The sequence below is a fragment of the Abramis brama genome (assembly GCF_963993115.1).
Source record: "Abramis brama genome assembly, chromosome: 5".
Lineage (NCBI taxonomy): Eukaryota > Metazoa > Chordata > Actinopteri > Cypriniformes > Leuciscidae > Abramis > Abramis brama.
This window is the reverse complement of record NC_139967.1, coordinates 11,663,260-11,807,438: the sequence shown is the minus strand read 5'-3', so window position 1 is coordinate 11,807,438 and position 144,179 is coordinate 11,663,260. Positions and strand designations below refer to the sequence as shown.

The following is a 144,179-nucleotide window of genomic DNA, read 5'->3' as shown; positions in this document are numbered from 1 at the left end:
AACATTGTCAGGGTTCTGTCCACTAGGCTATTGAGGATAGTAATTTGGTGCAATTTGATAAATCTTAGAACCTCATTGTGTCAGAAATATGGGGGGAACAGAATCCGACGGCAAAAAACCCCCAGCTGTCGGAATCCGTTCCCCCACTCAACTTATGAGAGTTGTTGATGTAATGGCTTAAAAAATGCTGATTTTATTTTTGTGTGTGGATGGAGCTTAACTTGCATCAGTTTAAAGAATATATTTTTTGCCTTTTATTATGATAGAACAGTATAGTATCAAGAAAGTTTGATGAACCGGGACTTGAACTCGGGTTGCCCAAAGCTAAAAAAAAAAAATATTGTCAGGGCTCTGACCACTAGGCTATTGAGGCAAGTAATTTACTGCAATGTGATAAATCTTAGAACCTTATTGTGTAATAAACATAGGGGGAACAGAATCCGACGGCAAATAGTTCAGCTGTCGGAATCTGTTCCCCCTCTCAAATTATGAGAGGGGTTGATGTAATGACTTAAAAAATGCTGATTTTATTTTTGTGTGTGGATGGAGCTTAACTTGCATCAGTTTAAAGAATATATTTTTTGCCTTTTATTATGATAGAACAGTATAGTATCAAGAAAGTTTGATGAACCGGGACTTGAACTCGGGTCGCCCAAAGCTAAAAAAAAATACATTGTCAGGGTTCTGACCACTAGGCTATTGAGGCAAATAATTTACTGCAATGTGATAAATCTTAGAACCTTATTGTGTAATAAACATAGGGGGAACAGAATCCGATGGCAAATAGTTCAGCTGTCGAAATCCGTTCCCCCACCCCAATGATGAGAGATGTTGATGTATTGGCTTAAAATATGCTTATTCTATTCTGTGTGTGGATGGAGCTTAAACAGCATCAATTTGATAAATATCAGCCTAGAACCTCAGTGTGTCAGAAATATGGGGGGAACAGAATCCGACGGCAAAAAAAACAGCTGTCGGAATCCGTTCCCCCACTCCCATTATGAGAGTTGTTGATGTAATGGCTTAAAAAATGCTGATTATATTTTTGTGTGTGGATGGAGCTTAACTTGCATCAGTTTAAAGAATATATTTTTTGCCTTTTATTATGATAGAACAGTATAGTATCAAGAAAGTTTGATAAACCGGGACTTGAACTCGGGTCGCCCAAAGCTAAAAAAAAAACCATTGTCAGGGTTCTGACCACTAGGCTATTGAGGCAAGTAATTTACTGCAATGTGATAAATCTTAGAACCTTATTGTGTAATAAACATAGGGGGAACAGAATCCGACGGCAAATAGTTCAGCTGTCGGAATCTGTTCCCCCTCTCAAATTATGAGAGGGGTTGATGTAATGACTTAAAAAATGCTGATTTTATTTTTGTGTGTGGATGGAGCTTAACTTGCATCAGTTTAAAGAATATATTTTTTTGCCTTTTATTATGATAGAACATAGTATCAAGAAAGTTTGACGAACTGGGACTTGAACTCGGGTCGCCCAAAGCTAAAAAAAAAAAAAATTGTCAGGGTTCTGACCACTAGGCTATTGAGGCAAATGATTTACTGCAATGTGATAAATCTTAGAACCTTATTGTGTAATGAACATAGGGGGAACAGAATCCGACGGCAAATAGTTCAGCTGTCGAAATCCGTTCCCCCACCCCAATGATGAGAGGGGTTGATGTAGTGGCTTAAAAAATGCTGATTCTGTTTTGTGTGTGGATGGAGCTTAACTTGCATCAGTTTAAAGAATTTATTTTTTTGTCTTTTATTATGATAGAACATAGTATCAAGAAAGTTTGACGAACCGGGACTTGAACTTGGGTCGCCCAAAGCTATAAACATTTTTTTTTTCAGGGTTCTGACCACTAGGCTATTGAGGCAAGCAATTTACTGCAATGTGATAAATCTTAGAACCTTATTGTGTAATAAACATAGGGGGAACAGAATCCGATGGCAAATAGTTCAGCTGTCGAAATCCGTTCCCCCACCCCAATGATGAGAGATGTTGATGTATTGGCTTAAAATATGCTTATTCTATTCTGTGTGTGGATGGAGCTTAAACAGCATCAATTTGATAAATATCAGCCTAGAACCTCAGTGTGTCAGAAATATGGGGGGAACAGAATCCGACGGCAAAAAAAAAACAGCTGTCGGAATCCGTTCCCCCACTCCCATTATGAGAGATGTTGATGTAATGACTTAAAAAAAATGCTGATTCTATTTTGTGTGTAGATGGAGCTTAACTTGCATCAGTTTAAAGAATATATTTGTTTGCCTTTTATTATGATAGAACAGTATAGTATCAAGAAAGTTTGATAAACCGGGACTTGAACTCGGGTCGCCCAAAGCTAAAAAAAAAAACATTGTCAGGGTTCTGACCACTAGGCTATTGAGGCAAGTAATTTACTGCAATGTGATAAATCTTAGAACCTTATTGTGTAATAAACATAGGGGGAACAGAATCCGACGGCAAATAGTTCAGCTGTCGGAATCTGTTCCCCCTCTCAAATTATGAGAGGGGTTGATGTAATGACTTAAAAAATGCTGATTTTATTTTTGTGTGTGGATGGAGCTTAACTTGCATCAGTTTAAAGAATATATTTTTTTGCCTTTTATTATGATAGAACATAGTATCAAGAAAGTTTGACGAACTGGGACTTGAACTCGGGTCGCCCAAAGCTAAAAAAAAAAAATTGTCAGGGTTCTGACCACTAGGCTATTGAGGCAAATGATTTACTGCAATGTGATAAATCTTAGAACCTTATTGTGTAATGAACATAGGGGGAACAGAATCCGACGGCAAATAGTTCAGCTGTCGAAATCCGTTCCCCCACCCCAATGATGAGAGGGGTTGATGTAGTGGCTTAAAAAATGCTGATTCTGTTTTGTGTGTGGATGGAGCTTAACTTGCATCAGTTTAAAGAATTTATTTTTTTGTCTTTTATTATGATAGAACATAGTATCAAGAAAGTTTGACGAACCGGGACTTGAACTTGGGTCGCCCAAAGCTATAAACATTTTTTTTTTCAGGGTTCTGACCACTAGGCTATTGAGGCAAGCAATTTACTGCAATGTGATAAATCTTAGAACCTTATTGTGTAATAAACATAGGGGGAACAGAATCCGATGGCAAATAGTTCAGCTGTCGAAATCCGTTCCCCCACCCCAATGATGAGAGATGTTGATGTATTGGCTTAAAATATGCTTATTCTATTCTGTGTGTGGATGGAGCTTAAACAGCATCAATTTGATAAATATCAGCCTAGAACCTCAGTGTGTCAGAAATATGGGGGGAACAGAATCCGACGGCAAAAAAAAAACAGCTGTCGGAATCCGTTCCCCCACTCCCATTATGAGAGATGTTGATGTAATGACTTAAAAAAAATGCTGATTCTATTTTGTGTGTAGATGGAGCTTAACTTGCATCAGTTTAAAGAATATATTTGTTTGCCTTTTATTATGATAGAACAGTATAGTATCAAGAAAGTTTGATAAACCGGGACTTGAACTCGGGTCGCCCAAAGCTAAAAAAAAAAACATTGTCAGGGTTCTGACCACTAGGCTATTGAGGCAAGTAATTTACTGCAATGTGATAAATCTTAGAACCTTATTGTGTAATAAACATAGGGGGAACAGAATCCGACGGCAAATAGTTCAGCTGTCGGAATCTGTTCCCCCTCTCAAATTATGAGAGGGGTTGATGTAATGACTTAAAAAATGCTGATTTTATTTTTGTGTGTGGATGGAGCTTAACTTGCATCAGTTTAAAGAATATATTTTTTTGCCTTTTATTATGATAGAACATAGTATCAAGAAAGTTTGACGAACTGGGACTTGAACTCGGGTCGCCCAAAGCTAAAAAAAAAAAATTGTCAGGGTTCTGACCACTAGGCTATTGAGGCAAATGATTTACTGCAATGTGATAAATCTTAGAACCTTATTGTGTAATGAACATAGGGGGAACAGAATCCGACGGCAAATAGTTCAGCTGTCGAAATCCGTTCCCCCACCCCAATGATGAGAGGGGTTGATGTAGTGGCTTAAAAAATGCTGATTCTGTTTTGTGTGTGGATGGAGCTTAACTTGCATCAGTTTAAAGAATTTATTTTTTTGTCTTTTATTATGATAGAACATAGTATCAAGAAAGTTTGACGAACCGGGACTTGAACTTGGGTCGCCCAAAGCTATAAACATTTTTTTTTTCAGGGTTCTGACCACTAGGCTATTGAGGCAAGCAATTTACTGCAATGTGATAAATCTTAGAACCTTATTGTGTAATAAACATAGGGGGAACAGAATCCGATGGCAAATAGTTCAGCTGTCGAAATCCGTTCCCCCACCCCAATGATGAGAGATGTTGATGTATTGGCTTAAAATATGCTTATTCTATTCTGTGTGTGGATGGAGCTTAAACAGCATCAATTTGATAAATATCAGCCTAGAACCTCAGTGTGTCAGAAATATGGGGGGAACAGAATCCGACGGCAAAAAAAAAACAGCTGTCGGAATCCGTTCCCCCACTCCCATTATGAGAGATGTTGATGTAATGACTTAAAAAAAATGCTGATTCTATTTTGTGTGTAGATGGAGCTTAACTTGCATCAGTTTAAAGAATATATTTGTTTGCCTTCTATTATGATAGAACATAGTATCAAGAAAGTTTGACGAACCGGGACTTGAACTCGGGTCGCCCAAAGCTAAAAAAAAAATAATGTCAAGGCCCTGACCACTAGGCTATTGAGGCAAATAATTTATTGCAATGTGATAAATCTTAGAACCGTATTGTGTAATAAACATAGGGGGAACAGAATCCGACGGCAAATAGTTCAGCTGTCGGAATCCGTTCCCCCACTCAGATTATGAGAGGGGTTGATGTAATGACTTAAAAAATGCTGATTTTATTTTTGTGTGTGGATGGAGCTTAACTTGCATCAGTTTAAAGAATATATTTTTTTGCCTTTTATTATGATAGAACATAGTATCAAGAAAGTTTGACGAACTGGGACTTGAACTCGGGTCGCCCAAAGCTAAAAAAAAAAAAATTGTCAGGGTTCTGACCACTAGGCTATTGAGGCAAATGATTTACTGCAATGTGATAAATCTTAGAACCTTATTGTGTAATGAACATAGGGGGAACAGAATCCGACGGCAAATAGTTCAGCTGTCGAAATCCGTTCCCCCACCCCAATGATGAGAGGGGTTGATGTAGTGGCTTAAAAAATGCTGATTCTGTTTTGTGTGTGGATGGAGCTTAACTTGCATCAGTTTAAAGAATTTATTTTTTTGTCTTTTATTATGATAGAACATAGTATCAAGAAAGTTTGACGAACCGGGACTTGAACTTGGGTCGCCCAAAGCTATAAACATTTTTTTTTTCAGGGTTCTGACCACTAGGCTATTGAGGCAAGCAATTTACTGCAATGTGATAAATCTTAGAACCTTATTGTGTAATAAACATAGGGGGAACAGAATCCGATGGCAAATAGTTCAGCTGTCGAAATCCGTTCCCCCACCCCAATGATGAGAGATGTTGATGTATTGGCTTAAAATATGCTTATTCTATTCTGTGTGTGGATGGAGCTTAAACAGCATCAATTTGATAAATATCAGCCTAGAACCTCAGTGTGTCAGAAATATGGGGGGAACAGAATCCGACGGCAAAAAAAAAACAGCTGTCGGAATCCGTTCCCCCACTCCCATTATGAGAGATGTTGATGTAATGACTTAAAAAAAATGCTGATTCTATTTTGTGTGTAGATGGAGCTTAACTTGCATCAGTTTAAAGAATATATTTGTTTGCCTTCTATTATGATAGAACATAGTATCAAGAAAGTTTGACGAACCGGGACTTGAACTCGGGTCGCCCAAAGCTAAAAAAAAAATAATGTCAAGGCCCTGACCACTAGGCTATTGAGGCAAATAATTTATTGCAATGTGATAAATCTTAGAACCGTATTGTGTAATAAACATAGGGGGAACAGAATCCGACGGCAAATAGTTCAGCTGTCGGAATCCGTTCCCCCACTCAGATTATGAGAGGGGTTGATGTAATGACTTAAAAAATGCTGATTTTATTTTTGTGTGTGGATGGAGCTTAACTTGCATCAGTTTAAAGAATATATTTTTTTGCCTTTTATTATGATAGAACATAGTATCAAGAAAGTTTGACGAACTGGGACTTGAACTCGGGTCGCCCAAAGCTAAAAAAAAAAAAATTGTCAGGGTTCTGACCACTAGGCTATTGAGGCAAATGATTTACTGCAATGTGATAAATCTTAGAACCTTATTGTGTAATGAACATAGGGGGAACAGAATCCGACGGCAAATAGTTCAGCTGTCGAAATCCGTTCCCCCACCCCAATGATGAGAGGGGTTGATGTAGTGGCTTAAAAAATGCTGATTCTGTTTTGTGTGTGGATGGAGCTTAACTTGCATCAGTTTAAAGAATTTATTTTTTTGTCTTTTATTATGATAGAACATAGTATCAAGAAAGTTTGACGAACCGGGACTTGAACTTGGGTCGCCCAAAGCTATAAACATTTTTTTTTTCAGGGTTCTGACCACTAGGCTATTGAGGCAAGCAATTTACTGCAATGTGATAAATCTTAGAACCTTATTGTGTAATAAACATAGGGGGAACAGAATCCGATGGCAAATAGTTCAGCTGTCGAAATCCGTTCCCCCACCCCAATGATGAGAGATGTTGATGTATTGGCTTAAAATATGCTTATTCTATTCTGTGTGTGGATGGAGCTTAAACAGCATCAATTTGATAAATATCAGCCTAGAACCTCAGTGTGTCAGAAATATGGGGGGAACAGAATCCGACGGCAAAAAAAAAACAGCTGTCGGAATCCGTTCCCCCACTCCCATTATGAGAGATGTTGATGTAATGACTTAAAAAAAATGCTGATTCTATTTTGTGTGTAGATGGAGCTTAACTTGCATCAGTTTAAAGAATATATTTGTTTGCCTTCTATTATGATAGAACATAGTATCAAGAAAGTTTGACGAACCGGGACTTGAACTCGGGTCGCCCAAAGCTAAAAAAAAAATAATGTCAAGGCCCTGACCACTAGGCTATTGAGGCAAATAATTTATTGCAATGTGATAAATCTTAGAACCGTATTGTGTAATAAACATAGGGGGAACAGAATCCGACGGCAAATAGTTCAGCTGTCGGAATCCGTTCCCCCACTCAGATTATGAGAGGGGTTGATGTAATGATGTGAGGGACCGAGAAGCCAAGAACAAGGAACACAAGCTTTGCACAAAAAATGGGTCTTTATTTGAACCCAAGAAAAAAATTAACTTTACAAACTCATAACTTTCATACAACAAAAATAAACCAACAGAAAATGAGATCAAAACAGCTAGACAAAAAAACAACCAAACAAACTAAAACTGACCTGCTCAAATGAACAAAGCAACAGTTTATAAAGGAAAGGATGGGCCCATTACAAATTAAGAGGGGAAACAATTCAACTTTACACTCAACATATAACCATAAGTAAATCAAAATCAAATCAAACAAATGTATATAGTACATAAAGATAAGAAAAGCAAAATATAATCAAATATCATAAATATACAACTAAATAAATCAATTGATAAAGACATTAACGTTTCTTCCTCCCCCGGGCAATTCCAGCAAATGGTATGTTCGGGCGGAACCAATAACGCTTAAATTCTCTGTTCCTGCCCGGACTCTAATCCTTGTTACGCCAGGATGCGGCTGCAGCGGACCATGTCTGAAGTTCATCACGGTAAACTTAACTCAAAATAGAAACAAATATAAGTAACATATACAATGTAACTAATTTGTGTGCACTTCAAATCAGTAACAATGTATATAAAATGTGCTGTAAACGTAAACATGTGAAAACTTAACAATAAAGAAATCATTAATATTGTTTGTTTTGTGTGATTATTATGATCCATCATTATACTGAAACAAATGAATATGAATGACAAAATAAGTTTAAATAAAGAGTATTCTTAAATGTATAGCCTTTGTGTAAATGTATGCATGTTGGCGTGTGTGCATGTGTGTGCGCGCGTGTATGCATCCACATTACCGCTCTTGTGCGGCCACCACTCGGGCCGTCACAAATGACTTAAAAAATGCTGATTTTATTTTTGTGTGTGGATGGAGCTTAACTTGCATCAGTTTAAAGAATATATTTTTTTGCCTTTTATTATGATAGAACATAGTATCAAGAAAGTTTGACGAACTGGGACTTGAACTCGGGTCGCCCAAAGCTAAAAAAAAAAAATATTGTCAGGGTTCTGACCACTAGGCTATTGAGGCAAATAATTTACTGCAATGTGATAAATCTTAGAACCTTATTGTGTAATGAACATAGGGGGAACAGAATCCGACGGCAAATAGTTCAGCTGTCGAAATCCGTTCCCCCACCCCAATGATGAGAGGGGTTGATGTAGTGGCTTAAAAAATGCTGATTCTGTTTTGTGTGTGGATGGAGCTTAACTTGCATCAGTTTAAAGAATTTATTTTTTTGCCTTTTATTATGATAGAACATAGTATCAAGAAAGTTTGACGAACCGGGACTTGAACTTGGGTCGCCCAAAGCTATAAAAATTTGTTGTCAGGGTTCTGACCACTAGGCTATTGAGGCAAGCAATTTACTGCAATGTGATAAATCTTAGAACCTTATTGTGTAATAAACATAGGGGGAACAGAATCCGATGGCAAAAAGTTCAGCTGTTGAAATCCGTTCCCCCACCCCAATGATGAGAGATGTTGATGTATGGGCTTAAAATATGCTTATTCTATTCTGTTTGTGGATGGAGCTTAAACAGCATCAATTTGATATCAGCCTAGAACCTCAGTGTGTCAGAAATATGGGGGGAACAGAATCCGACGGCAAAAAAAAACAGCTGTCGGAACCCGTTCCCCCACTCCCATTATGAGAGTTGTTGATGTAATGGCTTAAAAAATGCTGATTTTATTTTTGTGTGTGGATGGAGCTTAACTTGCATCAGTTTAAAGAATATATTTTTTGCCTTTTATTATGATAGAACAGTATAGTATCAAGAAAGTTTGATGAACCGGGACTTGAACTCGGGTCGCCCAAAGCTAAAAAAAAAAAAATTGTCAGGGCTCTGACCACTAGGCTATTGAGGCAAGTAATTCACTGCAATGTGATAAATCTTAGAACCTTATTGTGTAATAAACATAGGGGGAACAGAATCCGACGGCAAATAGTTCAGCTGTCGAAATCCGTTCCCCCACTCAGATTATGAGAGGGGTTGATGTAATGACTTAAAAAATGCTGATTCTGTTTTGTGTGTGGATGGAGCTTAACTTGCATCAGTTTAAAGAATTTATTTTTTTGCCTTTTATTATGATAGAACATAGTATCAAGAAAGTTTGACGAACCGGGACTTGAACTTGGGTCGCCCAAAGCTATAAAAAATTTGTTGTCAGGGTTCTGACCACTAGGCTATTGAGGCAAGCAATTTACTGCAATGTGATAAATCTTAGAACCTTATTGTGTAATAAACATAGGGGGAACAGAATCCGATGGCAAATAGTTCAGCTGTCGAAATCCGTTTCCCCACCCCAATGATGAGAGATGTTGATGTATCGGCTTAAAATATGCTTATTCTATTCTGTGTGTGGATGGAGCTTAAACAGCATCAATTTGATAAATATCAGCCTAGAACCTCAGTGTGTCAGAAATATGGGGGGAACAGAATCCGACGGCAAAAAAAAACAGCTGTCAGAATCCGTTCCCCCACTCCCATTATGAGAGTTGTTGATGTAATGGCTTAAAAAATGCTGATTTTATTTTTGTGTGTGGATGGAGCTTAACTTGCATCAGTTTAAAGAATATATTTTTTGCCTTTTATTATGATAGAACAGTATAGTATCAAGAAAGTTTGATGAACCGGGACTTGAACTCAGGTCGCCCAAAGCTAAAAAAAAAAAAATTGTCAGGGCTCTGACCACTAGGCTATTGAGGCAAGTAATTCACTGAAATGTGATAAATCTTAGAACCTTATTGTGTAATAAACATAGGGGGAACAGAATCCGACGGCAAATAGTTCAGCTGTCGGAATCTGTTCCCCCTCTCAAATTATGAGAGGGGTTGATGTAATGACTTAAAAAATGCTGATTTTATTTTTGTGTGTGGATGGAGCTTAACTTGCATCAGTTTAAAGAATATATTTTTTTGCCTTTTATTATGATAGAACATAGTATCAAGAAAGTTTGACGAACTGGGACTTGAACTCGGGTCGCCCAAAGCTAAAAAAAAAAATATTGTCAGGGTTCTGACCACTAGGCTATTGAGGCAAATAATTTACTGCAATGTGATAAATCTTAGAACCTTATTGTGTAATGAACATAGGGGGAACAGAATCCGACGGCAAATAGTTCAGCTGTCGAAATCCGTTCCCCCACCCCAATGATGAGAGGGGTTGATGTAGTGGCTTAAAAAATGCTGATTCTGTTTTGTGTGTGGATGGAGCTTAACTTGTATCAGTTTAAAGAATTTATTTTTTTGCCTTTTATTATGATAGAACATAGTATCAAGAAAGTTTGACGAACCGGGACTTGAACTCGGGTCGCCCAAAGCAAAAAAAAAAACATTATCAGGGTTCTGTCCACTAGGCTATTGAGACTAATAATTTGCTGCAATTTGACAAATCTTACAACCTCATTGTGTAATAAACATAGGAGGAACAGAATCCGATGGCAAATAGTTCAGCTGTCGAAATCCGTTCCCCCACCCCAATGATGAGAGATGTTGATGTATTGGCTTAAAATATGCTTATTCTATTCTGTGTGTGGATGGAGCTTAAACAGCATCAATTTGATAAATATCAGCCTAGAACCTCAGTGTGTCAGAAATATGGGGGGAACAGAATCCGATGAAAAATAAAACAGCTGTCGGAATCTGTTCCCCCACTCCCATTATGAGAGTTGTTGATGTAATGGCTTAAAAAATGCTGATTTTATTTTTGTGTGTGGATGGAGCTTAACTTGCATCAGTTTAAAGAATATATGTTTTGCCTTTTATTATGATAGAACAGTATAGTATCAAGAAAGTTTGATGAACCGGGACTTGAACTCGGGTCGCCCAAAGCTAAAAAAAAATATTATCAGGGCTCTGACCACTAGGTTATTGAGGATAGTAATTTGGTGCAATTTGATAAATCTTAGAACCTCATTGTGTATGAAACATAGGGGGAACAGAATCCGACGGCAAATAGTTCAGCTGTCGAAATCCGTTCCCCCACCCCAATGATGAGAGATGTTGATGTATCGGCTTAAAATATGCTTATTCTATTCTGTGTGTGGATGGAGCTTAAACAGCATCAATTTGATAAATATTAGAACCTCAGTGTGTCAGAAATATGGGGGGAACAGAATCCGATGGCAAAAAACAAAGGTGTTGATGTAATGGCTAAAAAAATGCTGATTTTATTTTTGTGTGTGGATGGAGCTTAACTTGCATCATCAGTTTAAGACAAATTAATCTACTGACCTCAAATATGTAATGGAAAGAACTGAAATTCATTACTTCAGTCCCTTTTATAAGCACACCAGCCTTGTCTTAATCTGAGGAATCTGTAGTATACTTGGCTTGACATTAGAAAAAACAATGTGCTCTAGTTCTGCTTTAGTGATGAGAAGTCTGATTTAATTTGCTGAATCGGTTCTTTCGATACTGCCTATATGTGTAATGAAGTTTGTTTCAGCAGTTCTTTTGCATCATGTCGTAATAACTCTAAAACGTTTTCAATAAAACTCATGAAATATATTGGTCTTTTCTTAATGTGTTTGAAATTTAATGTGTGCCAATTCAGCTTCAGCTCATAAAAAGTGATTTACAATCTAAATATAATAAGCATTTACTGTAGACTACTTACATTTATTTACAAGTCTTAAAGTTTTTCTTGAATAGATAGCAATTTTAACAGTTTTGTATATGTGTTCATAAAACTGCACATATAATCAAGTCATAAACATTTCTGGCTTTCAGCTTTTACACTTTTTTCACCATTAACAAGTCCAAATGAAACGGTTCTCGGTTCAGTGAATCAGAAATGAGTTGTTGATTCCAAGAACCGTTTGAACCGATTTCATTGAAGGAATTCAAAAAAACGATTCGTTCAACAAAAAAACAATTTAAATCCTACTATTGTATTAAAAACAATTTTTTTATTATTATTATTATTTTTTTTTTTGTTCAATGGTCAAAGTATACAAAAGTCTTCAACTCAAGACTAGCTTCTAGATGTTTGGTAGTGTTTTTTTGTCGACCACTAGATGGCCATAGAGTGCCATATGTTTACTGCTGCTGTGCTAACACATCAAATGAACAGCCACGACTGCTGAAGATGGTCCAGTGCACAGTCGTCTGCTGCAAATCAAATCACTGCTGGAGTCACGATATGCAAGAACACCTGCTACACTCCCAATTGTCTTTGCCATCATTTTCCACCACCTTGGTGATAGGCGACATTTTGACCAATATTTGTTTGTTTTTTTGCATGCTCAGTATCAACCTGCGAATTCCCCCCTCTCCCCCTTCATCCTTCTCCTCCTCTGCCTCCACCGCTGAAGGACATGCTGGATCTATTGCCACCTCTCCGAGGAGGCTAATCCTCTTTAGCTCCAACTTTAACTAGGCCATTAATCCCACAGGAGTTTATCTAAGCACTGAGCACCTCGCACTGCTGACACTTTAGCCTACCCACCCTCCTTCTTTCCCTTCTCTCTCTCTCTCTCAGTCTCTGTAAGTAGGGCACGGTCTGGGCCGGCAAGTGTCACCGTCAGCACCTCTGTAACCACAGCAGAACCTAAGCGGCTCAGCACCCGACCGACAGCGAGAATGACAGACCACAGGTGAGAGCTGCAGGAAAGAGAAAATGCGATAGAAAGACGCAGGAAGGAAATGAATAAGAGAGATAAATGAGATGAAGAAGAAAGATGAATGTTTGGCCTCAGAATTATGAGGCAATAGCTGTGCGTTGTTTGCCAGCGCTGGACTAACGTTGATTTAACTCTGCCCCCCAGGCCCGAGCAGATGGCTTATTCGCCAGTGCACTGATACTGTGAATATAAGTGTGAGATTGTGCTCAGAACCTTTTTCAATAAACTGCAAAAAGATAAATCCTCTTTTTAACCAATATCTCTGTCTTGGTTTTCAGCAGGGGTTGACTGGGACTAAAAAGTGGCCCTGGACTTTCTGTCACAGAGCGGTCCACGGTACCCCGTTTTTTTTTTTAACAAAAAATGTAACTATACTTTCAATATGAAACTAAAACTGCCAGTAGATGGCAACAAGTCACTGTCTTAATAAATGAGTCATTGGATGCATCCGAAATCGCATACTTCCCAACTATATAGTAGGCAAAAAACAGTATGTGACAAAAGAAGTATGACATACCTCAGTATTACACTCATAAAAGAGTAAACAAAAAGTACCCGGATGACCTACGTCTTTCGGTGAGATACTGAAGTGTGCATATGATTGACACTTTACTATCCCATGAGGCCACGGAGAGGATTTACGAATGGCAGTGAATCGACGCAACTGACGCTGTTAGGTCACGTGATACGTGACAGCATGGTGAATAGACCATCTAGATTACATTCATACTACACACACTCATACTAGCCTATATACAACATACTTTTTAGCAGTTGTGAAGTAATTACTTCAAAATTAGTACCTACTTAAGAGAGTAGCCTATGTGATTTCGGACGCAGCCATAGATTCATTCATTAATTGATTCAACCGATAGGTTCAAAACGGCTGTTTCATTCAGGAAGAAGCAAGTGACTGGCTGCGTCCGAAAACGTATCAGGCAATGACTTTGCAGGAAGCGTATGCGCACAAAGGTTCTTCACGAAACTGATTCCAGATAGACTTCTGAGGCAGTGTAACGGTTTAATGATCTACAGCAAATAGAGCGAGCTTTGGTGAAAACTAAGTGAATGACAACAGTAATTTCTCGCTAGAAATGACATCATAAGTGGAAAACGTTGATCAGAAATATACATTTACATACAAACTGACGCAGCCACTATCTTTATGAATCGGACATTGAATCATTGACTCGGTGACTCAAACATTCTGCTGTGACTCTGTTTGGAACTATTTTAGAGCAAAACAATAAAAAATAATTATGTCACATAATATTAGCTTAAACTTAGCCAATGTTTTAATTTATTAACTATTTTTTAATTATAGCCTATATCATCTTAAACGTGGACAAATGAGTGTCCGGCTCAAGGCTGTGCGGTAGACCACCCTATTTAGTGTTTTTATTTTGAACAGCCTTGTCATGTTCAGGTCTTTACATCTTACCTCGCATTAGCGTTAAAAAGCGCCGCACTGAATTACAGCTCGGACTCGACTTCTGTGAACAGTAAACACTGCCTTCTTTGATCTGATTGAAAAATACATAAATACATACATAAAAAACATTTATATTAAAAACAATTCTCTGAAAATTTCTAAACCATCATGTCCTGCTGAGTTTGAAATTTAAATGGGAAGAAACTTTGTTTGCAAAACTATTGGGATAGAAATAAGTTATATTTAAAACTATATTTCAGTGCTTTTGTGAACAACAACAACAAAAAACTCTGGGGAATGCAATAGTTTTGCGAAAGAATGCAAATTTTCTTGGGGGAACACAATACTTTTGTGAGTGAACGCTAAAGCATTTAAGTATAATTTTTTCTCTCATATTATCATTTTTCCATCACCATGTCCCCTTAGGGGCCCCATGCTCAGAAACCCCAATTATATAAGTGAAAAAAATATATATTAATAGTCATTTCAAATTCTTATTTGTATTCAAGTTCCTTTGACTAATTTAAGTCCCGGTATAGACATATTATTGAAGCTTTTAATAATCTTTTGCAGTGAATGTTTGTAATGCATTATAAAACATTGCACAATGAGATATTTTTCCATCAGAATGAACCATCCAGCGTCAGTCCTATTGAAACGTCAGATCTAACTGGGTGTATTATTGGATCCATGACTTATCTGAGCTCTCATTTGCTCCAACATATGGGCGAATGGCTGGGCTAATGCCTAACATCGGCTGGCGTTCGCCCTGCTGACCTAAAGGCGGCAGATAAAGAAGGCTCTGGTATTGACACAGTTTAACCCCTCTCTGTTCTTTATTGGTTCAGACATTCCCCTTCCTCCAAGTAAATGTGTCCTTTCTTTGAAGAAGGAGGACGGCATAGATTTCAGACACAGCAGTGAGATTTGTCGCCAAAGTGAGACATTTCTGAATGAATGAGATTTGCAATATGAGACAACATAGATGGGGGAGAGGTGGGAGTTTCCTTGTTTGGAAACAGATTTTTGTGTTCTTACATCACCTCACTGAAAACTGTGATGCTTGAAGCCTTAATCTGCTTAATGTGGAAAAAAAAAAACCTTTATATTTATTGATACAAATTTAACACTGAAGTTCACAAATTTATTACTGTTATCATCGATTAGTTTAGTGCTGAGGTCCACCGAAATTTAACTATAATATATATATATTACAATTTTCTACCTTTTTTAACCTTCAGATCCAAGATGACAACTGGGTGCCATGTGGCAATCATAGTGAAGTCAAGTGTCAGTATAGTAAAAATTAGTAAATAAATAGCTGGATGACCTACTGCCATCTGATGGACACTTTACTGTAACATGAGGACATGGAGGAGGCATTGTGATATTTGTAAATGGCAAGCAACAGCAACATGGCTGACGTCATTGGTAACATCAACATGGAGGATTAGTATGTCCAGATTGTATTTATACTACACAGTTTTGATGTTTACAATATGCACTTTATTGATGGTCAAGTTCTTCATCAAATGCAATACATACTCTAAAAGTATGTGATTTCAGTCAGGACTGAATTTGGAAACTATATACAATGAATATGCAGAAATGAATATTTATATACAGAAGTATGCTAGTATGCTATTCAAAATTAGCCATTACCTTTTTTTACTGAGGAGGAAGTTTTAGTAATAAGAGTTACAAGTACGCTTTACCGTTTTTCTCAGTCGCTTTGGTACATTTCTCAGATCACAACTGTTACAGTCTTGTCTTTTTCTTTATATCACTATGACATAGTACTGTAATTTGTTGACAGACCAACAGTAAAAGTGTTACTGCGAATCCTGTCCGGTCTCTAGCAATCAATATCCCACATAATGTGAACGTTTTTACTGTTGAAATGTATATATGCCATACACATAAAGTGCAGTCTTGTGTATTTCCAATCATTGACATCAAAATCATAGCCATACAGAGTACACTGTTATATTGACAACCCGACTAAGCATTTTGTCTATTTTGTTTGTGAACAATGACACAAGGATTTGTCATTATGATGGCACTGATATGTTCATTGACATATAATTTTGAGAGGGCTTTTGAGCAAGTTACAGGCTTTTGACGGTAATCCATTGTGTGGAGCTGTTTGTATGAATTCTTCTGAGAAATGCACTTACTGGTTTGCAAATCTTAAGGATGATTTGAGAAATGTACCAAAGTGACTGAGAAAAACTGTAATAGTACATTGGGGGAAAAAAAATCCTTGTGATGCCTTTAAAACAACTAATATGCTAACTACTAAATAAATCCCTTCAAGTGGTAAATCTAGTCTAAACTAAGCAAATACAGAAAAATGTATTTAGCATACCAGCCTAGACTTCATCTTGTAAATGTAGTTCAATTATTCATTTTTGACAGCCGTCGGTTTGCTAATTTGCTGCTGGCTAAAAGGCAGGAAGATGTGCAGGTGAGTGAGTCTGGCTGATAAAAGGCTTCCTGCTCACTGAATTTGTTCTTCTGACTGATTAAGTCAGAAATCATTGCAGAGTTAATCAAACACACTCATGTGCAGCTGCACCTTCGCTCGCGAGCCTTAATGAAGTCAGACACCGCTCGGCTTATGGGTGGAGTGCTGATGGCACAATTTTGGGTGCTTGAAGTTTGATTTGTGAGAAATTTCTGCACAGTTGAATTTTCACGCTGTTATTTTTCCACGTTCACGGTTATTTGCATTTCTCCCTCCAAACCACAAACACCCTTCTCCATCCCCCCTGAAAGCTTTCTCGCTCTCTCTCTTTTTTTAATAGTCTTCTCGCACATGGAATCATAAACCATTTATTTGTTCACCCACCAGCATTGGGAAAGCCACTTTAAAATTGTAGCTTCTCTTTATTAGAATCGTTTTAAGTACATTGCTATCAGATATTTTTTTCTTTAGCATTTGAACTAGGGTTTACAGAGAATGGTCCAAACAAGAAAATATCCAGTGAGCGGCAGTTCTGTGGGAGAAAGATCATTTGATGATGCCAGAGGTCAGAGGAGAATGGCCAAACTGGTTCGAGCTGATAGAAAGGCAACAGTAACTCAAATAACCACTCGTTACAACTGAAGTATGCAGAAGAAATTGTTCCTCTCTGAACGCAGATGGGTTACAGCAGCAGAAGACACACCGGGTGCCACTCATGTCAGCTAAGAACAGGAAACTGAGGCTGTAATTTGCATGGGCTCAGCAAAATAGAAGATTGGAAAAAGTTGCCTGGTCTGATAAATCTCGATTTCTGCAGCAACATTCAGGTGGTAGGGTCAGAATTTGGCATAAAAAACATGAAAGCATGGATCCATCCTGCCTTAAGGGTTCAGGCTGTTGGAGGTGTATTGGTGTGAAGGATATTTTCTGGCACTTTCAGACCTTAATACCAACTGAGTATCGTTTACACGCCACAGCCTATCTGAGTATTGTTGCTGACCATGTCCATCCCTTTATGACCAGTCTTCTGATGGCTACTTCCAGCAGGATAACACGCTATGTCACTAAGCTCAAATCATCTCAAACTGGTTTCTTGAACATGAAAATGAGTCGAACATGACATACAGAGAGCTTGATAAAGGTAAAAGTGTGAAGAAAGCAAGTAAGAAAGCCTATTTCATCTTTATGAAAGTGATGTTGAATCAGATCTGATGTTGAAGCTCTTCTGTGTGGCTCTTTCCGTCCTCGTTTGACTATTACGCAGAGAAAACCAACTAAAAGCTTACAACGAATCATCCATAAGAACAAAAAAACACCTGAGACATTCAAATGAAAACAATTAGCCTGAAATATAACAGAAAAACACGGACATTTACAATTTATGCATTAATCAGACGCTCTCAGAGAGGAGAGTAAGTTATCAGCATATCGTTCATGTCCTCTTTGTCTACATCTTTCAAAAAGTCAGATTAACAAGGTACACATCTCTTTCGAAGTAAATACGGCATCTTTGTCGAGCATTAAACTGCATGTATGACACGAAAAGCCGATTCTCTGAATGTCTGGATTCATTGTCTAAAGCTTTTGATCGGTTCTCTCTGGTTTTTATCCACCCGTTCTTCATTTGTGCGTGCTGAAAACATCGCGGAGCTGCTTCTGCTCGATCACAGATGTATTCTCAGTGTGAGCCTGACAAAACAATACAGCAATTAATGGGAAATAAAACTGCTGAACTAATCTCCAGACTGTCTAGTGCTCTTCTTATATTAGACACTGAGAGAAACAGCGGCGTTTTGAACATTTTTCAAAGGGTGGGAAATTTGCCAAAAGTGCAGTGAAGTGTAGTTATGGTAACATTAAAAGGAAACTGCTCATCCCATGGAGATTGTGTTCAGCGTGGCTGAATGCACTTTGTTCGGTTTCAGTATTAAAGCTCTTTGAGTGAGAGAGGCTTCTGAGCAGCGTTTAACTCTGCATACATTACTACAAATGATGCCAGCTAAATCTTTAATCCAATTTAGTGACAAATACAAAGCTCTTTCACCCTCCCTCTCGCTCTCTTTTCTGTGTCTCTTTCATCTGTGGCTCAGCTATCTTCAGTTTCACTGCAATTCCTCCGAGGAAAGGCCAGTGAAGTCCACGCTGAAATCTTCTGGCTTGCAACTTAGCAAACAATGCAATTGTTCATTTTGTCTTTTAGTTTTGCTGACTGTCTGATTAAAAAGAGACTGCGACTTTCACTTGCCTTTCGCTAAAGATGCCAGTACAAGAAGTGAAAAAAGAGACTTTCAGAGCATGTACCTAATTCAACGATCTTCCCCAGCAAGCAATAGCCATCATTTTAGCATCTAGGTTAACTATAGACACGATATAGTATGGCTGTGAGTAACCCACTTCTAGCCAAAATAACCTTGAATTTGGTTACATGTCGTTTTTGCCAAAATAACTTGCAAAATGTATGATATTCCATCATGTAAGCAAAGTCAACAGTGACAATGTGTTTGGTTTCATTTCTTTGACATGTCCTATGCATAGCCTATGTGTCTATTCTTGAGCTATGGTTAGACATCTATTAAATTTTCACTGACAGCACAAATTTTGCCTTGTTTTAGCCTAGACGTCTGGGCTGTGTTTAGACAGCTATTAGACGTCTTTTAAATGCAAAATTGCTTGCATTTATGAAGCACGTCTGTAGGTGTAAATACATTCCTGCACCTACTATATCTGCCATGTTTGATCCGTGTGTTCAACAATTTACTTGTTAAATTTACAATTTTACCACGAAGAACATCTTTCTTGTTACTTAAAGAACTTAAAAAGAGTTGCTCGGCTCATAGTACACCTCTTTGCATTGGTTCCTCAATCCCTTATGAGTAAAAAAGTGTTCTCTAGTAGCACACTTCAGAATGTATTTATTCATATGACATTCTACTCATTTCGCATAATCTGTGACAGTGAATGAGGCATATTTGGATGCAGAAAGAGGACACAAATAACTAATATGACTCTCATTAAAATGTGCACATGACACTAGCACTGCATCCTAAATAGTATGCAAGATTAACATTAGTGCATCCCAATTTTAAGTATGTTGAAAATACAAAGCCAAACTATAATAGTTATCTGTACACATTGTTCGGCTAATGTTGCTCACAATTTTAGCTGAAAAACTGCTTGTATTGTCGATCTTTTTCTACCTTATCATTAAGTTATGAAAACATTATTTCTGAATGTTCTCTTAACTTTCAAAAAGGATGCTTGTTCAAAACTTTGAGAGAACCTTGCTAGGACGTTAGCCAAAGTTCTAGTCAGCTGGGCTGTATGAGTTTCGTTAGGCTATTGATTTGTCTCTTTTTATTTTCATACAATGAAATTCAGTGGGGTCCAGTATTGTTTTGTTCTTCAAAATATATCCTTTTGTGTTCCACATAAAAACGAAAGTCATACAGATTTGGAACAACATGAGGGCAGGTAAACAAATACTGGCAAACTCTTTTGCAGTCCATACTTCCCCCCTCACCAGTGAAGTGCATACTTACAGTGCATACTATTAGTAGGCGTATTGGGATGCAGCCCAGTGAACTCCTGACAGAACATTAAAACATCTAAAAATGTTATACCATCAAAGGAGCGTTACGTTCGGATTGGCCGAGTTACCCAGGATGCATTGAGCCCCCGGCATCGATCGGTTGGATGAACGTCGGGCCTGTATCTCTTGTTTATATGCGTAGTATGTGTGCTGGAGTGCAGCCAGATCACAAGCAAAGCTCTCCATCAGAGTACATACATTCTGCACTAGAGGCAATGCTCTTTTAAAAGCAATGTTTTGGTTTACATGCACCTCACTGAGTTTGAGCCACAATGGGGGCAAGACCTACAGTTTGTGTGTTTATGTGTTTGTTTGTGTGCATGCCATGCTGGAAACGCAGTGCCAGAGATCTGCGGTGAGAGCAGCTGCCCTTATTTTTATTTCTGTTTTCTGAGCGAGATGGATAAGGAGGAAGGCAGAGGGATGCTTTTATCAGCACGCCTTGTTTTTTGGCCTTGCATGCACACGCACACAGAAGGTTTAGACCCTGCACACTGGGGAAAGAGCGCACTGTGTTTTGAACCAGTGGGATTATGGGCTTTAGCTCTCTATCAAGCTCACTGTGTTGCTATATCTCTCCCCCTGTTACTGGCTCCTGTCTCTCTCCCACAGGGCCTGTGCCCTTCAAATACTTGGCTGTGTAACAATGGCCTGCTGTGCACAACGCCACCAGTGTTGCCTAGACGTAGACATGAATCTAGATCTAGATAACGCTGATATAGACAGGCGAGGCAGAAATGCCACTCAATTCATTCCACTGGGGGGGGGGGGGGGAGAATTATTTTGACGCATAGTTGTTTGGTGTGCACATATGATTTCAACCGGGTCACATTCACTGATAATATAAAGCAGAGGTATTCAATTAAAGTTCCAAGAGGCTCAATCTCTACATTCTTCTTCCCAGCAGGGACGGTCCAAACATTCATAGCTTACACTGTAGGAGCCAATATGTAGTATGGCTATGAAAAAAAAACAAGCCGTGTAAACCATTATAACTTCCTATTCATCAAAGAATCCTGGAACAAAAAGAAAAATGTAAAAATGTATCACGGTTACCTTCGAAAATATTAAGCAGCACAACTGTTTCAACATTGATAATAATACAAAATATTTCTCAAGCACCAGATCAGCATATTAGAATGATTTCTGAAGGATCATGTGACACTGAAGACTGGAGTAATGATGCTGAAAATTCAGCTTTACCATCACAGAAATAAATGACTTATTTACGAACACAAGATCTTTTTGATGAAATCTGAGAGCCTTCGGTCCCTCCATTGACAACCTACACAACTACCACTTTCAAGATCCAAAAAGGGTTTGAGTGCTTTGTTTGCGTAAAAAAAAACATTATTTATTATAACTTTATGTACAGAATGTTAATCTCCAACATGCGTTCACGAAAGCACCATGGCGCATGCACTGGGTCTCTGAATGTTGTTCGAGGGTTAATAATCTCTAAAATTATGTACAATCATCTTAAATCAACTGTCCTTAGAGGGATGCCATGCATGACAGGCAAGGCTGTGGAAAAAGATGAGGCTGTCCATGACCAGGATGCAAGGGCACGCCAATCATCATGTGCAGGAAATACTAAGGCAACAAACTTTTTTTTTTGTTGCCAGTAATTGATTTTAAATATTTTGCAGAGTGTGGAATTAGACGAATGACAGATTTGCTAATAAGGCAAAAATTATAAAATGCAGTTCTCTTAATGAATGTTTTTGCGCACAGTTGCTTTACTCTATTAAACATCACTAATTAATAATATTTTCCTATGAATTTTGGTACCCTAATTGCTCAAAATAGCCTTGAGGCAACAAAATAATTCATAAAGATATTGATATGAAATTAGATGTAATATAGTTTTTTCCATGGAAAATAAATGTGGGCTTTAAAGGTTAAACCTCAAATTGAGAGCATTAGAAATGCTGCATCAGCCATCCCGTACACTGTGTAGAGATGCAGCTTCACTTCTGCAGTGTAAAACAAAACAAAACAGTGTTAATAGTAGTGGAGTGGCTGTTCACATCAATATGAAAAATGATTCACGGCCTAAGTGGAACCAATACTGGGTTCAGATGTGGAGCATAGTACACTAATTGGTGACTTCTGATAAATAGGATGGATATATACAGGCTGTAAGTCCTCTAAAATCATGTTTATCTTATAATGGGAGAGAAGAAATGTTTCATATAGTAAAGTCAGAGAGCTAAACCTCAAGCTTTTGTGGCTGACAGCTGAACAGAACCAAAGATGAACTAATTAATGACTGTAGCACTGAACCAGCAGAGAAGAACAGGAGCGCTGCTTTAGCCATTTAAATTACAATGAGAGGGTGAGAGAGACAGAAAGAGATTGCGACAGACAGAGAGAGAATAAAGACCCCTCAAGAGAGACCGGGTATTGAATGAAAGCCCACATATGGATCTGTTAATGGGATGCTCTGACCCCCTCAGCTACTTCAATGGTTAAGTGACAACAAAATCCGCTCAAAGTGGCGGAGCATGTCAAGGTATGTGAGCATAAGAAGGAAAGTGAAGCAGTGAGGCTGAAAGACAAAAACTTCTACAGTGAATTCAAATGAAGACAGAATGCAAAATCTGCCTCTCCAGCAAAGCCACCTCAAAGTCAACATGAAACGGCCTTCACAGCCCATTCTACTTTCGTATGCCATGCATTTCATAGTCTATTTCTGAATATTTAGCAAGATAAAAGTAGGCCAGGGCTTGATTTTTTTTTTGTGTGTGGAATTGACTGGATCATGAAAATATGAAGAAGAGACGCGAAGGTTAAAGTTTAAGGTCACCCTCCAGAGCAACTTAATATATCCAAATAGAAGTGCCACATTTGCATGTACAGCACATTCGTGCTTTTTTTATCCAAAGCACCTTACAATGTTTAATCAGTTTACGCATTCTCTGGGAATGGAACTCATGAACTTGGTGTTGCATTATGCATGTTGCCTTTTCAAAGCATCGTTATTATCTTTATCTTTATTACGTTAAATTACTGTCAACTGCAAGATTTGAAAAAGGCTACATAACAACAGAAGCCTAAAATGCTACATTATTTTTTTACAAAACAGTGATGTCCTTTAAAAAGGAAAGTTGTTTCAGAAGTTATTACATTTATGAACAATAACACTTTTTTCTTCTGAATAGTGCCCACTTAAGAATTGTGCACAATAAGACTAGAAATAAGCATTAAGAATGTGAATATGGTCTAATTTTGAATAATGTCACAATGGTGTATTTTTTTAAATCTGTTTTACGAACCTCATTAAATGAATCTGATAAGTATGTCTAAAAAGACAGGCCTGAGGTGGAGCCGTCTCACTCTCTGTCTCTGCAGAAGGGAATTGCAGTGGCCCGGTTCACGGTGCCTGAGGGGCCAATCTGCACACGGGGCCACAGAGGCACACACTCAGAGACTGGAGACTAGAGCACTAGCAACGCTGCAATTATCCTGATTACCAACCAGGACGACTTCACGCTCCAGGGCTGCTCTGATCCCCCCCGCCTGTTCGGTCTCTTTCTTTCTCCAAAGTCTACCTTCCTGTAACACCGCAACAGCACATCTGAGCACTAGTCAGTGCAAAGTATAATCCTTCTGAAAACAAGTGATCACTCAAAGAGATGGTGCTTCAAAGGACAGGTGCAGCTGGTGATGGTCCATATGTCTTCTTAAAGCCAAAGAAGATGAGAGGAGTCGCCTCTCAGAAATCCTATACTGGCTCTAATGCTATTATTCGTATGGACGCTAAGAGGTATATTGTTCCTGACACCAATCTGTCTCTCTGTTTGCATTAGGGCTTGGGCCAGATCAGCAATATGTCTCTCTGTGGTGCTTTCAAAACATTGTTCTGCTTGAGTGGTCCGACAGGTCAACCTATGGCATGAGTTTGAGGCGGGACAAAGTATTTGTCCAAACAATGGAGTGGTTGAAAAAAAAAAAAAAAAAAAAACCTGTTTGGAAAAGATAATCATTTTTGCGATTACGTTGAGTGCTGCTAAATGTTTGACAGTAGGTATATTAATCTGTTTCATGATATTTCAAACTATTTAATGTAGACTACATCAACTTTTTTATTAAAATAAATAATAAAAAATAAAAAAATGTATTTGAAATTATTTGAACACCTTTACCGTAAAAGAATATGGTATGGCACCATATGTTTTATGGATTGAAATTAAATTAACAGTATAAAAAATATATTGAATTAACTGAAATAATGTTAAATACCAAATTAATAAAATCTCTTTGTTACCTTTATAATATACTTCAGCCTTGAAAACACAGGTGGTAAAGAGAAAGCCACATATAAGGGTTCATTACAAAAAGTTTTTCCTATATAAAACAGCATCTTACAACAATTCCTGAAAAATGTGTGCAGTGTGGCAGGGTGCATTATCCTGCTGAAAGAGGCCACTTCCATCAGGGAACACCATTGTCATGAAGGGGTGTATCTGGTCTGCAACAATGTTTAATTAAGTGGCACGTGTCAAATTGACGTTCACATGAATGGCCAGACCCAGGGTTTCCCAGCAGGACATTGCCCAGAGCATTCACCGGCTTTTCGTCATCACAAAGTGCATCCTGATGCCATCGTTTCCCCAGGTAAACGGTGCACAAGTACTTGACAGTCCACACGATGTAAAACAAAACCGGATTCATCGGACCAGGCGACCTTCTTCCACTACTCCAGGTCCAGTTCTGACACTCATGTGCCAATTGCAGGTGCTTTCGACAGTGGACAGGGGTCATCATAGGCACTCTGATTGTTCTGCGGCTATGCAGCCCTCATACACAGCAGAGTGTGATGCACTGTGTGTTCTGACACATTCCTCCCATAACCATCATTAAATGTTTGCATGACTTGTGCCACAGTAGACCTTCTGTTGATTCAAACCAGACGGGATAGCCGTCCTTGCCCTTGGGCTCATAACACCCTGTCGCTGGTTTGTGGTTTATCCTTCCTTGGACCACTGTTGGTAAATTCTCACCACTGCTGACCGGGAGCAACCCACAAACCCTGCTGTTTCAGAGATACTCTGACCCAGTCCCCTTGCCATAACAATTTGTTCCTTGAAGTTGCTCAGATCTTTATTCCTGCCCGTTTCTTCTGCATCCAACGTGTTGAATACAAGAGCTGATTGTTTGCTTAACATCTACCCAGACCTTAATGTGCGGCCTTGTTAGGAGATGATCAGCAGTATTTGCTTCACCTGTGACTGGTCATAATGCCATAGGCTGAATCCGAAATTGCCTCCCTGTACCCTCAAATAGGGCGTTATTTTAATATATAGGGTTGTTGATGCCAGACGGGCTGGTATGAGTATTTCAGAAACTGCTGATCTACTGGGATTTACTGGAAAATACCAAAGTGAAAATATCCAGAGAGCGGCAGTCTTGTGGGAGAAAATGCCTTGTTGATGCCAGAGATCAGAGGAGAATGGCCAGACTGGTTCGAGCTGATAGAAAGGCAACAGTAACTCAAATAACCACAACCGAGGACTGCAGAAGATCATCTCTGAACGCAGATGGACTACAGCAGCAGAAGACACACCGAGTGTCACTCCTGTCAGCTAAGAACAGGAAACTGAGGCTATAATTCGCATAGGCTCACCAAAATCGGACAATAGAAGATTGTAAAAAATGTTGCCTGGTCTGAGTATTGTTGCTCACCATGTCCATCCCTTTATGACCACAGTGTACCAGTCTTCTGATGGCTACTACCAGCAGGATAGCACGCCATGTCACAAAGCTCAAATCATCTCAAACTGGTTTCTTGAACATAACAATGTGTTCACTATACTTAAATGGCCTCCGCAGTCTGGAGATTCGCATCATGGATGTGCAGCCAACAAATCTACAGCAGCTGTGAGATGCTATCATGTCAATAGTATGTATATCCGAATTCACAGTATTCATAAAACAGTATGAGAAAAGTACCGACTATTCCTGGATAGACACTTTACTATCCTATGAGGCCATGGGAGACTGATGCTGGTAGATCACATGACAAATGTAGTATGTCCATTTTACTTTCATACTACTGTATATAAACGATTTTTTTAAGAGGTTGTAAAGTAATTACTTATTTAAAAAAAGTACCTAACTATGAGAGTATGCAGTTTTGGATGCAACCTGAATGCAGCGAATAACCAACCAGAAGCAATAATTCTAGAGAGCTTTGTGATAAAATAGAACATATTTTTAAAACACTGCCTTGAGTTTTAAATTGTTTAAAAAGGTTTGTTGAATGGCTACAAAGCTTCTTATCAATATATTAAATTTGACTTTTTTCAGATCAAGTCTGTACGCTATTAAAAGAGAAAATGACTGTTAGAAGTTGAACAATGTACAGTACAACAGCACCATCAGCATCCACATGAATAAAGCAATTGTACGTCTATAAATATTACCGGTAAAGGCTGCACTCTGAATTGTAGAGGGCAGAACACGAGAAAAGAGATTGAAAGAGAGTCCTTTGCTGCAGCGGACTCCTCAAATCCATTAACACAGCAGAGATAGAACATAAAGGATGACAGCAGCAGGGAGGCAGAGAGGAAAACCCCCAGGGATGTGATCAGATGCGCATCTTTCAAGCTGACAAAAACTACACACGGAAAAAAGACAGCGTGCACTCTGAGATGTTTATAGACTGTTACAACTCTGGTTTCTCTTAACCAACATGAGCTCACATACTTCAGAGCATATTTATCTAGGATATCACCCCTTATCTAGCACAAACCCAGCATTGATTGACAAAAAAAAAAAAAAAAAAAAATCTGCTTGAAGACTTTAGTATTTGGGAAACAGAATGTAGGCATGGGCTGACTTCAGGTGTACTGCCTGTATTCCCTGCAGGTCCCCTTGTTTGTCTTCAAAGCAAGCGGTGCGTTATTATGAGCTAATCTACAGCAGATCAATACGGCACACTCCAAGCATGCTCAGCCTGACTAACACAATCACTTCTTACATGGGTTCTCTGCAGAGACACAATGGATCTCCGAGGACATACACAGTAGCGTATTTGCCGATTTCTGAGAAGAAGGATTTCAGCTGCTCTGCGACATCATGTTTTTGCATTAGTCTTTCAAACTGAGAAACATAGGAAGATACATATTTGACGAAGCAGTAAGATTATTATTGAGGACTATGTTTTGGAATGTAACTGAAGTCAAGATGAGCGACAGATGAGGTGAAAGATTGTATAATGCATTTGACAAACACTTACGTACTCACTCTCCAATTCTTTCTGTCTTCTGTGGAACACAAAAGTAGATATTTTAAAGAACGTTGGGGTCCAAACAACAAAGCAAGTCATACATGTTTGGAACGACATGCTGACAGTAACCAGTTTGGGTTGAACTCTCTCTTTGCAATGTTTCTCACATGTGGTTGGCACCACTCTTAACCATTTTAAAACTTTTCACTATTATTAATATGAAGTTTTGCTCCACTGTTTTTAGTGCCAAAAGATTGTGAAATTCAATGGCACTTTTGTGGTTTACTAAACCCAATTATAAACCATATTGCATACCTCTTAAATATTTGTGCATAAAAGTCTCACATGCTGTGCATCTTTTCAGTGTTTGAGGGAAAATGTTGAACAGTGACTTGGAGTGAAATTGGACTGACAAGCAGTGATTACAACAGGTTGCATGCTGTACTTGTCAAATCAATGTTGTTAACCTCAAATAAGAATCTTAAACCAGGTTTTGCAGTATGAAGTCTCAAAACCTGACTATTCAAGACTAATTACAAACCCAGTGTAAAGTTTTAACTAAGGATTAAGTTAACCTAGGGTTAAAAAATGACTTTGGGTTCAATTGTGAGAAACTCATTAGCAGATGCGTATTTAGTAGATGTACTGTATCCATTCAGTTACAAGCAGCATTGTCCAAGCAGTTACAAGCAAAGTTACTTTTAAAAGTAATGCATTACAATATTGCGTTACTCCCTAAAAAAGTAACTACTGGCATTACTTTTTATGGAAAGTAATGCGTTATGTTACTTTTGTTACTTTTTCTCACCTGGGCTGGGCTTGCTTGTTTTTTGCTAACAAAAAAGTTATATTTTTTGGCAAATGTAAAGGCTGTACTGAAAACAAAAAAAATGATAAATTAAAATGAATAAGCCTCAGGCTGAAGGAAATGCAAATCCACACCTGTACAGTGGAGGGCTCAGTTCAAACAAACCTTTCAGCTGTGCTGGCATTCTGGATTGCAGAAGAATAGGACACAAGAGATTGCAGCAAGAAAAAAATACTTATTAGAATGGTTGAATTGGACCATCGAGGGTCAGCAGAAAATACATAATAAAATGTTAATAAAATTAGATCAAATAAAGTATATTTGTGTAATTTAACATTTCATTACTGCATTACTACATTTTATTACTGAATTTCACTCTTTTTATTCATTTTAGGGAATACTAAATCTGTTTTTGTGCAAGTGAGATGAGTAAATGCCTGCTCACATTTAGTCTAGAACTACAATAACCATCATATTTACACAGCGCACACAACGCCTCTGCACTTACAGTTCTTCTGATTTCTTTAAATGTGGACAGGAGAGGTGTCAGTCGATAAATGGGAAAACAAAGTAACTTGCATTACTTGTTTGAAAAAGTAACCCAAATATTTTGTTGGAATTTTAAAAGTAACACTTTACTTTACTAGTTACCTTTAAAAATGAATCTGATTATGTAACTCCTGTTATAATGCGTTACCCCCAACACTGATTACAAGGAAATTCCTTCTTCAGCTCACAAACTGCTTTAGTTTGTACATGACAATTTCAATTTTGTCATACAGACAAGGTCAAAGCAAAGACATGGGTTTCTCAATAAATTCTTGAAATCATTTTATTTTGCACCTCAAAACAAGAAGGGAATGAGTATGTGGTACATTGGGAATGTAGACACAGCTGTAGTTTTACATTTTCTTTTTTTTTGGTGTAAGCTCAGAGAAAACAAAATTGTTAATACAGTCATAATAATTGCACTTCATAAATCTAGACTGTAGCCAGTTTTTTTGCCTCCGCCAGAAACACCCCTGCCTCTCTCGAGTTTCTAAATTCAATTTACCAATGAAATTTGACTGACAAAAGAAATGCTAATTTAACGCCAGGGACCGCTGTGCCCATCCAATTTTTCTTTATTTTCCCCCTCTCTGTCCCACAAGGCATTAGTCTTCTCAGTAATCTAAGTGCAGTACATTCACAGGAAAGTCACAGTCGGAATAAATATTTCAGTGTTGAGACAAAGCTTACGAGCGGCCTCAACCTGGCTCGAAACCGCTAGCACAGAGCTGAGAAAAACACTCGTCCCCTCTCCTTCTACCTCTGTTCGAGAGAGGCACCACAATGATTGTTTTTATCGTTTCAAAAAGAGGAATGGTCAAGCGACACCTCTGATAGGTCAACTCCCCTCAGGTCTTCGTTTAATGGAGTCACTTGTACTTCTAAACTTCAAAGCCATGAGGGAAAAGTAATTTGATCCCTAACCAATCAAGAACAACATAACCAACAACAGACAGCTCATTTTCACAATTCCAAATCAGATTCATTTTGGCGTGTCAGAATGTGTTTATTTGATGTTTCTTTTCAACAAGACCTGATCGGTCTAAACTTGTTAATGAGGGTGGTCTCATTTCAGAGCTTTCCAACAACCGATTCCTTTTATATATGCTTATTTGGAGATTTGATTCCAGTGTAGGTAAATAAATGAGCGTTCTGTTGTATAGTTCTCGTGGTGAATACACCGTGAGAACAGTAGGAACTTAAACTGCAGCCAAAGGAGAATAAAATCAAAAGAAATGACCCTTAACGAAACATTAAAAAACCTAAGCATTTTACACTCTTACTCCCTTAGCAGCCAATGCATATTATATACTACAAATATATATAAAATAAAACAACAAAAATAGGTTCAAGTCTTCAAGTTCTTTAAATACATTATATTCAAACGTCTAATTTCCAACCTGCCAAGACTTTCACACATTTTTACACCCCAAGCAGTGCAATTTCTATGAAAAATTTCCATTTTCTCGATTAACGTCACCTAAAAGCACTCATCTAGTTGCCTTTTTGGTCTTTGAAATGTTGTAATGTGCGAATACTGTTACCTCTTACAGTGTTTTGTCAGCACAGGTTCAACCGTATATTTTATAGACAACCGTGGTGCTTAAAGACCATCATTCTTCATCAAGTTAATCCAATCGGTTACTTGCAGTGTGGGGAGGAGAAGAGGCCATATTTACTTCATTTAAACCATTGACTCTCACCAAAAAAATTATTAGTCTGATAAAATAATTCAAAAAGAAAAAAGATAAGCAATTGGAAAACAACCAAAAATAAAATAAAAATCCCTCTTAGTAAAAAAGAGAGAAAAGAAAAGAATCACAGAATCCACATTTAGGAACATTCCAATTCCCAGCCAGCAATTCTCTCCCAGCTCTGAGCTGAGGCGCACCGATTAGCTTTCCAGCATTCACCCAACCATGTTTGGATCCAGATCTCCCCCAGTCTGCTTTGAGCAGAATCACAAAACTCCACTGCAAATCTAGGCAATGGCAACAACTGCAGTTTGTGATTAAAGATTTCCCAGTCGCTCTTTATATTGGTCAACCCGGCTCTTCTTATCTGTAAACAGGGAGGCGGATATGTGCATGCTGGTGGTCCAATAGTCTCGGCACAGACACAGTCTCATATCCCTTCCCCAACATCTGCTCCTTGATGCAGGGAGGATGGATGTCATTGATCAGGTATTCCAGTGACTGCAGACTGCTGCTCAACACTGATGTATTACATAGACTCTTACTGGGCAAACTGCAACACAGACCACCCGTGCTGTCTATGGGGTGGTGGTGGTGGTGGGGATGATGATGGTGGTGGTGGTGATGATGATGAGGGTGTTGGTGATGGTGGGGGAAACCCAGTTCCCTGTGCCCTGTCACCGGTCCAGCTGTGGTGGTAGCTCCCGGGAGCTCTTGTGGGTTGTAGCAGTCGCTGTCTGGCGTCACCAGAACGCTGTTCCACGGAGGCGCGAAATACTGGCCGACAGAAAAATTCCCATGCATCCCCACACAGTTCAAAGGGGAAGAGCTGACCTTGTCCAGTCCACCACTCGTACTGGCTGTCATCGGATAACCTCTGGAGGAGGATACCTGTGCCCCTCCGAGCATGATGGACCCTCCCAGGGCACAGGTTTCGGGTGACTTGCTAATGGCACCTCCTCCTCCACTCCCCCCGCTGTACATCCTCAAAACAGCCTGCTGCTGCTGTTGTTTCTGCCACAACAGGTAGTCTATACCTTCGGGATACACCCCAGCCTTCATCGCCTCCCCATTCTGCCCTGGTAGCACCGTCCCTGAATAGGCCATGTTTCCCTGCGGAGCCACACTAGTGACGTAAGTCCCCCCTGAGGAGTTAGCGGTGCCCTGTTTGGATGGGCTGGGGTTCAGAGATCCTGTAGATGCCCCATTCTGACACACCTGCTGCAGAGCCTGGGCTTGGCAGTGCTGGTTAATCTGGTAAATGATGCTCTGGATGGAGGGAAGATTTGACTGAGGAGGGAGGTTCAGTCCTCGGCCCCCTGCCACAGGGATCACAGAACTAGCCACAGTGACATTAGGCGGGACAGACAGAGTGGTGGCCTCTGTCGGTTTGGGAGGCCCTGTGTGGTACACAATCTGTCCATGGCAATGACCTAAAGTGCTGCTGTTGGGAGGCGGATAAGGAGCCACTGCTATCTGCGCCGGAGACAACTTAGTCCTCCTGCCTTCTGAGTTTTTGAGGACGCCCTTTGTGGAGGGTAAGAAAGATGATGAGGATGATGAGGATGATGATGAGACTTTGACGATCGCTAACAGACCATGGTAGCCCCCAGTGTGGAGTTGGGGATAGGGGCTGTAGCGCTGTCCAGTGGTGTCGTATCCATTCACAGTCCGGTTAAGGTGCTTGTGTTGGGGGACCCTGATGTTGGTGGGGAATATCTTGATAGACAGAGGGTTGTTGGCTGTCTTCTGTGCGTAGGCATCCAGCTCTGCTGCGCTGGGGTAGCGCGGGGAAGGCATGGGGACAGTCAGCTCACCTGGAAGACAAAAATAAAAAAATATCTTTAGTCAGACTTTGAAAGACTTGAAATACGAGTGTAGACTATATGGTAACTTTATGTAATGTTTGATGATAATGAAGCTACCAGTCAGAAAGCAGCAGCCTGGACATTCTTTTAAAGAAGTCTTTGGCACTCTATAATACTGTACTTGTGTGCAAATCCCAATCCATTTTAGTAGGGACAAGTATGCCAAGCTTCCAGTAAAGACCTCCATCCCTGGTTGAAGGTCACACAGTCGTTTCCTTCAGGTGTGTAACAACTTGTGGCATCAATCTAAATGGCCTGCTCTTTTTGGTGGATCACATTACAACAGCAGTTCTGCCTTTTCCACAACAAAGAAAATAAGGCCCTTCCTCATGATTTGTATGTTCTCAGCTACCCATCTAGTATTTGCCATTGACATTATATGTGTACTTTCTTAATTGCAATTTTCATTGGTAAGAAAATGTCTGCTAAGAACAAAAAAGATGTAATTGTACAAGCCACAGATACATAATTCACAAATTATGTGAATACGGAATGTTTTAAATTCAGCCTCTCTATAGAAACTATATTTTTTTCCTCACCCAGTTCTCTCTCACTCTATATTCCAGTAGAGGTTTATCCCTGGATAAATAGCTTTTTAACTTGAAATCAGGCACCTAAGGCATTATTAAACCAGTGCTTTGTGAAATTAATTTGGCCTTTCTATTGTTCAAAATTGGGTTACCCTTGGAGACGGAAAGGAGAGCGAGCAGGAAGTAAGGAGGATAAAAGACTTGTTTAATTGCACTGACACATTTGAGATTTATAAGTAGCACCAGTAGGTCTTAGCCTTGGCCAGGCCAATTTCTCAATTATTCAATCAGACCATCTCCAAATGAAGAGACAGACCTACATTACCCCTCCCACGAACCCCAGAAAACTCTACCCACTGGGAACTCGTAACCGGGTTTTTTCCAGCCTGTACAGAAAAACTGTGAGACAAAATGTACTGCCCGAGCTTCGTCATAAAACATGATTGAGATATCCATTAAAAGCTGTGCTGCAAAACTCACTGACTCACTCCTATTAAAACATGAAGACCCACATGTTGGGCAGGGCAGGGCAGGAAATGATAAAAAACCCCAATAAGCCTTAATGTCTAATAGTACTCAGACAGTAAGACAAAGTGTCCTTGTAGTTGGACTCGGTTTTGGCTTGATCAGGGTTTTGAATCAGGCGTTTTCAGAGAAACCTCTGGCTTTTGGGATTCTGAGAAAAACGAGTTGGGGAAACAAGGAAAAAGAGCTGCGAGAGGCAGTGCAGAGGATGAGCGGAGGTGAAGGGCCGTGGTGAGATTGGATTTAAACGACATTATTCAGGCAATTTCATGGCTACTTAGTTCAGTGCTACAAAAAGGCAGAGCAGGAGCAGGCAAAGCACTCAATTTACAAGTGATAAATCAACTGCCACAAATGACTACCAACCCTCTCAAAAATTATATTTTTAAGAAAAGTGTGCACATTTATTGGTTGTTTTTATCATTCTGACTAAAATTAAACTGCCACAAATGACAGCGTCAGCAAATGTCAGAGTGTTTTTTCCAGAACTCTAGGGATTCAGCTGTGAGAAAGTTGTCACATTTCTGATTGTCACACTTTAAACATCCTTTACTCTCTCGCTTCCATTAAGCTGGCACAAGTCAATCACTCAAGAAGCTAAATCTACACCATCCATGTGCTCTAAGCCCTAAAAATCTAATAGCACATGGTAAAAGTAATTCCCAGGAGATAAGTGATGAAGTTGCATATCTAGGCAGAGTCGGTTTATATTTTATAATTACATTATATATTACATAATTTAAAATTAATGTATAAAAACCTATACTGTATAGAATATTTTACACTGTAAGCTTAAAATATTGTCTCATAAACAATTTAATCTTTACATAACTTTTTGTTTACATTTAAAAAAAAACATAAGCTTTTAAAAAATTAGGCTAATATGATACATGGAAAAAGGATTTCAAAAGAAATGTGAACATTTTTCAAATAAACACTTTCTTTAGCTGCTGCTCAATCTTTTCCTGTGGATAGGACAAATCTGGTCCATTCCTCTACCCAAAACAGTTTTATTTCATGTATATTTATAAGATGTCTTGCTTGAGTGGCCTGCCTCAGACCACAGCATTTCAAATGGAATTGGAACCAAGACTCCAGAGAAGGCCAAAAAATGCAAAATTGCATCTGTTTGTGCTGCTACTGTTGTTGTTGATATACATCACCCTACTTCTTTTGGGTTTTAGACAGACAGACAGACAGACAGACAGACAGACACCTCCATAAATATATTCACAATATAGCATGGCCTTTCATACATCATTGATTTTTTTAAAATTACTTTATTGCTGCTTTTATATCAGAGTCACTGTCTGAACTGATCTGTACATTTTGTTTTATTTATGACCACCTTTTTATGGATATGGATTTTTTTTTTAAATTGCACACATTGTTTATTAAAACTATCATTATTTATTTTCAATAAATTGAAAATTTGCTATTGCTATTTACTTCAGAATGAAAGTTAGGTCATATTTTAGGCCACATCCAAACAAACAACCTCAAACATTCACCGTCTCAGCTTAGCTCTTTTAGGTCTAATAAGTCTTTTTAAAGCATTCCTGAGGCTCCAGAGGTCTGCAGAGTGTTTAAAGCGCGTATGTTAGCTGGAATCTTCTTGGGCAGCGGATGAAAGGATGCTCGTCTCTGCGCTGTCACAGTCTAATTGGAGGTGTTCTAAATGGGTCAGATGAAATGGGGGGCTGTCGAGCATCTGTCCAGCCCATGCAGGGCCAGCACATGGGCCGACACTTTCAACCCCCTCGGTGACAGCAGCGCCACGGCGCTTTGATGTTTCCCCGACAGCCAGCACAGAAGGGTGGGTGGGGAGGGTTTGTGCGTGTGTGTATGTGATACAACTAGACTGACAGTTTCCTCACTTCATTGGATCCAAAGAGAGAAAAAAAAAAAAAAACTATGGATTTCAAAGAGGCGTCGCTGGTCCATATGCAAATAGACGAGCCAATTTTCTGATCTCCTTTACGTAAGGGGGGGTTGGATCGGGTGACTATCTTTGATCATCACATGGTTTAATTAAGGAGCCATGCTTTGCCATGTCACTCTCCCTTAGCCTTCTATCTCTCTCCTCCCTTTGCTTCATCTCACTTCGTGATGGGTCCAAAATGTGCTAATTATCATTAAAGCGCAGCTAATGCTGTTGCTGCCATGTGTTTTTGGGTGACAGGTCCATATTTTCCATTCCTAAACTGCTCCGTTGAATCCTCTAGCACAATGGATAAAGCTGCTGTTGCTGTCTTTCTCTCTGTGGCCTGCTCTTGTTTGTCAACAGGCAAAAGCCTCCAGCACCCGACCTGCCATCAAAGGGTTTCACACTTCACAGGCCACGGGGATTAGATGCCTTTCAGACCCATAGAGAGCTGCTCCAACCCACAAAGGCCTCTGGCCATTACTGCAGCTATGAGCACAACGGAGGAGAGAGAAAGAGAGGTTTGAGGTAGCCATCACTGCTTTTCTCTGCTGATTCTTTACTAAACGATTCTAAATTATAATTAAATCCATGTCAAGGTTATAAACAGGCCCATGCGGCGTGGGTGATTCAAATCAAAAGACATACATATTGTCTTCTAAAGAAAACATCTGTTGCAATTAGCACATTCTCTAACAACTTTTTCCTCCGTGGAAATCAAGGATGCTAGAACTGCATGTGGTGACACACCAAAATGAAAAGAAGGATCAAAATCACAATATGTTTTCATATTTTTATACAGATGCAGTTTACAAAGATACTGAGACTGGCTCTAAATTACTTGCGCTGTTTGTCACAACTGTGCTTTAAAAAAAGAGCTGAATAATTTCACTGTCATTGAAAAAAAGCATATCTAAAAGGATATATTTTATATATAAATAATTTTATACATACATATTTTATATATATATATATATATATATATATATATATATATATATATATATATATATATATATATATATTAAGTGTCTAGTACCCTTAGTTCCATTTAACACATATTACAAATTAGAATATATACAGTTGCAATCGAAATTATTCAACCCCCATTGCAAATCAGGTTTATTGCCAAAATGCACAGACTTTCAGCTGTTTGCAATGAACAAATCAAACAAAAGTAATTAAAATAGCTCAACACAACAAATGTTTCAAGTGGTTTCCCCAAATTTAACTGAAAATGCAACTTTTAATGACTTCTGCAGTTTCAAAATGATTCAACCCCCTGAATAGAATCTCTCACAACAGCACAAATCTGCAAAAAAAAAAAAGGTGTTGTCTCAAGCACACCTGATGCAACTAATCAAGGGCTTCATTAGTTGCACTAGGTGTGCTTGAGCTAGAACACACAAAATATCTGAACTGGCTAGGTTTGTTGAGTGTCACATTTGACTGCAAGTTAGAAATATGGCTAAGTCAAAAGAATGGTCCAAAAAGTTAAGAGAAGATTTCATCGCCCTTCACGAACAAGGAACAAGGAACTTCGCTATTCAAAAAGATAGCGAAGGCACTAAATGTTCCTAGAGACACAGTTGGAAGCATAGTTTGCAAGTCGAAAGTTAAAGGAACAGTGGTTACACTGCCTGGATGGGGCAGAAAAAGGAAGCGATCAACGGCTGCAACCAGATTTCTGAGAAGGCAGGTTCAGAAAAAGCCCAGAGTGACTGCAAAAGACCTGCAGCAAGACTTGGTGGCAACAGGCACTGAGGTTTCACTCCACTCCACGACATAAACCACTACTGGCCCACAAGCACAAGAAAAGTCGGCTCCAATTTGCTCAAAATCATACAAATAAGCCACAGAAGTTTTGGGATTCTGTTCTTTGGAGCAATGAAACAAAACCTTTCCGGCCCTCAGAAGCTATGTCTGGAGGAAGAAGAATGAAGCATATGCTACAGTTAAGCATGGTGGGGCTCGGTGATGCTCTGCGGCTGCTTTACATCCTCTGGCATTGGAAACCTGTGGAAGGCAAGATGGTTTTATTGAAGTATCAGGGAATCCTAGGAGAAACGTCATGCCATCAGTGAGGAAGCTGAAGCATGGTCGTCAATGGACCTTTCAACAGGACAATGATCCCAAGTATACCTCAAATTCCACCAAGGCTTGGTTTCAGAAAAAGTCCTGGGAGATTCTACAGTGGCCATCACAGTCACCTGACTTGAACCCCATAGAAAATCTCTGGTGGCATTTGAAGAAGGCGGTTGCAGCACCCAAACCCAAGAATATTACTGAACTGGAGGCCATTGCTCATGAGGACTGGGCTAAGATTCCTCAGAAACCATGCCAGAAGCTGGTGTCTGGTTATACATCTTGTTTGCAGCAGGTCATAATAGCAAAAGGATGTTCTACTTAGTACTAACGATGCTTGCCATGAAGGGGTTGAATAATTTTGAGACTGCAGAAGTCATTAAAAGGTGCATTTTCTGTTGAATTTGGGGAAACCACTTGAAACATTTGTTGTGTTGAGCTATTTCAATTTCTTTTGTTTGATTTGTTCATTGCAAACAGTTGAAATTCTGTAAATTTGGCCAATAGACCTGATTTGCAATGGGGGTTGAATAATTTCGATTGCAACTGTATATACACAGTATATATACAATTTTAAAAAATAATTTCAAATTTACAAATTATAAATATATAAATTATGCAAAATACAGTTTTCATGGCTGGCAGAAATTATATGCGTTTATGTTTATTATTACATTTACCTGAATAAATCTCAATGTACTCACTACTGGCAGGCTAGTCAGTTCTAAGTGATTAACATCATGTTTGTTTATCATGATGAAACTTGCTTATAAGAGAGCACCAGATGGGCAAACGTTGAACTTAAAAACATGACTTGTTTGACTTGTTTCCTCACACTTCCCCCTGCCCAGATATTACACTAACATTATCCGACACATAGGCCATCCCCCGAGTGAGTGCGAGTGTGAGATCTTTCATCAGCTCAGACCTGCGTGACTTATTGGTGCTCAATGTCTCTGATCACGCTTGCGAGCACAGCGCAGATGGCGTCCTGTGATAAACACAGACAATCACACCTAAACACACGCACCCACACGATAAACTCAATAACAAATCCACACAAGAGACACGTTCGCAGCGTGAACATACTACAAATGCAAACAAAACATACTCCAGTAAATAGGTAGACATGAAACCACACACGCTATCACACACACCGGCTCAGTGGAGTAAAGCGTGTTGTGGTTGCTCCTGTTTGCAGTATGTATGTGTGTGTTGCGTATGCTAATGTGGGGCAGGAGTTCTAACAGGTGTCTGCATGGGCGACAGTCTGCAATGCCTCCTGGGCAAAATGCTTCACACTTGCTTCATCTCGACATGCGACAGCCTTGTACGGATTAATTATTTCCCTTGAGGAAGGAAGCAATCCGTTCTTCGCTAGCTCACAGAACAGGAGCTACCGTGTGTGTGTATGTGTGTGTGTGTGTGTCTGTGTGTGTACTCAATCCCACAAATACAGCAAGAGCAAGAGAGAGCAAACCGAATTACACAAGCCCTGTCCTGTCCATTTAATGGCGATTATTCCTCTTCACTTTACAGAAATGATCCATCGCGTTTGCTGGCTGTTTTGATGCCGCACTTTTACCAGCAATCTAATATCAGTGCTGTCCTCAGCGAGCATATTCGGTCATGCATTGTGCCTTTTCCCTCTTCTGGCATATGGACAAATGATCCCATCCTGCCAGGCACAAAGCGCTCTGGGAGGACGGGAGGGGAAGATTGCGGGAAACGGGAAGGCAGGGGGATAATTAGCGGAATGACCTCTGTCCTTAATCACTCGCGGCTGGCACTGAGTGCCCGTGTGTCAGAGCGCTAGTTCTCTAAATGCCATCTCTCATTACCACCGACGCACTCCAACCAGAGAAGCCCTGCGCACACACACAAAAACACACAAAAAGACAACAGGGCCTGATCTCCGCAATCTCCCTGCCATCCCGCTGCAGTCTCCCATGGCAAACGGACACTTGCAGGCTGAACACTGATGTCCTGTCATGGAGTAGATGGGTCAGGGTGAGCGAGGCTAGGAAAGGCCTGGGTCAGCTTTGGATGCGGGTGGAACGGAAGCCATACGGAGAGCACACGTCCTTCACGGAGCCTGGACCGCCCTTGAGCGAGCAGGCAGTGTGGAGGAGGCATAATCCTAAATACTCAATTAACACTACTCTAATTAGCAGCAAGAGTGTGTGTGTGTGTGTGTGTGCTGGAGGGGGGCATCAGAGGGATACGAGTGAATGTGAGGGGGAAGAAACTACAATTGGAGATTCTAAAAAATGGGAATTGTCTATGTAGGCTGTCTATTTGTTCTTTAAAGCAATGCATCAAGTAAACGGAAGAGAGAAAAAGAGAGCTAGAGGGGCCAGATGTGTGCATGCATCCTCAGGGAGGCGTCTGCAGGAAATGATGCAGAGATGAAAGAGAAGTGGTGACACAAAATAACTGAATATTTTCAGAGAGTCGCATTTACAATTAACTTCACACGAAGAGCAGCACTCTACAGGAGCACAGATGACGTTGAACACTTCAGCCCTATGAATATGTGAAGCATCTTTAACAGTCAAGAAGTGAAAGAATAAATAAAAGCTTTGAAATGTCCAGCCGCGTCAATCATGTCTTCAGAAGTGGGAGAAAAGGGTTTAACAGCCGCTGGGTTTCAACAGAACAAAGAACACAAAACCACATCAGCTTTGGCTCAATATATATGGGTTGTGGCAAGGCACAGATAAACAGGAACTGATTCTGAGAAAAACACACACATACACATACACTGTCAGATGCAATACAACATCCAGCAGGTTTACAGCGTTCCCCCCTCCTCTCAAAGCCTGACTTGTTAAAGCGTAGAAGCGGTCAGACACTTAGACAGGCTTAGACAGGCACAGCCATCATCTTTATGTGCCAGTATGCGTGCGTGTAAGACATCTGACCCTTGAAATTTTGGGCCAAGCCCAGTTTCTCTTCCACTGTAGTGGATTTACAATAAATCACACAATTGAGCCCCAGAGGGGCTGAATCCCAATTCACATAGGCTACTTCCAAGTGTGAAAACTGGTGATAGGACAGTATGCGCTTGAGTCTGTAGCAAGAAGGTATATACTTGGACAGACTACAGTAGTTGTATTGAATTTTAATATTAGCCCTTTATTGGGAATCAGCCATAACATCGGTTTATCAGCCAAGATTTTGATATTGGTGCATCTCATGCATTGCTACACTATAGGCATTGGACCTAATTTCCCATCAAAATTTTGCAGAAGTTTTGCTTTAGCCAGTAAACTGTCGCCAACTAAAACTCTTGCGTACACAAAGGATTGTGGGAAATATTACAGTAAAAAAACATGTGTGGATACATAACAGTAAATCAAAGGTCCTATGAATTTTCAGTGTCCAAATATTGCATACTATGTAGGATGGATAGTATGCAAACTGGGATTCAGATCTGGCCTGGTTAAACACACAAAACAGTCGAAATACAACTCCAGCAGGTCTCTCTCGGTCACCCTCTCAGCAAAAAGGCTTCATAAAAGTGGGACAGTGAGGGAGCGAGCGAGCATGAGGGGCTTCTGGTGTCGTTGTATTCTAAACAATACCTGCCTGTTGTTAATGGACGTGTCATCTGCTCTTCTCTCACATTGATTACTCAGCGATTACTAACCCAGGCCCCCAGTCACCGTAACAACCGTTGCCGGCACAATGGAACCCTGAATGTGGCAGCTGTTTGAAGCTCTACAATTAACCCAGCATGCCTCTGTGTGCCTCTCCGGCTCTAATTGAGTGGAGAGCTGAAAGAACGCGGCTGTCCTCCCCCAGACCTCCTGCACCGCAGGCTCGGGTTCAGATCTCTACCCCTCTCAAACACACACGCTAATGACAATAATAGAGCAGGACTGTGAACCTGTCTGTCCAGACCAAGAGTCCTAGTGAGAGAGACATCTGAATTTGCATACACTGATAAAAATAGGTATGCTAATGATTCACACTAATTGCTAAACGGATAGCACAAGTAAGGGGGGGAAACAAACAATGCCACGATGGGCTGAACAGAAATTTGGGCAATACTTACAGAATTATGGGTAATAATAACTGATATGATGCAAGCAATGATGTGCTATGCAAGGAAATCGTATTGGTTTCTTCTGTCACTAAAATCAACAAATACGAGACGGCGGGGTAAGCTGCGCCACTTTTTACTTAAGTTGTCCTCCATGCAATGAGAAATGGTTTAAAGAGGTAAAACTAATACACCTATTAACATTTCAGGATGTCTGTTACGAACTGAAATAGTGATAGAAATATTACTTATGAAAAAATATGAAGAAAATGTGGTACATTGACATTAAAAACAAGTGTTAAGCAGACTGGGTCGGTTAAAATGGAAAAGCTGTCAAAAATAAAATCTAATATTTACTTAAGGCCACACTTGGCTCTGATTTGAATCTATTAATTTCCTGCTCCGCTCAGGGTGAACTGGCAAAACATATTCGGGTTACTTAGCTAATTCCCCATAGATACAAGCGAGTACCCAATCAAAGGTGAATCTCAGAGCTAATAAGCGCAGGGGCTCCGAATCAAATTAAAATGCACATGAATAATACGCATGATACTTGAGACCTTCTCAGAGGAAATAACATTTTAGGCAATATCCACCCGAAGACAGCGCGTGAAGTTTTAATTTGCATTACTCTTCAGCGTGACACCATTTAAAAGCCAATTCCAACATTTTAATTCAATGAAACGACACACATTGGAGATGCTCTCTCTGTTTGGTTTCGCGCTCACACTCACACACAACCCATGTCATTTTAAATGTCTGGAAATCTTTTTTCTTCACTCACCGCAATGTACTTGGTCCCTGCCTTTCTTTACAACCGTCCTTCCTCTCCTCTGCTCCTGCACTCTCATCTATCTATCTATCTCACAACCTCTCTCACTTTTTGAGTAAGCGAGTTTCATTGGGGTGCTTGCCGACTGGAATCACCTCAGGGCGAACACTTTATTATCTGCGGTCAAAGCGTCACTACAAATACCATTCTACACACACAAGTGTCACTTTGCATTTGTCTGCTTTCTGCCTGCATCGGTCCAGCAGGACCAGGCTGCCTGTACACACACACTCCAGATCACACACACAGTGTGGGAAAATAGACAACACTGATTCCTCTTCGTACTAGTACAAGTCCTGTCCACATTAATATAATATAATATAATATAATATAATATAATATAATATAATATAATATAATATAATATAATATAATATAATATAATATAATATGAAAATATTGTAGGATAAAACAGGAAGTAAGTTTTTAGTGCTTAAAACTGTATTAAATGCAACATCTAAATGTGGACCTTTTTTAATCCTTTGTGGGTTTTGTGGTGCATTTGGGCTTTTTGTGCTGCTGTTGTTGTTATTCAGCACATAACAGCTTTTCTCTGCCCTCCATACCGAGACGTAGAGCACAAGGTACGAGAGATTATAAAGAAAGATGAATAAGAAATTCTCTAAGCTTGTGGCAGCGAGGGGAAGATAACAACCGTTCCTCTCCCAGAGGAGAACCCCACAGACCCCATCCACTCGCTCTCCTCCTAACGCCTCCGAGAGCCCCTCTTCATCATCCACAACAACGGAGACAGCAGGCAGCGAGCGCTGTCCTCTCCGTGCCTGTGTGGAATGCTAACCGTCAGCAGACATGTCAGGGGCATTGTGGGATGAGAACTGGGCGACTTTGTTTTCTCTCACACTTCATGCCACACGGCTCGCTGGCGAATGAAAACAAAGCACAAACAGAAGAACAGAGCAAACTGCAACGGAAAATCTCATACTGCAATTTTGTGTCTTCTAGTGTTTGTCAAAACCAAAGAAATTCTAATTCAAAGAACTTGTGGAAAGACTCAAGAATCCGAAAAGTGTTTCTACTTTTTTTTCTTTTTTTTATAATTATCTCATTGCAAAATAAACTCACAATATGAACTCACAACTTTTAGGGCCCGATTAATTGGATGCATTTTCCCATAGGATAATTTAGAGATCAAACAAAGAATCTTCCTAAAAAAACAGAGAAGTCGTAGTTACCATGCAAACTGGAATTGCAGCAATATAGTTCCCATAAAACATTGCCAGTGGCTTTATAAGCAATGACTCATAACAAATAGTTAATTTTGATATTTTATACAGTTTCAGATTCGATTGTTATCATGGAATGAATAGTTCATTCCTTCATTCAGTGCCCATACTTTTGTCTGCAAAGAGTACCAAATATTTCAGATTTTCAAATACCTTTTTGCTTTAAATGAAATGTTTTAATATTTTAAATCATTCAGATTAAAATTTCTGAAAGAAAAAAAAATACTTTCGAAACCAAGGCCACTGAAAAATGAAAAGTCATTACTGATCGACTAATTCTTGATACCATTTGTTTTGCTGGTGTTTTGTGTTAACATGTTTAATCTTCATATTTTTTTGTCGACACCTGCCTTAAGACAAATTCCTTGTATATCAAAGTTCTTTTTTATCTCATAGTCCTGCTCCCTTCTCTCTAATGTCCTTGGTTCTTATCCTTCCCGCCAACACACATCACGCCCTACTCCTCTCAGTCTCTTCAAATGCTGTTTTGTAGGAGTTTCTCTATGCTGAGGTCTACTGTTAGCCACCCACGAAAAAACAAAACATGAAGCGGTCCATTTCACTTTTAAACATCAGACTCGTCTGACTTGAATAAATCCGTCATGTGTGTTAGAATTGCTGGGGTCACGAAGTCGACACTGAGGACAGGCTACTGCTCTATCTGAAGATCTTCCTGGGAGAACGAGAGTGAAAGGAGAGTTGTAATGGCAAGTGGCGGATAAAATATCCACTTTAAATATAACTTAAGCCCTATTCATTGCATTTGTGGTAGGTACAATTTCAGATTTTTTTTGTTGACATTTTGTTCTTAGTTACATGTTGACATGTAATACACTTACAGTGGAAGTCTATGGAGCAATTGGTGTACACACAGATGCTGTTGATAGAGCTTTACTGGTACAGTATGTAACCTAGAATATTCCTTTTCTCATCGTGTGGTGATAAAAATGTTCTCTGAGTGATAATTAAAAAGAACTGAAAGAACTGAGGAGCAGGACAGGAACACACGCTCCTCTGTCAAATACAATCTTGGAGAACATCACAAGCTGCTTGATGGAGCTAAAGATAATGAAGTGATAACTCATAATGCGAGCAAGGAAATGAAGAAAAAAAAAAAAGGTTCATTTTCGCTTGTCTCTGATAAGATGACCTCTTTTCAACTGCAAGATTCGTATCAGGAAAACTTTCAGAAACAATCATTCACACATACACACACACTTTCAAAGATACACGCACAAATGCGCAATGTGGTATTCAATAATAGAATATAGAATTCAATTGAGATTAGAAAGACGAATAAGATCTCAAAGGAACAGATAAAAAGAACTAAGGGTGTACAGTGTGTGTGTGTGTGTCCTGACAGGCCGAGGGAGATCTCACAGTGCGAGTCTGCAGGTAAATAGAAAAAGAGGGCTGCCTGCAGCTAGCCTGGAGCAAGTCTCAACCCTTCTGCTCTCTCATTTAGGAAACAAGGTCTCCACAGCTTTAAAATGAATATTAAACACCATACACACACAAGTGCTGGTAAAACCATACTAAGCCATTGACCATTAAGCCACAAATCAGTGTACTAGTAAAAATTTCACAAGACGGCCAAATCACTAAAGGGATCTCATTGGCACGCTACAAACAAGATCTATTTTCATCTCTAACACTTGTTTATTTATATCTAAACACGTCTTTGTTTGCTTTTTGACAACGTGTCTGAGAATATTAGACCACAGAGACGTGTAAGGACAGGAAACAAGAAACCCAATCAAGCACACCGAGTCTTTCATATTAATGCTTGTGATACTAATTTGCAAGAGAGACTGTTAGTGCACATACACTCTTTACCCAGAGGAGAGTGAGTGTGTCAGGCAGGCTATTCTAATTGATGTTAAAGGTCCCAAAGGAGCAACAATGTTAGTTTAGCACGTCATGTACTGTCTTGACTCTCTCTCTCTCTCTCTCTCTCTCTCTCTCTCACACACACACACACAAACACACACACACCACAAACCATGTGAATATGATCGGTTTATCTTTCTTCACTAATCTCCTCTTTCAAAACACATTACATGGCTGCTTTTCAACAAGCAAGACAGATAGATGGACAGACAGGCAGGGAGACAGAAAGAGAAATGGACAAGATAGAGAAATATCTTCTTCATATTCTCTATTTATAAAAGAAAGAGAAACGGATAGATTGATAGACAGAGAGAAACAGATTAGACAGAATATGTATAGGACAGACAGACAGACAGACAGACAGATAGATAGATAGATAGATAGATAGATAGATAGATAGATAGATAGATAGATAGATAGATAGATAGATAGATAGATAGATAGAAGACAGACAGATAACACACTTAGTGTGTGTGTGCGTTCATGTTCTGCATCTTCTAACCTGTCTCCTGGCCCCCAACAGAAGGTCAGTTTCAGAGTGTGATCTCATTTCCTCAACTGCTCTAGAAGTCTTGGACCCCCTCCACCTCTTCCTCCCCTTCTCCTGCCCTCCCTACCTCTTTACAACACATACGTACACCTGGGAGGCCCACGCGCCAGCTTAAAGGGCATCTCGCTTACGTCTGCCAAATCCATGGCAACAGCCGCTAGCATTCCAGGCCCCCTTCTCCACCCTGCTCTGCCCTCTGTGCCAATGGCACCCAAAGCCCCAGGATGGGCACCAAATGAGTAGCAAGGCTAGTGGGTCCCCAGCAGTGCCCGGAAATGAGCCTCTGGGTGTGTCTGCAGGATGCTGGCAGGGCGATCAGCCAATCGTAACCCTGAGAGGCAAAGAAGACTGCAGGATTGAATACAAACAGCACTAAAAATCCTTTGATTGCCACTGCCTAGTCAGTTATAGATGTTAATATGAATGCTAATTGAGCATCATGGGTAATATAAGCTCTAAAAGGGCACCAACTGAAATAAACATCTCTTACACACCTCAGAATCATGAAACAGAGGAAAAGTTCACTCAGGATAAATACAAATCCCCGCAAACAGTGGGACCCTTTACCTGCACCTTGCGGTAAATGTGATTTGTTTCCTTGTACGGTGAACCCTGCTGGACTGGAGGAACATTGCACTTCTGGAACCAAATACATTCTGGCAGAGATCAACATCTCATAACCCTTCCACAAACCTTTAGCTATTAATGTGAAAACTGAAGGCTCAGTCCAATTCTGATGTCTTATCAGTATGATGCTGACTTCTGCTTCTCACATGGTTCAAATCTTTCCCATCAGGCCTTCGGAGGTGATAATCTCTCTCTACCGGATTGGATGTTGTGACCCTGCAAATGATGTCACAGTGCCATATGTGCATCTGATTGGCTGCCAAAGCCTGCTGTGGCTCAGGGCAGAGGGAGAAGAATGTTGTGATTGGACCTGAATCTCTCACAGACACCTTACACAGGTGAGCGTGTGTAACAGACCACTTGCAGCATAAGCATGCACACATAACACTATGGAGAAAATTAAACTGCAGAGAGAAGGAAGGAAAAAAGAAATGAAAAAGCAAGATAGGAAGAGTGCAAAAAATAAAAATGAGTGAAACAGCCCAGTAAGAAATTTTGCGTGTAAAAGACGTCTAATAGCCGTCCAAACACAGCCCAGACGTCTAGGCTAAAACAAGGAAAAATGTGGGCTGTCAGTGAAAATTTAATAGACGTCTAAACCATAGCCCAATAATAGACTAGTCATCAATTAGATAACAAAGAAATTAAATGAGTGAATAAATGAAACCAAACACTTTGTAATCACTGTTTACTTTGCTTACATGATGGAATATCATACATCTCGCAGGTTATTTGGGCAAAAACGACATGCAACCAAATTCAAGGTTATTTTGGCTAGAAGTGGGTTGCTCATAGCCGGACTATATCGGGTCTATAGTTAACCTAGATGCTGAAATGATGGCTATTGCTTGCTGGGAGAGTGAAAATGAGCAGGAAAAACAATGAAACGGCAAAGGAAAAAAGCAAACAAGAGGAGAAAACAAAAGTGCTTGACTGAAAGAGAATGAAGGAAAGAGTGAGAGAGAAAAATGAAAAACAAAGAAAAGGGCAAGGGATAGAAAGAGAAAGCGTGAGAAAAAGAAAGACTGAGATAAAAATTGAAAGAGAAATATTGGAAGAGAAAAATAACGTAACAGTAAAAGAAAGAAAGAGAATGAATGAAAAACAAAGGAAAGTAAAAGAGTTGAAAGAAAGAGTGAGGGAAAGAAAGTGTGAAAGAACGAGCTATGAAAGGAAAGTAGGCAGAAAATCCCCCAGAATGCATTGCAGAGGTCAGTGTCGGAGTGTGTGTGATGTGTCCGGCCCCGGTGCTCCAGTCCCCAGGGTGCTCCGTGATGAAGGGGGATCGGCCCTCCGCTCAGACTTTCATGTCTCCATCTAAGCTACTGGCAGACAGACACTGGCGGGGGGCTGGACGACAGCTACAAATGTCACCCAAACAGGGAGATTTAATTAGGAATGACAAGCCCTGACGTGTGAGAGTGCCGCCACATACTCGGAGAATTTAGGCATGCTGAAAGCGAGCGGCTGTGATTTATAATTTAACTAATGCCTGCCGTTTCTTTTTCATTTCTTGGCTAGAAGGGGGGAAACTCAAAAGGCCTCCTCACTGAAGCTAATCTAATACGATATTTTTAAGGGCAGACGGTCAACGGGCTTCTTAAAAAGCATGTTGCTCGCTCACTCTTTCTCGGCCTCTCGCTACCTTCACTTTGCAACTCGCCCAGCTTTCTCTCTTGTTTTTTTTTTCAAGCTTTTTTTCTGCTCAGACAGGGAAAGAGGTGTGATAATGAAAACAACCTTTCCTATCTCTCTCTCTCTCTCTCTCTCTCTCTCTCTCTCTCTCTCTCGCCCGCTAAGCTCCATGCACTCTGGGGAAATTGATTGTCTGGCGGGCCGATCTGAGCGCTTGCAGCTGATGCTGGAGCCAGTTAAGTCCTTTTTTTTATTGAGAGTATGAGGTATTTTTAATGGGAGTTGCATCAATGAACTGTGCAGGCGCTCAGCATCTGCATGCAGAGGGGGCTTTTACTTTATAGTTATTTGAATACCCTTTCAAATCCTCTCTCTCATGCTGGATCTGAGAAGAACCACCTCATCATCTTTCAGACATCAGCCAAGAATGTGTCTCAGTCCAAAGCCTGATGACACCTGTCTGCAGCCCCAGACCAGACGGTGTGGTCCATGTGTACTGAAACCACAGCGCAGACACAGATTCTCCAATCAATGACACACACAAAGGTCTTTTACTTATTGTTATGAGCTTGTGCTTTACTGCAGCAATCTCTCAATCAAAAGCAAACTGATGCCAGGAAGAGTGCCTGTGTGTGTGTGAGACAGAGAGAAAGAAACGGTTCTTTCCCATTGATTTCAGCCTCAGACCCCCACTGACTGCTTCTCAATAAGAAGTCTAGAAAGGAAGTGGCTAAATCCTGCTGAAATTGGAGGGAGGGAATCAATTTAAATCAAGCATGGCGGTCTCCATCTCTTCTGCCCTCTCATTCTTCTTTTCTTTTTCTCTCAAACATGCTTTTTTCCCTTTCTTTTCCATGCAAAATCATTGATCTTTGAAACTTCTTATTCATCAGTTCATCCATTTGTCAGTCTACTCATTCATCCTGCCATCCATCTACCCATTTGTCCATCTGCTCATTCATCCATCCATCCATTTGCTCATTCATTCATTCATTCATTCATCACCATCTGCTTCTTCATCCATCCATCCATCCATCCATCCTTCTGCTCATTCATTCATCCATCCATCCGCTCATTCATTCATTCATTCATTCATCATCTTCTCATTCATTCATCCATCCATCCATCATCCGGAAAGGTACCTGAGACGGGATTCAAACCACAAACCTGAAGCGCAACCATGCTACATGTCAGAGCGCTGCCCACGAGGCCATCAGCTCCGACCACTCATTCATTTCAATTATACCAGTGAAGCTCTTTCACTTCTTGTTCTCAAACTTCGCTCTCTTACAAGACATACACACTTCTTAAAACACGAAGAAATGCAGCAGGCGCCCATGCTTTCCCAAAAAAGCTGTCCTTTTAACCTTTTCCTGTTTGCCAAGGAGGAGAAAGCAGAACGCTGCTACGCTGATCAGTGAGCAGCAGGAGGACAATGCCATCCTATTACCTTTAAGCTGCTCTGAGCTTAGAGCTGAACCTAAGGGATAGTGGTTAGAAGTTGCATGTTCCTCTGCTCATCTCCTGTCCTCACAGTAATCAGCTTGTGCATATGGAATACTGCCACGCCAACAAAACAGAACTGAATGCATATGGACCGTTCTAAAAGAAGAAGGACAACCCCCTCTTCCTCTCTATTCTTTCCATTCTTCTCTCCTTCTCATTACAGCAAGAGCCCCCTCAGTTTAAGTCTAATCTGAAGCTTTAAGCAGAGCCCTGGGATCTTCTGTCGGAAAAAACAAAAACAGTAGGCTGTGCTTTACTTTCTTAAAATCTCAGAGCTTGCCAGAACGAGATTTGTTGGTCTGAACCTTGAACAAACATGGAGATACACATACTAATATACACAATTGTAGAGTGGGGCAACCAGAGGACCTGTTCAACATGGGTTGCTCATGCATATGTGTGAAACCGACTTATGGAAAATGAGCAGATTTGTTTCAGCATGTGTATATTTGCATACGGGTAGGTCTGTAAGGACATCCACCACTGCAAATGTTTAGCTAACCTGAAGGCCAGGGTTGAGTAACAAGCCTTGAAGCCATGCCAGGGAACCTCTGCAGTAAAGTCTTTAAATTCTTGCTGATCCAATGGCTATTGAACAACAAAGACAAGACACTACAAATGTTTCATATAGTCCCAGACATTTCTCACAGAGCAGCACGTAGAGAAGTAGAGGTTATGTAGAGTATAATGGAGTAGGGTAGAGTTAGAGTTGATTAGGTTGATTAGTTCAGTATAGTAGGGGATTTTAAACTAGGGCCTGAGGGTCTGCTATGATACCTGCAAAACATTTGAGAATTTATGTTTTTTTTGTTTGTTTTTTTGTTCCACAAAGATTCAACACAAAGTGCGCACATCCAAAGGGCAAAAAGCTCAATGAGGGTGCTCAACCACAAAAAGGAAGAATAGTTTGGAACACCACAGCTCCAAAAATAGAAAAATATTTATTTATGTTCTTGGCACAGGTTTCTTTTTAGGGCTGTCAAAGTTAATGTATGCAGTTAAGATATTTATTTATTTCACTTTTCTTTTCTTTTTTTCTTTTTTTGCAACACATTTGACAATATTACTATTTAGTTTTTAAAGACTGGTAAAAATAAAATTAATAAAATTAATTGGTAATAATAAATTGTACATGTATTGTTATTATTATATTTTACTAAGAACAATAGTATTTCACAGATAGAAAAATATCTGCATAGTTATATGAAAATAAATATGTATTTTTCAGATTATGTTTTAACAATTTGCTCAGTACAATGATAATATAAAAGTCAATTATTCAATCTGTTTGTTTTTATAATAAATGACAAATATTTTTCTCACACAGTATACATCAAAATACCACTACAGTAGAATGGAGTAAAATAATAATAAAATACTAAAAGAGAAGAGTCCTATTGGCTTTGAAGAGTCAACCTTGATTCGAGTCCTATTGGCTTTGGTCCTTGTACTTAAGTGTACAAGGACCAAAGCCAATAGGACTCGAATCAAGGTTGCGAAAAACAAGATGTTAACTATTCATGTCTAAACAATGCCACTGTGAGCAGAGTGAAGCTTCTTGGTGCATGAAATGAATGTGATGTGATTTCAGGGCTCATGAATGTGCTTCATCATACTGACATAAAAAAAAGCTCTCTTAATAGAAGAGTGTGAAAGAAAAGTCTATCGTCAAAGTTAATTTAACTCATCCTCACTGTCGTCAGTGCCTAAATACACAGTCACATTTAATTATTCAATCTGAGTGTTCGGTCTCATCATAAGGAAGTAAATCTAATATACAGTGTCAGCAACCAGCAGGCCAAACCAGTTTGCAGTCAACCATTTGTATTTGCCATTTATGATAAATGTAATCTAAAAAAGCAAAAAACAGAAATGTAAACTCTGAAACACAGGCTGCTCACATTTGCGGTGGATGTGTTGCGTTGGCTCAAGACTCTTGCTGCTGCTGCAGACGGCCGTGGCGTGCTGGGGTGCAGGGTTCTGCCTCCTCTGCAGACAGGCCAGCATGACTGCGCAAACGCAGGTACGATTCTACAGACACCGGTTTGCCGAGGCCGACCTGTAAAATAAAATTGTTCAAATGCTTAATAATGTAGTCAGAAGATTAAGCAAGACATAGAGGAATTACACTCATTTTAATGGGAAAACCAGTATTATAAAGTGTCATCTGGGAACCAGGGGACATGCTTCTGGCCACATTTATTGTAAACAAAAGTCATAATGTTTTTTTAAATAAAAAAGATAAAAGATAAAATACAAGTGTAAATATTACAAATATTAATATTTTTCAAAAGCACAAATAATTTAAAAGTGTAAATATTAAAAGTATTAATAAAATAAATATTTATATTTGTTAAGTATAAAAAATAGAGTAATATAATATAATAAATAAAAATAGGAAAAATATCAGGGAATGCAATGAGCCAGATTCATACTTGCAAGCACTAGGCCATGGCTCCAACATACCGCGTATGTATTTTTAATTTAGTTCTTTAACTCACACCTGTGATACACAGGAGAAGGACACACAGACAGAAGTGCTGCATCTCATGGGAATCTAGCAGCACCGTCCTTCCTGGCCATCCCACAGCACCCATCCATCAGCAGCCTATCACTTCCCTCAGTCACAAGAGGAATAAAGCACCCATCACTGCTCACAACACACACGGTAGGAACAAAACCCTGCACTGACCTGCTGCTGACAACACTTTCTCTTTTTTTTTTTTTTTAAATGATGGGGATGTCAAAAAAGAGAGAAATAGAGAGTCTGTCTGCAGATCAGATGGTGACTGAGACGGTATTTTGTCCAAAAAGATCTCGAGGCGATTTCCTGGATTTTCTGCTTGGAGTGTAAATGTCCATATTGTGTGTGGGTGTATGTGTAACATGCTGATGAGTCGGGTGGGGGGCAAATGCCAAGCGCACATCAGGGCCAGTGATGGGCGTAATCAATCTCCCCCCGGGCCATAAATCTCTGGATGCATTCCTGCTCTGCCTCCCTCCATCTTCAGCTCTTTCGCTCCAGAGGAAGAAGAGAAAACGGGGCGCGCTGCCAGACAGCCGACACAGGAAACAGCAGCTCTGTTGGAGAATGCGTAATAGGACCATCTGACTAAGTTTCAGGCAGCACTGCCGCCCACCAGCCGACAACCAGACTAGCAAAGAAAGTGTAATAGTAAGTTACAGGAACAATCCTGCTGGAGTAGCTTTAAGTGAAGTGCCTTGCTCAAGGGCACAATGAAGGGCTCAAACCTTCAACCTTTTGACACAAGCACAAGGCTACCTAGAACAGGACTTTGATTTCAGCACAAATGTGCAAGCATATCGAACATTAAAAATGCTTAACGACTGACAGTCAATAAAGAACAATGACCTCCTGAACTTAACACAGACATTAAGGTTAATTTTCACCTCTGTTTATAATATGGAATATCACGGCTCATATGATTGTGTTTGTTCCAAAACACCTAACTGTGAGGCACATAATTAAAAAAAATAATAATAATCAAGAATTAATTATTAATTAATCATGTTGTGTTAATGTCAAGTGAACTATACAAAAACTAAATGAAAATTTTTTTAACTAAAAAAAAAAAAAAAAAAAAATTACCTACACAAAAATTCTTCATAAATGAATGAAATAAAAATGGCCACAAATTAATTTTAGATTTACTTTTTTGATTTGATATATTATAATTCTTGAAACCTTTACAACCCACCTACATTAAACATGTAAATACTTCTATAGCAATGATAATTGCAGAAATCGAAACAAATTTTTAAATTATACCATTTAGCGCATTAACTTTGGCAGCCCTAAAATACTAGAACCAAAATAAAAACTAAAACTAGAAAACTACGAAACAATTAAATAAATTCAAACTTAACATTGATTGATTGAAGACTAACAATTACTAAAGTTAAAAAATATATCTAAAGACCAATAAAATGGAAATAAAAACTTCTTATAAAAATAAAAATATTCAAAGCCATAATAACCCTGGTGAAACGCTTAACATGGTTTACCTAAGTAGGTACGACATGTTCCTGGCTGGATCAATATCCTTGTTAGGAACAGCATTCCTGTCGACCAATCAGGTTTTAGGATTAGGCTTATGGCTGGGGTTAGGGGCTTGAACTACGTTCTTAATCTATTATCCCTGTGATTGGTTAGGGTCAGGGGTACAACTAGGGCTATAATTTATAGGTATTTTGTTCCAGCACCAACAAAAGATCTAGGGAACATGTCCTCCTTGGCTAAATCAAGCCATGCCAGAGGGCAACTGTGTAAATTACAGCTCTTTAGATGGCAACATGATTAAACTGATGCAGAAACATCTTGAAGCTTAGTGAGAACGCCTGACAACCCTTTACCACCCATCTTGTCAGTCAGACTTTCTGAGGGAACAAATCCTCAAACTGTGAACAACAACCGAAAACATGCAATCCAAGAGTGTGCTGAATCGCTCTATTTTATTGACATGTGAAATCTGTGTTATTTAAAGATCCAGGCTCATCGGTAAACACCTCTCTCTCTCTCTCTCTCTCTCTCTCTCTCTCGCTTTCTGTCTCCTCAATGGCTTTCTGTCACAGCGGGGAAATGGATTAGCCCTTCCTGAGACTGTTTCCGAAAATCTGCATGTGAATGCGAGCAGATGATGAGGAACTGAGCAGAGAATGAGTGTGAGATCGACAAGCGACTCAGGTCTGCCTGTATGTCTGTCAATATTTATTTATAGTAAACACGCATGCACTTTGAAATTGTGTAGCTATGTCAGCTAACATATGCTTATCGATGTATTTGAGTAAATCAGCTGCAACACCAATAAAATCCCCACCACCATAGACTCATCATTGTCTCCCTTCAGTCAAAAGCAGTACCAGCTCAACACGACGAACAGCAAACGCTGGAAGATTTCTGCAATTGCACTTGTGTGTCTGCTTCTTGAGATACGAGCCACATTACAAATTTGCAAATTCTCTTATCACTGTTTTTTCATAAAACTAGAGGGTTTATAAGCTGTCATTGGGAACAAACCTCACGCATACCTGAAAATAGTGAGACATTTTCTAGGAGATATGATTGAACTCTTGCACCACTACAAGATTAAGAAACAAGTCATGCTTGTATAGCTAAAACCAAGACAGCATGGATTTGGTTTGTTGTTATTTAGCATATGATTTTCATCTTAAGCCCTACAGCCACACCGAATTCATAGATGTCCCTCTAACATCCTGTGTTTTCAGAGCCTTTAGACCTCCTAACAAAGAGCAGAAGATTTTAAAACTAATGCACTTTACAATGAAACACTTCACAATTTTAAAAGTTTTAAAAATATATATATATTTTATTTAGCATTATATAGGGATGCACATATATTTAAATTCTGACAGATACAGATAATTATTTTAATGTAAAAGCAATATCAGATGTTAAACGCATGAAAATTTAAATTCAACACTTTTGTGTGTGAAGTTAAAATTCAAACCCTAAAAACTAAACTCACTTGTTTAGTTTTGAGATTTACTAAACTATAGCAAGTGTTATTAACTCTTTCCCAGCCAGCGTTTATGAGAAAAGTTGCCAGCTACCGCCAAGCATTTTTGATCACAAAAATGTCATGGCCCCCAGAATATTTTGTTGTATGAATATCTGGACATGCAATATACCAACGAATGAACAGACCCTTGGCTTTATAAAAATAAAATAAAAAAAAAGTTTTATTCTAGCTTCATGCATACCTTTTTATCAATACCTGAATGTGGGTAAGTTTCATAAAAAAAGCAACATTTTGAGCAAAAAGCTGAGAAGATACGTCTGGATCGGATTCAGAACGAGATCCTGGGTCGACATTTCATACGGTAACCTTAGGCATTTTTGATATGCTGTTTAATGTTGATGATCTATGACATCGCTTGTTTCTGCTTCTTCTTCACCTGTGTTTTGATTAGGAGATTCAGTAATCTTTCAGAATATGAGTAACTCTGCCCCCTACTGTATAAAAGTGAAAAAACAGAAAGCCAGAAATTTCCGTCAATAGCGGGGAAGCGTTGTCTCATAAAAGACGGAAAATTCCATCAATGGTGAGGAAAGAATTAAATTATCATTGTTTTTTTTTTACTGGAAAATTAGGTTCAAAACTTTGAGCGTTAGATGATGGCAAAGGTCATCTGAATCTATTAATAAAAGAACATAAAAAATATCCTATAAAGACAAATAAACTGGTAACTAGCGCAGTGTGAATCGTCAAATTTTTGATGTGTATTACATGTATATAAAAAAATTGATGATTCACACTGCGCTAGTTGCCAGTTTATTATGGCTGATATCCAATTTAACGTAACTGCAAGTCTATAATGTTCTGGCTGCGGCTGGGTGATGTTACGCAGCATTTCTTTGCTTTTAATTAGGGCTGTGAAACGATTAATCGTGATTAATCACATCCAAAATAAAAGTTTGTGTTCACATAATATATGTGTGTGTACTGTGCATAATTATTTTGTATATATATAAATACACACACATGCATGTAAATATTTAAGAACAATTTGTTTGAACAAAATATTTCTAAAATATATACATGCATGTGTGTGTATTTATATATACAAAATAATTATGCACAGTACACACACATATATTATGTGAACACAAACTTTTATTTTGGATGCGATTATTCGCGATTAATCGTTTCACAGCTCTACTTTTAATGTGGATAGACAAATTACACTTACAAATCTTTAGAATGAAAACACTCCAACTGAGACATGTAGCTTAAAGCTACACTGTGTAATTTTTTAAGTTGATTCTTTGCAAAAAACACTTTGTTCTTTCAAAATGATATGTACTCATTAATGTGTAATTACTTATACCAACTAATCAAGTATTCTCGTAAGCGTAGAATCTGCCATTTAGAATACATACGAGCGAGTCGCTCGAATGGTGGCAGCCATGTTGCGCCTCCATCTTGAAAATACATTAGCCAAAGAGGGACATACCTGGAAATTCAAGCTTCGCCTTTCGCGTTTTGACACTCAGTGGCACCGTGACAAATGCGAGGGGGAGATTACTCGCGACTGCCGGCAGATTTGAAATAACGCCCACCGTAGGAGTTAAAACGCCCTCGGAATGGGAGGGGCTAGAAAGTAATGTTCAGTTGGTAGTCATAAACAATTTCACCGCTAGATGGGAGAAAATCCTACACAGTGTAGCTTTAAGTCAAAGTAGTCTGTGCATAAATCAGTCACCGTAATTAAAGTGGTTTTGTATCTGTAACAATATACAGTTTCAGGTAGACACGCACTTAGTTTGTCTGATGCATGCCGAGATCTCTGGCGGGCGAATTAACCTCGCGCTGGCTTGAGCCCCTGAAGTGCACTTCTGTGGGGGAGCCGAAAAGATCTATAGGATCGATAGGAAAGTGAGGGGAAGGTGAAACGAAAAGGTGTTAGTGAGGATAAAAGAACCTAAGACAAAAACATGTTGGGTAAAAGTTGATTTACTGTCTATAAAATCCTCCATTATGACCAATATAGACTCAGCCTGTAGGGATTCTATGTTTATTGATGTTAAGGAGGGAGAGAGGAAGGAGCATTTGCGTTTGTCTGCGAAATCTGAAGGCTGAGGGGACGGATAGGAGGGGGGATTCTCTTCCTAATTGAATGGTGACCTGCCAGCTCGGTGTGAGTGTGTGTGTGTGTGAATGTCTGTGTGTATGAGACAGAGAGCCCCATGCAGTGCTTTTAAAAGGCCTGTGCGTCTCCCCTCTTAATAAGCCCAAACAAGTTAATCCAATCGACACACCCAGACCCTTTTCTTCAGCTTTAACAAGCAGCCACTACAGTCCCCCATAATCCCTCACACACACCGCACCGCTGAATGGAAAGCAATGAAAGAGCCCATTAGAGGGACAGACAGAGTCCCCGACCCCTTAACTTCACTACAGAGCACACACACACACAATCTTAGACACTCAAACACTACTATATAACAACCCCACAGACATGCTGCTGAACACGCTGAGCAGACGACATTAGAAACAATCAGAATAACTCAGTCACACACACACACACACAAATAATGCAACAGGACAAGGACAAACGAGAATGTAAAACACTCACAAACAAACAATCCTTCAGAGGGGACATCTGCAGACGGGCACGCACAAAGGGACATAAATCCGATGACTGTTAACAAGACACGCACGCATAGGAGACCCGGCGCTTCCTAACAACACATGAATGCAGGAGAGGATGTAAAAGCCATAGAGCGAAAACAGTCCTGCTGACAACAAACAAACAAGCAATATATGCACGTTTTTCCACTATACATACAGTCTCACTCAATAGCTAACAATATTCACACACAATATCCACATCTGCTAAAGAGTCCGCCTCCATTCCAGGGTTGAACACAGGTCAGCCATTGTTGCAAGCAGATGGAAGATGGTTTATTTTGCAGCTCGAAGAATGAGCATAAACATATTGCAGCGGTAAATTCTTGCTTTTTTTTTAGCTCTCCACACGGCCTGTAAATGTGAGCTGGATGATAATACGATGAAGTCTATCTCTGTCACAGCACGTGAAACCACACGCCTGTTATCTTGAATCACGCTACAATAGCTCACATTAACGCTGTCACGTCGGTGGCTGAAGCACCAGCTAATTGACCGCTGAGACGAGATGCTGAATGCATGACGCTGACATGTGTGCATGTGAGGTCACATGGAAGAACTTCCTGTCTAAAGCAGTGCTGATGCATTCACAAAATACGTGCACTCACAATAACACAATAAAATGACATTTGGACATTTTCAGAGTAGCTTATCCATCAATAGTGCAATAGGGTGACAATCAATAAACCTGTCGTCACATCATACTTAGGAAACAATGTTAGACTTTTTTCGTAGTTTGATGCCAATGACAAACCAATATTTTTGCGGTTTAAATAAATGGGATGCACTGATATTACCTTCTGTCTGAAAATGACCGATAATATACAGATATGTAGATAATTATTTCCATGTAATGGCCACATAACTGATAAATGACCGATATTACATTTCCACTTTGTCTAAATCAATTAAAGATAAAGAAAAACTAAAATCACGCATTTTAAATGCTACAAGTGAATTTAGGCATCACATGAATATAACGTACAGTATGAAAAATGAATATTCACTGTGAGATTACCTTTTCCATCATCCAACGCTCACTTAAACTTAATCTTTTAATAAAAGTAGCCTTATGATTTCATAAAACTTTTACATCTACATGCCTAAATGCAAAAATAGTAGCAACATAATAGTGAGCATGGACAATTAAATATTCAATACTGGAATAAATAAATAAATAAATATATATTATAAAAATGTTCAAGCTACAGCAATGTGCAGGACTTATTCTCTCTTTACAAAGCATTTAAATACAATGAATTGTAAAAGAAAGATTGCACAGCCCAAGTGTAAAGGTCCCACATCTAAATAAAGACGCATCGGAGCAGTTGGTTGAACGTAAAACTGCAACAATCAACAGAAAAGAACAACTAAAAAAAAAAGAAAAAAAAAGCACAGCGTTGACCATCAAACTGTTTGTCACACATCTGAACTCATTCACATAACACAAGAACACTGTTTAGGATTAACACAAAATGAAAACAATGGCCTATTCTGTGCACAACACCCCCACCCCCTGAAGGCATTCATTTGTTAGTGTGAATATTCAAGTGTCTTCTCTTGCTGTATTTTGTTCATTGTTTGTGCTGTTTAAACAACAGCCTGAGGGGCTGAAGTCTGAAAGATGAGCCGTTGTCATTTGAGGGAGGGCGAATAAGACAAATAATTAAATCATACACGCTGATGTAAAAATGTAATGTACCATCAATAGTTCAAATCGATAGAAAATAATTGAAGTCAAAAAGTTTACACATCTATGTACGGTATCAGTGTTCTCTGAGGACACACTCCAGTATCCCAGAATGCACCTGCAGGCCTGCTGACCTCAGTTTCCATTACCACTGAGCGAGGAACAATCAATTACTGGGAAAAATACATTTTGCAAGCACAAATAAGTATGCAGTTGGGACTTTTTATTCTCACCATAACAAAACTATAAATGATAAACCAGACTGATGTGAGCGATAAAGATAAAAACTTATATAAAATATAAAACACAATGTCATTCAGTCATGTTGCCCAGCCACCATAAAATCCACTGCCACTTAACCTTCAAAACATAGGCTTTACACACACACACACACACATGCTTTATCAGACATCTTTTCCTCTAAGATTATCAGTTTTCTGTCCAATAATCAGAGAGAGAGTGAGAGAGAGAGCGTGAATAACGGCCCTGCCTGGCCCTTGTGGCAGGAAATATCCGGCACCTTCCATATCACACAGCTGTCCTGATAAAGACCCGCTTTATCATTCCCCTTCCAAGGGACATGAGGTAGTGAAGGTGAGGTGTGTGTAATTCACATGCGCACGTGTATCTATGTGAAGGTGGCCACTAAAGAAGGAAATGTGTGTGGAATGGTAATCTTTTGATAAGTCTCAGATATGTGTATACGCTCACAGGAGCCTTCAAAGAGAGGTATCCAAGTTCATCGCTGCAGAGACATTTGGGCGGCTGTAGTCGGCTGACAAAGCTGCTTTGCAAAATGACATATAAAGCAGATCGCTTCCAAACACGCCAACTCTACCTGACACGCTCGTGTAATCGCCAGCACTTTTTACACTGAGTCACTGGTGGATGCTTGCGAGTTCACTTAGGTTATTCTAAAAAATATAATTTAAAAATACACTAAAATAAAAACATTGTATTAAAATAAAAAAAGAAATTCAGTGTAGTATAGATAAAAAAAAGGGCATAATGGGTTCATTAAAAAATTTTACAGTATACATTTATACTGTCAAATTATAACACATTTATTGACAATATAAATAAATAAAAAAGTGATTCAGAAAAAATATTTGAAAAAATAAAAATAAATTGACAGCATAAATGAAAAATAAACATAGCTGAAAAATAAATGTTAAAAAACAGGTTTAGAAAAAATTTATAAAAAACGATTTTTTTTTGTGTGCAAAATGTCACAAAGCAGATCACTTCCAAACACGCCAACTCTACGCTTGTGTAAATCGCACAACCAGTGACTTCCACATGTGTCTGTCATTTTCTCAAAGAGGGTTTCGTTAAGTCTCCTCCGCTAGTTTTGAAAAACGCTCTAGACAGCATGACAATCATAAGGTCAAGTGAGGCTTGGGAGATTCATCCGAGACTGAGTTTATGATCCGATGAGGCCAAGAGCACTGTTTATCCTGAGGACCATGTCATAAAATCCTAGCACAAAACAAACACCAGGCCTGAAACCCCTCATGCAGGCATTCGAGAATAGGTGCAGTCATGCAAAACCCTGCTTATGATGAGACGTGCCCTCTGACCTCTCTCTCTCTCTGGCGTGGAGCAAGCGCACACACACACACACACACACACACACACACACACACACACACACACACACACACGCACACACACACACGTCCCTAAGCAGAGTTCAGCATCTTAAATTACTGCCTGCCCTTTCCCTCTGTGTGTTGCCCTCCTCTCCTGACCCCTCCGCTTCGCTGACGGGGAACTGTTCATAATTAAATGTTAATCTAAAAAAAAAAAAAAAAAACCCTTCCTTATTCCTATCTCTTGCTTTCTCTCCTCCACATTTTTGAGAAGAGATCTAGTTAGAGATTGCATTAGCATGAAAAAGCAGGCTGGTAATTGTCTTCACCCAGCGGAGTGATCTGTAGCTCGGTGAGCAGAGAAATCTGAGGATTAGTTTAAAAAAAAGAATAAAAAAAAGCCAGCAGCAGCAGCAGCAGCTCTATCTCTGCTCAGAGCGCAGATGCTGCCCACAGCCACAGAGTCTCCGATTAAATTACACTGCGAAGAGGATGTGACCATTGACTTAAAAAATTAAATAAAATAGACCAGTGGGAGACTAAAGCTCGACCTCCGTTTTAACTGCCAAGCTTATCCACAAACCCCTCGTCTCGCTAATCTATTAATATGCATTTCTGCTGAAAACGAGGGAAGGGATTGGGTCGGTGGTTAAATGTGGTTTCGAGATATGGCATGGTGTATTAAAGGGGTAAGATATCCTAAAATCACGCCTGTAGGCCCTACTGCCCTCCTTTAATCCCGGGTGTCACATTTTAGCTTCTCTGCTTGCCAGATCCACACTTCAAACACACAGATACCTAGAGGGAAAAAAATATTGCTCAGAGGTTGCTCTTTCAAAGCTCAGGAGACTTAATGTTCTCAGTTGTTTTATTCAAAGAAATAGTTCATCCAAAAATGAAAATCATGCCCTCCAGGAGCTCACAAATCTCATTTGCGTATGCGCATATTTCAAACTTGGAAGGACTGTTGCGGCATGTTTGATGTGAATGATAGCAAATGACGCTGGTTGTCACGTGTATTGGGACGCGGAATGTCTAAATATGCAGAACCGCAAATTAGATTTGATCACACTTGACTTTTATGCTGCTTTTGTTTCATTTTTGGAACCAAAAATTCTTTAGAACGTCTCAGTTTGTATTCCACAGATGGCTAAGTAAATGATGACAGATTGATTTTCATTTCTGGATTATCTATTTCTTTGTCTCAGAAGTTTCTCCCAAAACACAACATACAGTAGGAGAATAGAGCTTTGAAATCAACTTAACCTAGATCAGCGATTTTCAAACTTCACAAAAAGGTTCAAAGAATTGTGTAGTACTATGTATTAAACTTCTTATAAAAAAACAAAGTAATGGGTTAAAAAAAATGTGTGTATTAAAATATTTCAGTATAAGTTTTGTAATTAAAAATAAACAAATGGGTTAAAAAAAATAGAATAAAAAAATGTTTCACAGTATAAATGTGTCTTTCTAAATGAAAATCTATAGCTGGAGGATCCTTACAACTGGATAATGTTTAGTGGTCCGTGGCATCAAAAAGTTTGAAAACACCTGATCTAGATAATAGACCTAATTATTGGAAGAATTTGGTATGAAATATTTGCGTTCATATTTAAATCACTGACTTCTGACTGCAGACAGGTTTCTTGGCAAATCTAAGCAAAGTGTATGATACTGTTAACTACAGTTCTTTTAATGTCATTGCTGTTTCCGGAGAAACAGCTGAGCTGTTAAAAAGATGTTTCAGTCTTCGGAACCATCCATTCATTTTGGCCTTACGCCACATGCACATCAGGGATGAGAAAAAGCACTTCCACCTCCAAGGCAAAACTTCAGCCGCCCAATAATCTAATATTTCATAAACTCCTTTATTCCTCCTCACAGACTTCCTTGAGATGAAACATTTGCCCTGCGAGCAGTGCAGAGAGGAGTTGTGGGATTAATGGCGTTGTCAGGGTGGAAGGACCGACAACTGACCTTCTCCTCTGCCCAGAACTCAATGCGCAATTAGCTACATTCACTGCACCGTGCAAGCCCATAACAGAGCGTCTCGGTTTACAGTTTACATAGGAAATAACAGGGCAAAAGGGCGGTTCACACGTGTCGAGCACTTCTGAAGACCTTGAAAAGCGTTTTTCCTTGGCTGCCCCTTTGAATTTACCGTAAATAGACCAAAAGAAAGGATCTGTTTGTATGGCAAGCACAGCATGTGTCCCGTCGGTGGGGTAAGCGGAGCTGACGAGAGATTGACAGATAGAGTGTACAGGATACGGGTGAGGAGACTTTGTGTGGAGATATACGACTCCCTCTCTGATCGGCAGTCCCTGACCTTCCAATGCACGCTCCTTAACTTCCTCATTAAGCTGTCACACAGCATGCCAAAAACAAACCAGAGCTCAATACATATCTTCCTCCCATTCAACCACACAACCTTCCTCCTAAAAAAAGAAGAAGAGACAATCGAACCAGTGGACGACTGGATCGCCTTTCAGCATCTCAGCTTGCCCAGCCTGAGTAAATGTGCTCAATACTTCCAACGATTAAACTGGCCGTCCCGTCTAGCCGTAGACAGTCTGCCTCTGTCCACGGCAATCATACCCTATTAGAATAATGATAAGATATCCCGTCTCCATCTCCTTTCCGTTCCTCTATGCTTTCCTGGTCGGGTCTCTGATAGACATTAATTCTAGTTTCATCTATAAAGCCAAGCTCATGCATATTTAACAGAATCTATTACTTTAGGATTCAATTATAAAAGACTGTCCCTCTTAAATTTTTTATAGTCTGCATAATTGGTTGCAGGGCCCAAACAGGACTTGAAAAACCAGAGTTTATTCATAAAAATAAAACAGGGCAGGACATAAAAAAACAACAACAACAAACGTTCAGAAGTCTGTATAAGGGTACGCACAGTACAAATGTGCTTGGTATCTCTCACAGATACAAACTGACAAACAAACAATTAAACCGCCCAGACCCGACGGAAAGAGATTTTCCTTTTAATTGGTCCCCAGGGCTGGAGGGACCTCTCGTCAAGAGAGGACACCTCCACAGAGTCTGGACTTTGGATTTCTGACAGCCTTCAGTCTGAATGGAGATTTAGATGACAAGTGAGAAATTTAGCCTAAGAAATTATAAAAGCCTGGGAGCATGACGTTTCGTCATGTCCTTAACAGCATGAAGGGGCTTTCATTTCACACTGACAGAGATTTGCAGTGACAAAGCCACCGGAAGTCATTTGTTTTCAATAAAAGTTGGTGTTTTGTGCTGACTTGAGTGACAGCAAACACTGCCAATGTGACAAAGTTGAACAAAGTTCTACTCTATGCAAATCGTCAATGATGGGATGTGTGACTTCTAATGGCAGTAGGGAAGGGTAGGGTTATCTATCTATTGTGTGTGTGTGTGTGCAGTGACGGAAATTACGAAAATTATTATTATTTTTTTAAACTATAGAAGCAGAAAATCCCATATTATTTTTTATCAATATATATTTTTATCAATGAAATTTGCAAAGCATTTGGAGGCTATTACATGTATAAAAGATGGAAATCCTCTACATTTTTAACTGGATGCCTATCAGAAATTATATAATTGCATCATATTTAATATTTCAAACACTTCATTTCCAAGAATGCATTACCTGCTTTGAATTTCATTTCAGTAAATTCCTCATTCCAATTCCTAAATTGCAATTTTGGAATTGGAACGAGGCACAGTCTATCAAGGGCATTTCCCAACAAAAAGAGGAAAAAAGAGGGAGAAAACTCTGGATGTCATCGTCCCCCAAATTAGCACTGAAGGGACATTCCCAGAGTTTGTCCCCACCGCCTGCCAACACTCGGGCGTATCTGCGCAGGGGGAAATATTTCACAGCATATAAATTAAGCGTGTGAGCGAGGCCGGTGTGCTAAGCAGCACGCAGATAGGCCAGTTATTCACAGCTCTGCTGGGACGGCGGCGTCTGCAGCCTCCGCACACTCCTATCAGATCGTTTGTCACCAGCGATAGACAATTTACTACACAAGCCTTTTTCAATTTATTCATTGTGCTGTCACTGCAGTTTTCTCCCCCGCGCTGAAAGACGCCATACTCTCAAACGAACCCCGTCTGATGGAGACAGCCTTTGAGCCGTGTCTATTTGGACACACAGACGCATACACCTGCTGAGCCTCCCTCTTTAGTGTGGACAAAAACAAACACTGTCTGTTTAAATCTTCTTAATTGAGAGTAAAGGTGAAGAACCCAGGAGACACAAAAGGTAGATGTCCCTTTCCACTCTCTTTCTCTCCCTCCCTGCCAAACCTCGGCTTCTAAAACCGTGTGATAAAAGCATGCGAGGTGGGAAGAGCACATAGAGACAGCAAACATCCATCCGCCTCGTCTCAAATTAGCTCCAGGCTGGCTTGAGGAGATAGCCAGTGAGTGCTTCCATTAAGAGCAAACGAACCCCTCTGTGACCACCACAACCTTCTCTCCACCAATCTCTCTGAGGCTCAGAGGTACCCACAGCTCTTCTGGGAACACCAGAAAGATAGCAGGGCTGTGCTGGAAAAAGCAGAATTGTAGTATTTTTGCAGGTAAAACCTTGTCATCTGTAAGACTGAAATCCTCAAACACAAGAAAAAAAAAAAAAAAACACTATTACAGAATTTGCTTAACTGTATTACAGTACAAAATTACTGTATGAAGAATCAATGTTGAGAATAATGAACAAAAATCTGAGACATGTAATATGTAAAAATGTCATTAATCGGCATGAAAAAGAAAAAAGAATCAGAAAAAGCCCCCAAAACTAAAACTAACAACTAATATATAAAAAGTCCTACAAACTTAAATTGTCATTAAGCAAAACATGCTATTTTTAATAGTAGTAGTAGTAGTAATGACAACAACAATACTATTATTATAAAAAAAGCCTGTACTACTATTATTCACATAGGAACAGTAAAACGCACACTTACTACAAGACTTCAAAATAATAATAATAATAATAATAATAATAATAATAATAAGACCTGGGTATATTTTTGTGAGATTCACCAGGGATTGTGAACCTGGTTGGGCATAAGGTCAGAGATAGGTTAAAGTCCCTCTGGAACATTTTTCTTCAAGACACTACTAGGACAAAAAAGTTTGGAGTGCTACAGAGTTGCTGTCAAGCTATTCATTTGAAAGATTTCAGCATCTCCGAGTTCAGCACCACATAACCTTGCTGCTGGATATGTGAGTCTCTTTGATTAGCGGCTTTAATGAGCCACACAATTAGATATGAGGCAATAAAGGGCTCGTTTAGAAGCGGTGTGGTCTCTGACGGCTGAACGGCTGAGTTAATTGAGATTTACGTGACAAGATGCTGCACCAGCAAACAGCCTTGGAGAACGGTCAGCCTAAACTGTGAGCTATTCGGGATCAAAGAAATGACCAAGCAGATAAGAGAGCAAAAGATAAGCCTGCTGACATGCGCTTGGCATCGTATTTTGTATTTTGATACTAACTTGATGGAAAACAAAGGATGAGCACTTTGTTTTCATGGGTCTTTTAGCATTGAAAAAAAAAAGGCATCAGTGGCCATGAGAGTCTGAGCAAGAGAGGTTAGGGCCACTGTATCCATCCTTCATGTGAAGCCAATGCCATTAAATAACAGCAGAGAGGGCCTCTCCAAGGACCACAGTCCTCGTCATAGTACACTGATCAAGGCAAAGCAGCTGTCACAACAGCCGAAGTTTTAGAACATATAATCACAAAGAAATAGGCAGGTCTTAAAAAAAAAAAAAAAAAAAAAAAAACACTATTCAAACGCATTTGAAAGAAGTCTCTCATACTCAGCAAGGCTGCATTTATTTGATCAAAAATACAGTAAAACAGTAATAGTGTGAAATATTATTACAACTTAACTGTTTTAATATATTTTTAAAATGTATTACATGTAATAATCCTGTGATGGCAAAGCTGAATTTTCTGCATCATTACTCCAGTCTACAGTGTCACATGGTCCTTCAGAAATCATTCTAATATGCTGATTTGGTGCTCAAGAAATATATCTTATGATCAATGCTGAAAACAATTGTGCTGCTTAATATTTATATGGAAACCGCAATACATTTCTTTTCAGGATTCCTTGATTAACAGAATTTCAAAAGAACAGCATTCATATGAAACAGATATCTTTTGGAACATTATAAATGTCTTTACTGTCACTTTTGATCAATTTAATGTATCCTTGCTGAATAAACTTATTAATTTCTTCAAATAAATAAATAAAATCTTGACCTCAAACTTTTGAGGATCATGATGATGTACATGAAATGTCATTCAAAATACCTTACTGAATTGAATGGAATAAACAGCAGGAATAAAATGATAATACGGTGGGACTTGTATTTATTTTTGACTGGACTGTGAAAAGTGACACCTACTGTACACTATGATATTACTTGTGGCTTTATATGACCAGAAAAGTTGTTTCAAAGGAGAAAGTTGAAAAGATTATGAAAGCAAACGAAGAATAATGTGCAGTTAAACAACTAAATAGGGCCCATTTTGATTTCATGTAAACAGAAGTATTATGTCTTAAATGGGCAGCACAGTTTTTCCCGCAATCCAAACACAAATACAGACCTCAGTGTCCTAAAAGGCCGGTTTATGGAGATTTCAGCTGCGCAGACAGATCCAGAGCTTCTCCAGTGTCTCGCAGGAAGAATGATGTCAACTGTGCAACTATCTCAGATGTCCCCTTTGAAAGCCCTGTTCCAGACTTTCTCTGTCTCAATAGGGGGAATCTGAAAAGGGCTGAGATGAGAGATAGATGTGCTCAGAGCCTGGGTGTCTGGCCCTCGTATAAAACACACAGCCAAAATATCCAGAGAGGGCACCGTTTGTACGAGGGACAAGGTGACCCTGTCTCCCGGGAGCCTGTGAAATGACACAATAGACGCCTCTCATCTCTACACACACACACAGACACACACAGACACACATATCCACAAACGCCAGCCACTATCACTCTGCCGAGGAGGGAGTCGGCACAAAAATGAAGAATGGATGGGGGACACCGCCCCACTCCACCCCACCCCAGCGCCACAGCCCTTGAGCCCCTATTCAGGCAGAATCCGGTGACAAGCCCCCTGCATACACCCCACAGACGGTGCCGAATTCCACCCTCCGCCCTGAGCCTCTGCCACAGGCCCGACAGATGGAGTAGCTATTGATCGAACAGCTCGCACCCTCCCCGCTCGCTGCATCCATCCCCTGAGGAAACAAAGGGCTGGAGAAGTCAAGAGAGACGCCTGAATACGGGGAGCAGGGCCGGGGCAGCCGCAAGAGTGGGCGGGGGGGGGGGGGGTGAGTGGGCAAAATGCTTCCACACAGCTGAGTTATGCAGCAAGTGTCTGGGGCTTGGGAGAGCGGAGGCATTTCAAAGCTTTGAATGCACTTTTATGATCCAGACTCGGAGGAGACAGGTTGTGTGGAGAGCACACAAGATCAGCGGCGGCTGTGTTTGCACGGACATAATGGACAGTAAACACTGCCGGCGGAGATGATACGGTTGCTGACGGACAGAGCATCATCAAAACAAACAGCTCTTTTTATCAGCAAGCTGGGAAACTTCACAAATATTTAGACGGATAAATTGTTTGGCTTAACGAAACGGAAGAACATGATATCATGACAAAAAGAAAACTCCTTTAAGCACTTTTAAAGGGATAGTTCACCCAAAAATGAAAATTCTGTCATCATTTACAAACCCTCGTGACTTTTTCTTCTGCGAAACATAAAAGAAGATATTTGATGTTTGATGTACAAGATGTTTTTTGTCCATACAAAGTCAATTGTCATCAAAACAGTTTGATTACCAACATACTTTGTAACCAAGTACACTTTTGTACTTAAATAAGTACACGTGGAACGTAAAAATAAATAAATAAAATACATAAATAATACTATCGTATCCTTTATGCTGGTACTTTTCACAGTTCAAATCCTGTCTACAACATCCAGTCGAATATGTTTTGACTAGGAAATACATCATATTAAGAAAGCTAAATGAGTTTTGGAATCTTGTTATGCTGTCTTTAAACATTTTATAAGCCATATAAAAAGCTCACTCTGTCTAGACTAACTGATTTAAGTTCCTTTTCCACTTTTTCCACTTGTTCCTTTTCTACTTCTGAATTAAATAAAGATATACATATTAACTGGTCTGAATCTGTGGTAACCAATGGATTCTCCACATGAGAAGTTCTGCACCACCTTTTCTGCCTTGGTTGGGAGTCCTGCATGGCGAAAACATGTTTTTCTGGAGAGGAAATTCAATGGAGCTTCATCCCTGAGCGGTCCTTGGGAGAAACCCCTATCGAGTAGCACCGCTCTGTGCATCACTGCGCCCAGCCAACCCTGTCTGGAGCTCTCAGCCCGCTGGATCGAGTTTCCTCAGGTGGGGACCCGAACACCTCATCCTAATTGGGAGAAGGGGGCCAAGGGGAGGCGAGGGCATCAGCACAAAACAGAGCGATTCAATATGGGGTGAAACCATAAAGTTCCTGAGAACCGATTACCATTTTGTCTTTGAGTAAGACGCCTGACCTCGTTTTGCTCCAGGGGGATTGTTCTTGCAATTAGTGTACCGTGAGTCACTTTGAATTAAAAATGTCTGCTTAATGCCAAATAAGCAATTAAAAGAAGCATGTTTGAACTAATATTAAGTACCTCGCTTCATCGTAAAAATGTTTAGAGGCTCTGCACTGTTTTCCTCAACTCACTAGTTTCATACTTCTTAATGCCTCCAACAAGGCAGCACTTCATTAACAGCGAGAGTCTTTTCGGCAGACATGCCTGCTGGTTTTGTGATAAAATGAATCCGTGGCCTTGTTTTAAAAGCTCACATGAAAGGTTAGCATTGGTTTCTCAACTGTCTGGTGTTTGACATGAAAAAATAATCTCTCCACATAATTAGCGGTGTTTACTACAGCAAGTTTCACTATTACTATCGTTCATACTTGTGGTTAGAAGTTTGTTCAAACCGCTACTAAACCAAAGTGTCATAGAAATGAATGATACCTCAAATCATGTGATGTGTTGTTACTTTTCTAAACGATTAGACTTACAATTTTCACCTGGTGGACAATTAGGCAGTCAAAACACCATAGAAACCACCCAAAACACCTTAGCAACTGTGTAAGACACCCTAGAAACCGCATGGCAACGTCTCGAGCCCTATAATAGAGCTTGCTTAGTGGAGAAATTCTGATTCCTATGCCTCACAGGACACATATGATGTTAACTTTTGTAAGCTGCATGTTTGTTCTAATGTCCCTGTTTTTTTCCACTGCTGTTTTGCCCTTGAGCGAGGCAATGAACTCACATGATTTGCTCCAAGGGCGCCTGAACACGGCGATTCTGCATCTCCTGGTCTAAACCCATGACCTCAGTGCAATGACCTTTCCGAAAGAATGGAGACCACCCAGTGACCTCCCTCTACTAAAGTAAAGGTTAAAGCGAGTCATGTGGACTTTTTTCCGTCTAGCAAAACACACCGAATGGGCCAACGGGTTAGATGAGAGCGAACGAGCAGAGGGCCGGAGGGATATCAGGTAAAACCAGCAGCCTGATTTTACAATCACCTCACCATCTGCATGTTGCTCATCTATCACTCGCTCTCTGACAGATTAGATTTCTAATATTGTGCGCATTCAGAAAGCTTCGGTTTCTCCTTAACAAAGAGAACGAGCCCGTTATGTTCCCCCCGTTCGCTCTTTTTCAGAGTGGTCTCCACAGTGCGCTCTCAGATTCCAGAACACAATGCTGCTCAGGTCTGGCTCGGATTTAAAAGATTAATAGCCCTCTGTCGTGACAGAAATGCAATCGTCTGAGTTTTCTGTGACAGCAGGGAGGGGGACGTGCAAAAAAAAAACGGCGAGTGTGAAAACCGAAAGAGAGAAACTATTGTCCACAGTCACAAATGCAGCTGATGAGGACTGATTGCTATCGCTACTCTCTCAAGTTTGCCTGTCAATCAAAGCCAGCAACATCAATGGGACGAATTTGAATGATAAAACGAAAAGTCACAAGCGGCAGCATTTCGCTTGTCACCGGGGTTAGCGAACGTGTCGACGTGAAGGAGAGGGGAGGGGAGAAGTTTGCACAGAAATCGGGTTTTGCCGAGAAGATGGCATCTCTGCCCTTCAATCATAACACAAAGCATTACCACCGAGCGTCTGCTTAACAATCCCAGATTCAATACCCAGCACAAGTCTGTCACTCGCACGCGCAAGAGAGAACAGAATGGGCCTGGCGCTGCAAGACACGTCGTAAGTGACACTCAATGGGAGAGTTTCATGGCTTGTCTCTGCTCCATCAGTGCGGATCAATCAAGCGTTCCCCAATAACCAGCAGCTGTCACCTCGCAGGAAACATCAATCAGATGTCGTTCAAAAATAAAGACGGTAATTAATCTTAGAAAAGAATGTATAAGAGTTAGTCGATCCACACGGGACCAATCAAAAATATACTTTAAGCATACGATCACAACCATATGTCACAAGAAATTCAATTCACTCCGTCAAGAACTTGGAGCTTCGAAGATCAAAAGCCCTTCAAAAACATCACTGGTCCAACATCTAGAGGAATTGATGTAAAAGTGTATGATAAATGTTTGATGCGCAGTGGATTTGAACCTAGAGATGGGGCCAAAGAAAGCGAGAAAGTACATTTTGAACAGCTGTTCTCACTACACTCCGTTCCCAGGAGAAATTCTCCTCCGGTCTTCTTGGTCTTTCTCACTCTCGCTCCCTTTCAGGCCGAAGGACCTAAAAGCCTTTCTCCTCACATCAGAAAACTGAATGCTTCAATGTGGTTCCTTTCAGCCTGATTCTCCCATCTACTTCCACAATGACTAGAAGGACGAGGAGGAAAGAGGGTGACAAGATGAGCGAGGCAGAGGGAGGGAGAAATAGAGTGAGATATCCCTGCAGGCTCTCGTCAGTTCCAGGCCATTAGCTCTCCCTCACTGGGACTTTGTTTACAGGCGGACATAAATAGAATTCTCCTCCTTTATCTGAAGCGCCATCCTGTGCCACTGATGAGGGATGGGGCTTCAGACCGGAGCCTCTCAGACAAGCGGTCAAGAAAAAGGCGCTATGATCTAACAGCCAAGAGATAGTGCGCATTAAGAACTGGTCACACAGGGCTCGTCTTACCGTGAGGGGGAAGAACTTCACGTATTCACAAAAAAGCGCAATGCGCCACACTAACTAATGGTAGAGGATGTCACCTACACCGAAACTTGTAACTAACCGAAACACCGCAGACTGTAACTAACTTTAGGTGGAAACTAGGAGTCACGACTGAAAACTGTTAGAAAAAACAATTACACTATCTTGGGAACTTGAAATGAGAGTATGTTCTGAGTATTTAAGACTTTTCATGTAGTGGTTTATTTGAATGGTCCTTTAAAGGGAATTGGTTAAAAAGTTTTAATCAATTCATCACTTAGATCACTTGATTGTTTTCGCGTAGTGAATGATATTTAGTCGAATAAAAGAAAAACTAGCATTGAAAATGTATTTTAGCATTCGCTTCAATGAACAGGTTAAAAAATTATTAACCGATTAGTTACACTGGAATCATTTTATTTTATTTTTTAGTAGTAAAACAAATATTCAATACCGTTGTTTTTAAATTAGTTACAGACTGCGAAATGTTGCTTTTTTATGATTGCAAAATATTGTTCACATAATTTGTTCAATATGAAAAGGTTGATTTAGAAAAAATAAATAAAGTCAATGGATTGCACAACATTTTCACAACATAAATTAAATTGTTTTTTTTTCTTATGCCTTCAAATACGTTTTATAGAAAGTGTCCATAAAATGTTGCATTATTTATAGCCCTAACAAGTAACTCACTTCATTGTTACAGTTACAGTTCGACAAAATCATTAAAAAGAACAGTTTCAAAAGTTTCAGACATCACTACGGGAAAAATAACCGCTCCATAGTTTAGTGCCGAGTACAAACCACTTTCTATTAAAAACGTTCTGAAAATGATATAAGTTGACAGCATTACTTGGAAATCGGGATTAAACATGAAAAATCATACAGAGGAAAAAAAGAAAAATTAGGAACCATCTGCTGCTCACATCTCTGCACATTATTGGTAAACAGGCACAGAGGGAGTGTGTGTGCGCATGTTTGGCGTAAAAGCACATAGCGATGCTCCGACACACTCTCATATTCCTCCGAGAGAGACAGACACGCGCAGACAGACTACTCCAGCTCCACTTCCACAGTTACTGCCCACAGCAGAATCTGATTGGCTGAGACAAGATGACAGCTGGACAGATGTTCCAGAGGAGGCACACATGGGAGGTTAGAACGTGTGCGCTGTGTTTTCAGCATGTCTGCATTCTGACTCCATGAACAGGAGAGCTGTCACAGCCGGTCACACAGACGGATCCCATGGAATCGGCGCGGAGCCACTTGAGCGAGGGACAGGATGAGGAGAAAGAACTGTAGAACACATCCAAACCTTCCAAAACCACATCCGTCGCCTGCAATTTCATACGCCAGTCATGCGGGTTTTAATGCGAAATGCAAATCAAATGATAATGGCTTACTTTAAAACTAGCCCTGCATTTACGCCAGCATCTCATTTGTTTCAGATCTATGAACCGTCAAAGAGTTCAGACTGATATTTATCAATAATTAAGCCATATCCTCTAACCATTACCTATCAATATAAATAACTTGTGTACATTCAAACACAAGACAGATAAAAGATCAGCAAATGTGCCCAGCGAAGCATAGTAAACCATCACCAGTTCAAAGTTCTGTGTTTCTAAGACTACTAGACAACTGCTAGGCCAAGCTACACTCAGAATAAGCCTAAACAAATATAATTCTGAAACAGTGTTACAATTCACAAATTAACATTTCCAGCCATAAACCACTGAAGAATCTGCTTATTTGAGATGGTTCAAACTGCAATTAAGGTGTTTCCAAGCCCAAAAGAAATCAAAACTGAAATGTCAAATTAAAAGCAAGAGATCCTTGATTTTTAACCAGAGTCTAATTTAGGCTTTGAGGCTCTTGGGAAGCTCCAAATTAATTTCATCCCAACCTGGAGAAGCAAGAGGAAAGTCTTCAAAGCTGGAGAGATAATTGGCCGCACACAAATTATGCCTGAAACTCGGCACAAGCTAAAAGAACATCAATGCCTTTCGTTAGGAAAAGGCAGTGTGTAAATTGGGGTCAGGCTCAAGAAGCACACATGCACGCGCAATCAAGCATACAGCGGAGGTTGCATATGTGGGGTTTTATAAACAATAAAAACTCTTTCGAAAGCCTCTCCTGTCTACCTTCTCGGCAAGTCAGGTCTGGAGATAAAACACTCGGCTTTGGGCCAACCATATCTGCCAGACCTCTCATCTCCCTTAAGCGGCGCAGGCAGGTCATTAGTCCGTGGAGGGTCAGCAGTTCCGAGAAGGGTCTGTCTGTATCCCGCAGTACTATCACGACCCTGCAAGTTACGCCTACTACTACTACTACAACAAGTTACGCCTCCAGTGAAAAAACAAGCGTGGATGCCATTGACTAAATAAATCTTTTGAAGTAAATTATTTAATGTTTTATGTATGAAACGTCTGGTGTAAGGCTAACTTAGGCTATATTGCTTTCGAATCTTATGAAGTAGGAAATAACAGTGATTAGTAAAACATGAAATAAATTATATAATCAAATTAATACAGAATTATTGTAATTATAGCTAAAAACCTACCCCCAACCCAAAACCTTACCCTAAACCTTCCCCTTCCATAAAATTGTAAACTGTAAATTTCACAATTGAAATACTTTAAAAACTGAGAAAAACAAACAGGATGACTTACGGCGTCTGGTGATCTATGTAATACAATCTGTATGCCTTATCACTAGGTAAAAAGCGAGGAAAGTGAAGTAGAAGAAGAACGGTACTATTGACGACATCCAGAGGGAGGGGGCTCTGATGACATCCTGAGTTACTGTTTCACTGCAGACTTGTAGGGGGTGGTTTACACGCATACACTTGGCAGTTCCACCAACCTAATCAAAATGTTGATAAAACTTAAATCCACAAAAAGAACACAACAAATGAGTCAATAAGGGTGCCATCACTCTGCAGCAGTTGTCATATAAAGGACCAAAGTTCTCTGGGAAGAAGTCATCTACAGTTTTTCGAGTAAGCTGTAACTGATCAACAAGGCTGATAATGCAAAAGTACTTTTTACAATGCAAAAGTACAAAAGGTAGCCATTTGTGCATTTTAAATATACAAACCAATTATTTTTGAACCTATTTGTAATTAAACAAACCAATGAACTGACATGCTAATCGAAAGATTCCCCAGTGCTTTTCTTCAAATAAATATGGATTTCACTAAGGGAATCTTTTCATTGAAACAAACAGCTCAAATGAACCAATACACAAAAATGCTTAATTAAATTTTGATTTGCCTTTTAATTATTTAGGGGTTTGAATGAGTAAAAAAAAAATGCAGGAGCCCAAAAAAGCGAATGGACAATAGAAGGTACCGGCATATAATGCCAGCTGAAATCTAATTCACACAAGAACTACAACATCTACCATCTCAGGCTGACAGTTCCAAATTGGTGCAATTCTAGAAATATTTCTATTAGTCTTGTAGCAAACGGGCAATACACGAATGCCCGGCTACTCGTACACCTGCCCGCCATTAGGCAGGTTTCAGAGGATTACAGAGGACACATAATTGTACATGACATCTTTGAGAGATAAAAGTGATTACGATGGATAAAAGGTTGGTGGAGGGCGACTAAAAATTGCTTAGCAACCAGTCATTATCCCTCCCCCCGAGGAGAGCGAGGTGACGTCCATCTGTATAACCCACCCCAACAAACAATTACAAACAGTGATAAAAAGTGGCACAATAGCTCTTGACACACAAATAGGTTAACACAATAAAGCTGCCTATGCCCGGCTCACTCGAGGGAGGAAAGCAATTCCAGCAGCAGGCAGGAGGTAATAAAGCAGGAGGTTTGTGTGTGTGTGTGTGTGTCCATCCAGTCTTAGTCCTGAGCTCCTGTGCTCCTGTGCTCGAGCAGAGTAAGGCATGCAGAAAAGTAGACGCCCGAGGGCCTAATATCACTGTTGGTTTAGAACCTTTTGACAAGAGCAATAACACTGGCCAAGAATGGCAGAAACCCCAGCCTACAGCGGCGGAGCACTGTACAGAAATAATGGCGTTACATTAGAGGCTTGTGTGCGCTTTGCTGTTCGCCACTGTCTCTGAACAATAACATTAACATGGGGGGAAAAGCCCTACGCAATGGCTTTTTCAATCACAAACCTATCGAAGGAGTGAGATATTGTATTCCGACCCATTAACGTCATCAACAATTAAACATCTACGCCTGGAAATGTGTGATACAAATCTCTAGAGTTTTTATTATAACGCGTTGCATTCCCAGCACACAGCGTGAAGTCGCCAGCAGGGGTGTGGGATTGCTAATCGCAAACGGCCGAGGCTGAAGGCATTGTTTCCTGCAGTCGGTGGAAATTCCATTACCTCTCGAATACACTACAAGCTGACTAACTGCCTTTATGAAACGCATGGCATGAACAATATAGACTGCATAGTATTTGAAGAGATTCATGACAATCTAAGTCGCCGCCAATGACACTTTTGTTCATTGTCACTTGCATTTAGGGGTGGGCGATATCTCGATATTTAAAATATATCGAGATATTTTTAAACACGATATGGATTTTGACATATCGTATATCGATATATTGTTTATATTTAATTCTGATTTCGCCACTTTGCTTGTTTGCCTTCTCTGTGCTGTGTGTGCTCGCCCCCGCCTCCTTGCTTTCCCACTCCCCCCGCCGGCGCGACCACAACATTGCCCAACATCAAATGTGACCCGATCTGGCGAAATGAGTCGGAAGTCGCAACGTTCCATTTTAAGATATGGGCCGATTATGTGGAAAAACAATGAAATAATAGATTTTTTTTTTTAAATGTTTTTGCTAAATTTCAAAGAACAGACATTCAAAAATAATCTCCTAAAGTTTCGTAGTCCAGATAATTGAGTAAAGGTATTTAAATGACTATTAAAGTTTACAAAGTTTTACTAAATTCGCTGGAAATGAATAGCTTTTCTCAACTCCGCTCGTCACCTCTGAGCATTTCCCTGGAATCCCCTCAAACGTCTCTGCTCTCCAAATATGGTGTTTCACGTTGTATAGAACCAATCAAAAAGCTTAGAAATGTACACAAACGCTGATCATTTGTCAATGGGAAGCCCCGTTTCGACTGACCGGCACGCGATTGGTCCAGCCATCCTCCTGTCAGACTCGTAGCGCTATGTGTAAACAAGCTAGCTGATCTCCTCAGAAAGATTAAATATTATTAATTTGAGAAATGTCGCTGTCAAAAGAGAGCAAAGTCACCAAAAAGTCGCCAAAAGCGTTGAACTCACTAGAGGCTTCTAACCTAAGCTCTGCTGCTTAGCTTAGCTTAGCTTATGGTCTCCTCTTTCCATTAATACCAAAATCTCAATTTTGAAATTTGAGTCACTGTGACTCATTTTGCTGGATCAGGTCACAAATGTCAAACGTAATGCAATCGGAACGAAACTGCTCGTTATTGTGTGGTTGAAGGACCGTTTATCAGTTTGGACCAATGCCGCGCGAGCCGATCGTGATCATGCGACACTGTTACTACACAGCGCTAATAAGAGATCCAGTAAAGAAAGCATTTGAATTCGCCACAGAAGTAATAGCTAACATCGCTGCGAGATCTAGTGAGAAACATTCACATTTCTCCGTTATTAACGGATCAAACAGCGCTGACGTGGAAACCAGGAAGAAACATTGTGCCATGAATGAACTATCCAGTGTCCACAGATCAGCAACATTCACCATGGATTTACTGTAGTAACACTAACTGCAACCATGGAAGTTTGGCAGGAATAGTAGGCTATAATGCCTTCAAGTAACATTACGTCGGTTTTATTTTGACATTATGAATACAATTGCTGCCCTCAAATGTTAATCTGAACTAAAATAAACCTTTGTTTATAACTACTACAATAGTTTCTACAAAATTTCATTTTTTCCAAGGAGCTGTTTTGTTTTATATGCTCCTAAGAAGAGTCAATTATAGCTCTAGAATTGCTCACGGTAAAAAAAAAAATCATACTTTATGATGTTAGTTTTAATTTTAAAAAAAAGAATCCAAAAAATTAAATCAAGGAATGCAAATGCAAATGTTGCTGTACCGAACCGAACCGTGACACAAGTGTATCGTATTGAACCGAACCGTGAATTTTGTGAACCATTACACCCCTAATGGAGATACTTCGGTTTTAAGGCGTCGGACGAACAGCAGACAGATGTCTACTGCCGTGAATGCCGAAAGTTGGTGCCAACCAAAGCTTCTAGCAAAAGAGTTACACAAACTTGTTTTTTGGCTATTTGTTGATGGCTACAACAGAGTTAATGCAAAGATGAGCTTGAGTTGAGTTTAGTTGTTTTATTTTTGAATGAAAAGAAGGCAATATGTATTATTTCTACTTTTATTTTACAGTTAAATTATTATTTTTGTTTACGGGGATTTTTTTTAAAATGTCGCAGAAGCACTCTGTTCCTACATTGTAGGAACAGAGTGCTTCTGCGACGTACATGAACTGCCTACCTCTAAATAAAAACAATAAAAAAAAGACTTCGTGGTATTTGGCTTTTTTTTTTTTTGCAGTTATTTAGGTATATATTTAGTTATATAGGGGGTTATTTTTCCTGTAAAGATATCGAGATATATATCGTATATCGAGATATAGCAAAATATATCGAGATATATTTTTTGCTCCATATCGCCCAGCCCTACTTGCATTCAAATCATAACCCGCTTTGAATGCGAACAGAATCAACTTTTGTCTTTGTGGCCACGGTTAAGAGTATAATTAAAAGTGTTAAACTTTCAACCACACCACATGACAAAACCCATTTTCCCTGGCAGTAAACTAAACAGGATTTGTAAACAGGTCACAGTCTAAGGCTCTCACTACATTTTAATAGCCTTAATATGTTGGAAAAATAACGCAAGCACACATTTTTTTCCCCCCACTTTAAAGGCTGCCCACCACAATGTTAATAAATAAAACTCAGAAGCACAGTGGGAGTATGATATTAGTCACACCCTCCGTCAGACAACCTTGCTAGTAAATAGAGGCGAATAAATACGTCTACACTATTCATTGTTCCTCCACAAAATAATTTTGTGCGTAGCGAAAACAGTTAATGTTTCACATATCATTTGCTGTGTACATGTCTCTTTCAACAGCACTAAATACAGAAGATAGGCATTCTATTGGAAAGGATAATTGGAAAGGAGAGGATCCTTGGAAAGGATAATTGAGCTTTGACTTCCAGGGCAGTCTGTCTTACCCTCATGGGGGATTAGGAGAACTTTCCACTTCGTGAGAACACCAGGCACTCTGTTTTGTGATGCAGTAAGCCCATGTCTCATGCATGTGTCATGTCCTATCAGTGAGCTCCATATGTTTAAACAATAACACCATTCTTAATAATAACAGGGCTGACATAGTTTAAGGGTCAACAGGAGCATTGTAATGATCCAAGATAAGCTATGGATTTCAAGTCGAGAGAGATGTGTTGTGAGATGACAACACTTGTGTTGTGAGAGACTGTGAGAGATGTAACACTTGTGGTGAGCATAGGCTGCAAATATTACAAATCAGCACAGGAAACACAAACAGGCCTTAAAGAAATGATTAAAGCAAAAGTTACAATTCCATTGTCATTTATTCACCTTCATGTTATTCCAAACTGTATGTATTGTATAACTGTATCGCAGTTCACATTAAGTTATCGCAGATCAAATTTTTCTTCAATATCGTGCACCCCTAATACCCTGAATACAAAAAAATATTTTGAAGAATGTGAAGAAAAAAAAAGAAAGCATATGGTTACCAAGGGCTGTTCAACTCCAAAAGGGGCAAAAACATTTTTTAAATGAGTTTGAATTGAGATAGCAAACAGGGTGCAAAATTGTAGCTCAGATTTTAATGTAACGAAATTAGAATTTTTTTTATCAGATAGGAAAATAAAAATAGTATTTATTTTTTTTACTAGACACGCAAAGTTTGTCAAGACAAAACTTGAATGTGGACAAAACACTGAGAACGTTTTTAAAAGAAAGAAAAAAAGTCTAATTTAGAAGTTTAAAGGCCTTATGGGTGGAGAGAACAGCACATAGATGTATGCTTTTATTGTATGTAAAAGTGCAATACAAACGTCGCTTTTTGTGTTCGGAGAAACATTGTTTTTTTGGGTGATTCATCCCTCTAAGTAATGGAGAAAAATATAGTCTAAACACCGCAGCTTTGGATTGCAACGATGGTTTCATTACAGCATGTCACAATGATGAAATGAACCATGGGATGGTATGAGAATCAGGATATTACCCAAATCTTTCGCAAAAATGGGGTAAAGAACAAAGATATCTGCAACGGCATGTAACAGAGCTACACTGAAAGCATTTCGCTGAATTATGCTGGCAGAGAAACAACAGTGAAGGGAGTACAAAGAAACTAACTGAAAACACTAAGCCGTAACTCATGGAAATTGAACTGCTCCCTTTACAAGGAGAAACAGGATGCACTATGAATTCTCCAGAAAAGTTCTTTTAAAAAAAACACACTCCCGTAATTCTCAGTGACTGATGCCCAAGCAAACTTTTCAGTCCTTTAGGAGCAGCGAGCAGGGCCACTTTCCCAGCATCCCCCACTGTCCACCAGCAGGAAATCAATTTACCCAGGAGGCCGATTACACAGCCGTTTGTTTTTAGGGAGAACAATTTGCCCTTCAAAGGGTCGCTATTTGAATATGATTCCTGTTCGGTAGTGTGATTAGTTATGAAGCAGAGAGGATGTGAAGCTGTACACCATTTAATCTGCAGTTCTTCCACTGCACTCAGAGCCATTTAATGACAAACATGCCACAGGTAACTCTCTAAGCCTGAAAGGGGAAAAACAGCTCCTTCAAATGCTCGAGGAGAGTTTGATGGGAGTTTCAAGCGTTCAAGAATATAGCTGTGATCCGCACTCAAAATTCACTTTATTTCACATTTTTCACAGGGGAATAATACAACAGACGTTTCGGCTCGCAGGCCTTCTTCAGTGTGCTAAATTCTCTAATCCCTCCACCGACAATATAAACAATTCATTAATTACATTGACGTCATCAAAATTGGCCAATGTTAAAAATCACTCATTTAATTAAATGTGTTCAACAGCAATTATCCACACACACACACACACACACACACAATATGATCTTGTTAAACGCATCCACCAATAATTTCCATGAATCACAAGACATGATTTTATACTAAGCACAATCAGAGTATCCCACAATCAAAAAAACTTTCAAGTGTTTCACTCTTGCTCCATCCTCAACAGAATGTAAAAAGAGGAGATTCTGGCCTTTCCAAAAAAAAATCTGCTGATTCCAGTGTTTTGAGAACTACGGAGAAGGCAAAACCTTCAATAAGATTTGTAAAATCATCATCTCCTTGAAGTTGCAGAGATGCCAGAGAAGGAAGGACCTCGGAACGGCTAAATCAACAAGCTGCGGCCCAGCAGCGTCTCATTTGGATGAGGATAAAGCTGGTGAAATTGAAACTGCAGCAAAGCAAAGGTCAAGTAAACAACAACCACACAAGTTATCCTGAAATTCCATTTAGAGTGGCGCATCTTGACACCATTTCCATGCTTGGATTTTCTTCCCGACACTTTTAATCAATATCACCTACGAAAGCAACACGGGCTGAGCCTTTTATGTAGCGACAGGGGAGAAAGGAATGCCATAAAGAAGAAGGAATCAAACAGCCTCCACCGCAGGTGTTGCGTGTTAACAGATGTTGGGAACATTAGCATTGTACGAACGGCTAGGGGAATGGAGTGGGGGAGAGAGGATAGGAATTGTGGATTACCAGGGGCACAGAAATAATAGCTCTTCCGGAACAATGGCACCTCCTTAACACTCAATACTCGCAGGAGGAGCTCTGTAGGAGAGCAGTGAGACAGGAGCATTCACAATCCATTCACCGCACTTTCACAACTAACAAAGACATTTTCTTTTGACACTCTTTTCTATTCTATATTTCTCAGCAGCCACGGTAAATTGGTCTATTCATTTTTCAAAGTACCAGTGATTTTAAAAAAAATGCACAAGATGGAGACCCATTCTTTTGGTGAAGGTAAAAGGGACCAGTAAGTTTAGACACTTTTTGTGTGTGCTATCTGGGTACCAGGGCTTCCATTTTGAACAATACCATGGGCGACAGCTGAATATGGGACAAGGTCGATATCAGGTCCCGCCTCACCCCACACCCTCCCCTAACCTGGGTTAAAATTCAACTGAACCTCAAAAGAAGACAAACATGGTTTAGATGGCAATGACCTCTTGAACATTACCAGAAAACAACAAAAAGGGAATTAAACAACACACAAATCCCATAAACAAAACCAATCACCTACATGTGCATGTTTCCTTCATACATGAACTTACTATACTTCAATCGTCCCGTCAAAACTAGCATATAAGAACGAGGCCGTGCCCCAAGCCTTGAGAGACTTGAGAGGTGTTTGCACCTAATGACCCACTGTTTGGACGCTCCACAGACATAAGTTCAAGGACCATGTCCTGCCCCATCCATCCAACTAACTGCTCTACCAACCCGCCTGAAAAAAAGGAATGGGGGTTAAACGCAAGAGTGCTTGTATTAGGCCACATGTTCATTTCAGCTCTGAAAGATGTGTTACTGTAAAAGCCTATGGTTAAAGAACAGAATGTGTATGCAGGCTACTCACTGTTATCAATTTCTAGACAGAAAGGTTTCATTATACTAGTAGGACTATACTAGCTGAGACAATACCTAAAAACAGATTAATATATAAGGCAGGAAATTAAAGTTTTGCTAATATAACGATATTCATGAGCGAAGCCCTCGCTCTCCCTGGTTTTAATAAGAAAACGGTCGAGTGATTTCACCCCATGGCCATCAATCAATCAATCTACATACTTATCTCTATATTCAAATGAACAGCGCACACTTCTTTAATAATATCCTTCTGAAATTAAACTATCCATCAACATCTGCGGCAGAGGCAGAAACGGTGAAACGGGTACGAGTTTAACTTCATACCTCTGGAAATTCGCTCTTGATTTAATCTCATTAAGATCTTTCCCGCTCAATAAGGTAAGCAGAGGTTGAATTGAGCCCAAACAGCGTTTCTCAATCAAGAGAAACCTTTCTGCTGACGGTGGAACAATAAACTTTTTTTTTTTTTTTTTTTTTTATGGCTTTCAGGGCATGAAATCCTTCCAAAACATCTTGCCATCAGTTTTCTATCGTCAAACTGTTCGGAATGACTTTGTGTGGAAAGTACCTACAGCACACAAGGAAAAATGCAAGTTTGACTCAAATCTAATAACGTGTGCAAATGTGCCAATGTGATCGAATCAGATGTGGAAAAAGTCAACAAAAACAAGAAACTGACAAAACGGAAAAATTAAATAAGCTATGAAAAATGAGAAACAATGCTAAGACAATTCAGTGACCTAAATATTAGACCATACCATCTCGCCACCAGCTATCTCCCCCTCTCCCCCATGCACGCTCGGCTCAGTTGAGATTAGCATTATGCTGGAAGCTCTATTTGTTTAGGTGAGATCGAGCCACAGAGCTAATACCGGGCCAATTTGCTCAGCGGGTCACGGATGTGCAGCAGGAGTAGGAAATGAGGCAACTCTGGCCCCCGGAGGTGAACTTTTCCACTCGTACATCACTGAATGTTTTATTCAATAGAGTGGTGAGCATACTCCTTGACAGGTGCTGTCTCCACGGGTGGAGGGAGTCGCAGCCCTCAGAGTGAGGGACTCTGCTGGGGTAATGAGGCTGCCAGGCCCCGAGGAAGACCACATGCTGGAGCCGAGCTAAGAGCCAGAGCCCTAAGCCTCCAGAGTGATGACTTGCAGAGTGGAACGTCCACCATGGAGCAGGGGGCCAATCGCATTAGTCAGAGCAGCGGAGAAATGACGGGGGGCCTCGTGAGATTTAAATTGTGATGTATGGGGGAGAAAAAAAACTCTCTTTTCTGACAGACAATCAATATACATACTCACACCGGTCTAAATATAACGTGTTTTTTTTAATCAGCTACTTATTTTGCAATGTTAAACTACTTGGACTGCCTTTAAGAATAAATTAATATTTTAAAAAATGCCTCAGTTCAGGCTGTTTTGCATTAGATATTGATTGTCCAAGGACTAAGCATAAAAAGCAGCACGGCTCCAGCTCTTAAGATTTAAGGTGCCAAACACTCTTAAAAAAAAAAGGTTGCAAAATGTGTTTTTTGCAGCAATACCATAGAATAACCATTTGGGGTTCTCCAAAGAACCATTCGGTGAACAGAGAACCATTTTTTCAGTGTGAAGATTGAAAATCTTTGAAAAATTACTAAATCTAAAGAACTATTTTCCATTAAAAAAGAAACTTTTTTGTAATGGAAATATTCTCTGAATGCTATAGGTTCTTCATGGAAACACTGATACTGATAAAGAACCTTCAGGGTAGGCCAAACCCACCCAGGGGACCTGGGGAAAAAAAAAACTTTTTTGCCAACTACTGTTGTTAATCTCAGAAAGACTGCAAATAGTGGGTTAAAGTCTCTGATAATAAAAACACAACATTTGTTTAGGCCAACTGATCTGCCTTCGTGGACAAATAAAACCCAGGCTGCAGTTTAGCCAGTATCAGAGGGTTCACCGATTAGATTTCATAGAGATAGGATATGCAAAACGTCAGTTCTTGGAAACTGCAAACGATGCATGGAGAAGGAACAGCTGACATCCGAGTGCTAGGATAATAGCTTAACATGAAAAGCCTGTTGACGCCCAAACACACCATCCAAATGGGCCCTAAACAAAGCATTTTAATCAATCAAACTTTCAGCATCTTGCCATGAGCCCCTCCTGAAATTCAAGCTTTTACCCAAAACATTTCAGGGGGCCAGTGCTCCTGAGGCAACCTGAGGTTAAGTGCCTTGCTCAACCTAACCCTTCACTTACCAGCCGAGAACTTTAACCACTAAAGCTACCGCACTGCTATTTAAATTCAGTAGTTAGAGATTAAGTCATAAAGGAAATCATTGACACACTCTGTGCTGCAACTAAGACGAGGAGGTGCTGGAAAAGACTTTCACACCTTTTATTCAGATCCTCTCGCCTGCCATCGTGTTGTAACCAGATTTTATGCTTTGAGCGCATTCATCCTGTCAGCGTAGGCTACTCTTTAAAAACAACCATAGTGCACATCAAAGCGCGCCCTGGAGCCATTCAGTGCCCGACACCTCCATTTTTACTGCACTTCCTTTATTTATTGCAGGTAAAACCTTGAAACAAAGGTTGTATGTTCTGCCAGGGGCCTAAAAGACGCCACCCGATGTCACTTCACACGATTAAATGACGAGAAACGTGGAGCGTTATTCAAATGAAGCTAATCATTGCTGAAAATCACCATCCAGTCAAAGGCGATTCTGTTGCTTATAGTCAAAGTAGAGATTATAGAGATTTCTCTATAGAAATATAGAGATTTCACTAGTGCTGTAACTATACACTTCTTCGATAATTTAACGCTCAAAGGGAGTTTAACTGTGTATTAAACTGTTTTTTTTTTCAACAACTACAAAATCACTAGGCTATAGTCGCTAAAGTTATTGTTATCATAATAAAACTGTAGGTTTGAACCACGACTGCTATTTAAAAAAAAAAAAAATTTTAACAATAGCCTACTTTTTTTAAAAATATAACATTTTTGAAAGGGCACTACATTAATCTACTGTATTAGACTACTGCGACTTGATTGAAGTGTAGGCTACGTCTCGAAGAGCGTTAAATTGTGACAGCTGCGTACTTAAAAAACAGTAGGCTAAAAGCCTAATTATGGGTAAAACAATAGGTCTTTAACATGCATATTTTCATTGAAAGATCAATTAAAGCTGAAATGATGAGTAGGGGAGAGTATATTTACCATAAATCGCTCTGTGGTGCTGACTAGATTTCCATGCAGGTTTGTGATGACAGGACTGTGGGAACGTAAAGCGGCCGAAAGAACAGAAGAGGGCAAACGAGTGAAAAAAAAAAAAAATCAATAATATCTCATTCTGTTCTTAGATGAAGTGGAAAAATGTATAATCCCTGGTATATTCAGTTGACTTATTATGAGTTCCTTTTATGTGCGTTTTTCACGCGCGTAAAAAAAAGGAAAAGTCATCCAAAAACAGCTTCTTCTGCAGGATCGTCGGGCAGTTTTTGCTTGCCTTTAGGTTAAAATGTCTTCTTATTTTTTAACGAATCCGATCTGTGTTTTTGTTAAATAGGCGACAGCGGGTCAAGTGAGGAGCTGTTCCGTCCTCACAAAAAACGCCGTCTGTCAACTGCGCTCCGTTAACTGCGTTTTGAACTATCGTAAATGATTCCGTCGGTCAGGATTTTTCTTTACCCGTTTACTTACTGGAATAATCTCCGAGTAAGGCTTAGTAGGAAATTGCAAACTCCAGCAATAACGACAGCTTTTCTGCTGACACGAATCCGATAAATAAATAAGTGCTTTGCCAATTAAATAAACTGCGATTCGCAAACGTCCTTAAATCCAAAACAGCGAACAGACTTTGGCGTATACAATCAAGAGGAATGTTTTATCCACGGAATATACTAGAAAGCCCTCGTTGTGTTTAAGGCGATATTCCTTGAAAAGAACAGCAGGTGCGGGAATTTAGTATAGCCTACGCCGTTTAATCCTGGGGAAAAGAGAAATCACCGTTCACTTCCAGCGGTTTTCTTCATCCCCTTGCTCGGAAACCTTCCGTCGCGATTTCAACTCCGACGTCCGTCTAATTATTCCTCTGAAGGAGTCCAAAGGTTGCAGCTCTTGTTCATATTAATATCAAGCAAGAATTAATTAACTTAAATCAATAATTTGTCAATATTCCGCGTCTATGTGACTCTCTCATAGGCACTGCGCCTCACCCCCTGCGCCGGGCTGCCAAGACTGACAATAACCCGGAACGGTGCAGACTCTCACGGCTCCACCGACCGCCCACCAGCCAATCAGCGCTTAGGGGGAATTTAAATATTCCCACGGGTCGGCCAATCATGGGTAATTGAGGGCTGTTACCACGGTGACGCTGTCAGCGTCCAAACGTCAAGTTTATTATTTGAGAAATTATAAACGCTCAGGGACTGGATAGTGATCTTGTGAAACTGGGGACGGCTTTAACAACGGTTATAGGCACCCGCGGCCACCAATAACAAAAAAAAAGGTGAACTATTTATTGACATACACAACAGGGTCAGTTAGAAATATTCTTATAGGATAGTATACTCGTATACTTTGACCCCATAAAGGCTGTATTCTCATACATTTGTAGGCTTGTAGCCTAACTGTTAATGTGGTAAAGTAGGCTATGTGCCATGTCATCTGACCTATCTAGTCGTTAATATCGAAGTAGGCTACTACTAAATAGACTATTTAAAAAAATAATCAAAGTACTAGAATATGACTTTTATAAAGTTGCCGTTTCCGTCCACCGTTTCTTGCATAAGGCCTTATCTCGTTTTAAAATGCTGCTTTTCAGCCAGTGGGAAATTATCCAGTGTAATATGACATTTGACACATTTGTTTTGTCTCGCGCATACATAATTCATTAGCTTTATGCGCGCTCATGCAGCCAGACTGCTCGCGTTCAATCTTTATTGCAAATTGCGTCCACTCTAATCAAACTTGAGCAAACACGTGCGGAATGTTAGTCGAGTCATCTGCCTATGGAATCAACAGATAAAATGCTCTCCCACACGCATGTCATAGCTGGAGCTCAATTGATTATTACCGATGGATTGTTCTCAGAGAGATGAGATTGCATGTTACCAGGTAAAGGAAAGAGTGGAAATGAAAGAAAACAATAATTGGGCTACAGCTATTCTAATAATAATAGCTAAAAAATATCTGTATCATAATAATAATAAAAATAGCTATTCTAATAATAATAATAGCTATTTTATTCTATTCTGTAAAAATATAGGCCTAGTTTAGTCTTTTTCAAAGTATTGTAAACCTCTCCCTTAAGCTTCAGTGAATCTGACTGTCTGACATTGAAAACATCAGAATTATATTAAGAAGGCCTGATCCTATAGGATGTTCTTATAGGAAGAAGCTGAAGGCCTAAGGAAGAATTCTGACAGGAGACTGCAGCTCTGACTAATGCCTTTCCATGCCTTTCACATCTGAAATCAGCCCAGCAGACATCCCTGTTGGGCCAGTGTGAAACTAGTTTAGTTTTTAATCAGTATACAGTACTATGATATGGAGTCTTGTTGAGAACCTGAAAGATAAAAGGATTTTTTTCCAATGATACGTCACACACACACACACACACACACACACACACACACACACACACACACACACAAAATATCTTTAGTTTCTATGAAAAACTGGTTGTTTTAGTATTAAAGTATTAAAGTGGATTTGTGCTTGTCACAAAGGTAAGTTCATAAATGGGGCAAGTTGTGACGTTTCATATGTTGTAATTTAATATTGACAACAATTATTGTTTATCAAAAAAATGGTTTGATATTTTTTGTACTGTAAAGTTTCTCTTTGTTGTCTCAAGAGTTGTTTTGTTTTATAAACACAAAAAAGCCTTTTCCACTGAGACAACATGCCCCACTACAGGTCAACATGTGTTTATTATTATTATAATTATTTTTTTTTTTTACATTGCAAACCCAGACAGCAAAATAGTGTCGGCCCAGATCAGGGCCACATCTGGTGCATGTGGATTCCACGCGCACCAGATGTGGGCCTTATCTGGGCCGTTGCTGTCTGGGAAGACTTAACGGTACAGAAATAAACTAAATTCAGAGTAAACGTATGACAACTGGCCCTGGTCTCTCCAATGTTATTTGTGGCTGTGGACAAAATCAGAGCATGTGGGTGAAATAGACTTACATCTTTCTGCTCTCTGATGGATGAGATTTTACTATACAGAAAGATTGTCTCAGTAAATAGCATTTATACTGTATGACTCACCAGCTTGCACAATGGCAAAATGTCCCATCTGTGCTTTGGATAAACTGCTCATTCTAACAAAACTGTCACTTGACATTTCTGCTGCATTGAGGAATTGAATCTGAACAGAGGCAACCCTCCTTTACCCTCTTCCTTGATCTTTCTCTCCTCATCTTGTCCTCAGCCTTATGTTTCGGTTTGTTCCTTTGGCGAAGTAAGGCAGTTTAATTGAGCAAGGTTCGAGTCTTCACAAACTGCAAGGTAACAGAAAGAAATCGATGGAAACAGAGGCATGGGGAAAAGAGATAACATTGATTTATCTGCCATCGATAGGGCTGGATCACTGAATTCCACTGCCAGGTGAAACGTGTGCTGTCTGCCAACAGGATCTGAAAAGGTGTCAGGTGGTCAGAGGACACAGAAAGAGAATGAGGGAGCGAGAAAGAGAGAGATTGAGAGCGAGAAGGCAATGTGATGATGGAGAGCATGGAGGAGGGCAAGGGCAAATAGATATCAAGCTGAAAAAAAGAGCTGCTGATGTGATCTGATGAGATTGAGAAATAGGGAGTCGGGTTTAGGGTCATAGGTATCACACACACACACACACACACACTGCAGGTGGCTGATGCCGCTGTGTGGCCTCAGGCTCAGCAGTAAAGGTCAAAGAGAGATGTATGTTTTCCATGGAAGTCAGCAGCACAAGTGCACTTAATTGTGGTGTTTGTTAATTTGAACACATTTAAAAGGCAGAACCTCTAGAAATTATATTAATATAATTATATTATATATTATATATTTAATTATATAATTCACTGTACAGCACTTTGGTCAGTTTTATGCTATGTGTAAATGTGCTTTATAAATTAAATGTACTTACTTACTTACTATATTGACGGAGTTGTTGTCAATAGAAACTACCCATTTAAAAATGATCCAAACTATCATTTTTCATTTCAATCCATCTCAGTGGTACTACTCTACTAATCTTTCCAGACATGCCTTCTTCCACGGTTGTGCACCATTCAGAACTGAATTGATAATATTATTTAAATTCAGTTCCTGAATTTGAATTACGATATCAAACATGATGCAGAATTACAATAGATGTTATCTAGATAAAGTTATCTATTGATAGATAACTTTTAATTACAATTCAGTCAATATGTCATTTCAATTTAAATTCCACTTCAACTTCTTGTGGGGTGTGTGTCCAATTCATTTTAAACTTTCACTAATAGATTGGTGCAGCTATGACATCACTTTGTACCAGCAGTTGGCATCACACTGATTCCTAAAACCCAATAGGATTTTTCCATAGGCTTTTTGGATTATCGCAAAAAAACAACCTCTGTGATCAAGTCAAGTCAAGTCACCTTTATTTATATAGCGCTTTTTACAATACAGATTGTTTCAAAGCAGCTTTACAGTGATAACAGGAAAATAATGCAACAAAGTTTGTTTCTATATAGAAGAAAATAGCGATATAGTCCAGCCTAAGTAAGTTCAGTGATGGTTCATTTTTGTAAAAAAGTTATTCATTTAGTTTATTTATACAGTGAGGAAAATAAGTATTTGAACACCCTGCTATTTTGCAAGTTCTCCCACTTGGAAATCATGGAGGGGTCTGCAATTGTCATCGTAGGTGCATGTCCACTGTGAGAGACATAATCTAAAAAAAATAATCCAGAAATCACAATATATGATTTTTTAACTATTTATTTGTATGATACAGCTGCAAATAAGTATTTGAACACCTGTCTATCAGCTAGAATTCTGACCCTCAAAGACCTGTTAGTCTGCCTTTAAAATGTCCACCTCCACTCCATTTATTATCCTAAATTAGATGCACCTGTTTGAGGTCGTTAGCTGCATAAAGACACCTGTCCACCCCATATAATCAGTAAGAATCCAACTACTAACATGGCCAAGACCAAAGAGCTGTCCAAAGACACTAGAGACAAAATTGTACACCTCCACAAGGCTGGAAAGTGCTACAGGGAAATTGCCAAGCAGCTTGGTGAAAAAAGGTCCACTGTTGGAGCAATCATTAGAAAATGGAAGAAGCTAAACATGACTGTCAATCTCCCTCGGACTGGGGCTCCATGCAAGATCTCACCTCGTGGGGTCTCAATGATCCTAAGAAAGGTGAGAAATCAGCCCAGAACTACACGGGAGGAGCTGGTCAATGACCTGAAAAGAGCTGGGACCACCGTTTCCAAGGTTACTGTTGGTAATACACTAAGACGTCATGGTTTGAAATCATGCATGGCACGGAAGGTTCCCCTGCTTAAACCAGCACATGTCAAGGCCCGTCTTAAGTTTGCCAATGACCATTTGGATGATCCAGAGGAGTCATGGGAGAAAGTCATGTGGTCAGATGAGACCAAAATAGAACTTTTTGGTCATAATTCCACTAAACGTGTTTGGAGGAAGAAGAATGATGAGTACCATCCCAAGAACACCATCCCTACTGTGAAGCATGGGGGTGGTAGCATCATGCTTTGGGGGTGTTTTTCTGCACATGGGACAGGGCGACTGCACTGTATTAAGGAGAGGATGACCGGGGCCATGTATTGCGAGATTTTGGGGAACAACCTCCTTCCCTCAGTTAGAGCATTGAAGATGGGTCGAGGCTGGGTCTTCCAACATGACAATGACCCGAAGCACACAGCCAGGATAACCAAGGAGTGGCTCTGTAAGAAGCATATCAAGGTTCTGTCATGGCCTAGCCAGTCTCCAGACCTAAACCCAATAGAGAATCTTTGGAGGGAGCTCAAACTCCATGTTTCTCAGCGACAGCCCAGAAACCTGACTGATCTAGAGAAGATCTGTGTGGAGGAGTGTGCCAAAATCCCTCCTGCAGTGTGTGCAAACCTGGTGAAAAACTACAGGAAACGTTTGACCTCTGTAATTGCAAACAAAGGCTACTGTACCAAATATTAACATTGATTTTCTCAGGTGTTCAAATACTTATTTGCAGCTGTATCATACAAATAAATAGTTAAAAAATCATACATTGTGATTTCTGGATATTTTTTTTAGATTATGTCTCTCACAGTGGACATGCACCTACGATGACAATTTCAGACCCCTCCATGATTTCTAAGTGGGAGAACTTGCAAAATAGCAGGGTGTTCAAATACTTATTTTCCTCACTGTATATCTAGCCACTCTGGAGAAAACCGTGATGTCATCGCCCAGCTCAGTTCAGGTCTCATATAATGGTGTCAATGCAGGCATATCAATAATATTGTTGAATATTAAATGTCCCCAACTAAGTAAGCCAAAAGCGAAAAATCAAACAAAAGTTTGTGATACTTGCACGTTTAGACCATCAAGATAATTTTCACAGATGAACACAACTTTTATGAATTTTGAAGCCTAAATAAAGTCGCCAGTAAAAAGCTAACAAACTACACCACGGTCCCACGACTTCCAACGTCACCACCTAAGCTTCCGACAACTCTGACTGCCTCTGTAGTCCCATTTTGCCACTTGTTAGAAACAAATCTTTATTTTTGGAAACTGGTAGGCTATGATAACAGTATTGAATTGGTGAGAGTTATTTAAGAGTAGTGGACAACTGAAAGTATCACATCCACATATAATACTTAGAAGAATTAATGGTCTGAAGATTTTAGATAATATTACATCATACCATTTTAAACTGAACTGATGCAATATATTGAGATTATAAAATATGTAAGAAGTCAAAAAGACAAAACTAAAAGAATACTTGTTCATGTTATTCCCTGGATAATTTATTTGGTTTATTTCAATTAATGCTGCTATGACTGTAACAGTAAGCATACTGTGTAAATCCTCTGTATATTTCATATAGTACATGTAACGTTCTTGTTCTGCAATAAAAAGACAAACGATGACGTGATGTGGTTTTTTTTACGCATGGACAGGAGTCATATTTTATATTAAGTATTCTCATATTACATGTTAAATTTCACATCCATTAATGCAAGCTGTCTGAAAGGAAACCCAATATTATCCAGTTCAAAAATAAAGTTAAGCTTTATTTTGAAACATTGCAAGGGCTTTCAAGCTGTGGAGCTATTAGGACTATGGAAATCTACAATTGCTAAAAATTCCCCTTTTAATTTAAATATACATGTATGCCCTCTTCTTTATTTGTGAATTATTATTGATGATTTCATGACTGATCATATTGTATGTTCGTTAAGTGCTATGGTATCTTTAAATAAAAAAAGACAGCAATGGTGAGCGTTTTATTTATTCACACCTTATTCAGTTCCACCAATACTCACAGATATGTTTTTATAACATTAAAAGTTATGTGTAAACTTAAATATAGTTTTTACTTATTTATTAATTGTGTTTTCATTTTTGTTTTGTTTTTTCATTTTCGGTTGAGATCTGCCAAACATCTCACCTAGAATGTCGACAAAAGTAGGCGGCTTCTGTCATCATCTGCAGATCCAAATATTGAGTGTACTCCATTTGAGTGGCGCTAGTATTCCACTTTGCTGATGGAAGTAAGAATAGGCATATTTCAAGTCCTCAAAAGTTTAACTCTGTGCCCTAACCAGATTCGAATTGTATATAAAATATCCAATATGTTTAATGGGCTATTATGTGCCGCGTAGCATTTTAAATTTTGTGTCTCTTTTGACAGACAAATTACGTGTCTTTGTAAACTTTGCACCTGGATAGGACACGGTGTAAGGCACCATTGTGCTCCTAATCTCTCACTATTTAAATAGTGCCAGTGTCACTTTATAATCTTTTTAACGTATTATTTTATCTTAATAACACCCTTTCACAAGAAAGGGAGACTGTGTTATATGGGGCTCTCGTTAAGTATGAGTGAAATTTTACAATAGGTAAAGTTTGCATTTAAGATGGAAAATGGAGATAGGGCGTTTTATTGGGACAATGACATTGTGTTCCCTGATAGTCTAACCGAAGAGCTGTACTGTGGTGGATTTCGGCTTTGTGTGTGTTAAACCTTTGGGTGTGAAAGCCCACACTGGCTCCGACGGGTCTGCTTACCTGAAGAATCTGTTGGAAGTCATTTGCTCCCCCGGCTTTCCAATGCAGAACAAAGGGACAGGTGTGATCCAGGTAAGATAACAAAAGGGATATTGATGAGATAAGGCCATCCTGTGAGGAAAGGTGAATTCAGCCTGGATTACCTTTATCTGTGAATTTGAAGGGAAATTATGCCACCTGGGCTGAAAATAAAGCAGCTAAAATGTTTCTAAAGCTCAATCTCCTTTTAAAATGCAAAACAACTCCAAGTCACAGGCACCACATGGCCAGAAAACTGAACAAAAGATCACGACACCAAGCGCTGTGTCCTCCCACAGAAAAGACTCTTGCAGACACCAAGTGTCTCCGTTGTGACAGAAGCCACCAGTGAATTGCCAGTTTTCTCTGTAATCAGCAGCTGATTTGGACAGAGCTGCCAGAAACAGGCCTTTTAGGCTTTTTTCATCATGCCGTGTGTCAGCTTCATGCTTGGCTCTTTTAAAAGGACTTTTAACGGAGGACGGAGCATTAGTGTGCCTGACAACATGAGAGATCTCTGTGTCTGACAGCAAGTGTAAGGTAGTTAGGGTGGAATGGTTAACATTAATGAAGGTTATGATAAAAGTCTACATGCATTTTTTTGTACATGTCATGCAATGTATGGAAGATGCGGTACATTCAGTCACTGGCTCTAAAAAGCTTTTGGACTCTTAAGCCAAAAATAAATATTCTGTCATCATTTGCTCACCCTCATGTCATTTCAAACTGTAAGACTGACTTTCTTCTGTGGAACATAAAATAAGAGATTTGCAATATCCCTAAAAGTTTATCAGCTTCAAGAACAGTGCAAGTGTGTCCGTATATGTGTGTGAGTTTGGTGGGAAAGAGAGCGGGAGAAAGAGAGTATGTGCTTTCCATACTTAATTAAAACGTGATAACTTTTTTCTTTGCAACGGAAGTGAATCAATCAAAACTAACTTTAGCTGGACAATAACTTTATTCTAGAGCTGCTGTAAAGCCAAAACAATCTCTGTTACTTTAATTTCCTATTATCACTGTGAAGCTGCTTTGAAACAATCTATATTGTTAAAAGCGCTATATAAATGAAGGTGACTTGAAGGTGAAGGTGAAGGTGATTTGACTTGACTGGAACTACTTCAGCTGTGTGTTTCCCAAAAAATAATTGCACACCTCAGAACGTTAGTCAACTAATCAGATTCAAGCATTCAACAGCCCTGTCATATAAGAAAAAATGGTAACAGTTTAGTTTAGGGTCCAGTTCTCACTATAGCTGCTTATTAGCATGCATATTACTAAGATACTAAGATATTGTCTGTTTATTAGTAAAGCACAATGCGACAATTAATATGTTATATTAATGCCTTAGTCTGCATAAACATCTTCTACATGCCTTAATCCTACTGAATTCCAACCCAATACCTAAACTTAACAACTAACTAACTATCAATAAGCAGTAATTTGTTTATTGAGACAAAAGTCGTATAGTTAATAATTAGTTAATAGTTAGAATTGGACCCCAATCTAAAGCATGACCGAAAAAACAAAACATATGTTGTTCTAAATTAAGATAGGCCTATATTAATTATGATCACATATTCACATTAAAACTAAACCAGTGATTACTTTGTTAGGGCACCTTTCTGAACTTGTTGGTTTGCAGATGCCACTTGATCTAATGCAATGAAATACTGACATTTTCATGGCTTAAGTGTACCAGTAATTTTTGTAGAAACTGTATATGGGTTCACGTATGGCTATTTTAAGCAATATTGAGCATTGAATTGCACTTTCCATTATGATCCATGATCGGGTGATTTTAGGAGTGCAGTTCATCATTATTGTCCCTCGCTGAGGTCAGATAAAGGAAGACTGATCATGTGTGATTTTGGAGAACATTCTGCTCTGACCAATTTCACACCTCCTTTCTCACCTGATACAGCACCATTAATTCTGACAGGTCCTCTTTGCCATCTGGGATTTTAAGTGCCCTCTTCTGCTCTCTCTCACAGAGCGTCATCATCTCTTTCCATCTCTCAGTCTTTTAAAGATGATAGTTGCAGGCTGAGACGGATACAATAGCAAAGGTGCAAAGTCCAAACTAGGAACGTTCTGCCCTGCTTTGCCTTTGGTATCTACTTCTGCTCTGTTTGAAACGGGCATCTGATCACTTTCAAGAAGAAACTTTGGTAACACTTTAGATTAGGAAACACATATTCACTATTAACTAGTTGCATATTAGCATACTGGCTGTTTGTTAGTACTTATAAAGTACATATTAATGCCTTATTCTGCATGACCATATTCTACATCCCTTAAAGGGATAGTTCACCCAAAAATGAAAATTAGCCCATGATTTACTCACCCTTAAGTCATAGGTGTATTTGACATTTTGACACTTTCAGACGAATACAATCGGAGTTATATAAAAAAAAATGTCCTGGCTCTTCCAAGCTTTATGATGGTAGTGAATGGCCATTAAAGTCCATAAAAGTGCATCTATCTATCATAAAAGTGCTCCACATGGCTAAGGGGGGTTAATAAATGCCTTCTGAAGCGAAGCGATGAGTTTGTGTAAGAAAAATATTCATATTCAACATGTTACAAAGTAAAATTCTAGCTTCCGGACAAATGGCCATACGCAAACTTACGCCTAAAGCGCAACTTGTGGCGTCGGAAGTAGCGTAGTGTGTCATAGCGTAGCAGTACAAGTTGTGCTTTGATTTAAACGGCACCTATTATGCAAAATTCACTTTTCACTTTTTTTTTTTTTTTTTTACATAAATCTGTGTTAGCAGTGTGTGTACACAACCAGCCTATAATGATAAAATCCCCATAAATCATAAGCAGTGTCTCAGAACAACCCGTTCTCAGATTAGGGGCAATGTGACGTACTTTTGCACAAGCCTGTAATGTTTAAGGTATACAACATTAGTATAATGTTTACGACAGTGACGTATGGTGGTATGACTGCCGTGATACGTTATATGGATAAAAAACATTGGCACTAAGGCCGCGAATGGGAAGTTAGTCTGTGATCAGTATTCTACGGCTGAACGTGTGAGACCTGCCTGAACATGTTATCACAGTAAAGTATATTACATATTCAACCAAAGTCTGGTCATTTCAAACGCCAAACGAGGACATCACAAAGCCCCTCCCACAACTGTTGATTGACACTGCAGTTTTAGCATAGACCCGCCCTGAGTGAGCTGTACACAGTACACAACCGAGGTCCTGACTCTCTGTGGTCATTAAAAATCCCATGGCATTTCTCGTAAAGAGTAGGGGTGTAACCCCGGTGTCCTGGCCACATTCCACCCATTGGCCCTTACCAATCATGGCCTCCTAATAATCCCCTTACATTGAATTGGCTCTATCACTCTCTCTCCTCTCTCCACCTATAGCTGGTGTGTGGTGAGCGCACTGGCGCCGTTGTACTGTGGCTGCCGTCACATCATCCAAGTGGATGCTGCACACTGGTGGTGGTTGAGGAGAGATCCCCTGATATGATTGTAAAGCGCTTTGGGTGTACAGTAGTACATATAAAAGCGCTAAATAAATGCCTCATTCATTCATTCATTCATTCATTCATTCATTCATTGTTTCGATGCAGGAGCAGCTGTAGACAAGATTTTATTCTAAGCGATTGAGGTGTTTTGTTGTTGGAAGTAAGAATGAACATAGCAGTCTTCATTTACTCTTGTTGTTACTCGAGGATAGATCTGTACCAACTGTTGGTAATACAGCTTACAGTCTCCGGATCGATAGGCCTAACGTTACTGATCAGTGATCACGGCAGAAATGAACATGAGAGTGCGCACTTTATGACAGCTCATCGAGTTGTTTTACGGATATAAAGTTTACCAGTTTATTAAGCACCCCCTGAAAAGGTGTGTATATATTTGTTTACTGTTAGTTGTAACGAGTGTTTTGTGTAATTCGGTGTGTATGTTGATGACAATGAAAGGGAGAGAGAGAGAGTTTATGGTTAAGACTTTAATGCGCACTTCTTATAACTGTGTTTATTCAGCTCTTACAGTAATTTTCTGGAGTAAAACTGATGCTTCATATTTTGTGTGATGTACAATGAACTTCATTGAACTCATCAGTATATTTTTGGCCATCATTCGGAGGGGGTCCGCTACAGCAGGCTTGTATTAATAGTGGATAAAAGCAGATGACAAATACGTTATAACCATAATTAAACTAAACTATATCTGTTCTATCTCCATACAGCATATATTCTCTGGCTCTGTAGGCATTATTTTCAGACTCCAGGTCGAAATGAACACCGCTACTGAAAGTTTCTGTTTTAATATTATCATTCCGTGAGATAAGATTGTCTTGCCACTGAGCGCGAGCTCGTGAGGCTCCGCCCTCCGTGCTGGCAGCAGCAGCTCATTTGCATTTAAAGGCATACACACTAAACCGGCGCGTTTTTCTCAGCCCCAAAAAGTGACAATTTTAACATGCTGTAAAAAATGATCTGTTGGGTATTTTGAGTTAAAACTTCACATACACACTCTGGGGACATCAGAGACTTATTTTACATCTTGTGAAAAGGGGCATTATAGGTGCCCTTTAAGTGGAATCCGTATGTTCAGTTGGCTGGAAGCTAGTTATTTTACTATATTTTTCTTACACAAACGCATCGCTTTGCTTCAGAAGGCCTTTATTAAGGAGCCCGGAGCCGTGTGGAGCACTTTTATGATGGATAGATGCACTTTTATGGACTTCAAAACATAAACAGCCATTCACTACCATTACAACGCTTGGAAGAGCCAGGGCATTTTTTAATATAACTCCGACTGTATTCGTCTGAAAGAAGAATGTCATATACACATAGGATGACTTGAGGGTGAGTAAATCATGGGCTAATTTTCATTTTTGGATGAACTATCTCTTTAACTCTACCCCATACCTAAACATATAACCACTACAACAACTACCTTACCAATAAGCAGTAATTGGGAGTTTATTGAGGGAAAACTAGTTAATAGTGAATATGTGTTCCCTTATGTAAACTGTTACCAAATTTTTATCCGGGTTCCCATAATCAGAACCGTGTCGTCACTCATCACGGCAGTGTTTCTGAACTTTTGTGCAGATTTAAGTTCAACTAATTCACAGTTTTCCTTTGAGACTAAAATAAGATATTCTTTTGGTCATTGTGTGCCTGATTAGGGTCATGCGGGCACTTTTATTAAGTCATTCATGAAACATCTTTCAGCAAAGAGAAGGCAGCACATGCTTCAAGGGAACCTGGGAACTTGTGACCTCAAAAATTATGCCTTATTAGAAGGCTTTTCTCAGAATAGGTTCGCAGCTGAATAAAACAAGAAATGTCACAGTCTCTTCACTTTCAGCATGAAACACTTGGTCTGAAATATGTGCATTATTAACTACCTGCCCCATATTGCCTCTGGGAATGGGGTTTATGGAGAAGAACAAGATTAGACGAAGACGACTAGAAACACAACAGAAAGAAAGAAGTAACATGCAATCAGTACTCGAGGGGGAGCCCAGCTGAAGGAAGTGCTGTGCAATTAGTAAAGTTACAGGATAGAGAGCTGTACAATTAAATAGTCCATATACCATTCCAGGGACATAATTGATTCACAAAGTGGTTTTTATTGCTAGTCAGCTCCTGCTATGCCATAAAAAGTGCGAGCTGAAAGAAGCTTTTAGATAAATAAGCTCCAGGTGCTCATTTCCATGCTTGCTCTTCCGCTGGCCCCCCTTCCATGCAGTTCACTGTGTCACTTGGCTGTTGGAGGGGTGTCTCTGCATACCGTTTATGCCCGTTATTAAGCTTGCTTCTCTCTTTCGCTCTCTATCGCATGCGCTTCATTCCTCTCAATGCAATTTTGATGTCTGGCACTCCACTTGCCCTCATACCTCCCGCTTTCCTTTTCCTCCCAGTGTACACGTTTTACTCATTTTACCACTCTTCTTTCTTCTGTCTCAGCAGTTCTATATTCAATATTCACATCAGTGGAATAAGTAGAATGCCAAGGCATTACAGAATAATAACATATTATTATAGAATAATAACACCTTATTCTTCAATAGAAGAAATAAAATGTAAATTTGCCAGGACAAATGTACAAAACACTTTCAACATAATGCGAAATACTTTACTTATATAACCTGACTTTGTTTTGAAAATGGCAATTCAATTAAATCATGACTTGCTAATTTGGAATTAAGCATTAAGTTTAAAAGAGTTTTTTAATAAAGCAAAATGGCAAGAAAAATTTAGGAATAAAAACAATCACACCAATATTAACACAAAAAATCCAACTGAATAAAAATGCTAAAAATAATTATAAAAAAATAGTATAATAATAATAATAAATAAATAAAAATCCTAAAGATTTAGAATTTAAGCAACTGCACGGACTACTTGCACTTGTTTGAATGAAAAAGTTTCAGATCACAAAAAAATATTATATACATTTTTATAAAATTATAGATAAAATTTGAGTGTGGTCAATTATTATTATTTTTTATTAATTGAATATAAATATAAATATATATATATATATATATATATATATATATATATATGAACTAAACTATACATTATATATATTATACAATATATACATACATACATATATATATATATATATATATATATATATATGTGTGTGTGTGTGTGTGTGTGTGTGTGTGTGTGTGTGTTAGTGTGTGTGTATAATTAATACAATAATTTAAAAAAAATTACCACTCTCAACTATGCCCATTCACAATTTCCCAGAAATGGCACCTGCTCATTTCTGACCCTAAAAAACTTTTTGTATAATGCCCACTGAAAGATCCTCTGTGCATGGACCATGGTCCTGTCTATCTATGAATCTAACTCGTCTTTCATTCCACTCTGCTTTCTTAAAGTTTGGCTGCCTCTCCTGCTTCTCCATCTGTCAGTCAGTCTTTATGTGCAAATCCCCATCTTTTGCTCCAGCCTTACTGTATTACTGCGTTTAAACACCATTTGTTTCACAGCTGGCACGATAAGCGGCCAGCTCCCCTCCTTGCAAAGCACCGCTGCTGCTAATCGTCCCTCCACCCACATCCCAGCACTTCCTCTGCCTCTCAATATCTCAGACCATGAGTTAGACCCTCATCTCTCTCTCTCTCTCTCTCTCTCTCTCTCTCTCTCTCTCTCCCCCCCCCCCCACCCACCTCCTTCTTTTCTTGAAGAGGCGTTTAGGTGTTGCAGGCTGTTTAACACCTGGAAATCAGTTTGTCAGGAGACACGTCACTCTTAATGCAGCTATTGTCATCCACTAATGCTGGGCTGGGTTAAGGAATCCTTCCCCCAACATGCTTTAATTGGGGTCTTGCTGAGAACTCTCTCACACACACACCTCTGAAGGAAGGTGAGGAATGCAATTGTTATCACGTAACTGCGATTGGACGGGAGCTGCACTTCCTGTCTGGCTGCCTCTAAACCATTGGGTGTGGGGAATCATCGCGCAGCCGAGCTATAATGTCAGACACTTTGAAATTCTCGCAATCTACAATCATGCACCATTTTAATCTTCAGTGGCTCTCATCAGTGACTGTTCCCCGCCGTGAACAGGCCCGGCTGATTAGCGGCGAATCTCTTGCAGTCCGAGACTCGGCTCGCTCGCGATTTCAGGTCTTTTCTGTTTCCATCACTGATCCTATGAGACTTCCTACTGAGAAAAGAGCCAGAACTCTGCAGTCACATCAGATAAAATGAGATTACCTTTGGGTGACTTTATGCAGCGTTTTAATCTCTCCATTTTTTTAAGGCCATGTAATCAACTGCCAAAGCAATTCCACCACTCTATTTCCATTCTCTCTGGAGGCTCTGACAGGCGTAAGACCGTCTGGGCCTGTCTTTTACCCGATGCTAAAGGTTTTACCCTTCGCAGTTTGCAACTCTGATCCCACTGCAAACGGTGGCAATTCGTTGCCCAGGCAACACACTTCCCTCCTGGCTAGTGTTACGTTAATTCAACAGAGGGTGAAAAGTTAAGAGAACCAATCCATTCACATCACTCATGTCTCGGAGTGAAATCTTTAATAACACAAAAGCTCAGTTCCAAAACCCACCGAAGATCTTACTGCTTCCAAGGCAGCATCCTGACTAATGTAACCTCAGAAGTGACCGATCTGGAACGTCCTACTTTGTGCATCATACCAGTAGCGTTCCTCATATAAAACGCATTGGAAATTTTTAACTGACAGTTATTGTCAATAGTGTTTTCTATGTGGCTAAGCTATTAAGCACAAAAATAAATAGCACACTAAAATATTGCGTAAAACAGACCACTTTACTATTTTTATAGATACTTTTTATTATATACTTATATGTATGTTGTTATTGGAAATAATTATATTTTCAATCTGGATAATCACACTGCAAAAATCTGATTCTTAACAAGTATTTTTTTTTCCAGTTAACATTTCTAAAAATCCTTGAAACATGCTAAAGTTACTTAAGAAGCAACACTGCATAATATATTTTACTTGTTTAATATGAGTATATTTTGTTTTAATTTATTATCAGATTTTTCAGGATAAACAGGTTTAATATAATTAAGTGGGGGGAAATCAGCAGTGCAGTGAGACAAAGTGCACTTATAGAAAGTTGCTTCTTACATTCAAAATTCAAACCATGAAAACAGGTCTTGATATTTAATAATTTATCTTGTGAAATTTAAGTGTTTTTTTTAGATATTTGACTGAAAACAAGACAAAAATAAATAAAATTAAAAGTCCTTTTTTGCATTAAAACATTGGATCTTAGATCAATTCTCTATCATCACAAGTGTAAGTTTTTGATAGACAGAAACAACAAAGCATTTGGGATTGCACATGATGCTGCCTTAGAATTTGGCCTAAGGTATCTTAAAGGTAGCATAATTGTGCAGCCTATCATTTGGAACACTGGGCACTTGTCTAATGCCAGCTACAGATGTGCGATTTCGGAAATCCTGTAAGATCATTACAAATCACACTGTACGACATGGATCTAATAAACTTGGGTACAACATGTATGTAGACTGTTCGATGATTACACCTATTGATCGTAGGCTACGATGCAAGATAGCATGGAAAAACATCATCAGCATGCACTAGTGGTGAACAAAACAAAAACAAGATGAATCACACTTTGGCAATTGTGGTTTTTATGTGTGCTGAAAAACAGGAGGAAGCGAAAGGGGAGAATATGGATGCGGTCATGGCTAGGGAAAAGAGGCCAACTTGGCATGCCAATCTTGCAAATGGAGCTTGAGTTTTAAGTTTTAGCATATGATCAATACGCCATTTCATGTTGCATTTTTATTGGCTAGTCAGTGGAAGTAGATCGTAGCAGCAAACACACTGTGAGATGATCATGTTAAAGTTCTGACACTGTCAGAAAATTATCGCAGGCTATCTTCGGTCGCTTTGAACCTCTCTCACTGTATGACGTAGGACCACCATTTAGGAGCAACGACCACAGAAATATGTACCAGGCATAAAATGCTGTCTAGGAAGGCAGCACACTAGGTTTTGGAACAGAGCAAAAGACTGTCTGTCTCTCTCTATTCCAGTCTTTCTCTCTCTTCCAGTTCCATGTGTTGCATACACCAAGAGAGCAGGCCGTTTATTCTTGACCTATACCTTACAGCCTGTGCACTTTAATCCTGAGTGTCAGAGGATTTCCTGTCTAGAGCATGACAGAGGCTTGGTTTTTAAGAAAAAAAAACAATGACATCAAAACAAAATATAGACATTCCGTCCCTCAAAAGAAAAAGCGTGGAACTTTACTAAAATAATTGGATTTGGAGTCTCTCTCTCTCTCTCTCAGGCATGGAGTGCCCATGTCCTTAATAGGTAGTACCCGAACAGATGGAACACAAATTGCTCTTTCCCTGCACCTCTGGGTTCAAGGCAATTTTATCCTGTGTGCCTGTGAAGTTCTCAGATTGCCTTCCTGGCCTTTGAGCTGTGTGTGCTTCAAAGGGCTCTCTCTCTCTCTCTCTCTCTCTCACACACACACACACACACACACAGACACGATGTCATCTGGACATAAGTCTTTGTGCGTTGACTGAACGTACAAACAGAAAGAGAGCTCGGGTTGTCAGGTCACCGTCACTGTGTGGCTAAAGGTGGAAGGGGTGTGGCCTAACTGAGACATCAGTTCCTATGTGTCTGTTTTTGTAGCTGCACTAAAACCTCTCTATAGTATGTGAACACAGATGTTTCTAGCTACTATGGGTGATACTGCTTATTTTCCTTTTGATCCGATAAGTATTATCAATGTAAAAATCATCAATATCAGTACAAATACCTCTATACATTTGTCTGTTTTAGATATGGCATTTGGCGTTTTTGCCTTTTATTATAATAGGACAGTTAGTTGACAGGAAGCGAATTTAGAGAGAGTGAGGGGGACAGGATCGGGAAAGGTCTACAAGCCGGGACTCGAACTCGGGACTCGCAACTGCGCTAGTTTTTACATTTTTTAAATGGTTAAAATGAGTTATAGCCATTCAACTTTTTCAAGACTTGTTAACATTTTAACATTTCATTGGCCTAAACTGCAAATGATCAGATCCCTCAGCTTACATGCATTAATTTTCATGCTAAAATAATGAATTCAATAATTTGTTAAAATAATTAAATTCAGTAGCCCCAAACGCCCAAATATTTATTTATTTTAATCAATATTAATTATTTAAACTATACTTTCAGTGTAAGAGCCATGGCCTACTGGTAAAATCATGTGATGTGACCTCACCTGTGGTGCTTAAGCAGATTATGCTAAAATATGTAAATATTCCCATCTTGTTCCTCCTCTTCTTCACATAATTTCCTGTCATCTCTTAAATGCCTGTATACATAAAAGATGTAGAAACAAATAAAAATACAATATTTTCAGTTAAGAAAATGTAGATGAAATGTACATAAAAAAAAAAAGAGTAACATTTACTTAGAAACAATTTTCACTCAATAATTACATAGAAATGGCAAGTAACATTGAATTAAACGTGAAATTTTAAGACTGAAAATAGAAAAAAGCAAAAGAATGACATTATTTCTTGTAAAACATACTCAAATAATATTTTATTTGCAACTAAAAATTATTTTATTTTTTTACAGCGATGTGGATGTTTGTCAAAAATGACTGTTGTGTCCACATTGTCTAGGTCACTTATTCAGTAAAACAAATTTGTCCATCACCCTCTTTGCTCAAATACAATAAGGATTTAGACTCAGCGTTGGAGCCTTTCGCGGGAAAATCCAGGCAGGCGATAAAAAAAATGTAAAAAAAGACTCCAACCCCATTGTTTACCGGCCCATTAACAAACAAACATCAAGCCCCATCTCTCTAAAAACTGCTGACAGAAAAGGCGACGATTAATCACCATGGCAACCAGCCTCTTGATTACAAACTGCTTGATGGGGCTTTGGGATGCAAGGGGACCAGCGGAGAACGGGAGGGGCGAATTTAAAGAGCATTGTGCTAAATTAGAGTCCTTTATGAGCAGTAGCGACTAACGGGCCGCCTGATCTGCATACCAAGTGAAGGGTTAACCACGTCCCTGAGGTAATTTTGAACAATCAGAGCTCCAGTTAGCAATTAGTGAATTAACTGTAATGAGTCTGTGGTTGCCATAACAACAACGGTTTTTAAATGACACTTGTCAAAGTGAAGAACACTTGAACGTTGTGGAGATGAGCCCTTTTTATTAGAAAGGGAGGGGGTGTTCGTTTAGTTGAGGTCCATTTAATTATCCGAGAGATGATGAGCATTATTTGTTTGTCTGAATAAACATAAAAACATACCAACAAAACAATGTAATTAACCTGTGAAATCAGATCGAGAAGAGTGCATCCTATAAAACTTTCAGCTTTGTTGGATGTGTGTGTGTGTGTGTGTTTCAGTGCATTTCATTCACAGGCAGGTGAGGGGAGCGTAATAAATGCAGGCAAACAGGGTTCAGTGATGTTTTTGTGTGGGCTGGAACTAATATTTTATAGAGTAGAGACCCAGAGTGAAAATTCGGAGAGGTGTAAAATGGATAAATAGCTCTCTCTCTCTACTAAATGGAGGCTAAAACCAGATTTGTGAAAAATATGGATAAATGTATGGATAGAGTGTGGAAAAAGAGGGAAAAAATAAATGACTGAAGGATGGAGACGATGTGTGTGCAATAGCACAGCCGTCATGCTTTCTCAGGCTGTGTCAAACTGAAATGTTCCAGGTTTCTGACAGACAGCACACACAGTGTGGAGGAAGAGCACCTTAAACTGCCTTTAAACAACACTCAAGAGTTAGCGCTTTGTCTTCCTTCAGCCCTTTCGCGCACATTCAGCCTTTTTAATGAGAAAACTGTCTGAAATATGGGACGCAGACAGTCTACTGACGCAAGCGAGAGTGTCACACAGACGACCATGATGGAAAAGCTCCAACAGCAGCAAACACCCAGAGTCATAGAAAGTTACTAAACAACTAAATTGGCAATTCCAAAAAATTTTTTTTGACAATTGACAATTCTAAAAAGATTGTCTTATGCTTTTAAAAGTCTTAAAACAAACAATAAAACAAAAAAATAACTACTGCCAAGGTTAATGAGGAATGTGCATCTTTGAATAATGATTGCAAATGTTCAAATTGCATTTCCTTATTGTGTCTGTATCCCTGTAAATACGCTGCTTCAGAGATACAGAAATATTTGCATGCTTACATTGTTTTTTCACATGCAGTAAATTCAGGCTGCCTATAGGGAATTGATGTATTTCACCCATATTATTAAACCCAGCATGTAGACGGTGGTGGTATTGTGTGCCACTCTGTGGGGTTAGTGTAAGATAAATCACCACTGTTGCTACATTTCTGCTGAGAAGCTTTCCATACACCACGGGCCGAGCTTGTTACGTACTCTCATATGTGCACACATACACACATTGCCGAAGGGTTTTCAGATGGCTATATGTCATGCGGTTATTTGTGTTTATGCCATTAGTGTTGTAACATCACCGCCGTGCCCTGCAGAAACCACAACAACAGTAAAAACACACTGCACATATACAGAATCTGGTATATTATTCTGTGTAAAATCATCAAAACTACCATTGATTGAGAGAGAGGTACAGTGTGCCTTTAAAGATATGGCTGTACCATGGGACAATGATGGTATCAGATGGTAAAACCATGGAACTTTGACATAATACTGAATAGGGCTTTTTACACAGCACTTAACACTGGGTTGTCGTTGTTCTAAAGACTGCTTTTAACCCAGGGTATAAAGGAACGTTTCACACTTTTAATTTAGAAGCAGGGTTAGCACCGCTTTTTACCCGGGGTTATGAAACCCTGCATTGCGGTGCCGTGTTAGAATGGTACAGTTCAGCTGGACATCTGCTTTTGACAGTCACAGAAACTCTGTGCATTGTACACAGACAGAAACAATACACTATAGTGTCGGTCCAGATCCGGGCCACATCTGGTACATGTGGATTCAACACATACCAGATGTGGGCCGGATCTGGGCCGACACTATGTTGCTGTCTGGGTATATAAACAGTAAATTCAGCTGACAGAAAACGCGACAACTCGATAGTCTGGTAAGTCATTCAGGATAAACTTGGTGGTAAAATCGGTTATATATTAAATAAGGATGCGCAATGCTTGAGCATTATGTAAACACTGCATGTGGCATACGTCCAATCAATGACACTGACACCGCAAATATGCAAATAAGGACATTAACCCAGTTTTAGGAATGTACAGTGTGAAACGGGAGCTTATGAATACACCATATTAATTGTTAACCCCAGGTAAATTATGATCAGTGTGAAACGGGAAGGCAAGATAACCCAAGATTTACCTAGTGTTTACAATGACCCAGGGTTAACTATTTCAAGTGTGAAAAGCCCTATTCATCACCATTACGGATGGAAATCACAAGAGAATTTAACAATCTTTAACGGTTCCATTAATAATTTTCAAATCAAAACTTTTAATGGAAAATTATTTGGAAAGATGAAATGCAGTTCCATTGCCAAATGATGAGACAATTAATTAGAAATAAAAAAGTAAAACAACTCTTTCAAAAGATGTGTTTAGATAGATTTATTGGCTTTACATAATCTAAGATGCAAAATCTCTAAATTTAACCAAGAAAATACTAAAACATCATTTTAACATATTTATATAATACTACAGACAAAAAGCAAAATGTGTAGATCTTTAACTACACGTGTTCATACGAACAGGTCAGTAAGGGATCTAAGTCTCACCGTTTTATGTGTTTGATTTACAAAAAAAGGGTCATGGACAGGAAATTCTGTAGGGGTGTTTTAGAAAGGGATGGACCCTTTTCGCATTTCCAGGGTTCTCAGAAACGGAGGTTGTCATAGTTGGGTAATTTTCTATAGTGGTGAATGGGAGATGACAGCAAAAGCATTTCCACGACTTTCCAAAAGAGGGAAAAAATATAGAGAGACTGATTACAGAAGAGAGAAAAATGTCAAATTTGCTGTCACTCCCTCAGCCGTTATATTCGAAACATCCTTGCAGCAGCGTTAATTTGTTTTTGTTTTTTTGTCATTTACTGACAAGATAATATAACACAAAGAAAATGTCTAATGAAATTATTAAAAACTTTACTAGATTTGCTGTTGATCACAGTTTGGAAAAGTGTCCATTCCATGCACATCGGCAGAACAATGCATGTGTGAGAGCCATTAAGAGAACCAAACATCATTCAAAAAATGGAACCGGTTCTGATAAGAATGGATGCTTGGTCCCTAACACTGATTAAACTACTATAGTCATGTAACATTTACATGATAATCCAAGGTACCTCAAAGAATATCATGGCACTATTACTGGACATGTCCAAAACCATGGCATTACATGGTACATTTTCTTCAAGTTCTTTTGTTGATATGTCACAGTGTGTTTGATGTTTTTTCAAATGTATGTTCATATAATCTCAGTGACCTATAATGTTCAGATAGATTGGGCCTTGTATCCGCAAGTGGGGCGCTTGAGCTTGGGACAAATTATGAAATTAAAGGTTGAGATGGGATGGAATGGAAGAGGAATGTTGGAAGAATTGGCAGGTTTACATGGACATGCTCCTCCCATTTAGAACTCCATTAATTTCTTTCATAAATCTGACCTCATGGTCATGTACTCTCAAGCAAAGAGGGGTCATGGGCAGATTGGTGGGGATGGATAGCATTGTTCCAGAAAATAGCAGATATATTGTCATTCTCCTTTTTTATGCTTCATGACAAGACCGATTTTGTCAGTTCCTGTCTGTTTTCACTTAGTTGCCTAAAGAAAGACGCCAGAATGAAACAAACTGGTGTTTGAAACAGTCTTCTTCCTTAAGGGAGTGCATAGTGTTTTCTGGTGGGTAACTGAGGTGCTTGTACAATGGTTTATAAAACAACCATCACAACATCAAAGACTTAACCGTGGTGCCCGCCCTTTTTTCATATCAGATAAAATGTTCTCATTAGGAACAGTTCAGTGAGCTCTGGGTGGTGAGATCAAATCACTACATCAAAAAAGAGCCCACACAAGTCAGTACCCGATAGGAGATTTAATGATTCCTAGAAATATAACAAATTTTGCAACGGACAGCTTGTTGTCTCTGACAAAAATAATGTAAATGAACACAGACAGTGTAGCTTATATTGGATTTAGTTACGTATTCAGCAGTTCTGAAGTATTAGAGCTATACCATTCATGTTGTGCCTTTCATATCTGGCCCACTTTGCAGATTATTCAGGCTACAAACTGCCTATTTAGGCAGGTGAGAGTCTGAAGATAAAAACACAAATAGATTGATGTGGGGGGCCATTTTAAAATAAATAAAATAAAATAAAATAAAATAAAATAAAATAAAATAAAATAAAATAAAATAAAATAAAATAAAATAAAATAAAATAAAATAAAATAAAATAAAATAAAATAAAATAAAATAAAATAAAATAAAATAAAATAAAATAAAATAAAATAAAATAAAATAAAATAAAATAAAATAAAATAAAATAAAATAAAATAAAATAAAATAAAATAAAATAAAATAAAAAAGTTATCTGTTAGACATTATCTATTATCCATAACATGAAAGACAAGAGACAAGAAAAATCCATTCTAAATAGATTCTCATGCTTTTAAAAGTCTCAAAATAAAATAAAATAAAAAATGATATGTTACACATTATATATTATCCATAACATGACAGACAAGAGACAAGAAAAATCCATTATAAAAAGATTGTCTTATGCTTTTAAAAGTCTTAAAACAAACAATAAAACAAAACAAAATAAAAATATAAAACAAAAGTCATCTGCAAGTGCAATATGCATTAGATGTTTTTTAATGGACTGTGGGTGGTCAATGGGTGTGTCCAGAAAGCACAAAAAAACGAAGTATTCTCTTGTTTGTATTCACTAGCATTGGCATTTTTATGCCAACAAACCCAGTCTTTTTTACGTCTAATGCAGAATGCAGAATAGCATTCAGAGAGTCTACAGTACAAGCCGCAACAGGAAACAAACAGATGACCCAGATAGTGTTATGTTTATCACCAAAACATTCACAGTGCAAGGCCAAGGCATTTTTGACAACTAATGTCAATATAATTCTCCAATCTCAATATAACACTTTGCAAAAGCTGTTTGAGAGAAACTGCCCTCTGAACAGGGGTGAGAACTAGACATTCAGAACTCGCAAGAAGTCAAGGCCTGGAGTGGGTCAATAAAAGATTCTGAAATGATAATAAGAAGTGCAAGTATGTGTTGCTCCCAGTGTTGTTGAAGTATACTTCAAAGCTGAAGCTTGCCAAACTAAAAGCTACTCAAAATTTAAACCATATGGTACATAGATACTTAAGGGTGTGATATCTTTTTAAATATATAACTATCCAATGATATAAATTTATTATTTAACCAGAGGCAAAAACAATATTTTTTTTTATAATTAATGAACAACCTCAATTAACAAATACACTAAATACAACTACAAAAACTATAGGGTAATTCTTTTCAATAGTTATTCAAATATGCTGTGTTTAATTAAATATTAGCTATAAAATGATCTAAAATGCTGCACAGACTCAAATCAGTCAATCGTTTAAAGTGGCCCTATTACGGTTTTTCGAATATTCCATATGTAAGTTTCCGGCTAAACAACTAATTCACGTTATTACTGTCTTACTGAAATACTTCTGCTAAGCAGCTGTGGGCCTGTGTCTATTAATGCAGATTGCCTGTCGTTCTTACAACTTTGAGTAAAGATAAAGGATGGAACAAGATTTGTTTTACAAACTTTTTATTTTATTTATTTTTTTACATCAGTCATTCACGTTAATGCTCGGCTATGCGCTGTTGTTGATACAATTCCCGCATAAACTAGAAATATATCCATCGGTTGATGGATACTCTTCTTAATGCTGATGGTGAGGAATTACAGTCGCACCATCTCATATTGTACCTCAAATTGAGCAGCGGGTCACTGAGAAACGTCCTGCTAAAGTCGTCCTTGAGATGGAGGTTCGGGTTGAATAGTTCTTCTTCCAATGTTTCATCTTCGGACTCGCGCTCGGATTGATATGGTAAAATCGACGTCATCATTACTTTCTTAGTGTGTGTGTGTGTGTGTGTACAATCGCTGAGCTTTAGGAAGCCTACGGATGGAGCTGTAGTTCAGTTATGGTAATGAATGTTTTTGTTTCCGACAGTCTGGCCAATCAGAGCAGAGTAGCTCGTAGAAATGAGGGATTTTCATCAATCGAGTCGTTTGAGAATCATTGAAAAATGTGGTGATGTGCAATTTATACTATGAGAAAATGAAAGTTTTTTTTTTTTTTTTTTTTACACCTGTTGTAGGAGACCTCCAAAACAAAATTAGGAGACTTTAAAGTAGCATAAATGGGGCACTTTAAACTGTCCAAATGAACCAATTCACTAAAAAAAAAGTTACAGCATTTTGAAAGCAGCTGAACAACTGTCACTCAACAAAACTCAACACAGAACTGCACAGCATGACAATATTTTGATAGAATAAAACTAAAACAAACTAAATTTCTGCATTCAAATCAGTAAATCATTTTCAATCTGCTCATTTATATGAACTGTCCAAATGAACCAATTCACTAGAACAAATCAAACTTTTCTAAGCTACATTATTGTTGAAAAGTTTGGGGTCAGTAAGATTTTTTTAATTGATTTTTTAAAGAAAAATCAAAACTTTTATTCAGCAAGGATACATTAAATTGATCAAAAGTGACAGCAAAGACATTTATGTTATAACAGATTTATACTTTAAATATTAAATGTTCTTTTGAACTTTCTATTCATAAGAAAAGTATCATCGTTTCTGCAAATGTAAAGCAGCACAACTATTTTCAACATTGATAATAATAATAACTATTTATTGAGCACCAAATCAGCATATTAGAATGATTTCTAAAGGATCATGTGACACAGAAGAGTATTAATGCTGAAAATTCAGCTTTGCCATCACAGGAACAAATTATAGTTTAAAATGTATTTTAAAATTATCCATTTTGATTAAATAAATTTGTTTTGATTGTACCCTCAGTTCTCTTAGCTGCGAAGATGCCTGCAATGTGACTTTAAAAACAGCAATGTGTAGCAATTTAGTCGCTACATCGCTACTCGTAAAAAATAAATAAATAAATAAATATGTATCCTGTTACTGGAAAAGCTACACTATTTTGAACTATACAGTTGTACTACTGTCACGCTTAAGTTAGTAGTGCAGCTACTTTTGGTTAGATACTCTCCTACACTGGTTGCTTCTCATCGTCTGTCTTCATAATCATTTAATAAGAGAAATGGGCATTTCAAAATTAGATATGCCACTCTACGAGAGATTTTATACAAGCACACAGCTGGAAGCACACAGACACCAGCTGTTAGCCACAGAAACAGAGAGGGAGGGAGAGAGTATGGGATTGTGGGAGATTTCAGAATTACCTGAGGGTAGGGTAAAGCTAGATCAAGAGAAAGACAGTAGATTAAAAACCTTACTGAGGGACAGACTTATTTACACATAGATCCAATTCACTCCCGAGCTTCATACAATCTGACAGAACCATCCGTGAGGCCTGACCAAAAACAACAGGCTGTCCTGCGTGTGTATGTGCCCGTTTGCACGCTCACAGGTTGACCAGCAGTGTGTCCAGAGCTCTGAATGCGGCAGTAATTAAAGTGTATTAGATATGTGCTGAACCCATTTTCACAGAGACTGGCTGGCAATACATTTATTATTGGGACGGACCAGACTGGCTTATACGGTTGGGGATTTGAGCCAATGGAGGAGAAAGGGGTGAAGATTTATTCAAAAAAAAAAAAAAAAACCTTGAAATCTCAAAGCTCTCAAATGCAGGTGGTGGTGTGGAGAAAATCACTTTCTCACTTCTTTTTTCCTTTCCTTTATTCCAGAGGGACGGAGATGACAGCAGCAGGAAGAAGTGGAAGTACCAAGGTTCAGTGGAGGAGGAGAACGGGCATGCACATCAAAGACTCTCGGCTGGAATGTGTCCACACCTTTCTTTTTTTTCTCTCTCTCTCATTTACTCTCACGCAGACGTGCACACACCTCTCACAGACTCTTATCCGCCAGACAAACGGCCGTTTTTAATTTGTGTGACAATACATGCGGATGGCCCCTTATTTGCAAGGGGAAGCCTGGAGCTGCTCCCATTTGAATAAGCACACATCTGGGTTATCAGGGATCAGGAGCCTGTGCACATAGACAAGCAGAGCATGACGAGCCAGGCTTGGCCCTCGCCACTGGGGCATGAACCACACTGCACTGCACAGCAACACAACACAACACAACACAACAAAGCACAACACCAGGGTTGTGTGCCATTCAGAACTGAATTAAGAATTCCTTTCAAGTTCAAACTCTATTCCTAAATTTTAATTGAATTTTAAGGCAAACTGCAATCTGATTTTGAATGTAAGGAGGTAGAATTAAAACGAACTGAAATTCAATTTTTAACCAGAAAAGCAGACTGAATGCTGGCTTGACAAAGCCTTGAAATTCTTTTGAAAAAAGTTTGATGGTTACCAGGTATTACAGATAGAATGACAATTAGAATGACAGAAGGAAAGATAGAACGATAGACAGATAATGATATATAGAATGGTAGAAGGACAGCCAGACACACAGATAGACCAACAGACAGACAGACAGATAGATAGATAGATAGATAGATAGATAGATAGATAGATAGATAGATAGATAGATAGATAGATAGATAGATAGATAGATAGATAGATAGATAGATAGATAGATAGATAGATAGATAGATAGATAGAGAAAAATAAAGAACAGCAGACAGATGATAGACAGAGACAGAAGGATATATACAGATAGATAGATAGATAGATAGATAGATAGATAGATAGATAGATAGATAGATAGATAGATAGATAGATAGATAGATAGATAGATAGATAGATAGATAGAGAAAAATAAAGAACAGCAGACAGATGATAGACAGAGACAGAAGGATATATACAGATAGATAGATAGATAGATAGATAGATAGATAGATAGATAGATAGATAGATAGATAGATAGATAGATAGATAGATAGATAGATAGATAGATAGATAGATAGATAGATAGAGAAAAATAAAGAACAGCAGACAGATGATAGACAGAGACAGAAGGATATATAGATAGATAGATAGATAGATAGATAGATAGATAGATAGATAGATAGATAGATAGATAGATAGATAGATAGATAGATAGATAGATAGATAGATAGATAGATATTTCTTTTTTTCAGAATTCATTACTTGTGTTTCACTTTATTGCATTACAATGTAAATTAATTTTCCTGTCATTCCAATTCAAATTTCAATTCAACTTCCGAGGGGATGTGGCCAATTAAATTCAGATTCCAACTTATGAATATGAATTCTGAACTCACTAAATTACAGCACTCCACAACACGTGTGTAAATTTTAAAACGTTTTACAGTTCAACATAAGAAGAGGTCAGGAAATAAAAACAACAGAAATAACACAAAGCAACAATAAGAAGAAGAAGAAGAAAAAAAAAAACACACACACACTCAAAACATGTCTCCAGACTCCAGAAGTCTGTAGGGTTCCACTTCCAGGCTTCCCAGTAAACCTCAAATTAAAGACTACACTAAGGTGCAGCAGCACTTTCATGAAAAAAAAACACACACATTGGGCTTTTCCTCCGTGTCATCCTCATGTCTTATTCCCTCATGAGGCGGGAAGAAAAACCTGAGAGAACAAGTGAGCATTCTCCCAGAAAATATCATTTCCTCCCTCTGTCAGAACAGCTGAAGACACGTCTTGTTTGTGCTTTTTTCCCCGTGTCAGCTGCAAGGCCCTCTTGGCGACAGCAGCCCGGGGAGAGAGAGAGAGAAAGCAGCTCCCCTGGGGGGAGGAGTTGCCTCAGGCCTCAGAAAGCCTATTTACGACAAGCTGTGCTTGTTACTTTCATCAAAATAGAGCACAGAGCTTTTCTTCTCCCCTTGTTTTCTTGTGCTTTTGGCAGGAGGTTGTTATTGTAAAGCACCAGGTTCCATTGTGCTTGACCGAACAGTGAAATTAAAGGAAGCACACAAACTTACAAAATGTTGAAATTTTGAATACAGTTCTCTCTAAGAATCCAATTGTAAGTATGTATTAATTTCTTAACATTATTACTAATCATACAGGACAATATGACTTTTGTTCTTTATTTTTACAAGCTGTAAAAAGTGTTAAAGGCAAATAGATTTGTCTTGGCTCTGTTCTCACCTCTTTGGACTATTAAATATTAGATTTAGGAAAATATATTTTAACTTATAATTATAATATTTTATTTTCCGAATGCTACATAGGTTGTAACCAAAGACACTACCACTGACAAATTCCCATAAAAGATTACTGAAATCAATACATTATACTAATCATTTTACAAAGACATCTTTCACACAAACATTAAACAGTAAAACACCAATAACATGTGTATATTAACCAAGTACAACAAAATATATAATTTCAAGTTAAATTAATAGCTTCTTAAATGTCAAAACTTAAATATTGCTCTTGGACAATTTTTTTTCAAAATGCTGTTTTTTTCACATGAATTAAAGGGTAAAAAGTTATTTTACATATACATTACATATAATGAATTACTTGCTAGACCTTGCACTAATGCTTAACATAGGGAAAACATACTTATAATAAATAATTAATAGAAAGACGGGGACAAGACATTTTTCAGTCATCTTGCAAATTCAAATTAAATGAATTTTAAATGTGCAAAATTCATTTAATAAACAATTCTAGCATTAAAGGTTTGATATCTGTTCTTTTTAAATATTTAAAATATTTTTCATGACTGTAAAAGTCATCATATTTTGAAAATGACCTGGAACATGAGGGAGGGAAGGGCTGGAATAAAGGATCACACCTTTTTCTTCCCTGCCAGCCTTTCCTCTCCACGCGCACTGTCTCTCTATTTCCGCAAGAGGAGAACCTGTAATGTCACAGAGTGTGCGCAACCTTTGATCCTCAGCTGTACTCCATCAAGTTCAATTAGAGCCGCTGCTGTCCCTGGTGGCCCCGTTTGTCATCATCTATTGGCCCGCGCACATTCCACATATTGAAGGAGTGGACAGAAAATCAATAAATAGGATTGAGCTGCCGAGGCCTGCAGGGAGCCCCCCCCCCCCCCTCTCTCTCTCTCTCTCTCTCTCTCTCTCTCTCTCTCTCTCTCTCTCTCTCTCTCTCTCTCTGTATGTTTCTTCTTATGGATTCTCCGCTAAAGCAATTTTCAGATCTGCTCCATCATGCCCCTCCGATTTTAAAGTGCTCCTATTACGCTTTTTCGAATACCTTTCATTCAGTGTGTAATAAAGCTGTCCATGAATGTAAATGGTCTGCAAAGTTGTAAAGTCGAAAGCACACAATAAATAAAGTTATAGTCTCCCAAAAGAAAGAATCGACTCTGAACCGCCTAAGCAAATCATCAGGAATTCCAGTCTCACTTCCGTGACCTGCATATGTAACGCTGTAACACATTTGCATAATGCCCACCTATATGGTCTTCATTGGTTGACCGCGAACAACATCTACTTTGACCTTCCCTCAAACACTGTAGCTGTAGCTTGAACAATTTTTTTTTTCAAAATGCTGTTTTAAAGCATTTTGAAAATTGCATAAATACATTTGCATAATGCCCACCTATGGTCTTCATTGGCTGCCCGCGAACAACATACTTTGACCCTCCCTCAAACACTGTAGCTGGTTTGTGTTGTGTTGTCACATGTTGAGAGAAGACGCTTGTTCTCTGCTCTGAGGATGAGGATGTGAAGAGACGGTGGTTAAAATTACCACACCGAAACAACAGCAATACAACCTTCTGACGATTGCTTCTCAAATCTCTGAGGTCAAAATGTGATTTGCAAAATGCTTATCCATTAAACATGGGATAGTACTCACTTTATTTGGAAGCATGATTAATTATTTATGTCTATATATAGTTATAAATATTTAAAAGTATAGTTATAAAGTAATAAATATTATTTATTTTCTACCTGGTGTTCAAAATACGTAGTTAAGTGTTTTGTATTGTGTAGGTCTCCAACTAACCGGCAAACTAAGAAGCCTCCGGAGCTGAAGTTCAGTTAGGTCGTGTTCCACCAAAGCGTTTTTTCACGCGGCTGGCGTTTTTTTAAATTGTTTTCAATGGGAGTGCCGCGTTTTTAAAACGCCATGAGCGTAACGAGGCACTGAGCTTTTTTTTTTCACGCTGAAGCGCTGAGCGTTCTGCGTTTTTTACAGGTTGCTGAGAGTTGAAGAATGTTCAACTTTGGATAAAACACAGCGCTCATCAGCGCTCATCTTTTTACCTAACCATCCAATCACAGTGGAGGAGGGGCGGGAGTAATACCACACCGACAAAACCGCCACATTATGCTTGTACAACGTCAACAGACAACAACAAGCATAATAATGGAACAAAATCATTTAAAACAAGAGCAGAGCACGCAAAGTTGCAAAATAATTTCAATAGCATTTTACTTCCAACAACTGCAAAACGAACTGGAGCCATAAACCACTTTTTTTTAGTAAACCACTTGTACACCATCCAAACAAACTGATTCTCTAACATTAAATGCACTTGGTTAAACACCATCAGCTCTAGTGTGATTCTCTCCATCCCTCTTTCTCTAATTCTCCCTCCCCTTCTGTCGCTCTCGCAGACACTTACACTCATGGTCACCCACTGTGTATCCACAATGCAATTGCTCAGTTTGACTTCCTCTCTGAAGTGCTTCCTGGAGCGTGACCTTTCACCCTGCACCCTTGCATGACGGTCGGCCCACACTGAGAGAAGTCAGACATGAAACCGGAGGCGTTTTTTCACCTGAAAAAATAAGAAAATGCTGTTTGATTATGTTTCATATCAGAGAAAGACAGTGTTTGTGTTAATTCTTTTCTTGTGTTAAGTCCCCCTGTAGTCCCTTAAAACTCATTTTTGATCATCAAAATTATATATTAAAAGATTTTTTTCCTGTGAATTTTTTATTCATTCCTTAAAAAAGCTTAAATGTAACCCTTGCTTTATTTAAAATACGCAGATCAATGAATATGCAAATTAGCCCCATCTCCACTCACTCACACCAGCTCAGAGATCCACTCGGTCAACTCATTTACAAGTCTATTTATCAGAATGGTAATGTGTTTTGTATATTGCTTTCTACAACGCCGGACACATAACGGTAATTAATATGATTAGCCTTTTGCTTGACTACGTTATCAAACAGCTAATATTAGTTGCTAATGTTTCACAAACCATGTTCACGTTCACCATCTCAGAGTCAGACAGCAGCCTTCTAAAAATCAATATCCTTAGAAATGCTTTGAACAATTTAGAACGTCAGTGTAGAAAGACATATAGTTTAACATGACATCATAATATACATCTGACATAATTCACCCGCTGTATTGCTAAATGCACCCGATTTTTCATATCAACAAAAAAATATACAGGGATAACCTGGCTTCTCTTGAGACTCCCCTGCTTCGCAGCAGGTAATGATATGCTACAGCCCGCCCACACATTGACATGATTGGTTACAAGGTAGTTTGTGATGTAAGAAACTGCATTTTTGACACTGTCTTTTTTTTCACTGCAGTTTTAAGAAGAAAATACTCAGCACTGGTGTTGTCATGAATTTGCACATGGTTTGTCTTGAAGCATATTAAAAACACCACACTAGCCGCGTTTCCATTACAGATTTGCGTAAAACTTTTTGCGATATTTTCTAAATGTCGATAAAAAACTATTGCGAAATGACGGCGTTTCCATTAACTAATGTTATGTGACTAAACGTCATTTTTTCCTCTTGCGATAAGTCATTCCAAAAATCATGGCAACGGATGTCAGTAGGTTTACGTAGGCTATATCCCAGCCACCACACTAGCCATTTTTTTTAATCGAAGGAGACATACTGTAGGCATGTTATCCAAACATTAATGGCAAAGAAAGCCCATTATACTTGGGAGCGGCACATATGAGGTGTTTCTCCCTCTTATCTGCTTCAAGGCATCATCTGGCATTTCTTTGTAGTTTAGAATCCAGTATTCCCATAATTCTTTTGATATTCATGATTTTATGAACTGTCTTGTCTTCTGTCCAAACATACCGCACCATATTTAAAGAATGATCGACTTTTACGCACGCCAGATGACCTGTTAATACGGAAAAACTGTTTCCATTGCAGTTTTGCAAAAATATTCCTTTTTTTTGAATTGCCTGAAAAAGCACCTCATGCGGGCGTAAAAACTTTTTTGCAACATATGGAAGTTTTTGCGAAATTTATGTTTCCATTGGGCGTATTTTCAGTTCACAATTGGAAGGGTAATGGAAACACGGCTATAGACAAATAAACATGAAAAACTTGATTTTCACCACAGGGGGTCTTTAAGAAAACATTTTTGGAAATGTGAACACTGAAAAGTGACACGACAGGGTTGAAATTATCAGAAGTTGCTCCTGTTTTTTAGAATGTTTAATGGGGATTCAAATGTTGACACCATGATGAATAAAAACCAGCCAGAAGGTCTCAAGAGGAATAGGAAATGCTTGAAGAAACGTCATTAAAAAGTGACACAATGATGCTTTAAAATCTACCTAGAGGACAGTTAACTGTTTTAAAAAGTACCAATGAAATAAAAACTATTTTATTTTCACCTAAAGGCTTTCTTTCTCTCTCTTTTTCACACACACATACGATAATTCTATCAGTGCAGGTGTGCAAAATGCTCCCCTGAGGTCCCCCCGCTATCCCCGCTGACAGAACTCTTTCCTCTTCACCTGCAGGAAAAGTGACAAAGCCACTCAAGGTCAGCGACTCCTTGACAACGGCTCCATCTGCAAGGTATTATCATTTCATTACCTGCCTGCGTCAAAAAGCCCTGCTGTTTTCCCTGAGGTTCCATCGCCATAGTAACTATTGATTTATTGTTTGTTAGAGGCCAGTCGTTCCTGGATGATTAGCTCTTGATAGCGCCATATGACAAACAGCTGCTCTTTGAGGTTGTTGTTGCAGCGTTTGTGTATGTGCATGTGTGCTCCCACCCTGAAGGCTCACTTTGTCTGTTTTGATAGACAGAGACCACATGGCTAACTGGACTCGAGTGGAGATGGCTCACGGTGACACGTCGAGTTCTCAGTGGACTTCTGTGGTACATGCAGCTGGGCAGTGGTTTGTCAAATTGAGTTTGATAACTTCAGCTTTCCTCCAGAAAGCTGCATAAATGGATAAGACCCTTCCACCCTGCCGCCCACCCTCCAAGGCAGCAGGATCTATAAAGCCCTCCATCAAAATCAGCTCACCTCCTTTACGAGAGCATTAATCACCACTCTCTGCTCTTCAAAGCACCTTCACAGTGCTGTCTTCATGCTGCCCCAAACAGCTCCACTGTTTATCTCAGAAGTGATGAAGAGAAAGCAAATTTCATGCGCAAAAAAAGTTCCATTGTCTACTGAAAATAGTGCAGTAATGTATGAAGCACAGCTCACACGGAAGTTACTTTCTAACCAAGCAGCTTTCTTTTGGTCAACACTTGAACCTGTTGCAGAGTATATCTTTCGCCATCATGTGAAATTCCATATTGCGTGGATTCTGATTGAAATGACTGGATTTCGCATGTGAAAATTCCCTAAACAATGGTAAATGTAACAGTTGACAAGCAATCATCTCAAGGAATTGTTTGTTGATTATGATTTTTTGTCGTTGTTGTATGAACAGGAACAAAACACAAAAAATCCCATCCAATCAGTTGTAGGTGGTTTGAAATCCGCAGATTTCAAGTTTGATTTTTGTTAGTGTTAGATGTTTCTCAGTTTGAAAGATCAGAATGTCCTGTAATTGTCCCCATCATTCTTTGTTTGACGGGCTGTTAAGACAATAAGCATATGTCAACAGCAAATGCACTAACATTCAAATGTTTGGGGTTAGTGATATTTACATTTGGTGAAAAAATTAATACTTTTACTCAGCAAAGATGCATTAAATTGATCAAAGTCACAGTAAAAACTTTTACATTGTTATAATTTTTTTAAAAACTTTGTACTATATTAAAAGAATCCTAAAAAAGTATCACAGTTTCCACAAAAACATTTAGCAGCACAACCGTTTTCAACATTGATAATAATAAAGAAATTCCTTTAGAGCACCTAATCAGCATATTAGCATGATTTCGGAAAGCTAATGTGATACTGAAGACTCAGCTTTGCCATCATAGGAATAAATTATATTTTAAAATATATTTAAGAAAACAGTTATTTTATATTGTATGACTATTTCATAATATTACGTTTTCTACTGTATTTTTGATCAAATAAATGCAACCTTGGTGAGCATAAGAGACTCAACAACATACAAAAATTGTACTGACCCCAAACATTAAACCGTAGTAGTGTCTTAGTGTGAATGATTAGATGAATATTGTGTTTTTTTCTGAAGTCGTTGGGTGACGGGTTGTTACCACAGGTAAAAGACTTCATTAAAACATTTCATATGCCAACAGCATTATTTGTAAAAATTTTTGCAATGTTGTCTTGTGGTAAATTCGTTCAGAATTGGGATACTGCTCTCACGAAAAACAAATGTCAAAAACATCCATCTAACATCCACAAATTTGTGATGTTACCATGACAACTGCCAGTTTTTAGGGAAAAAAGGAGACATTTTTAAGACCAGGACCATTTTTGATTTCACATAGACTTTAAGAATAAAACACCCTTTCTGCACTAGACATATTGTTATCAGTGTCAGAAAGCCAGACGCTACTTTACTTAGTGACTGTGCATGCTGTGAAGCAAAAACTGACCGAAGTCTGGCAGCTTTAAGAGTTTTCTAAAGCACAACCAGAGTCCCATTAAACTGTGACCAATCATTGCCTCCGCTCACCCTGCCCTGTTAAAGAGCTCCATTCACATAATTTACAGCGCCTACTCTTTGGTTTTTTAAAGGGAGAGAGAGAGAAAGCGAGAGAGGGGCAGAGAAAGAGAGCTCTCTGGACAACCATGGTGAGTCCCAACGCTGCCACTGACTCGCAGTAAATAAATTAGGCAGGCAAACGAGGCAGGTCGCAGGCTGGGAGCACAACCTCACTCAGGCTAATGACAGCCCTGGCTGCAGCCGCACCGCCCTGGAGCTAACAGGTGGAGCTGCTGATATTAATGACTCCAGGTGGGCCTGCCAAGCAGGAGGGGAGACAAGAGAGAGAGAGAGAGAGAGATTGAGACAGAGAGAGTGAGAGAGGATTAGAAAGCTGAGACCAATCCAAAAGCAATCTCTCATCCCCAGTCTTAAAGCCATTTCACAGATATGCGCATAAGAGAAAAAGGCAACAAAGCAGTTGTAAATACTCAGAACAGACTAGTGGCTTTAGGCGTGTCATACTGAGGCAGAAAGAGGGGTGTAATTTAGGACCGGTGCAATTCAGATAATCCTGCAGAGGAGGAAAGAGACATGGGGTGTGTCTCATTCCACTCCCTAGTCCCTGTGATTCTAGTAGGCTATATCGTCAACACAAATTTTGAACACTAGCAAGAACCTTGATCTACTTAATAATGAGGCACTGGTAACATATTAAAACGTATCAACTGTATAGCACATCATAACCAATATTATTCTGGTATAATTTGTTTTATATATTATTGTGCATCTTTGTAGTTGTTAAAAAGTACACTGACATTATGAGGTAGCCTATACAGACTACAGGTAGTATATAGATACAGAATGATATTCGATAGAATAGAATGAAAGATATAAGAGATATAGATAGACAGAGACAGATGGATAGAATGACAGGACATACGATAGATTACAGGTAGTATACAGAACGATATATACCTATATACCGTTTTCAACGACGGTATATAGGTAAAGAACGATATAAAACTATGGATGGATGGATGGATGGATGGATGGATGGATGGATACAACCCTACAAATGGCTAATTCCCAGGTCATATTTACTACTGAACTAGGGAGTGGATTGAGACACAGCCATGGAGAAACAAGAGATGGAGGATGGCAAATAAACGTGATCCCTCTTCAGAGCCGATAGCATCCTGCTCTTTTCTTTTTAACAACCTGTCTTCCTTCCTTTCTGTCTTTTTGCAGATGTGAATTGTAATCAGTGACAAGAGAGCAGCGCACATCAAACGGCAGGGAACGGATGGGGTCTGCGCCGCCACCTAATAAAAAGCAAACAAGCAATAAATAAAAGGGAATTTTATAGAGGGCCGTCTGCGGTGGGCTGGTGGAGGGCGGCAAGGGAGGCTCTGGAGACACACACACAGAGACTTCAGAGGGAGAACGGAGCTTGACATCAGCTAGTATAAATACAGTAATTCTATGTTTCAATGTAAAGCAAGGAGAAGGCTGGGAAAGAAAGAGAAAGAAAGCGAGAGCAAGAGAGGAGAGAGAGAAGCTTAGATATGACAGCAGGTAATGAGATCGTTTGATGTGGCGGATGAGGGAGAACAGAACGCCAGCCACGGCGCTCTAGAGAGCAGAGAGGTGAGGGAAGACCATGGCTCTGGTTACAGATCAAATACACTCTCAAACTCCACACACACAGTGATATGATATTGTGCTGTGCGACCCCAGACAGCCATTCAATACACAACAGATGTTTAATCAGAACTTAATGTCAACATGAATAGGCTATTTGATATATATACAGACACATTAAATAACATTTTTCCATTAAATTATAATAACGTCAAATGATTTAGTGATGGATAAAATGATAAAATTTTCCATATTTTCCATTATGGAAATGAAACAGGTAACAAATGCTTTTTCAACAAGGAAGGGCTAATTTTCTCAAAGACTAACGCATAAATTACTTCTTTTTTTTTATATAGCCAATATAGCATTCAAAAAGCAACATGCTGAGCGAACTGTCAAATCTGACAGTGTTTATTGTGAATCCTTGTACATTTGACACCTCTTTGAGATGGTCTTTGTTGAGGCTGACTTTGAAGGCCTCCATAGAACAACAATCAAGGCTTGTCTTAAAGAACGCATGGGGATCAGAGGGAGCCGTGTTCACGATTGAAAACAAATTGGTTTCACCTCTTCAGACAACCTCGTGCAGAAGAGCGAGTGGGAGTAGTTTTTGACATTTCATCTCGTTTTATATATTTTTTAAAAATGGGATTTGGAACAGAAGAACACAGCTGTGATTCATCAAGTTTGTTTTAGAAAAGAGCTTTTGATTTATAAAGACAGCAAAAGAGACATTTGACGTTCATATCTCGAAATCCTGATTAGCATACATGGAACATTTTTATTTTATTTACTTTCTTAACGCATGTTTCAGGTCTTACTGTGCATGATTGATCAGTGCATATAATTCCAAAAGAAAAACATGTTTGTCTTCATAATTTTTCATCAAAATGTAATAACTTGCTCCACCTCTGAAATGACTTTCCTTTTTGCCTTTCATCAAAGAGTTGGTTATACCAAAGAGGACTTTAGTGGGTTACAGGGCACAGGACTACGGAGTGTGTAACCTGAATAATTTTGTGGACTGGATGAATTACGTGACACAAAATGAAGTTGTACTTCATTTTATATATACACTCTAAACCCTTATCCGATTTAGTGCACTAAATCACCAAGTTTATTCCACTTCATGCACATTTTTGGGACAAAAAGCATTTACCATGTCACATAATGCATTTTCCCCATGATTTTTTTTCAGTTCCCTAACATTATATTTACAAATATGTACAAACCGACACATTAAATTACCCTACTCTTCATTTGAAAGGTTTGTTGTGGCAGATTTATGTTTCTCTCTGCTTATAGAATAAATACTGTGAGAGGTCTCTGTCGATAGAAACCATATAAATCCGTAATGACATGCAGCCCTCCACTTCCTGCGTGCAGACCGGTACATCACACATAATTTCCTGTGTGTGTGCATGCTCGTTGGCCATTAAGTCAGATGGGGGTAAGTTTTCACCAGGCGATACGTGCCATTTCCTCCTGTCACATGTCTGAATGAACAGGTTTCACCAACAAATCCATAGTTGACAACAGCAACAACAGCAGCAGAAAATATTCTAGATATCAGACAGGATAGTCGACAAATTACAGGAATAGGAAAACTTTCCATGGCTCATTTCCCTCATTGATTGAATGCTGTTTTCATAATGGATTCAGAAGAACTACCCTTCAGAAAGAAAAATGGTATATACCATATATATATATATATATATATATATATATATATATATATATATATATATATATATATATATATATATATATATACATACACAATTTTTCTTTCTGAAGGGTATTTCTTCTGAATGTATATACACACACCATAGTCTGTCTGAATACTCAATTCTGGTTGGCTGGAAGGTGTGCAATAATAAAATAGAGATAGAAAGACGCTGAACAGACGCAGGTACACTCTCTCTCTCTCTCTCTCTCATAATTCCCAGTCTGAGGACGTGAACACCATGTGTTGTCATCTCGAAATTACAGTAATTATGACATGGCATGAATGCAGCATATATATACCATTTGGGTGTCTGAAAACAGGCATGATGTGTTTTTTGGGTGAAGCCTACCTGGTGGCAGAAAATGACGGTTCTGCAGTAGCACTTTTTTTCTCAGAACTGTGAAATAAACCCGATTAAAAAGTCAGAATTGTGAGATACAAACTCACAATTGAGAGATATAAACTCACAATTGCATGAAAAAAGTTGTGAGATAAAAAGGTTAGAGGTTTAAATATTATTTCATGCTGTAACTGTTGGGCTAATACATTATGTCCACTATGAAGTGCATATATAAATATTATGTAGATCTTTTGATTATATCAAATTCATGCTATAATATTACAACCCCAAATCAGAAAAAGTTGGGACACTGTACAAATTGTGAGTAAAAAAGGAATGGAATAATTTACAAATCTCATAAACTTATATTTTATTCACAATAGAATATAGATAACATATCAAATGTTGAAAGTGAGACATTTTGAAATGTCATGCCAAATATTGGCTCATTTTGGTATTCATGAGAGCTACACATTCCAAAATAGTTGGGACAGGTAGCAATAAGAGGCCGGAAAAGTTAAATTTACATATAAGGAACAGCTGGAGGACCAATTTGCAACTTATTAGGTCAATTGGCAACATGATTGGGTATAAAAAGAGCCTCTCAGAGTGGCAGTGTCTCTCAGAAGTCAAGATGGGCAGAGGATCACCAATTCCCCCAATGCTGCGGCGAAAAATAGTGGAGCAATATCAGAAAGGAGTTTCTCTGAGAAAAATTGCAAAGAGTTTGAAGTTATCATCATCTACAGTGCATAATATCATCCAAAGATTCAGAGAATCTGGAACAATCTCTGTGTGTAAGGGTCAAGGCCGGAAAACCATACTGGATGCCTGTGATCTTCGGGTCCTTAGACGGCACTGCATCACATACAGGAATGCTACTGTAATGGAAATCACAACATGGGCTCAGGAATACTTCCAGAAAACATTGTCGGTGAACACAATCCACCGTGCCATTCGCCGCTGCCGGCTAAAACTCTATGGGTCAAAAAAGAAGCCATATCTAAACAGGATCCATAAGCGCAAGCATTTTCTCTGGGCCAAGGCTCATTTAAAATGGACTGTGGCAAAGTAGAAAACTGTTCTGTGGTCAGACGAATCAAAATTTTAAGTTCTTTTTGGAAAACTGGGACACCATGTTATCCGGACTAAAGAGGACAAGGACAACCCAAGTTGTTATCAGCGCTCAGTTCAGAAGCCTGCATCTCTGATGGTATGGGGTTGCATGAGTGCGTGTGGCATGGGCAGCTTACACATCTGGAAAGGCACCATCAATGCTGAAAGGTATATCCAAGTTCTAGAACAACATATGCTCCCATCCAGACGTCGTCTCTTTCAGGGAAGACCTTGCATTTTCCAACATGACAATGCCAGACCATACTGCATCAATTACAATATCATGGCTGCGTAGAAGAAGGATCCGGGTACTGAAATGGCCAGCCTGCAGTCCAGATCTTTCACCCATAGAAAACATTTGGTGCATCATAAAGAGGAAGATGCAACAAAGAAGACCTAAGACAGTTGAGCAACTAGAAGCCTGTATTAGACAAGAATGGGACAACATTCCTATTCCTAAACTTGAGCAACTTGTCTCCTCAGTCCCCAGATGTTTGCAGACTGTTATAAAAAGAAGAGGGGATGCCACACAGTGGTAAACATGGCCTTGTCCCAACTTTTTTGAAATGTGTAGATGCCATGAAATTTAAAATCAACTTATTTTTCCCTTAAAATTATACATTTTCTCAGTTTAACACATTTGATATGTCATCTATGTTGTATTCTGAATAAAATATTGAAATTTGAAACTTCCACATCATTGCATTATGTTTTTATTCACAATTTGTACAGTGTCCCAACTTTTTCTGATTTGGGGTTGTAGGTAATCATCACCTGTTTCATCAGTCCAGTATGTCTGTTTAATGGCTTGTAACCATAAACGTCCGAGCTTAAAACAGAGCTTTCCTTTGACGACAGTATTCTGTAAAAATGAAGACCATCGTTTTTGCATTCTGATTCTGACATCAAAAGGCACAACAAGACATTTTTAATTTATTCAGTAGAACTCGCAACAGGGTTCCCACACCTTGGTTAACTTCAAATTCAAGGACCTTTCAAAGACTTTCCAGGTCCAGTACCCTCAAATTCAAGGACTTAATGTGGAGACACATTTGTTGTGTCCAACAACAAATGTTCAAGTACCATCGTAGTAGTTTCGTCCATGCGTGAACGTCATGGCAACGTACAACACAAAGTACCTCACGCGTAAATAAGCGTAACTAACGTAAATCAAGCAAGCTAGTATGCATAGGCCACGAAGTGTTGGCAAAATAACACATTGGTGGACCGGAGGGAATAATATGGAATTTTTCCAGAAAACTTCTTTCACAAAATAAATTCAAGCACTTTCAAGGACCTGTATTTATGTATGTTTATTTTCAAAAACTTTCCAGGGCCTTGAATTTTTTTTTTTCTGATTCACAAACTTTCAAAGATTTCAAGGACACGTGGGAACCCTGTCGCACGTTTTCCTCCACTTTTTATCACTGTTTTTCTGCCACTACAATCCGTATGCAAAGTCCCTTTCAAGGAAAGTCTGTTCACTCAAACATATTTCACATCAGTAACAAAATCTGACAAACTCTCTCATAGTCATACATTTTGTTTATTTTGCTCAAATAGCGTTAAAAAACTTATATTTCAGGCTGGGTGAGCCAGTATGCATGACGCAATGAATTTACCAATTGCTGATTCTTTAATTTAGAAGGCAGGGCTTATTCCACCTTATTGCCCATTGCACTTTCTCTCATTTATAAGTAATATTGGTGCACCATCTTTTTTATATCTAAAGTCTCTGCATGCAACTGCAGTGATGTAACTGTGACTTCTGCTCCCAAATAGTCTATATCAAAATAGTACACACTATATCAAGTCAACCAGTATATTAATCCGATGGATATGGCAGCCATTTCAAGGCAATTTTCCTAATAGCATGTCTGTTAAATATCAGTGGCATTTTATACAAGTTGTCAAGTCAAGTCATTTATATAGCGCTTTTAACAATATAGATTGTTTCAAAGCAGCTTTACAGTGATAATAGGAAATTAAAGTAACAGAGATTGTTTTGGCTTTACAGCAGCTCTAGATTAAATTATTGTCCAGCTAAAGTTAGTTTTGATTGATTCACTTCCGTCGCAACGATCATTAGTTATTAACTTAGGGGGCCGCTTACACGACACCGTTCTAACAGAAAATCCTTAATGCGCTCCGGCCTATGAAGTTGTATAAAATTCTCAATTTATTTGGAAGGACATTCATCTTTTTAGCATCAGCCTTGCGACGGCTCTGCACCAATTCCCAGACTCATGAAGCATGAAACTTTAGCGTGGCTCTAACTCTCCCTGCAGGACACCTCACACTCTTAAGGATATAGCGTTGATACTGGTCACCTTTGAATTTGGTTTAATATCGCTAAATAGAAAGTACTTGCTGAGGCATTTGGTAATCAAAGCTAAAGGCAAGCCACAGGGGGGGTTTCATTATGGGAAGAGCTGCTCTGGGCCCCATGGCTAATTGCTGAAACGCACAAATGGAGGGGAAATTCAATGTGACGTGAAGCATAGTAAAGATAATACGGCTGCTTTGAAAGAGCAGCATGTGTGTATACAGCTCTCCGGCTAGGCCTGCCAAATATAGGGATTGAAGGTAAGATTGGAATAAACATGCACACACACACACTTATAACCTCTCCTGTGTGCTACAGAACAAACAGAGCGTTTTCTTTGTTTGATCTGAAGCATGCTTTGACTGGCGGACTTTGTCATAACAGCAAAAGTACGGCGGTGAAGGGCAGAGCTTATCATGGCTAATTTACACCTGGCAAACTGACAGCGAATTTAAAGCAGCCCGTAGCAGAACTAAAAAGAGATCATCGCCAGCAGTTATGATATGGTGGAACAGAGATAGCGTGTGATGCACATACTGATAGAGCAACGGGGTCAGGCGGTGGAATAGTGAAAATAAAAGTTTACTGCATGGGGAGGTTCATTGTTGTACAATGCCCTCTGAAGTTGTGTCGAGTTCAGTGTTTTCTCAGGTTTGGGTTTATTTTCTATCATGAAAACATGCTGGCTGATCTGAATCCATATTTCATGGTAGGGCATTTGGTACCTTGGCAACGGGCTGCAGGGGCCAATGAGGACGCAGCAGGGAGCTCCAGCTGTGCAGCTCAGTTTACCCATATGCCTCTGATGCTGGCCGTACACCCCTTCGCCGGGAACTTCACTTCCTGCCAGAGAGGAGCAGCAGGAGAGAGACATGCTGAACCTGCAGACCTCCCTAATATCTACAAATATAGATCAACAAACACAGACAATTACTTTGCTATCTATACGGGCATATACCATAGATATCTACTGATTTTACGGAAAGCTAATTATATACTGTAACTATTGACTAATTTTATCCTATACACCTAAACATATTTGCTTCAAGTATAATAAATAATTGAATTCAATATGAAATGCATTTTTCACAATGCATATCATTCTAATAGCTCATAAAAAAGAATAGCGCTTTGCAAACTCTGCTGTAATCCAAAGGCCACAGTAACCAAATCGTGTACACACACACAATTTTCTTTTTATGAGTGAGCTAGGCCTATTCCTTTAAGACTACCCAACTGAAGAGCTTCCTTCCACTTCTGGTGGCTAATTTATGAGTAATGTCCACAGAATGAAGATGGAGTCACAGATGCTGACAGCTGGCCAGATGTATCTTTTAGAATCTAAGTGTCACTCACTCCAGATCCAATTATAGCCTGCAGCTGTGAATGGACAAACAAGCGACTCCAGTTTATTTCAGCTTCCAGTCAATCAATGCGTCTCATTGTCTACAGACCCTGATTCACCGTCTTTTAAATCAAGGTGAAAATAAATACAAAAATATCCCAGCAGACTCCTCAATCAATGGGAATGGAATGGGCCGCAACACAGACATTAGCTAAATATTTAGAAAGACTTTGACATTGACTGAGAAGGAGAGCTCACAATATGGGATCAGACACTTTTTTGTCTTCTAGTTTGTTTAGATTAACCGAGGACAAAAATTTGATCAATCATTCTAAAGCTGATATCACAGCATGAGACAGAGAGGTCAAGAGGATAACAGGAATTGAATCAATAGTCAACGAGCAGCTGATTTCCACCTGAGAGCTCTGGAATTTAAATATTGCTATATGGGTCGGTTTTCGCATTCACCTCCTCTGCATGTCAGAATATGGCTTTGGTCTCAAAGCTCCAAGTCAAGATACTTCTGCGCTTTCCTCTAATAGTGCGTCTAGAAGCCAACAAGGGTTATCAGTCTAACAAAATTACAGTCTAATATCATTATTCTGATTAGACAAGTATAATCTCTCTGTCCATCTCTCTCAGGGTAAGGGATATCTCTCCCTCTGTTTTGCAGATGGAGGGCAGATGGCTGCTGCTTCACTGATGGCAAATTTCCATTTCCTTAAGGTCAACAGCTCACTGCCACAAAACAGGCAAAAGAGTTCCGATAAACACTCAGTATTTGCATTTAAAATAAGGTTGAAGAGGGTCAGGCTGAACCACATTGGCTCCCTTTCTGCTCAGGAGATCAGGAGTTGAATCCAAAACACAACATAAACTGTCACTTTTCATTATGCATTCATCCAAACGTGTGGTTTCTGATTCATCAGGAGTGATTATTGTGGGGTGTGGACATACGATTTGAAGAATAGTTGGCACTGTATGCTGGCCTGTATTGAAGGCTGTTTCTGTTGGCTATATTTCAAAACTGACAATCAATCAGATTGGACTTTGGAAATCTTTGAGGAGAAAAGGTATAGGTAACGTTCAAAAGTGTGTAATTGAATTTCTCATTATCTTCGAACTGGAAAGATGATAGGTCACAGTCACATATATCATTTTTGTGAGGGAAAAGAAGGATAACTAAAGTTAGGCTAAATATTATTCAACTACTGATCTATAATTCCTATTGTTCCTATACTTTCAATCCGTCAGTTACCACATTCATAAACTTTGAGGAAGAGCATATTATCTCTAAAGACACTTTACTTCCTAGGGGCACAACAAATTATTAAATTATGAAGTAATTAAAAACTATACAACATGAGGAAATTTAAAGGAACGGTTCACCTAAAAATGGAAATTATGTCTATTTGTGTATGTGTGTGTGTGTGTGGAAATCATTTTACATTATAAATGTCCTCACTGTCACTTTAGATCTGTCCTTGCTGTATAAAATAATTAAATGCATCTGTTCTAACTGATAAGTTCATGAGATTCACTTTTTTTAGCTTGTACAAATTGTTAATCAGAAAGCATTTACAAAGTTCTTCTTTTAAACTATATGTATGGCTGTGTTTTCTGAAATAACACTGAATCAACACTGAATCAACCCCAAACCCACTTTAAAGGGATAGTTCACCCCAAAATGAAAATGCTGTCATTATTTACTAAATTTTCCCATACAACATGTAACTCTCTGATAAACTACCATAATACAATGTATCGTTGGAGAAACTAAACAGTCACAACTGTTTCCCGAAACCATAACATGATCGCACCTCTTTCGTTTAAACCACATTGGTTCAACAATACAGGGCTGTCATTAATGACTTCAAGCGCTGGTGGAGAAGTAATAACTTCTGCTAATTAATCTTTCTGAGATCTCCAAGATGCTGTTTTAATGAACATGACACCTAATGACTACTTCTTTGTTTTTGTTCCACATCATTTTGCTTTATTTGATGTTCGATTTATAGTGGGTTCCCTCATACGCTATACTCCAGTGTTCCGGTGTGCACTCTTATAAAATGGAGCTGATTGTTGACACACTAAAATATAGATTTAAAAAAAAATAAAAAATAAAAAAAATAATAATAATAATATATATAATAATAATATATATAATAATATTATATATATATATATATATATATATATATATATATATATATATTAAAATAGAATGAAAGATATAGAATGTACTGAATGTTAGTTTGCTATTGTGTTTATTGTGCCCAAGAGTAAGATCTATTTAAGTCCACATGTCATTTAATGAGAAACTATGCTTCTAACCACAGCTTGAGAGCTGTAGTTCCAATGAAAGTTTGCGGTGCAGTTTGCGAATGTTGGTTGGAACTATGGTTTCAGGAAATCCCAAATCGTTGGTAACGACAGAACTTGCGACCATAGTTGGCTAAAGATGCTTTCGGGAAACGCACCCCTGTATGAGTTTCTTTCTTCTGTTAAACAGAAAAGATATTTTGAAAAATTTAGATAACCAGACAGCTGATGGCACCCATTGATTTCCATAGTATTTTTTCCTACTATGGAAGTCAATGGCTACCATTAACTGTCTGGTTACCAACATTCTTCTAAATATCTTCTTTTGTGCTCAACAGAGGAAAGAAACTCTGGAACAATTCAAGGGTGAGTGAATGATGACAAAAGCTTCATTTTTGGGTGAACTCTCCCTTTAACTTCTGCTGGCAAAGCTATATCTATCCCAAGCCAGAAGGCTGGACGAATCAGTACAGAGGACTTTCCAAAGCAGAGCTTTCTGAAATTTATATCAACTTTGACAAGAACTCACACAGGCAGTTTATCAGAGTAAAGTCTGCCAAATATCAGACTTCTCCTATTGTTCTCCACATGTGCGTCATCTTCAATAAACAAAAAGTGGAGCTACTCTGTCTCCTGCGAGGACATTTTAGCCACGGCTGTCTCAGAGTCATTGATTGTGACTAACGGTGGAGACAGTAATCCTGTGCAGGTACTAGATTGCAATGGCCCTGATCAATAGGCCCCGCACGAAGGGAGGTAATGCCCACAGCGGCAGCAGCATTCATCAAAAGGATAACAGGAACAAAGTCAACACTGCCCACAGTCTGTCTGCACAGCAACCCACTAGAAAGAACAAAGCATGTAAATACTTCATCTCCAAGAAATTTAAGTCAAGTTTGTTCAGGGTGAGATTCTGTGTGACTGAGGAAAGAACTGTACATGAGGCTACGGAGTGTAAACAGAGAGAAAAGAGCTGAATTGGGGAAACGTCTTTCAGACCACATTAATTTATTTGACAAACAGGCACTCGCTATATAGTGACTTATATCTCTCATATGCTATATCAAAGACATGTTGTCAAAACACGGTATGTTTTGACATAGCCTACTTATTTTTTTCCCTCACATTCCCCTGGTTGACAGTGTTGAAATGGTTTCATATCTTCCAAATGTTATGGCTAAAAATTAATCAAAAGCTCATTTGTTTGCCATTCTCAATGTTATTTAGAGAAGAGAGAGATAAAAAAATTTTATCCCTGCACCAAACTGTGAACATTTTTCCAAGCGCAGTCAGATAAGATTCCAATCAGTAGGCCAGATTGGTTTTCTAGTATCTGTGTGGAGATCAGAAGACACATCAGTGAGATAATTTGCAAATGTTTCCTATGACCTCCACACATTCAAATGGAGTTCTTGTTTCGGTGCTGTCTCGGGTGTCCGCAAGTTTACCCACAAACCCCAGAGCTTCATGCAGATGGGGACATATTAAAATTCACTGCAGCCCAGCAGTCAATACCACTCCATATTTTATGCCGTCTCGCCATCAATGAAAATTGTTCGTTTAGGATTTGTGAGTGAAACTCTGAGACAATCTAGCTTATAGATTGATATAGATTGACAGGTGATTTATTGATCGGGGGGGGATTATGTAATTAATGTTTCATAAATCCTACCTAATCATTCAAATGTAAGAGATACAGAGCAGAACTGTGACAAATAAAAATAACAAGACAGATAAAGAGATTATATTAAAAACACACAGACTCAAACATTCACCTTCAGCTGAGAGAAAATGTCACGGAGAAATGATTAATCCTTTAATGTTGAATAAAAGAAATCGCTGTCCTTCTTCTTTGCTGTTATAAGAGAATCTAGAAAGGCTCTTTTGGTCTGGTTTTCATCTTTTTGTTGTTTTTCCTTCTAATCTTTTTCAAATTAAAAAAGGCTCTTTTGATCTTAAAACCGTACATTTTAAATACTATTAATGAGCGAATACATCAAATTAATGGAGCAATGTCACAAAGAATGCTACTGTACTGGAAATCACGATTGTGAGTGCAACTGTCCAAAAAAGAAGTTAATATCTAATAATTTACATTTCACACAAAAATAGTAAACACACACTCACAAAAAAGATAAAACATTGTGCATGAAAGACTAATAAACAGTCTGGTACAATGTATATGAAAGGAGCGGAGCAACAACAAACAGTAAAACTTCCTAATACTCTGTATCAGCTCTTGGAACGCCACTAATTCGAGCACTGAAACTAACTGTTGTATAAAACAAAAAATAAAAGATGCATTATTGTATATAAAATGAATATTAGAGCCCTTTTACTTTCACACAAACTTTTCTGTTTACAGCTAAAGCAGCTTCTGTGAGTCATTTAAACATATTGATTGTCCTAAATACACTTATGTATGCTTCTTTCGTATGAAAATGAATCGAAATGGCATTTGATTAATTAATTAAATGTGCGAATTCAATAATGCATCCACAGGCACGTTTAAGCCATCAAGAGGAAAGTTCTGGCGCTCACAAATTACAGAGGGACTGCTAACTTTATGAAATGAAATAAAGGGACATTGAATTTCACCATGGAAACTTGACATTTAAATTTGATTGATGCTTTGTGAAGAAAATCATCAAACCATCACTTCTAAATGCCACAACGGGCAGTTTAACAGATGAGCCTGGGTGTATTTTGAAAGGTTTAAATTACATAATGCTTATCTGACAGGCATGGTGAAATACAAATAAAACCCGGTACATTTAGTAATAATGTCCAATGTCTCCCCCCATATGTGGCTTTTAGGTTCTAAATATAAAAAAATCGAGGACAAACCCCCTCTGACGTGGCTAGATCAGAGAACTCGGGCCAAATTTCTTTAAAGACATTTTTGTGTTTCTATTTTTTTCTTTCTCTCTTTCTTATTGTGATCAATTTTGTGACACGTACTGTATATATCATCATGGACTGCACCAGATTTACCAGTTATTGCTGTGAGACTCTTACACATGGCAATTGCAAGTCCTCAAACACGTCTGGGACATATGGTTCCACGAGGTTTGACAATGATGCATCTTAAGGCCCTTTCACACTGAGCGTAATGCACTAAAGCTAAGCAAATAGCCGAAGAACGGAGATTCATACTTAACGCGAAACGATTTATAGTCTTCAGTGAATTCACGCTGACCGAAAATAAATTTTCCCTCATGCATGTATCTCGTAGGTTTCCCATTTGGCTTTAACCTCGTCCGCTGCACAACATTCAACAGTAAATTAAGACAAATAATGTTTGGTACTACACAGAAACCATCATCAAGTGCGTGTAATTACTTCCGACTGCGATCTAAAGTGGATTTTGATTAAATAATGTGGGCAGACATGCATTATTTGTAGTGTTTTATAATAAACTGAAAGCTACACCTGCTTAGCATTTCTCATGTGAGCATTCCTTTCTTTATTACATATATCATCGTAACCATATTTTTTATGTTTCATCTGAAAGGTTTCTCTCAGTTGTTTATGTGCGGAACTCAGAACGAGTAAATGAACACAACGTCGTCATTCGGAAGGGTAGGAGTTATAATCACATAATATGATTGGACAGCTATAGAGCAAATGAGCTCTCTGAGTCATAACACGCACGGAAGACAACATCGCTCTGTTTCAAGCTCTTCAGATCAAATAATTCAGTGGAAGATGGATAGAAATGATAATCTGTATAAAGAACATGTACGAAAAAATCGGTTCTCAGACACCAATGATAACAAACATCCATTCTCTTCTCTCTTCCGGAATACTTTTTTTCTGTTTACACAGGTTTTCAAAACAGCGCCACCTCTCACACTTTTGTGCAACAGCAGCGGCTCAGGTAAGCTCAAATCTAATTGGATGGATCGTTTCATTGCGGGGTGACAGGAAACAAATTTGAGACACTGTTCGGAATAAAAGTCTTGCTTTGTCACGCTGCGATTGATCGATGCCCTGTGTGAATAGCTCCATAAGCATCTATTGTTTCAATTCAAGAGCGTCATTGCGACGTACATCCGTGTCACTTAATCGTGCTCAGTGTGAAAGGTCATTTACATTACGGACATTGCAGTTTATTGTTCTGACCACATCTGCAGTCCTCATGCTTCCCTGCATGTTCAAGCAGGTGATCTTTCTTCTGGTGTTTTTCAGAGTCAGTAGAAAGGTCTCTTTAGTGTTATTCTAACTGTGACCTTAATTGTCTACCACCTGTAAACTAACAGTGTCTTAAGGACTGTTCCACAGGTGCGTGTGCAATAATTGTTTAATGCTCGTTAAAAAAGCATGAAAAACATTTTTTAAACCCTTTCCAATAAAGCTTTGTAAAACTTATTTGGATTTTACAAATTTATCTTAAAAATACCAAAAAATGCAGTATCCTGAAAAAGGGACGTTTAATTTTTTGCTGCGAATGTAGGCTACAGTACATATATAACATCTCCTAACAAGGCCACACATTAAGGTCTGGGTAGATGTAAGCAAACAGTTGCAATCAGCTCTTGTAATTGACGTGTTGGACGCAGCAGAAATGGGCAGAAATTAAGATCTGAGCAACTTTGACAAGGGCCAAATTGTATTGCCAAGGCGACTGGGTCAGAGTATCTCTGAAACAGCAGGGTTTGTGGGTTGCTCCCGGTCAGCAGTGGTGAGAATTTACCAACAGAGGTCCGAGGAAGGATAAACCACAAACAGTCGAAGGTTTTGGGAAGGACAAACCACAAACCGTCAACAGGCTCATCGATGCACAAGGGCAAGGAAGGTTATCCCATTTGGTCCAAGCCAACAGAAGGTCTACTGTGGCACAAGTCGAGCTAACTTTTAATGATGGTTATGGGAGGAATGTGTCAGAACACACAGTGCATCACACTCTGCTGTGTATGAGGGCTGCATAGCCGCAGAACAATCAGAGTGCCTATGATGACCCCTGTCCACCATCGAAAGCACCTGCAATGGGCACATGAGTGTCAGAACTGGACCTTGGAGCAGTGGAAGATCACCTTCTTGCTCTGGGCAATGTTCTGCTGGTAAACCCTGGGTCTGGACATCAATTTGACACGTGCCACCTACTTAAACATTGTTGCAGACCAGGTACACCCCTTCATGACAATGGTGTTCCCTGATGGAAGTGGCCCCTTTCAGCAGGATAATGCACACAAGAGTCAAGGTGTTGCCCTGGCTCCCCAGATCTCAATTCAGTTGAGCATCTATGGGATGTGCTGGACCAACAATTTTGATCAACGGCGGCTTCACCTCACAACCTGCAGGACTTAAAGGATCTGCTGCTGACGTCTTGTTGCCAGAAACCACAGAACAACTTCAGGGTTCTTGAAGAGTCCATGCCTCGGCGGGTCAGCGCTTTTTTGGCAGCAAGCTGAGGAACAACAGCATATCAGAAAGAGCTTGCACATACAAGGAATTTGTTTTGGTGAAAGAAGAAGCTTCCAGTACACAGAGACAACAACAGCACACAGATAGTAAAATAAAATAAAAATAAGGATATATGAATAAGATACACATATGTATATATAATATATAAATAAACAAACAAAAAAGACACATTTGTATGTACAGGTGTGCTATATACAGCAGATTTTACCAACAGTGAATGGTAGTCATGGTAGGCAGGTAGTCATAATGTTTGGCATTCATCCGTGTATATATGAACAGATTGGATTGGAAAATAACATGGAGATGACATCTACATCAAACATACCATAAATAGACATAATTTTCAGGGAGAAAATAACAAATAATGAAGCATCCATCACATCACAAACAAGCCTTTGATTTTGTTTTGATACTTATAAACCTTTCATATAGTTTACCAAAGCCTAACATGCACTTGTAATGCCATGTGGAAATGGCTTTTGGTGCATTGCACAGATGGGATACTAACCTAAAGCTATAAATGATAAACACGGCAGAATTTCAAATGTTGCAGGGAGCAATCAGAGTGCTGATGTTCCCCTTTTTTGGGAAGTACACACTGAGGTATAGGGCAAGGGCATTGAGAAATAGAGTACAGGTGCCAGATAGGGCCATAAAGCACATAATTCACATTAAAAAGAGGCCGTAAAAGCATTGATTGACTGCTGCTCCTGGTTTGCAGCCATGGGTGGAATTTATCAGATTGGATGAAACATGACAACAGCCGCACAAGTTTCCCTAGTCAGCAATTCTATTTATCAAAGCCCATGTAGAATTCTTAATTTACTTTTCATACTCATTTCCTAACCTCCCTCACCCCATCAAAGCGTCACTAAATCACTTTAAAACAGGGCACAGTACATACACACACACGTATACACATCGCCAGGTGCTGCAGTGTGTGATTTAAAGCTTTGATTCTGTTCAAACGACAGCAGAGGTTAGCCTGGAGCAGGCTCAGGCGATTCATCATTTCCTGCTTGATAAGAGGGGGATTAATACATTTAAAGCTTTGGTCGCCAGCAGTCATCCGTCTAAACGTGGCCTAATCCATTCAGGCTGCGGCTCCCCAGAGAACACCGCTAAACAGAGAAAACACCTGAAACTCAGATGCGAGAGTGGGTTGCTTACCTATTAAGGCGGGAAGCAGGCATGCTGAGAGGCAACACTGCATTAAAGAAGCCCACGCTAAGGAAATCTCACGCTGGGCTGATCTCTGCTCGACGGGGTATGTGATTCTAGAAAATGCCAGAATGCCGCCCTGTGGCTTTGGGCACCTTCGCTCGAGCAGCAGGGCCAGATGGAGTGAAGACCAGAGGTAAAGTTTGACCTAAATGCTGGAAACGGGGGAAAAAAAAGAGAGCTTATGCCACCCTTCCACCCTTACTGTACAAAGCCATCATCCCAACAACCCCTATTTCGTTCCAAATCCAGGCCCGGAGCACCCAGGGGGGATTTTGAGTCCTCTAGGTAGCCCGCGGGAGCTCTGAACGCGCTCCAGCATCAGAATACACAATTATGCCCTGTGTTTTTTCAGGACACTCCTTTTCTTTGCCCTAATAGCTCATAATGCATTCATTCCACACTTAATTTAACAGCCATGCCCATTTGTTCTCCCCTCGCTCGCTCACTCTCTCTCCCCCCTTTTTCCGCGTGTGCAAATGCGACGGCCGTGGAATGAAAGCGATCCATTATGCACATGTGTCTGAACAAGGCGACCTGTGTCACAGCTGGCTCTCTCTATGCCTCTCTAATTTCAGTTTTATTGTGCACCGGACCGACCCCTGAATACACACTAAATACACACTTCCTGGACTGATGCATCTACGCAGAGAAACCGTAGATCTCTGAAAAAAAAAAAAAGAAAAAGAAAAAAAGAGTCCGGATCCAACCTGCAATTGTTACCCACCTCCCGCTGTACAGAAAAGCCTCCATTGTGCGCTAAAGAATAAGACCTAATTACTTTACTGAAGGAGCGGCTCTGGAGTCCGTCGTAAAGCGTACTCTGACTTTTTCTTCCTATGTTTCCGAGCCCTCGGGGCCAGCCCGGCTCCAATGTGGAACAGAGCATTCGCATGCACCCGAGATCGGACTCATCTGCGAGGGCCGCTATCACATGACTATTGGCAGAATTTGGCAGAAATGATGAATAAGAAATTGCACTGTAATTACTCTTACATTGTGAGGCTGAATTAGAGCTGTTTTTGCCCAAGGTTTTTCTTCACCAAGAGGCGCTAGTATCGTTACAACAAAGACTGTAAAAAAAAGCTCAAATAAATAAACCATTGCCATATTAAAGTAATAGTTCACCCAAAAATGAAAATTATGTCGTCATTTACTCATCCTCATTTCATTTCAAACCTGTATGAGTTTCTTTTATCTGTGGATTTATATATATATGTATGTGTGTGTGTGTGTGTGTGTGTGTGTGTGTGTGTGTGTGTGTGTGTGTGTGTGTGTGTGTGTGTATATATATATATATATATATATATATATATATATATATATATATATATATATACTGTATATGTTTCTATTTTAGTTTTAGTCATTTTAGTTCTTCCACTTAAACTTATATTGTTTCAGTTATCATTTTCAATGTTAATTACATTTAACAATACTGGAGTAAATGATGACAATTACATTTTTGGGTGAACTATCACTTTGAAGGACAGCTGATGATTTGACAGAAGGTGAAGGTGTACATTATAAGATAACTAAATAGAAAATAATTGACTCTAATATATTGCAAAAGCAATCCACAAAGATGAACATCAGTCCAAACAGTGAGAGACAGAGGATGAAAGGGCCCTTGATAAGTGACAGCGACTGTGATACATATTGTCTGAGATGACAGGATGAATGGCGACAGGATGAATGAGTGAAGGACAGCATAATGACAGGATGAATGAAGCAACAGAACTGATGGATTCAAATGAAGCCTGGCAGGCACGATGGGGATTGACAGAGGAAAAGATGGACTCTTCCCTGCTCCTTTCTGAGTTTTTTACCTCCCTCGGGGTAAAATCCTAGGCAAATTGCAGTGGCAATTTGGAAACCGACTGGATCTCAACCTTTATATACACATTTATATGTACATTTGATCCACATTCTGTATGAATTACATAGTAGCTGCTCATAAATTTCCATTGTCTCCCAGGGGACACAGTCCTGCATTGCAGTAAATGGATTGCGGCCCCTTTCTTATAAGACCTGATTCAGCCACACACTTAGTTCCATCAGCTGCATCTGCTTGACCTGCGGTTCGCTCACACTGGGGAAACGGCGCTCAGTCATTTCCACAGCAAATGTTCTGTGTCCTGACCTCCACAGCACCGTCCATCTGACCAGTCACTGACAACACATTTCATCACTATCTGAAACCACACATGGCCACAATTTACTTGAAAAACTTGGAATTGCCAACAGTGCTTGCTAATGCAATCATCACTATCATTATTGCTTATACTTTAGGGATTTGAATGAACACTTGATCATAAATATTAAATGTCAGTGCATAACGTCCTGCATTGTTTGTGCTATGATTATGAATTATTTTTCAGATCATGTGGCTTGTTGAAGTACTTTTCTAAGCAATCAAACATAGTATTTATACTCGCTAATGATAAAATAGGCTACCATACAATTAAACTAAAAGACCTGAGCAATTATATAGGGATGATAAGATCAAAGAAACTAGGTGGTGAGCTTATTTATAGGGCCAGTAAGCAATCACCTAGCAACTGATTAAAATACCTATACTAACTATACTAACTATACCAACCACCCAGAAGACACTAGCAATCACTTAATCTAGCAACAAGCAACCAAACGCTCAGAAAACCTGCATAGCAACACCCTGGCAACCACATATAATGCCCTAACACAATTTAAAGGGGTGGTTGATTATGATTTCACTTTTCTAACTTTAGTCAGTGTGTAATGTTGCTGTTTGAGCATAAACAACATCTGCAAAGTTGCAACGCTCAAAGTTCAAAGCAAAGGAAGATATTTGCTTTTAAAGAAATCGTTTTTTTAAGGACTACAACAAACGGCTGGTAGGGACTACAAGACAGACCCTAAAATGTACATAAACCCCGCCCCCGGTAACACAGTCCATGTTGAGAAGAGAAAGAGTTGCTGTAGTAGAGCACATTTGTGAGTCTGCTCAAGCTGTCGCATCCTTTTCACATGCAAAACAGTACGTAACACAATTGCAATAGCATGTCACTCTGTAGGCAACAGTTCCCACACTAGCGATTTTATAGATTATCATGACAGAATATGCTAATCAAAGACATGAAGATGGTTAACTCCACATCAGCAACATAAATTCATTAACTAACCATTCAGAAACGTCCCGTTGCATTCTACGTTGTCACTTCTTCTTGAATCTCTCCATCATTGTCCGACTCCAGTGTAAACATAAAAGGTAGAACAGCTTCTGACATTTTAGTGCTTGTCTGCGTGAGGTAATCGGAGCTTGCTAACACACACGCTCCGTACTCTGTGCCGGGAGCAGCAGCTCATTTGCATTTAAAGGGACACACACGAAACGAGGCATTTTTACTGACCCTCAAAGAGGGACAATTTTAACATGCTGTAAAAAATTATCTGTGGGGTATTTTGAACTAAAACTTCACATACACACTCTGGGGACATCAGAGACTTATTTTACATCTTGTAAAAAGGGGCATTATACCACCCCTTTAAATTTTCTTCTGAAAAAGCAAACAATTTTTGTTGTAGTTATTAAGCAGCACAACTGTTTTCAACATTGATAATAATAAGAAATGTTTCTTGAGCACCAAATCAGCATATTAGAATGATTTCTGAAGG

At 39.1% G+C, this 144,179-nt stretch overlaps 1 protein-coding gene across 1 annotated transcript; it reads right to left on the bottom strand.

Moving 5' to 3' along the window:
* Positions 1 to 29,251: 29,251 nt before the first annotated feature.
* On the bottom strand, positions 29,252 to 87,550 carry fam222aa (family with sequence similarity 222 member Aa). The gene is made up of 3 exons (XM_084115722.1): positions 86,529 to 87,550; positions 51,846 to 52,003; positions 29,252 to 32,497 (listed from the first exon to the last, which is right to left on the bottom strand). Exons 2-3 carry the CDS (start codon positions 51,949 to 51,951, stop codon positions 31,044 to 31,046), a joined length of 1,560 nt encoding a protein of 519 aa, XP_083971848.1. The 5' UTR covers positions 51,952 to 52,003; positions 86,529 to 87,550; the 3' UTR covers positions 29,252 to 31,043.
* Between the last annotated feature and the right edge of the window lie 56,629 nt (positions 87,551 to 144,179).

Coding starts and splice junctions, on each gene's coding strand:
- fam222aa (XM_084115722.1), bottom strand. CDS start 51,951: ATGCTGGCCTGTCTGCAGAGGAGGCAGAACCCTGCACCCCAGCACGCC. Junction 32,498..51,845: donor GCAACACATCCACCGCAAAT/GTGAGCAGCCTG, acceptor TTTGTCTTCCAG/GTGAGCTGACTGTCCCCATG.